This window comes from Salvia hispanica, chromosome 5 (genome assembly GCF_029641045.1).
Source record: "Salvia hispanica isolate PSC_SH4W2 chromosome 5, Shi_PSC_v1, whole genome shotgun sequence".
Taxonomy (NCBI): Eukaryota; Viridiplantae; Streptophyta; class Magnoliopsida; order Lamiales; family Lamiaceae; genus Salvia; species Salvia hispanica.
The window spans coordinates 20,832,859-20,957,884 of NC_142696.1; the positions used below are offsets into that span (position 1 = coordinate 20,832,859).

A 125,026-nucleotide genomic window follows, 5' to 3' on the forward strand; every position below is an offset into this window, starting at 1 on the left:
ATTTGAAATTTGAATAATTATATATCATACATTATTATCATATAGTAATTCATGTTATTCTTGTGAATATTGCATAAATACGTTTTCCAATATTTATTCAGAAATCTCACTATGCATACACTATTATTATTCCATATTTTTAGGCATCCAAGAATTTACCCATTTATGGTAAATTTAAATTGTATGGTTAAAAATGGCACGCATGTTTCACCCAGGAAGTGAATTCATCAACAAATTGCACCGTTTTATTAGAGAGAAAGTTGAATGGAAAAATAAAGCAAAATATCGAGTTTAAAGAAAGGGAAAGGAAAAAAACGAAAAATACCATAAGATGTCGATAAATACGTACGTCGGTAAGGTACTACGCAATAACATAAGAAAACAAAATTTAATTTAAAATGACCCAACTTTAAAATGTCATAACTTATTCGCTTTAGAGTTATTTTTAACAAATTACTATATATAAAATCAAGATGTTGAATGGTATATACTAGTAGTAGTGTCCTCATTCCTAAACGGACGCGTAATTACCATAATGCATTTATGTTATTTTCATAACTACATTTCTGGTTTTGACTAATTATATGTTCTAATGTTATTTTAAATATAAATAAACCATACTATGAAATTAAAATTAAAATTAATATTCTTATCCGATCCAACATTCAATTCAAGTACATTCCGATTATTTTACTTATTAAAAATTTAATTGTTACATTTTTCTACGACGAGAGTAAATACAAAATATAGAAACAAAACACCATAAACCTATTACCTATATACATGAAACAATAAAACTATTAATGGCAAAAGTCCATATACTGATTGATATGCATATGCATGACTCGGTCATCAATCTGTTCTTATTAATAGATCATCCAAAAGCTTACCGCTGGCAAACTTTGAATATTTAGTATAAATTTTCTTTTAAATAGAGAAACATAACTAATCTAGAAATGAAAATTAAAGAATTTTAAAATTAATTTGTCTAATATTAATTGGAATGGAGAAAGAAAATTAAAACTTTTCTTTTTACTGTAATGTAGTATAAAATATTAAAAAGAAAAAAAAATCGACAATTACATTCTAATTTCTAAATACTCCTATGAAGTACTGTGTCAAATTGGTAGAGTAAGAAATCATAATAAATATTTGTCACAGATATAGATTAGAATAGATTTATTTTTTAAAAATAAAGTAAGAGTCAAATCTTTTTGTAATCCTAATAAATAAGAATGGAGGGTAAATATCTGTAAACATAAATTCAATTAATAAGATAAATATTAGATTAAGGTTGAGAATCATTCCAATCTGTAGTAATACGCGGCACAATCTCTCCCTGACTATTTCTCTATAAATTCCATCGTAACCAACTTTCCTACCCCCACTCTCACTCATCGCCTTCTACACATTTCTGCTATTCTCTTTCTTCTCCCATCACTACATTTACACATATTTTTGTTGGTTTTAAAAAATGGGAACAGCTACTTTCATCGATATTATCGTAGCCATTCTTCTTCCCCCACTCGGTGTCTTCCTCAAGTTTGGCTGTGGGGTATTTATATCTGATTTATTACTACTATTTTCTTTAGAAAAATAAAATTAATTTTGGGTTTATGAATGTGATTTCTCGTACTATTGGATACAGGTTGAGTTCTGGATTTGCTTGTTGTTGACGTTGTTTGGTTACATTCCTGGAATCATTTATGCTGTATATGTTCTCACCAAGTAGAAATTTGGATTCCCCTCCATCTCCATCACTATGGTATGTATATATCAATCTTTTCCCCTTCTTATTTATGTGTGGTTAAAATTGGACACTAGCTATAATTTAAAGCTTGCAATCTTTTGAAATTGTGGTTGAAAATATATCAATGAATCACCATCTCTAAAGGTGTATCACATTATTACGTTTTTAATTGGGATATTGCATTTAATCTTATTATACCCCACGCTACCACATAAATCTTGCCATATAAAAAATATTTTTTTTTATGAAAAATGAATGATCATGATGGCACCAAGGAATTCATTATTTTCAGTGTAGTAGTCTATTTATATTAATATTATTTTACATCAATATATTCGCATCGAACTGCTGAGTTTTTGCTCAATCAGTGTACAAGATTTTCTGAATATTACTACAGTTGGTTCTGATATTTGCTTTTTTTCTTGAATGCAGGTGTAGGATCGTGTTTAAGTTAGTGCTGATGCTTCAAATCATGTTTAAATCACTGTTTCCTTTATTGGCTGTCCCAATTTGTCATGTTATATTGATGTCTAAATCAGTATCATCACATTTTTTATTTTTGTAATTTCATGTGCGATTTATCATTCTCGCGACTTCTCTTATCATCTAAGTTATGAAGTTATACATTCATATTTAAATTGTGTATATTTATTTTTATTTTATTAAAATTAATGACTCATGCCCCAGCTTTAATTTCCAACATGCCTTAAATATCAACGCGTTACACCTTCACAAATTTGATTACTTGCATCTCCAACTTTGACTTTTTAAAATTAACCTAAGAAAATACTAAAAATAAAACTCTCTTGGTTGAAGGACATACAAAAATTAACCTAAGAAAATAAATATACAGTCTCATTCTACAAAATCATTGTAAGAATATGTAGTAAACTCCAAAATCAAACAAAAAAAATATAAATACATGGATGGAGCTTAGAATGCCTTCCAAACTTAGCAACAGTAGTATGTCAATTCCATTTTGGTTAAACGAAATTGCAAAGAACCAATAAACACCTTCACAAATACTTCTAAAATACAAATATTATCACGCTTATCATCAAATTTGAACTATTTATTTTTACATGAAAATTTAATCTCGAGAACTTTAAAAAGTTTCCCTGCATTCCATTACAAACATAAATCCAAATTCCAATTAAACTCGTTTCATAGTTCACAGTCCTCATAAGTCATCCATAAACTGCTAAACCTAACAAAACAGGATAAACAGCTGGTAGCAAAATGAAGAGTGCATTTTCATCATACATATAGTCTCTTGAAAAAACCACATGTAAAGCAATGAAGAAACCAAGTACTTGCGGAAACATATTACTGCAAGCAAAATATCAAGTACAATACAGATCCAGAAATTGATGCAGTTGCCTGTCTGGCTTATTTTAGTTACTTCGTTTGCAAGAGCCAGTTACATTGTTTGATCAACATTTAGGTCCTCAAACGATGTAAGGGACTAAAAGCAAAGACGAGGACATGTAAGAGCACCAACCAACCTAGGGTTCTCCACCGAGCTCCACTCGTAAGTTGTCGTAGGGGTACACCTTGGGTGTCTGTAAAGAACCCAGAGAAAACATTAGGAAGAACATAAAACTTTCAACTTGTGGAGTAATGCATCTGTACGAGGGACCAAATCAAGTGCCCTCTAAATTAACTCTAAATTGGTTTGAACGTTTTTTCATCATCATAGCACTATTAACATGGTGGTGTTTTAACTCCTGCATAACAGACATTACAGATTGTACTTTGGTCTTAATTGTGTAATTGTTAATATTATAAGTAGTGGAAAAGAAAATAAAAGGAACCAAGTCCTCTAACATGTCAAGACTAGTAATGTTGAGATGCTAATCCAGTACTATTACTGAAGAAATATTTGGTCCTGAAACAAACGAAAACATTAACAGCTCTTGATCAGAGAACAATGATAAGTATAAGCAAGAGGTGAAACCATGACTAATATAATAATCTATTTATTCCATTGTCTAAAAAATCTTTGTGAGGCAAAGCTTGGGGCAAGGCGCCCGGAAATAGCATTTGACAGCCTCACCTGGTACAAACAGGGAGGGCAACTCGAACTTATGCTTTAGTTTATTTAATTTTCCTATTTTTTCAGACTTTGAAGGGCGAAAGGATTTTTTATCCGTTTGCCTCAGTTTTTTTAAATTGGACTGCTATAAGGCAGACCCAGTAGCATAGCGGATCCAGGATTTCTCATTTGGGGTACGATAAATTATTATAGCTCTTTGAAGCTTCAAAATCTAACCAATTATTTTTATTTTCTTTAATTTGTTTCTCAATCAAAATTTATGATTTTATTTTTGTTATTAAAACAATGTGTAGAAAAGAATTGGAAAGATATGTATTATGACCAAAGGATATATATGGAATTAAAATACATTAGAATATTTTAATAAACCTAAAATGATGAATATATGAAAAAAAAATCTTTTAATGATTTGAAAAACTGAAAGAATAAATATATGTGCTAATTGTGTAGGTTTCAAATGTATTAAAATATTTTTGAAAAACCTAAAATGATGCAGTTATAAAAAAATGCTTTAAAAGATTTGTAAAAAACAGTAAAAATAAATATATATGTGAATTGTGTAGGTTTCAACTTTCAAATGCATTAAAATATTAAAAAAACAAAAGAAATGCATAAGATTTAATAAAACAGAAAAATAAAGATATCTGCCTAAGATGGGTTTCTATTTTGGAATCCATATTAAAGATGATAGTAGTATTTGAATAAACAAAAGAAAAAGAGCAAATGGCGAGCGGTATGAAGGGAATTGAACTCAGCAAACGTAATAAACAAAGAAAGAAACGAAATGGCAAGCGGCGATGAAGGGATTCGAACTCAGTCCCTTGCTGTGTGTTAGAAGAGGACAATACCGCTGGACCAAGTGATCGAGTTATTGCTACCTATATCTAATTACATTATGATGACATGTTTTTGGGGATACCACTGTACCCCTTGTTCCCAAGTGGCTCCGCCACTGGGCAGACCTACTTAACAAATTAAAGTGAAAAAAAGAAGTTCATGAACCTAGTTATGAAAGAAATCTCGACTTTCTTTTGCGCCCTATGCCTCTATCTCACTTCTTTCTTGAAATAGTCATTTCTGAATTACGGTTAGGCATTTTTGAGATCATTACTAAATTGGCCACCTTTACAATGGCAGGAATTTCCATCAGGCTTCTTCGAGGTAGTTTTTCTATTAGTAATTCAGTATTTTGTTAGTTTTCTACCTTAGCTCTGTCACATTTTCCCAGAGTTGACAGATTGTACATATTCCTATAAAAACTCACCAGTGAAAACTCATCAATTCCCTCAAGACTCAAAGAAGAAGAAGATGCTTATCAGAGTTCATTATAGGAGTAGGACAACAAATTCAGAGATTCCATCCAAACAACAGCCAAAAACAAGACTACACAAGGTTAAAAGATCCTAATACTCCAATGTCATTCCATGATTTGCATTCTTTGACAAAATTAGTAATGTTAACTGAGCATCAAAACACCAAGTTCTGGGTCATTTTCTAACACACTTCTCAAAGTAGTTTTGAGTTGTAGATAATCAATGTTATCAATCTAAAGATTAAGTAATCAGCTCCTACTTAGAAGTTTGATGCTTGTTGGCTGTTCAATTAGCAAAAAATCATCATACAATGTACACAATCTCCTACAAGCCCTGTACTGTGGATTTGAAAGAGAGTTAAAAACAAAATAGTATCAGATTTAAACCATTTTGTCTTCAAATTATTTTTGGCAAAGGAAATATTTGTTGCATCTATTGTTGCTAGAAATCCACAAGTCAATTATGATGCCCAGCCAAACATTTGCAATCTATACATACATGTGTCTTTTCTAATGCCAAATAACCACAAATTTTTACTTCACCAAGAAAACAATGAATGCCTCCCGAATTTTCTTCCCTCTTCTAGACAAGTAAACTAGCAACCCCAATGTTATATAAGCTCAATGTCAATGGTAACTGGTAACCAACTCGGAAATAGTAGGCTTCAGTAGTTATAAAAAAAAAATACTGTATATGGATGAAAAGACCGTTAAATTGCTCTTTTACCACCGAGAATCTTAAAGCATAGTGAACAAAGACAATTATAGAACTGTGCCAAAGTACACCAGACGCTCACCAAAAATGTGATAGATTAGAATTAAACTACTAATAACTAATCAGCTAGTTAAATGTAATAGAGCATCAACACCATAGTTGAAAATTGAGAGGCACAGACAAGTGGTATTGCAGAATACATTACCTAAAAAGGAAAATATAGGTCACATTTGTCAAGCACAAGAAGATTTTTGTAGAACTTTCCATAAAACACTATATCCATACTTCTTGGGAGAAGAAAACCCAAGCCCAGATCCAAGGATGCTTAAAATAACAAGCTAATTCAACATTATTTAAAGCATCATATAAAAAGTACAAATAGAACAAAGGAAAGCTCAAGCATAATGTAAAACCAACCATAAGACTCAATAATACATCGATCACACGCAGGAAAAAAAGATTAACCACTACTAAAAGATGAAAAAACAAACACATAATCAATAAATTTGACTTACAAATGGTATTGTAGAAGCTTTGTCATTCCACACAACTATTAGCCCAAGAGAAGCAAAAAATCCCAATCCACCGCACAACCAAGCCAATGCTTCGTACTACAACAGAGATTAATAATAACAATCATCACAAAACCCCCAATTACAAACAGAAATTAGAAATCATAAACAATCGTAAAAAGGAAAAGAAATTGGGTGTTCGTTCGTGCGTGTAATGCGCAATCAATTCAAACTGTGAAAATGTCTGACCTTCCCAACTGTATCAGCAATCCGATCGATACAAGGTTCTGGAAACGGAGTCCCGTTATCCCACACAAGTTCGTCATTTACTGGAAGCTGCATTTCCAGCGAATTTCTAGGGCTTCAATATATGTTGAGTATAAATTGAATAAAATGAAAAGAGATTAGCAGATTTACCGGTTTATTGGGAACGATGTGCTTTCCGACGGGGAGGCCCATACCAGAGCGCTGGCGGAGAGAGGATGCCGTGGAACGCGAAACGACGCCGTTGCCGCCCATGATCCGTGATGCTACGTGGCTCAACCTTGCTGCCATCTTCGATTTCTTCCCGTTTATCTTAGGGTATCAAATTTTGAAGGAATTGCGACTTGCTAAGGAAGGACACAACACTCACCCTTCGGTACATAAAACGCAGCACTTCGTCCATCAAACGCATCATCCAAACATCACTTAATCTATTTTCCCTTTAAATATTTTTATTCTTTTTATGATCATCTTTTCTTTTTTTCAAATAATAAAAAGCACTATATATTTAATTATTGAAATGACTTAAAACTATTATGTCTTTCAAAATAAAATGAAGTATAATGAATTATTAATGACCCTCAATTATGAAAAAAATCCATTCATTAAAAATGACACAAAGGTGAACTACATAAAAAAAATCTCTACTTTCACATTGGCAGTGACCGGAAAAATATTAGTATCATGGAAAATCTCTAGATTTTGACATAAACATATGAAGTGTTTTTTCTTTCACATTTTCAAACTTTTTATAGTTAACTGTCATTACAAGCTTATCTAATCTTTTTTTAACCTTGATTTGGGCAGAAACAATAGCAATAAATAATATCCTCCCCAGCCCCCAAGAGTGCGCACTTTTAGATGAACACAAGTTTTAACGTATAATTGATAAAATAAGATAAATATATAGAAAGAAACAGTAATTAAAGAATTATTACTGAAGAATGTATCACACCTCTTTAGAAAAAAATAGTTTAGAAAATTTAAAAGAACATGCTACTATAGGACGGACTAAAAAAAATTAATGTGTAGTCATATATGATTATCTACTTCTTCTTTGCTCTCTCTATTGATAAATGAATACTCCCTCCGTTTTTTAAAAATAGCAACTCTTTCCATTTTAGTCCGTTCTTTAAAAATAACAATTTTCAAACTTCCTATTTTAGGAAATCTTTACACCCCATATGCATCAATTTATTTATCACTTATACCACTATAAGTAACAACTTAAATGGACCTCATGATCCACTAATATTAATTCCATTACTTCTTTCTCTTCCTCCCTCTTACTTTACCAATTTTTCTCGTCATTTCTCTTGCTTTACCAATTTTTCTTCCTCTCTCTCTTACTTTACCAAATTGTGTATTAAAACTCGTATTGTTTCAAACCTCTCTATTTTTAAAAAACGGAGGGAGTAGAAAATTAAAAGTTGCGTGGATTCAAATTTGAAATTTTTGGGCATCACCACTCTACCACTAGACAAACTTGCACTTTCTTATTTCTAGTGTAGTGTGAACAATTGACACTTTTCACATTTATGGATAGATAAATCATAGTAGTACACACAATTCTGAATAAAGTATACTTTTCCAAGCACAAAAGGACACATGATATTATCCTGTCAGTATAAAAATCACAGCCTGCTTTACAAGATATGTCAACCTATTCATATTCTGTAAATAAATACAAATACAATGGAAAGAGTACTCAAAAAGCATAATGAAATTCCTCTTCATTCTTATGGAAGGGTACAAGTATTCAGAATACAATGATAATCATAGATGGCAATTGAGGTATTATTGCCTTGGAAGTTACAGTAACAACAGCATCAATGGGAGCTCAAACAATAATCATACTTATATAACAAATGATTAAGTTTTAGCTTTAAAAATAGAGGCAGAATAACTATCCTGGTCTATTTGAATACCAGATTGTGACAGGTTCTATCACATGGGTATGCACAGTCGACAGCCTTGACAGTAGCTCGATCGAAGTACCAATCTCCAACAGCAAGCGCAACGGGCTGCATAATGTTTAGCCAAATTTTATGGTCAATAGTATATTAGCATGCAGCATCCATGAAGAATAAAATTTTTGAATCAACGGCGTACCTTGTTGTTAATTATGGGAGAATCATCGGCAAACCAAGTATCCTGCCTTTCCGACTGGCAGTGAGCGAAACAAGAATTTAAAAATAATCCATTCTGTTTCGAGCCTGAAAAGCCTCGAACTGCACTCACCATATGATTCCTGAAATCTGTTTCATATACGATTTGATTGATGAGCACAAGAGTCACCTCAAAGGGCATGAAACAAGCTCAGTACATATCATTAAGCTGAAGCATGTTTTACCCTGTAGAAATTGGATCTGCGATGCTGAGCATCGTTCGTTATTCAATTTACAATCATGCCAGTTGCCTTGAGGATCAGCCGTTGCAGGAGCCAAGCTTTCTTGGACCTGAATATAATGGAAAGCAGAAATGAATATGCTTCTCTCTTTCTCTAACTTATTTATGTAACCATAAGCAAAATGTGGGTACATTTCTACGTTTACCTGCCATGAATCATAGGCAGCATTGAGAATAAACAAGGGGGTTTTGATGCTGGAAATCAGATTCTGAGGGAAGAAACACTGCAATAAAGAATAAATAGAACACAAGAACAAAGGTAAGCAAAAGAAAATGATAATAAGGGCATAAGTAGCCCATGGTAAGTCTCACAAGCCAGACAAATCGAGCAGAAGACTAACTGAAGTTGGATCCAAGTGGTCGATGCAAGTGCTTGGCAGGTTTTCTTTAACACCCTGTCATAATAGGCCAGAATCTTTAAGAATTAAGAACTATAAATAGCATGCAACAATATGACATCTCTACTATTTATGGCATCACGAAAAGAAGCAGGTACGAATGCTAAAGCAATGCTAAGTGAAAGTTGAAACAAAGAACAAGTCATCATAAGTTCTCAAGAATCCACATATTCCCTCCTTTTCACAATTTTACTGACAAAAGAATGCGACACAAACACGGAACCCTGACGCTAACATTCATTTGTTTGAATAGCACCTGCAAGCTAACAACGCCAGCAAAGAAACTTCTCATTGTCCGTCCACCAGATACATCAGCACTGCACCAAATGAATTAAATAAGACACGAAATTTGAGATTTTGACAGCTTGTAGAGCTTTACAAGTGTATAAGGAAAACCGGGGATGACTAAGGAGTTGATGGAAATTACACGTCCATGAATAATCCGGCATCACTCAAGCACTTCACTTTGGTACTTCCAGGAAATAAACCTCGAAATTCATCACAATGCAATATAGAGGCCAAACCACCAGCGGAGCAACCCGAGAGAAGAGCCTGTAGAAAAATGTCACTCATAAATAAGTAAATATTATTATGTTTGATAAAATATAGAGAAACGAATAAAGTAACACAATACTTGATTCGCATTGTGCATGCCCTTTGACATCAGGTCTTCAACTGCAGCCCTCCATATCCGTTGCCCTCTAAACTGCAAACCTGCAGCCTAAACAACAAACTCTGGGTTTTGAACAACCATTATCATAAAAAGTAATTTAAATCATGCAGGGAGAATGCTTCAAACCTTATTTTCACTGTCCCCGGCAAAGGAAGCACCGTCACAATAGCGAACCTTTACTCTATTCCAATTAAAAAAGTCTGCACATGAAAAAAGTAAAATAAGGGCTATGATAAACCAAATATAATTTTGATATGATAAGACTACTCTATTTATGTAGTACCTGGATTTTCTTCAGCCTTGTTGCTAAGTAACCCTGTGAATGGAATTTGCTTCTCAAATAATGTAGATGACCCACGATGTGTCTTCTTACGGTAAATACATGATCGTAAATTGTTGCACCAGCCTCCACCCTGCCAAATGTAACTAGATAACATTAAAAAATTAAGACACCAACAAGCATAAGGCTATTTGTTGCCTTAAATGTAACTCTTTTACGAAAAACAACTTCACTTCAACTGGTCGTATAAGTTCCTTCTTGGATTAAAAGACTACTACCACAGTTGGTATAACTTTAATCAGCAATGGTCCACCATCAAACAGACGTGCACATACCTCTAGCTGGATGAGCCAACTATTTGCTCCAGTCCCAAACCCACGATGCAAGTGATAGCCCGGTAGCGTTCCGTCCAAACAAACTACAAAAGTGATACAAAGAGAAATTCATCTGACTTAGATCAGAGAGATAATTTTGAAAGTAGTATACTTATTAACCAGCATTTATGTAATTTTCTGGAATCAAGACTTAAACTGCTTATACAAGAAATGACACAAATCATTTATTATAGGTGTTCTCGTTAAACTTCTTACAACTAAAATATTCAAGTTGGGGGTGGAATTTAATACCAAAGCTTCACAAATTTATTCATCACACATGTGAAATAACATCAACGGCGTGCAACTAAAGCATCCCAATTGAATGTAAGTGGTGCATTAAAAACTGGCTAAATTGACAGCTTAAAGTAACTCAAATCATTATTCTCACACTCAACTAATCCTAACACCAACTTTAACCAACTAATAATTAGTAAGATTACGACACAAGCAAGAGATAAAAACATAGATTATCTTGGAATGATTCAGCATAGATCGCACAAATCAACAAATTAAAACTGAAATAATCGATAATTATTATTTTTAAGAAAAAAACCATATCTTCAATTTTGCAATAAATCCAGAAACATGCAACTCAAACATAAATCCCAAAGCTAGAAGAATCTAGAGGATTACCAGCCCCTTTGGCAGCAGCTCCCTGAACAAGAGTGAGAGCCACCATGAGAGCATCGGGAGGAACAGCAGCAGCAGCAACTCCATAAACAGACTCCAAATGCGACATGGACTCCAAGAATGACACATCTGAGCTGCTATTCCTATTGAAAAATGCATCAAGTTCGGAACTTTCAGCGACCCATCTACTCAAAACAAACAAAACACAAAACACAACTCCAATCTCCACCAGCTTCCCCATCACTTTCAAGCCTACACCAGATCTCAGCAAAAATGTAAAAGAATAATAGAGAAGGCTGAACTTTATTGTAGTCCTAGATGTGTTCTCATTGATTTGGATAAAAATTGGTAAGTGTAGATGTGTTCAACTCAGGAGTACAAATGCAATGTGTCTAATCTAAGAAACAAATCTATGTGGATTTATTTCTTGGGGTGAGAGGAAGGAATGGAAATGGAGGTGGGGCTGATATATTCTTGTTCTCTCTTTTAAGTGGGAGGAGAAAGTGAGGAGATCCAATATTATTACTCCATCCAAGTAGAGTAATTTAATGCATTAAAGATTGAAGCGGTGATAAATGTTTTTGCCGGATCTGTCTGAAATTAAAATAATAATATATGTTCAGCTCCGAATATATGTACGTAGACGTATGTCTAATATTTATAAAAAAGGTTATTTTAGAATCTTGTGAAAATGTTGAGTCAAAAAGCTATAGCGCTACAAATTGACTTCACTGTTTTGCTACGGAAGTTTAAAGTTAAACAGGCAAAAGATGACGATTTACATTGGCGGGTGGTAATTTTGTACTCCCTCCATCTGCCACGAATCTGATTAATGGGCGGCACTTATTTTATAAAATGTTAAAAAAAGTGAGTCGAAAAAAATTCGTAGAATAAGAGTGTTAATTATATATATTAGTTTTAAATGAAATATAAGTGAAAAGTGAGACTTATTATCATTTAATTATGTATGATAGAATTTTTATTTGCGAACGGACTAAAATGAAAAAAATTACCCGTATTCGCTGACAGAGGAGTACGATGCATGTGTAGAGAGTTGAATTTAATTCACAGTTAATAACGCTTGTGATGTTGAAGTACTTGTGATGATTATTGAATGGAGTACATTTTATCACTGTGTACTCGTGTATTGTTAACCGGTACTCTCTCGATCCTTTATAATTTATCGTCATTTAACCTGATTATAAGAAAAGTGGATTGAGAATATAAGTACTATGTCAATCCTACTTTTATATAAATTTTATATTAATAAAATATGAATATAAATTAATTAGTGAAATATAGGGTCTATTACCAAAAATAGTAAAAATGAAATATGACAAATTTTTAGGGAAAGACAAAAATGAAAAAAAGTGATAAATTTTCAGGAACGAAGAGAATATAATAAATATAACAGCCACTTCGCTAAGCAAATTACACTTTAGTCACATATGCAGAGTGTTTTTAATTTATTCGCGAAAAGAGGATTCTCTCGCCTTACAACTGGGGTATTTCTTTTTTACTTCTAGAGTAAAACTTAGGTTCCATATTTATACTGCATTTTTTTTAAAATCCGACTTTGGGAGAGACGCATTAAGGTCATGCGTCTCCTTTTAATGAAACGCACGAGCGTCATGTGTTTTAGGGTAAGACGCATAGAGATCATGCGTCTTTGAATTTTTTTGAATTTTTTTTTATTAGAAGACGCATAAGAGTCATGCGTCTTAGGGTAAGACGCATAAGCGTCATGCGTCTCTTCGTCGAATTAAAACAGACGCGAGCAAAGGCAGAAGCTTCATTCTGCGCAAGAGAGAAAGGGGCAGGCGATTTGTTGGTCGATTTCCGGGGATTCTTGCCAATTTTTGGCCATTTCCTCTTATCTTTCGGTAAGTTTTGTTCAATCTTTCAACATTTCTCACTTATTCGTTGTTTATTGCATAACATTAGGGCTTCTAATGCCAAACTTGTCAAATTTACTAAATTAGGGTTTATAGAAAAAAATTGTCTCTAATTGTTATTATGTTGTATATTTTTTTATGCAGAAATGATGCCAGTATTTGTGAGTTTGTATTGGGGTGGTAGAATAGTTCAACTTCCTCAAGTGGGTATTGGTTATGATCCACCTCGTGCGAGAGGCTCTATCGTATTGAATTCATGTGTCTCATTCTTTGAAGTAGTTGCAATGATATGTGCTAGGATAAGAATAGATATGAATCAACATTCCATTGAAATATCATGGAGGCATTGTCTCTATGGTACCGGTATGAGTTACATATGTACTGGGGTTGACAGTGATGACAGTGTGATGTTTATGTTCAATGAGGCTCAAAATTCTACTCGTCATATTGAATTATTTCTTGAGTATTCGCCTTTAAGAAATGTAGAAATCCCACCAGTTGTTGATTACGGTGTTGGATCATCTACGAGGGTTGAATATATGAGCTTTGATTGTGGTATGAATGAGCAAGCAGATGTTGCTGATGCTACTGATGTTGGAATGAATAATCAAGTGAATGTTCAGGATAATGTTGATGTTGATGTTGTACGAAGAGACCGTGATCCACCATTGTCGTCGTCATCATCTGACACTATTTTAAGTGATGATTCTCAAGCTGATATTTCCAGTGATGAGGAGGTAATATATAAACCTGTCGTGCAAGGTGAGCAACCACTTCCAGAATACGTTCACAGTGGGTTGAAATATTTTCGCAAATTACCGAGTGGTCCTTTTGGAGTACCCGATGTTGGTAATGAACACAACACTATGTACTCGGATGAGGAACATCCGTATCGGATTAATGCTGGAACAAAATTTGATAGCAAGTTGCATGTGAAGACTGCTATCACTATGTGGAGTTTGAGGAAACATCGACAATTTAGGGTGGTGGAGAGCAAATTAAGAAGGTGGCATGCTAAATGCAAATATCCAGCGGGGAGGACTGAAGATGGGGTAGCTATTATCAGCGAGGCCGACGCTGAAAAGGCGAATGAATGTTCTTGGGAAGTTTCTGTGACACAACGGGCCCATGATGATATGTGGGAAATTAGGAAGTGGGTGGAACGCCATAGTTGTGAAGGTCATCGTAATGATAGAGGACATGCTAACTTTTCATCATCAATGATTGCTTTGTGTATTCGGCATCAATTGCTAAAAAATACCGAGTACAAAGCCGCAGCCGTAAGAAATTTTGTTCGTGACAAATTTCATTTGGTAATCAGTTATAAGAAGGCATGGTATGCGCGGAGAAGGCTATAGAGATTGTATTTGGTGGGTGGGAGGAGTCATTTAGACAGTTGCCAAGCTACATGCTTGAACTGCAGTCAAGGAATCCAGGCACAATTGTTGAGTGGAAGCACAATGAGTTGTTGAGCCAAGGACGTAATAAAGTCTTCTATTATGTTTTATGGGCTCTTGGGCCTGCTATACATGCTTTCCAAGAGTGTCAGCCAGTTTTAACAATAGACGGGACTCACCTTCGAGAAAGATTTAAAGGTAAGTTGCTTGTTGCTTGTGGTGTTGATGCTAACAAGAAGACTCTGCCGATTGCATATGCTGTTGTTGATGAAGAAACTGGCGATAGTTGGCAGTGGTTTTTGGATCATGTAAGAATTCATGTGGTGAAATACCAAAGGGAGGTGTGCATCATATCGGATAGGCATAAAGGAATCATTAAGTCTATGCGTTCTGATGAATGGAAAAAGCCGCCGATATGTCACCACAAATGGTGTTTGGTTCATTTGAGGAAAAATATCATGGCCGAATGTAAGGGCATTAATGTGAAAGGCAAGATATGGGGATTGGGTATCACAACTCAAGTACGTAAATACATCCGAAGGCGACGTGCACTACGGGAGGAAAGTATTGTTGCGATACAAGAGCTCAATAAGCCATAAGAGAAAATTGGTCTCTTTGTTACGATGATGAACTGAGATGGGGGGTGACCTCAACAAACATGTCAGAGAGCTACAACAGAGTGTTGAAAGGTGTTAGAGAGTTGCCGATTAGAGCTTTAGTTGATCTGACATTTCGGAGAACAGTGCAATGGTGGGCAGATAGAAAAACAGAAATACAACACACCGAAGGTCGGTTAACCCCGTGGGCGAGGGATAAACTTGCTGCGAATGATGCGAGGGAGCAAAAACATTATTGTTCTGTACTTGACCGAGAACTAGGCCATTACCAAATTCTAAGTCGTCCACGAATGGAAGATGGACAGGCAAAGGGAAACAACGAACAAGAGGTCAAGTTTTTCGCTTCAAATTGCACTTGTGGGAAGTGGCAGATGTGGAGAGTTCCTTGTTCACATGCTTGCACTGTGGCTAGAGATAGAGGTAATGCTATGTTTGAACTCATTGATAAACACAACCACAAAGCCACATGGGAAGCACAGTACTCTGGTGGCCCATTTGGAGCACCAAGACACGGAGACTATTGGGCTAAATCCAGATGGAAATTGTGTATCACCCCTGAGCAGTTGCTTCCTCGAAAGCGCGGACCAGGCAGAAGAAAGAGGATTCCTAATCAAATGGATGTCCGCGAGGAAGATGAACCGAGACGCATGACCTTAATGCGTCTCTCCCAAAGTCGGATTTTAGTAAAAGTTCAGTACAAATATGAAACTTAAGTTTTCCTCTAGAATCAAAAAAGAAATATCCCCCTCACAACTAGTTTTGTGGAGTAGTATATTTTGTTATAGCTTATGTCTCATTTGTTTATAAATATTAAACTATTGGTTGTACATGGTGTCGTTTCTATCTATTGGTTGTACATGGTATCGTTTTTCTCCTTAGTACTCCCTCTGTAATAAAAATATAAAAATATTTGAAATAGCACGGGTTTTAATGCACAATTGGTAAAGTAAGTGAGAAGACTTGGTAAAGTAAGAGAAAAAGGGAAAAAAATACATAAAGTAAGAGAGAAGAAGATAAAAAGTAGTAAAAGTAAAGTTACTGGATTGTGGGCTTCATGTCCTAAAATAAAAAGATTCTAAAGTTTCTATTTTTGAGGACAGACCCAAAATGGTAATAGTTGCTATTTTTTAAAAACTGAGAGGATATTTTTAATAATTCCAAGATAAATTTAACTTCTCTTCTAAAGCGTGACTATGTTAACCGGAGATGGATGAAACACGGACATTGGTGCTAGAATGAAGCAAACGTGTTGATAAAGATCACGGGTTTAGTTGCATTAAGATATCATGCCAACAATCTGAATGAATAGTTTGTTAATAGAATGTAACATGTCACTTGTGTTTCAAAGTAGTAAAATTGAGCGCAAGAATACAAAACAAAAGCTAAGAATATACGTGGTTAGATCTTTAACTTCAACTCCATTAGTCCCTTTTGGTATATAACCGACTAACCGAGCAACTATAATAATTGAGTTTCGATTTAAATTTAAATATTTATGAAATAATTATATTTATACAATATTCTATTTTAAAATATATTGAAAAAATAGAATTAGAGTACAGTGTTAAAATCAAGAGTGAACAACAAAAATGGTTCCTGGACTATGGGTTTATCTCGCCCATAGTTTCTGTACTTTAAAAATATCGTCAGTAGTCCCTGAACTAAGGGTTTATCTCGAAATTGGTCTCTTTGGCTTTTTTTGGTACGAAAATGCCCTTTTGGGGGGTTTGGAGGGTTTTGGGCAATTTGGTCTTTTTACACTTTTAACATTTTAAATCTGATATTATTTCAGTTATGTACTAAATTTGATATTATTTCAAAATTATCATTCTTCTTCCATTTTGTCATCCTTCACTTTGTTTTTTTTTATTTCAATATTATATTTAATTTTATAAAATTAAATTTTAAATTTTAATTTTTAAATATCAATAAATTTTTTAATTAAACTATTAATTCATGGACACTATAAATATTGATTGAAACTATTAATTTTTATTATTGAATATAATATTCAGCTGAATTGAAGTACACACAAATAACATTAATCATGATGGAAAAATAAGAGCTATTCTATTTAGCCTTCGTTCAGTTGTTATAATTGCTTGTGGTTGAATATTATGAAGTTGACTAAAAATTTTTATATAGGAGTATTTTTGTTGAAAATTACTAGTAAATTTTGATTGTTTTCAAATTAATAAACATAAATTATATTAGTCTTACATTAGATGCATATTTATTTCAGAATAAATCGTGTTATATGATATATTTATGATTAAAGCTATTAAATATTGATTAAAACTAAGTCGTTGTCATATTGATTAAATATTATACACTTTCAAATATTGATTATGACTATTAATTTTTTTTATTTAATAATTTTTGAAATTAAAAAAATTATTGATATTTAAAAATTAAAATTTAAAATTTTGTAAAATTAAATTTAATATTGAAATAAAGAAACAAAGTGAAGGATGACAAAAGGGAAGAAGAATGATAATTTTGAAATAATATCAAATTTAGTACATAACTGAAATAATATCATATTTAAAATGTTAAAAGCATAAAAAGATCAAATTGCCCAAACCCCCCAAAACCCCTCAAAATGGCATTTTCGTACCAAAAAAAGCCAAAAGGACCAATTTCGAGATAAACCCTTAGTCCAGGGACTACTGGCGATATTTTTAAAGTCCAGGGACTATGGGCGAGATAAACCCATAGTCCAGAGACCATTTTTGTAGTTCACTCTAAAATCAATTAACTAAAAAAATGGAATTTGAGTATAGTGTTAGTACAGCCGATAGATTTAAGAGTGAACTTCAAAAATGGTCCCTAGACTATGAGTTTATCTTGAAAATGGTCTCTGGACTTTAAAAATATCACCAGTAGTCCCTGAACTAAGGGTTAATATAAAAAACGATCCTTTTGCATTGTTTCGAGACGAAAATGCCCTTTTAAGGGGTTTTGGACAATTTGATCTTTTCACTTTTAACATTTTAAATCTGATATTATTTCAGTTATGTACTAAATCTGATATTATTTCAAAATTATCATTCTTCTTCCCTTTTGTCATCCTTCACTTTGTTTCTTTATTTCAATATTAGATTTAATTTTACAAAATTAAATTTTAAATTTTAATTTTTAAATATCAATAAAAATTTTTAATTATAAAAATTATTAAATAATAAAAATTAATAGTCATAATCAATATTTGATAGTGTCAAATATTTAATCAATAAGATATGACAACGCCTTAGTTTTAATCAATATTTAATAGCTTGAATCATAAATAGATCATATAACACGATTTATTTTGAAACAAATATGCATCTAATGTAAGACTAATATAATTTTCGTTTATTAATTTGAAAACAATCAAAATGACTAGAAAATTTCAATAAAAATACTCTTATATAAAATTTTCAGTCAACTTCATAATATTCAATCACAAGCAATTATAATAACCGAACGAAGGCTAAATAGAATAGCTCTTATTTTTCCATCATGATTAATTATTTTTTTGTACTTCTTCAATTCTGCTGAATATTATATTAAAAACAAAAATTAATAGTTTTAATCAATATTTATAGTATCCATGAATTAATAATTTTAATTAAAGAAATTTATTGATATTTAAAAATTAAAATTTTAAATTTAATTTTATAAATTAAATCTAATATTGAAATAAAGAAACAAAGTGAAGGATGACAAAAGGAAGGAAGAATGATAATTTTGAAATAATATCAGATTTAGTACATAATTGAAATAATATCAGATTTAAAATGTTAAAAGTGTAAAAAGATCAAATTGCTCAAACTCCTCAAAACCCCTTAAAAGGGCATTTTCATCTCAAAACAGTGCAAAAAGACCGTTTATGATATTAACCCTTAGTCCAAGAACTATTAGTGATATTTTTAAAATCACAGGGACCATTTATGAGATAACCCCATAATCCATGGAGCATTTTTGTAGTTCACTCTTTAAATAATGGGTACAATTACTCACCCTATTGAATTATTTGAGTAAACTCCATTATTTTTTATTTTTAAAATTACGCACCCTACTGAATTTGGTCAAAGCAAAAATCACGAAACCTATAAAACTTTGCCAAATATTTAATGATTTATTCGAAAATAAAAAATTAGGTACTATACAAAGACCAAAGTCACAAAAATACACTAGCTTTCCATTTTGCAAAACAGTAGTGCGAATTGACGATTAATGAGTTGGCGTGAGTGGAGTGGGTAATAGTGACAATCATGCAATAGAATTATAGAATAGACAGACAAGAGGCGGTGTCACGTGACATTGAGCACGCCGAGACACGTGACTTTCCCGGGCCCCTCAATGGTTGCGTGCACGCTGCTACCGACCTTAACATTTGGCGCCATTTAATTTCAGCCACAACTCTTATTTTCATCAAACCAACTACTCTTTCTGCCCTTCAATTTTTCGCCGCCTATCACTCTACTATTATTGTTCATCTAATTAGCATTCATATTTTGGTGAAATTGATTAAGAAGAGTTGCATTGTTTACCTAGTAATTTATGTTTATTTTATCATTTTCATATTAATTATAAATTGAGCAAAACTATTTTTTCTCTTTTAATTTTTGCACTAGAGGCTGATTTCTCAAAAAAACTAGTATGCAGGCACCGTGAGATCAAATCAATTTGAAAGATGACAGGCGTGAATATGGTCAGAAAATTCCAATGTAGCAGCCACGTCGAACCAAAAAAAAATATTTATTCACATATGTTAGAGTTAGACAGGGAGATCGATATCTAGATAGTACAAATCAACTCTATAATTTATTTACTTATAACTGCATAGTACTCCTATATTATAATCTAATCCTGTAATAGATGTTTAGACAGTGAGATCGATATCATATCTCACTTCATATATTATAATCTAATCAGTAAATTATAGCTAGATGTTAAATTGACATCCAATGGACTATGCTTAGGAAATCTTCTCATAATTAGCCTCATTTCAGCAATAACTTTATTTTTCAACCCTCATTTTTATTTTTATCACAACAACTCTATTGCAACCAACTCAATTTACCCTCTTTTTCGGTCACAACTAATAATATAAAATAAACAATTAAAACTAATTAAATTTATATTTGAAAAACTATCTCAATTGTAATCAAAACTCCTAAAATAAAACCTCTTGAGTGTTAGTGTCTAAATTACTTGGATAGATTGTTATTGGAGTTCGCCATGTCTCCGGCCTTGTGGATGAAAGCTTATCATGACATTTTTGGAAAAGAGAGAAGACTTGTCGCGCTATTTATGAATTGGGTTCAACATCTTTTTCTCTTCAAGTAGTTATCTTATAGTAATTCATTATCAATTATCATACTATGTACTGTAGTATTACCAATGTCTGCATTACATCGACGATGTATGATTGGTACCACTCTCGTATCCGCAACATGGAGGTACTCAACAAATTGGTTTGGAAACCCTTTCTACGTCTGTTGCCTAATGCAACAGTGCACTTCGACATTGTCGAGAGCCCATTGTGCCAGGTGTGGGAACAAAAATAATTCGCAACGAGCCTTTCATAGGCAATAATATGCTCTCGAAACACAGCCTCCCGTGGATGGATAGGCCTAGGCACCGCAGCAGCGCAGCTTCAACAATTATTTTATGTTTCCTTTCCTTGTTCTCACAAAAATATTTGATTACATATGTAGCCAGTGGCAGACGCAGGATTTTAACAATGGGGGGTCCAAAAATAATTTATACTAATAAAATTAAAAATTATTTATAATAATATTAAAAATATATAAAAATAAAAAAATATTTTTAAATATAAAGTCAAATACAATCATATCATAACATTTTGCTTCTATTCTTCATCTTCTGGAATCGCTGCCTAATAGTTTCATTAGTGACATTAACAAAGACATCCTTATCAATGTAAGGAATTAAGTAATCTATAATAGTTAGTCTCTCAAACTATTACGTAGAGAACTCTTGATGAACTTCATTTCTGAAAATGTTCTTTCCACTAAGGCACTAGCAAGATCAATGACAACTTGACTAACAATAAATTAATGGGAAATTTTCATGCTTTCTTGTTGAAACCAAACCATCTTCTGTGAAAGATCACCGATCCCTGATACTTATGAAAAATTTTCTTCTATTCGGACATAAAAAATAAAGCTTTTAGGTTGATTTTCAAGCTCATTCAAAGCAACGCCTGAAAATTTTGATGGATAATAATTAGCAAGGCGAAACAGTTCTCCTAATTAAATTTTGTATCGGAAAATTGGAGAAAGATGGAGAATGAGCAGCGGCAGATTTGAGTTTTGGTAGAGAAGTTCAGAGTTCAAATACTCCTAATTATCCATGTTTAACTTTAATTAAATATTATTTAATATTTAATGTAATTTTAATGTGAAATTACTAAAATACCCCTACAATTTATTTATTTTTAATATTGAGGGTTCCATGGGGCCCATGGCTCTTCTTATGTCCGCCCCTATATGTAGATATGGTTTCATTTCGCATTGGATGAAGAAGAATAGGAAGACTTGTAGTTGAAATCCATAAAAGGAGATGAAAAAAATGAAAAAGATGGATAGAAATGAAAGGATATTAATTAGTTAAATTATAATATTAAAATAATTAATAAATATACACCGTATAATTTTCGTTGCCGCAACAACGCTCAGACCACTAGACTTTGCGCCCGAAGCAGCCGTTTGGGACCGCTGCATTTTGTGAACGGCCCTTAAAGCTTAATGATAAATTCTTAATTATGACTTATGACTATGAGTACCTTTCACAAATTTAATTGATTTTTTAATACAAAAATTGTACTTCATATACTAGAAAACTCAAGGCCTTACATGGTTGTAAAGAAGACACTCGATTTTACCAATCATATCATGCAATTATCTGTACTCCATTTATTTCCTTGGAAAATGATGTAACATGGTCAAGACTCGACAAGTTGACAAGCTTATAAATACTCCATATAATACCAACCTTCTAAAATATTATACTTCCTTCGTCCTAGATAATTCGGGTCACTTTGACTAGACATGGGTTTTAAGAATTATAATGAAAAGTGGGTTGAAAAAATTAGTGGAATGTGGGTCCTACTTTTATGTATTAGTTTTATAATAAAATGTGAGTAAGAATGAGTTAGTAGAATATGAGGTCCACTACCAAAAATGGTAAAAGTGAAGTGAGACAAATTATGTGGGACGGACCGAAATGGAAAACTGGGACGAATTATCCGGGACGGAGGAAGTATATGCATAAATCCAAATAGTTATTTATTTTGTTATTCTCAGTCTTGGATTTTTCTATTATTTAGACCATTGCCTTTCATATTTCTTACTACAATATTTTATTATATTGTGTACATAGAATTCGATCTTAGATGAATATCTCATACTTCCTCCGTTACATAGTATTGAAATCATTTTACATCATTTTACTATTTTGATACATTCCATAGTAGTACCTTACTTTATTATCTCTTTATTTCTCTTATTTTTTAATTTTCTACTTTATTCTTACTTTATTTAACTCACTTAGTACAATATTTCTTTGCATGCCGGAAAAAAACATCCACTACCACGGATGAAAGGAGTATAAAAACTATTCCAAGATTTAACGTGGTATATTAAATTAAATTATAGATAGTGTAAATCTAGTTTATTTGAGTTCATAACATATACAAGAATATATATGACCTAATATGAGCAAATATACCATTGTATATACAATTTGAAACTGCATAACATTTTTTTGGCATTATAGACATTGCACTTGGGTCAATAACATACTGTAATGAACTTTATTACACTATAACATCATTTTCATCGTTGCAAATTCAAAAAGCAAAGTTAAATATTATATTTTCTCGTCATTAGATATATTGAGTTTAGGTCACTATGTACATTGACCTAAACATCATACCCATGCAATAAAAACAATATAAACACGATTATATATGACAGGGGTGTGATCCGTTGCTAACTTTCCTTAAGTTGCTAACTTGTCAACTCATCAATACAATATATTATAAATGTCAATATAAACTTAAGTTGATATTGGAATACATTATGTTGATATTGATATTGATATTTAAATGTCAGCACAGTTTATTAAAATGTCAACACGAATATGTATTGACATTTTAATGTGATCGTGTTGACATTTTTAATATACTACATGGATGAGTTAGCAAGTTAGCATTTTAATGCACCCCATATGTGACATCAGTATAATCTAATATTAGCGGTTCAATTTTTGTTCCATTAAATCATATTTGGGCTACATGGTATAGTATTATTTAAGCGAAGTCTAGTATAATTTGTCATGCTTGACCTATTAAAACATCAAGGGCCCATACTTATTTTTGGGGGTGCTAGAGTAAACTTTAGGTTGAGGAAGAATACATTGCGATCGATGAAATGGGTCCAATGTAGAGTTTGCATGTGTTTAGGTCGACTGCACCAAAGTTCTTAATTTCGTGTTAAAACCAGTTAAATGCTGTGACATCAACTTAATATCTTAACAAAAAATGAACAAAATTATATCTTAAAAAAAAAAAATTACTCCCTCCGTTCCACAAAAATATGGGCAATAGGGATAACATGAGAATTAAGATAAAATTGGTAAAGTAAGAGAGAGGATGAGAATGATACAGTAAAGTGAGAGAGGAGGAAAATTGTAGTTAAAGTAGTGTTAGTGTATAGTGAGACCTATACTATTAAATTGATAAAACTTTCCAAAAATGAAATGCACATATTTTTGTGTGGGACGGACGAAAATAGAATGTGCACATATTTTTATGGGACGGAGGGAGTAGTATTCGCTCACTTGTTTTGGGATTTCTTAGCATGTAAGAGTTGCCCATTAATCACTTATATCCCTTTGAAAATCATACTAATATGTAGCTTATACGCATAACTAATGTTCTCTTAGCATTTCGTTAAATATTCCATATGATATTATCATACTGAGAGATTTGTCATTAAATGTGTCATTTTATTTATTATTATTGGTAAATAAATTTAGTATTGCATAAATACAACTCACATTTTATTAAATACATATAAAATTGTTATTTATCTGTAATTTAGTACCGCCTGTTTCTGAAAGATGCATGATAAAACATCATTTAATTAGTTTACAGATGCAACTCAACTTGTACATAAACTACAAATTCAAAACACAATCAATATAATTTCATTTACATTAATCGTGAAATATCTTCGTTCATCCCCTTGCAAGGCTTTCTACAGTATATTTATCTTGGGCAAATCTATGCTTGAAACCCAACAATATATACTCGAGAATCATCACCAAAAAACCACACACAATAAAGCCGACTGCAAAAATAAAAAAAATACAACATACCACTATAAATAATAAATACACATATCATATATTTAAATCTTCAAACCATGCTGCAGCTAAATTCCATATCACCATTTCCCATTAGGCTCCTCCAGCGCCTTAGACGCCTGCTCATCCGCCTTGAGAAACGGCACGCCCCCGCCGTCGTGCTGCTCCGTGTTCTCATCGTCCGTCTTGTACGTGTACCGCACCGCCCAAAACAGATAGTTGAAGAAGTTGAGAGCGCTCAAAATAGCCAGAAACCAATAGAAGAGTTGCAAATTGTTCCTATCCAAATCCTGCCCTTGCAGCCACCCCTGCCGGCTCGGCGCCACCCGCCTCGTCACCGAGTTGATGGTGTCCACGAACACGCTACTTAAAAAATAGCCAAACGACTGCGATATCCACGTGAAGGAAGTGGAGAGCGACCTCATCCCGGCGGGCGCCTCCTTGTAGAAGAACTCGAGCGAGCCAGCGAGCGTGAACATGTCGGCGATGCCAAATATCCCGTACTGGAAGCCCAGCCAGAAGAGGCTGATCGGCTGCATCGGGTTTTTTAACGACTGATTCTTCCTCTTGACTTCGACTATCGCGGCGATGGCCATGGACACGGCGGAGAGGACGAGGCCGACGCCTACGCGCTGGAGCTGGGTGATGCCGGAGGGGTGGTTGGTGAGGGTGCGGGCAAAGGGGACGAAGAGGCGGTCGTAGATGGGGATGAGGATGATCAGGAAGAGGAGGGGGATGACGGGGATGGACGCCGCGGGGACTTGGAAGGAGCCGAGATGGGCGTCCATGCGGTAGCCTTGCTGCACCGAGAAGGTCTGCAGCTGAGCCATGCATGTGTTCAGGATTATGGTGCTTCCTATTATCGGCAACATTCTTGCTATGATCTTCACTTCTTCCACCTGCGTCACCGTGCACACTTTCCACGCTGATGGCTCTGTGTTTGCAGGCGGGATCGCTGCTTTGTCTAACCACCTGCTATCAATGCGTGTGTCAGCCTAGTGGTTAATGACTGCGGCCAAAGGTCACACTTACCTGAATTCATTGGTATGTGCTATTTTCGGTGCTGTTGTTTCTGAATCCTTTTCGTTGATCTCGTACAACTCATTTGGACTGTCTGGAAGAGATAATCGCCCATTTTTTACTGCCACAACTATAACCTGATAGAAAGAGTGAAATGACTTCGTTATAAAGGGACTGCCCAGAAAAGAACACGGAAAATGAAGAAAGTAGAAATGAAGTGATAAATACCTGTGTGAGTCTCATGAGAGGGCTATCTTTGGGGACATGAAGGCGGTAAAACGGTTTTCCGATGAGGAGGAAGACGTAGCCGAGGAATGCAGCGACGGCGGTGATGAGAAAGCCCTTCCACCAGTTCTGATTATTCTTATTGGTGGAGACGTAGACGACGAAAGTAACGCCGATGGAGGAGCCCGCAACGGAGCTGAGCAAGAGCCAGTTGAAGTAGCTGGCCAGCGACTTGGCTTCTTTCGGATTTTTGGAGTCAAACTGGTCGGCGCCGAGGGCCGGGAGGGCGCCCTTGACGCCGCCGACGCCGAGGGCGAGGAGGCAGAGCGTGGCGTAGAAGTAGACGGCGGCGCCACCTTGGACGCAACTGGACTTGGCGCAAGGCTTGGGCAGCAAACTGTCACTGTGGGCTTGAATTGTCATCATCGATAGAGCCTAAACATAAAAACAATAATTGCATCACTCCTTTAATTATCAAACCCAAACCCATGTAGTGGTTGTCGCGTCATGTCAAAGGAAAAAAACATTCCACGACTCGATTTATTATTAGGTGATGGATGGATCACATAATTATGTCTATTTTCAAATATCTCACTTCATGCTGGATTCATTTCAATCAATAACAATCTTTCATTTATATAGTACTACTACTCTCTATTATCCAGCAAATAATTTATAAAAAAATACTAGTACTTGTTCTTTCCCTCTTATTAGAGGCACTAAAGCTATGCAACCAAATTTTGTACAACCAAAAATTGGTTTATTTGAAAAAAAATGTAATTTATTTATGCATTTAATTAAAAAGTTAGATATATTTATATTATAGAGAACATGCATAATTAGAGGAGTATGATTTTAATAAGTACTATAAAACATGGAACAAGCCCATCTTACTAGATGGGGTAAAATAACTTATATATTTCACAAGTATTTACAAATTATGTTAGATTACCAAATTTGTACTTGATCACTTCAATCCCATCATAAATTCCACAAATTTAGTTACTCCCTATATATATATTCATAATTAACAGTCTTTTTCATATCTGGTAGGTTTCCTTTGTGAGGGTCATATTATAATGATTTGTGTAATTTAGTGTTTTGCGTACGGAAGCGTTGATGTTCATAGAAGAGAGCATTGGGAAAAGGGAATGCAATAATGTTCCTTTTTTCCCTCTGCTTTTTTCACCCACATGCACATGCTACCCACTAGACTAGAAAAAAGGAGGAGGCCACACGAAATCCTGAATTATAGTTTTAATTGAATCACCGCCAGCACACATGTTCAAAAGTTTGTGAATATGAAACCAGACATGATTATTTAATAATAAAAATATATCCCCTGCCCAAGGCGCCAGATAAAATGTTATTAAATGCAAAATTTATAAATATGTATCCCCTTAGTCTCCTCTCCTCTAATTGGGTAACATGTATAGTTTCTTAAAACAAATAGTGTTGTCCTACCATCATCTTAACTCTTGCTTCACTCCCCCCTCCCACCACCTAGTTATACACTGCTACTACTACTCCAAAATTAACACTTTTTTTTTTAGAAAAAGAAAAAGAATAATACCAGGACTTCAAGCGTGCCGAAAATGACGCAAGTGAGGAAGCGGTTGAGATAGGTGTCGGAGATGAAGCCGCCGACGATGGAGAGCAGGTAAGTCGATCCCATTAGATTAGTGAGGGTGTTTGCTGACGTGGCCAGATCGAAATGCATCTTGTATGAAAAGTAGAGCACCAAGCTCACCATGTTCGCCACCACTCCCATATTCTCCAATGCCGCCAATGCTGCCAATCAAACATCATTAATCATAGAGGAAATTGAGATTGAGATTGAGACTGAGATTGAGATTGAGAGAATTTGAGGTACGCACCATAGATGAATGAGGTGGCTTTGAATCCGCCTTTGCCCTGGCTTCGATTGCTCCGCCCGGCCTCCGCGTCGTCCCCCTAATTCGATCAACAAACAAACAAATTGAATTAGCGATGGATGTGTGGAGAAGCTAAATGCAGAGATGGACTCACCATGGATGGGAGGAGAAATCAATAAATTGGGGAAGTTGGGGAAAGAAAGAGACAGATCAATTTTAGGATGGGGAGGGGATGGAAATGGATTGAGATTGTACAAGTTGCTGAGAGTGAGTGGGAAAGGAGAGACTTGGTTAAACTAGAGATATACGGCAATAAGGAGGAAGTTGTATATAAACATGGAGTGACATCTGATTGATCATTTCTATTTCTCTCTCAAGAAAATCATGATTAGGACACATTGGGATGGCAGCTAAGTTTCTTCTCTTGCTTCACTTTCACAAAGGAATTAGTGGAAAGTGGGGTAGGGGGAAAGGAGGGGTATGGGCACAGTTCACAAAGCAAAGAAGAGAGACACCTAAATTATTAACAAGATGATGCCTTTGGATCCTAGATTTGAAATTTGTGAGTCTGGTCAGTAATCAACATACAAATCCATTCACATAGTAACATGGCAAAATATTGGATAGAAAGATGTGTTTTACCAACTCTAAATCATCTATCTCCTTAGCCGCATACGTGCATACTATAACATCAAATCACATCACACAGTATAAAGGTGAAAGTTGGTAATTATTTCTGCATTTCCACCCTTTTTCTGACCAATACATATTGTAGAAGTAAAAGGTAAGTGCAAATTTGTACTCTACTTCTTTACTGCGATTTTACCTATAACAACCAACACTTTATTTTTTTTACCGACTGCTATATGATATTTTAATTAATTTCTGGGAGAAATGATTTTGGATGATCCGTCTGGTCCTGGACACGAAATTTAAATTAGAATTTATGAAAATAAAATTAGAATTCTATGAAATTGTATATAAAAGAATTTATAACGTGTGTGGGCAGTGTATATATGTGTGTTTGTGCACATTGTATGTGGGAATTGTGTGTAGGTGTGTGCACTGCAATGTGTGTGGGTAGTATGTGTTTGATATGTGTATTTTGGAAGTGTATATGTGCAAGTGTACTGTTTTTATGTGGTGTGTGAATTTGGGCAATTTTAATTATTTGCTTTGGATATAAAATTCAAATTGTGGAATTTGGATGAATTAGAATCGTAATTCAATTCAAATTCTAAATCTAAATACCAAACACTGAATATAGAATTAAAGGCTTCAATTCCAAAATATGAAACCAAGCCTTAAATCTGGAAATTGTGGACAATATAAGATTAATTTTGCAAAATACTACACCAATACAATATTAGTACGTAGTATGAGTTTTAAGTATTATGCAATACAATATTACTAATTTGGTAGGAAAAATATGGGCATTTGATATGATACGAGAATTAAGACAAAATTAGTAAAGTAAAAGAAAATTAAGGAGTAGAAGGGTAGTTAAATAGTTTTAGTGCATAGTGTGACCCTATTATTATTAGTGTTTTAGCGGTGGTATAAGTTGTAAATAACTTGATGCATAAGCCTAATAAATTATGATAACTTTCTATAAATGGAAATGTTTATATTTTTATGGGGCAGGCGGAAATAGAAAGTGCACATATTTTTACGAAACCAACGGGAGTATGAGTTATCTATCTTACCAATTTTGTCAAACCAGTCATAGTTGGACTAATATACTGTACTGTATTACTATCCCATACAGACTTCTTATGCGCCTTGCCGAATTTAATACTCCGTATTTAAATTTATACGGAGTACATTGTTTAACAGGACTCTTGAATCATAGAATGGTTATGTTCCTCCACAAAATTATTAGTAACATAATCACCACCTGCAAAGTATGCAATCGATGGAGTGCCAATTGCATTACTTTGGAACGATCTAGTTTGCTCATAATAACCCATCTTCAAGACATTGAAAAATGATTTTCTATATCAATTATTTCATGGAGAATTGGCATGGACAATCTATATTAGCAACATCTCCTTTAGGAAGCTAGAAATTACCGCATTTTGTGCTACATAGTCGTTTGTGGACACTGCATTTTACTGTCAAAGGATTAGTTTTTGACGACAAACTCAAGCACATGTGGAAAATGATTGTTGATGCTTATTCTCAACCTTTGTTTCACCCTACTCATCATGATCTTTTAGATGTTGTCAAAGATATTTGTGTTTGAGCTTCACAAAAAAAAATAAAATAAAAAAATAATAATTGAAATTTAGCAAAAGTGCAGCCTAATATTCAAATTAATTGCATTTGGCTGGAAACTGGGATCCATACCCTACCACAGACATCTTTTTGAAATTACGCCATCACATAATTAAAAGGTAATTGGTGGTATGTGGAACAACTTTCTTTTCACTTCATATATTAAATCTCTAAGGTCCCCATTAAATTATATCCTAAGCAAATGGACAATTTCAATTATTCTCAACATTCATTTCCATATGTAAACTATATTTAAAAAACATGGAATATATATGCATTGCCTCCTCGTGAGCACTTACTTACATGGCTAATTGAGTCATCATTATTGCTTAATTGATCCTTCATTGCTATTTAATTAGTGAGTAATTATTTGATGTACGTTAAAAGAATAGTGTGTAGGAACTAGTTAGACGATCGCGATCTTTGTATGATTTACATTTTTATAAAAATATTATTAAAAGTGTTGTGGATTTTAAAAAGTACGTTTTTGTAATATACTACACCGAGAATGATTTTTATCATATCTAATCTCAAATGTAAGGGTATATATGTTGGGATGATGAACTTGTTTATGTGGTACAAATAAAAAAATCACTTCTATCATGAAACTATATAGATGTTTCTTGGCTTCATTGTCAAGATACATTCTTTAGACGGTTTAGTGAAAAAGGATGTCGGGTAAACGAACGAAATAATAATGATAAAACTTTAACAACACATTCCGTCCACAAATTCTAGAAGAGGGTCGTGTTTGTGGTTGTCGTTGAGAAGAAGAGATTACTAATGGATAGAGTCATCGGTGGCTTCAGATGACGATATTACATCAATAAAAAGTTTTCCTAGAAAGTCCTAAGACGAAGGTAGTTGTCCGTGTAATGAACAGACTGACCGTTGTTCCATGAACTAACCTAAGTTGTTTTAGTATGATTTGTTCTCATTCACACGTTCCCTGCAAAACATCCAAGACGGCCATGCATCTTAGAATTGTCCATGTTAAGCACGTTTAACCTTGGAGTTTTTATGTGATAGAAGCTAGAAAAGAATATGCATTTTGTTAGTGCTATCAAATGTGTTAAGTACGCTCGAATATCCAGTCTCATATCTGCATATATACTTTTGGCGTTCCACTCTTTCTTGTGTGCTTCAATTAATTCATATTCCCCTCTACTCTAGAAGTAGAAATATATCGCTATTTGTGCCTATGCATTAGCGATCACTTCCTATTTTTGAGATTTTCAGGATTTATCGACTGTTATTCATAGATCAAGCCCACAATATTTTGGATATGGAAAACTTTTTTTGTAGTATTAACAGAACATAATCTTCCAATGTGAGTATTATTATATTGATACTTTGATAGTGCTTGTGAACTTTAGGATGACTGATGATTGATAGTTATGATATTTTTAGCAATTATTGAAAAATTAGTGCAAAGACAATCGATAGTTGACATTTTATTTAGACAGGAAAAAGTTGCAGGCAAAAAAAATATTGGTGGTTATAGTTGATGATATCTGGTTTAGGTATATATAAAAACTTTATATTATCCATCACTAATTTCCAGCGATATCAAATTTTCAGTCGTTTATGATAAAAATAAAATGCTTAGCTGCCACAGATAACACAATAACTTAATTCGTACAAGTCATACAGTTTTAGAATGTCATTATCAATATCACATCACATGCATTCTCGACTTCTAGTTCATTGTCTCGATATTAAAACGACTACATTTTAAAATTTATGATATGCATAATTGCCTAAGGTTGTTACGTTGAAAATTGTCAATTAAAGTGAACCAAGTTGTATGTCTGAAAATATTGGTCGGAAACTAGTCATTCTGATGGGCTATAATTAGCTATATAGTACGTATTTGTACATCATTTATTGTTAATTTCAATAATCTTTTTTAAAGTATTTGTCGGTAAATAGATAAATTTTATGTGTTTTCTATTTTTTCCCCAATTTTTTAAATACAAATTAAAAAACTTAGTCCTCTTTTGATTTTTCCTAAAATCGCAATTTCATTCACATTCGATCCAAACACAAGAGAGTACTTATTATTTTTTTTTTAATCTATATACATAATACTTATTGTTATACACTCAATGTAGGGTTTTCAAACTCTTAAAACAAAAGGAGTAGTTGGTAATAAGTCATATGCTATGCAAGTCAAATTAATACTCCATTAATTTGATTGGAATTAATGAAAAAACTTGGACAAGTAAAGTTTCTCCTAATTAACGTCTATAAATCGGTTGATCATGTGAATTGTAAATAAGAATCGTCATAGTTTTGTAACTATATATATAAAAGTGGGGATGTAAAAAACTCTAAATATTGTACAAACTTCAAATTATAATCTGGAACGTTAGAAAATGTCAACAGATGACAAAATAGTAGCAATATAAAATGTTAACACAGTGTCAACGATTGATGTTGTGTTGACATTTTTTGTTGCTACTATTTTGTCATCTGTTGATATTTTTTAACGGTCCAGATCATAGTTTTGAGTTTGTACAATATATGAGTTTGCATTTTATCACTGCCCAATATTGCATGTTCAAAATCGACCAATATTCATGATTTAATTTTGATGAGGTGAATAAAGAGAGTAAGATGGCATTTTTTTTATAGTCCTACTATAAAAGAGAATAATTGGTGGGCTTATCCAGAAATTAGGAGGAAGTGGTTCTTGAGGGGTCAAACTTTAGAGAGGAAATAACATAATTTGAATATAGAGGGCACCCTACCTACATGGGATGTCGATTTTGGTATACACAAATTAGAGTGTAAAGTGATTAAAGCGTCCAATTTAGCTACAAAGCTACACGACACAATTTCGTGGTCAAGCTCGTGTGCGTGTCTTATCTTTATCACCACATCTCATTGTCAAAATACATTCAATTATTTCATTCACACATCCATATCATTACGAGACTATATTTTACCCAACTATAACTAAACCCAAAACATCTTAATTCTATATCAAGATTCACATATTTGTGTTTAAGAACTTGTGATATTAGCGCGTAATTTAAAGGATTTGTCTAAATTTTTTAGGTAGTAATACTACTATTTTTTATTTTACGCAATCACCCTTCGCATAATTAAGGGAAACGAATTTTTTTTATATATAAGTAATATGTGTGGCCTCAATTCGTTGAAAGGAAAAATATAATGTTCATAAATAAAAGTAAATTTAATCATGAGAATATATAGTGGCCAACCAAATAGCCAAAGCAAATAAAAATATAAAAGTAAATTTAATCATGAGAATAGTGGCCAACCAAATAGCCAAAGCAAATACAAATAATTTTATTAATGAATCCATGGTAGTAATTTCTTTTATGCTTATTAAGTACGAATGTTATGGGAAACTTACATCATGTATCATATTAGTGGCAATTTGTATGCAACCATGTTCATAAATAAATTATATTTTCAATAATTCATACATTTAATTGAAAAAAATCAACACATCTTTTTCAAACATATGCATATTTGCAAATATAGTAGTGTGGAGCAATTTAATAAATAAATATACTGCTATAATTAATAATTAAAATTGTTTTGTTAATTTCAACTCTGTTCAAAGTTTAGAAATCTTGTAGTGTGTATATAAGTGAATTTATATTCATTCACAACATAAATCAGAATTCTATTTTTGAATAATGATATTCAATATGTATTCGCAATCAATATAGTAGTAGTCTTAAATTTGTGATGCATTATTTTCAATTTGGTCAAAAGTTTGCATTTTCCTTCTATAAGACAAGACAGTAAAATTGAAAACCCAGCAGATTTTATTTCCACTCTTCAGAAAAAACAAAAAATCTGTCATGATTCAATCTATAATAAAAATGATTTATATCATATTCCCAAGGTAAACTTATTATACTTATGTCAAAGAAGCATATACATTGCAAAACTTTCATATTAATTTCATGTAAAAACGGATCCTTATACTATTCGACAAGAAAGTGGAGGGGTATAGAATTGCAACTAGAAGCATTTAGGTAGTCAATCTACTCACAAGACATCTCTATTATAAATATCCTAACATATCAATTATTAATGCAATAAGTTGTATAGACCACAATTCAAGTGGTTAGAACACGAATCTAGCCATCTAGGTGTTTTTATGGAAATGAACCACAAGAATCTAGGTATCTTATGAAATTGAACAATTAATGTTTTGAAAAATGAGGAATCACAAAAAACATTACATTTTCAATCCAATCCAAGAGTGTATAGGAGATTTTTTCACTATACTTAATACACTTCATGTCTTATGTTGCTCGCATTTTTCTATTTCGGCCGGTCTGAAACTACTTCCACCATTTATATTTTAAGTTAGAATAATAGTATTTAATTATTATATTAGAGTTTATTAAGTGCTCCTTTATTAAGTGATTTCTTATTACACTTAAAATACTAATTTAATTATTAAAAAAATAATCAATTCTAAATTTACATTTTAAAATGAAAAATGCAATAAAATCATATAAATGAAGTAGTTTATAATGAAATTGTGTTGTTCGGAATATGAGAGAAGTTAAAAAATGAGACGGTAATCTACAAAATCATAAATATCACCAATTAAATTTGATAGCACGTCAAAGTTTAATACACCTGTCATCAAAATTCAAAGATATGTGGCCAAATTTACATTCAAAGGTTCAATTATAAGAGCATCCGCGACGGTCTCTTGTCCGTCCGTGCCAGCGGCACGGTGCTGCTCTTAAATAAGAGCACGTCCGTGCCGCTGAGCTGCCTTACGTGGCATCTCTCGATTGGCCAACGGCTATGCCGTTGGTAAATTTTTATTTTTTTTTAAATTCGAAATAAATTAAAAAGAAAACATTTTTAAATAAAAAAATATTTTTCCACTTCCCAATAAATTATACCCCCTCCGTCTCACATAATTTTACACACTTTGACCCGGCACGGGTTTTAAGAAATGTAATGGAAAGTGAGTTGAAATAGTTGGTGGGATGTGAGTCCTACTTTTAAAGTATTAGTTTTATAATAAAATGTGAGTAGGAATGAGTTGGTGGAATATGTGGTCCACTATAAAAAATGGTAAAAGTGAAATGGGTAAAATTATGTGGGACGACCCAAAATGGAATATTGGGTAAAATTATGTGGGACGGCCCAAAATGCAATACTGGGTAAAATTATGTGGGACGGATGGAGTATCCGTTAAAAGAACATTGGGGATAGAAGACTAGTCTTCCACGGGGGTATTTTTTAGATTTTAATTATGTATTTTTTTATTTTCTAGGATTTTAATTATATATTTTTATTTCTAAGATTTTAATTATGTATTTTTATTTTTTAGGATTTTAATTATGTAATTTTTATTTTTTAGGATTTAATTATGCAGTTTTTATAATTTAATGTATTTTTATATTATAGAAATGTTTTTAATAATTAAAATATTTAAATTTAATAGCATGTCAAAGTTTAATACACGTGTCATCAAAATTCAAAGATATGTGGCTAAATTTACATTCAAAGGTTCAATTATAAGACCTCTAAACACATATTATTATCATTTCTGAAATGTTCAATCCAAGAGTCAAGACACTTGCCTGCTTGAGTCTATACAGAAAACTAATGAGTCAAGACATTGTATATGACGTTTGATATGTCAATTTTCAATTTATTAAAATTTTATTGAAATTACCAAACTGAAATTCTTCAAAAGTTACGCTAACATTCATGTTAGAATTTCTTTTCCCAATATACAATAAAACATCTGCAATGTGATACGACAACTTATCACCATTTCACAAATCAAGTCAAGGTAGGCAATTACGCCATCCATGTCAGCTTTTATTATGGAGGAACTTTACCGCGTTATAAAGTTAAAATTTCATATATTAGAGCAATGCTTAGGCAAGCAATAGGCCAGCCATTTTCTCCCCTACCACGTCAGCAACACTAAAAAATCCACTTGCCACATCAGTCATAGGCCAGCCGCAGTAAAAATAATTCAAAATATACTACATTTACGGAATTAAAATTACGATTAAAATACGGAATTAAATCACATATACGGGAAAATTAATCTATTCCATTAAAAAAAAGTACAAAGATTTTTAAAAAAAAAGTACATGATTTTTTTTTTAAAAAAAAGGGCTTCAACACACGAGCCCCGCCACTCTCTACTCCTTATCGCCGTCGTCCTCGCCGTCGCCGTCGCCGCCGCCGCTGCCCGTGGTATCTGAGCCCACGTCGGAACTCGCTAGCCGTGCCCTCGCGATTTCCAAATCAACCCGCATGCTCTCGAGCATCTCGTGAAGAAACATCTTCTCCATGGGGTCAGTGGCGGTCTTCCACTCTTGGAAGACCTTGTACATCTGATCCCGCGTATGGTTACGCAAATGGAGAGTGTACTCGAGTGGGGCGGGTGGGAGGGCGGAGGACTGGACCTCGCGGGGCGATAGGGGGGATCCGCCCCTCGCAGCCCGCTGCGCCCGCTTCTGTCCAATCGGGCGGGGGCGACCAGTAAATGAAGGAGGGGATGGAAACTCCTCAGCATCCGGGAGGTCGTGGGATCCGCCGCTGCTGCCGATGTAGTCGCCGCTATAGTTCAGTCGCTGCTTCTTCGGCCACCTAGCGTCGCACCCCGCCCGGAACTTCTCGGAGTCCTTCAGCAACAAGAAGCACTCCCAGTAGGTGAACTCCTTATACTTCCCCGCCAAGGGGAACTGACTCGCAGCGATCCTCCGGGCGTCTTCCTCATTCTGCCCACTCCTGAGCTGACGGAGGGCGTTGGCGTACAAATTCGAAAAACGGCCCACCGCGGCCCTGGTGCGCTCCCACCCCTTCCGGACCTCCTCCGGGCTGAAGTCCTTCCCGTGCGGGCAGTGCCTCCTATAGGCAGCTCTGATCTTCGCCCACATGTTGACGATCCGCTGGTTGTTCGCAACCAGCGGATCGTCACACACCTCCAACCACCCCCTGGCCACCCCGGCGTAATCATCCTCCGCCCACTTCCTCCGGCCAGAGGTGTCGTCAACAGCGGGCTGCGATGACTCGCCGACCGCCTTGGCCTTCCCCTTCTCCCTCGTCTTCTTCTTCGCCGCGGCCCGCCTCGCTGGAACGGGAGTATCATCTTCCCCGAGATCGATCCCCATATCATGCAATGACAGAAGGTCATCGCTAGTGAACTGCGTCTCCACTGGGGTCGACGTGTGAGACGAAGCCGTCAAAAAATCAAGCGAGGGCCGATATACCGTGTCCCCTCCCGGTGACCCCTGCACCCCCCCTGCATCCCGGGATGCATACCGTGCTGCATCCCCCCTTGCATCCCGCCCTGCCACATCATCCCCATCATCTGCTGCTGCATCTGGGGCATACCCCCACACCCGGGCGCTGACTGCCCGCCGTCCGGCATCCCCCACGGCATACCCCCCTGGTTCCCCCCCGGCGCACCGGCCATCATCCCCATCATCTGATTCCAAGGGATGTTAAACCCCGGGCCCATCTGCCCCCATCCAGATCCCACAGGTACCGTGGGAGTCTGAGATCCACTCGTCGCTGGACTGGACTCGTTGTTGTGATCCATCGCTCGATGATGCTCTTGTACAGAAAGTTAGAGAGAGAGAAAACTCGTTAAAACAAGTGGTGCAAATGAAAATGAAACGAAAATCGCGTTTATATAGGTTTTTTTTTTAAAAAAAAAAAAACAAAAACAAAAATCGGCGCTGGCCGATCGCTGGCCGATCCGGCCGCCACAATGGCGGCTAGCCGATCGGCCAGCGCTTCGGCCAACGCCGAGCGATCGGCCAGCCCACGCAGAAGCGCTCGCCGATTTCGCTCTCGCCGACTGCAATGGTTCGGCTAGCCGATCGGCCAGCGCGACGAATCGGATAGCCGGTCGCTAGCCGACCATTGCGGATGCTCTTATCATGCGGTCATATCCAATTTTAATGCAATTTCGAAAATAAGTTATGTATTTGTACCAACATTACTTCCAAATAAATCTAATGAGTAATATTCAAAATTAATACTCTATCCATCCATAATTAATACTCATATATTTTTGAGTTATCTACAAAAATTAACAACCTTCTATCTATGATGGTGTTAGATTTATTCCCAATTAATAATATTCTAATTACATTTTTTATCGCTTTATTACTTTACTAATTTTGCATTGACACGTGTCATTCACAACCATGGGAATGTGATCAAATGAAAACTCTAAATATTATACAAACTCAAAACTATAATTTGGACCACTGAAAAATGTCAACAGATCACAAAAAGCATCAACATGAAAATGTCAACAGAATTTCAACGGTAGTCAATGATTGATGCTGTGTTGATATTGTGTTGATACTATGTTGACATTAAAATCTTGAAATTTTACACTATGTTGATATTGTATTGAAACAGTGTTGAAGTTGTGTTGAGGAGTTTTGAGTTTGTACAATATATAAGTTTGCATTTTATCACTACCCCACGACCATAATTATTGGTAATGGACAAAGGGCCTATGATCAATTCTTGATTTTGGCTTTTCATACATCCAAGTATATTTTCAGTTTTAAAATTTATTTTACGGGTTAATCAACTTTTAGAGAATGAGAATCTATACGATGAAAATGAGGGACTTTTAGCAAAAAATGTTGCACCACCTTGAGCACAACTTCAAGCGTACTTTGTCTCCTGAAAAACTAAGCACCAAATTCATCATTGGCATCGTTGAATAAACCTTTTTCACTTTTTGCTAAATAAACATTTTATTTTCTTTTTCACTCCTTCATCCCATATTCTTGTGGTGTCTAGTGGTTCCAAAAGGCCCATGGGCTCTATAATGAGTTCAATTTTAACATTTAGTGTTAAATTTAAAATTTACAATTTAAATCAGTTAATTAATTTAATTGAATAACTGCTCTGCTATTTATCTAACCAATTTCTTACGAGTTGGTTCCGATTTATGTTGTATTTTAGTTGGTAACAAAAGTTTAGGTTCGAACACAACCAAATCGACCGATTAACCAACCTCTAATAATATCACACATTTAATTATAAATCAACCAACCTCTAATAAGTTTATCGCTGTTTGAAAATGTGAAATAGTCATTGTTAATTTTTTTAGTGGACTTGAGTTGGGTTGTAGTCAGAAAACTACTTCTGGTAGTGGTATTTTGTTTTGCTCAGAAGAAAAACGAAAATTTGTTTAGGGCAGTGATTATAAGATGTTATGGGCTGAGAATTATTTTATATAATGCTTCCCAAGGGGTTGGGCTTTTAGCTGAATGAAAAAGCTGTGAGCCTGTCTTATTACTGGCATAAATCGTAATTAAGGAACATAAGTCGAGCCCAAGTCTTATTAATTTATAAATCCTTTTTCTTATTTTAAATAATGATTATTTTACTTGATCCAAGATATTATTTTTGATAATTTCGGATCCTAAATTACTAGTTTATTTTATGTTCTAAAAAAGTCGGTGACATTGAAGTGATTTTATGAATAAATATGATCATAAACAAATGAATATAATATGATTTTAGTTCAAAAATATGGAGTATCGTTTAATCTTCAAAATCTCTGAAATCAAATGGGGTGGTCATGAAATTGGACATTGACGGCTAATTTTGAAGGATAAATTAATAATAATAATAATAATAATAATAATAATAATAATAATAATAATAAAATGTTGAGGGATTTCAAAGTACTTCCGTTACCCAACGGCAAGAAGAGTATACAACTCCACATCACTGTTTTTCGGTTTTGCGCAATTCAAATGGGGATAAAGGTATCTATATCGCTTGTTTTCAAGTTTCCTTCGATTGAGCAAACTCTAAACTTACTTCTTTACGGATATCGCAGGGGTTGACGAAGCTGTTGGCGGATAATGCGCCCAACGCCATGAAAGAGCAGAATTTCGAAACCTACTTTGGCCGGGAAATTGCAATTGATGCTAGCATGAGCATATACCAATTCCTTGTAAGCATGGAGTATATCATATCCTGTTTAAAGGATAAATTTCGTATCACTTGCTCACAAATTGCTCTATAGTTTTTGGTATTTTGGTGTATACTGTATGTTTGTAGAACAATTTAAATTACTAATTAGACGCTTAAAACAAGTAAGAAATGCTGAGCGCGCAGTTATAATAAGTTGCAGAGAGAATCTGGGCAATAAGAATTGTATTCGATGGATTTGGTGATTTGTATTTGCAGATTGCTGTTGGAAGACGCGGTACTCAAACACTTACTAATGAAGCTGGCGAAGTCACAAGGTATTCCGACTCTCTAGTCTAGAGAAAAGCAAGTTTTAATCGTCTAAATCCTTATGTATTTCAAATACACAATACAAACGGAAAATGAAATTATTGAATTGGATAGCAGTTGTGCTGGTTTATGTAAAACTGCCCCTTCATGATTCTGAATTTTGAATGCTCGAGGAGGCTGGCTAAATGTTTACTTCTACGTCATTTTTTCTCTTAAATTACATTTTACTCTGAATATCACAATTATTCCAAGTGAATATAGACACTGGTACTGCTGGTAAATCAGTAATTGATATTTCCTTAGTCATTTACAAGGGATGTTGACAAGGACAATCCGACTTTTGGAAGCTGGAATCAAGCCTGTGTATGTTTTCTCACTTTGGTCATGTCACGTTGCAAAGTTTTTTGAGTTTCTTCATAAAATATTGATCTTCATGATGGTAGCTATGTTTTTGATGGTACACCTCCTGATTTGAAGAAAGAAGAGCTTGCAAAGAGGTTTTTTGTACCATTCCCTGTTTCACAGTTTGAACTTCCATTAATTGTTAGATTAATGCATATTAAGATGTTAATATTCCAAATACAGAGTATTAAAAAGGGCTGATGCTACCAATGACCTAAATGATGCACTGAAGGTAGTCTTGATACCTAAAACTTCCTCTTATTCCCCCACTTTATCACTCGTGTCACTTTTGACAATCCCTATCACAGTGTCACCTTTTGCATTTCATAGTTTATAACTGCAGAATACTTTGTGTCATTGCAGGAAGGCAACAAGGAGGATGTCGAAAAATATAGCAAAAGAACAGTAAAAGTGAGTTTATGACAGTAGCATCTTCTTTTGCATAAATGTTCTCTAATAATACCTGCTCTGCCATAAGAAATATGACACCCCATTATATCCCATTTGAATAGGTAGTTTAGAAGTAGAAAAATGTTAAGGAACGAGTTGCTAATCCGTCCTTCCCCTAAAGCTTTGTTAATAAAACTCAACCAAACCATATGCCCTTGACTTAAAGAAGTATTCCAGAGGTTTGCACTTTAATGATAGTAAAAATTCAACCAGACCCTTGATGCAACTGAGATATATTCCCTTGATTGAAGAAAGTATTTCCAGAAGGTTGCACTAGTGTAATAACAAAAAAGTTTAAATTAGTTTTATGGAAGCCAGGCATCACAGTAAACTACATTCTGGTCCCATGAAGTGCAAAGGGACATATACCGCTATATTCCTTTAGAGGCATCATCTATAAGAGTTGCTGTGTTTCTCAGATTAAGAGAAATCATTCAGAAGTATCCAATTTTCCACAAGATGTCACAAGGCTCCAAAGTATGAAAGTCCCACTTAATCATTAGCTGAGTAGCTAGATAGCTTAGTGGCTAATGATAAGTGGATCTAGTTAGTCAGCAAGTGGCTACTCCATTCTCAATGCTGTTTGATGAGATTTCAAATATTTTAATTCTGTCCGTTATAGTTCCTTTGCCTTTCATGTTATTTAATTATCCAAAGTTATGAAGTATTTGAGCTGATTTAGATATTCCATTTTTGGTCAATACAGGCCACTAATCAGCATTATGAGGACTGCAAAAAACTTCTTAGGCTTATGGGTGTGCCTGTGGTTGAGGTGATCCTAAGAATGATTTCATAACTCTTTAGTTTCATAGAGGTCGTAGCTCTACATGAAATATGCTTCATATTTCATGTAGAGGACTGCAAAAAGCTTCTTAGGCTTATGGTGTGTCTGTGGTTGAGCTGATCCTAAGCATGATTTTGTAACTCTACATGAAATATGCTTCTTGAGTAATCTTTTCTTCTAGAAGAGAAATTTTCACTTCCATGATAACAGTTTCTTTGATCACTCAGGCTCCTTGCGAAGCAGAAGCACAGTGTGCTGCACTTTGCAAAGAAGGCAAAGTATGTATATTGTTTTTCATGATTGTATGTATATCGTCAACTTATAATTCTTAACTCTTTTTGCACATAAGGTGTATGCTGTTGCCTCTGAGGATATGGATTCCCTGGCTTTTGGGGCTCCCCGATTTCTCCGTCATTTGATGTGTCCTACCTCCAAAAGGATCCCTGTGGTAGAATTTAAAGTGTCAAAGGTATTAATGCTGTCCTGGTTGTGCCAAATTTTTGATGTGATTATTCTTTTCCTATCTCTTTGTTTCCATTTCTTTTCCTTTCTCCTTCCAGTTTTTTTTCAATTGACAGGTTTTGGAAGAATTGAACCTTACTATGGATCAGTTTATTGATCTTTGCATACTCTCTGGTTGTGATTATTGTGAGAGTATTAAAGGTAATGTTGCTTTCTCAGCTGTTTTCGTTGTCGAGGGAGCTGTATATAAAGCAAAAAATTGTAGAGAAGGGTTAGCAGTTTCCTTTTTGAGCAATTGATATTTTTTCTAGGTATTTCCAATAAGCTCAGTTATGCTAATATTGAGGATGGAAATCTAGCTCATGTAATAGAAATTAATAGTGGTTGGGTATCATACAACAATTGCTTAATAAACTGTCGTAGGCATGAAGAACAATTCTCTCTCAGGCATAGTTCCACAGCCTGACCGGAGTGATCTCCTGCTTTTTCTTGCTTTTTTTTCAGTACTTTGTCAAATAAAACAACACTTCATTTTATATGTATTGTTACTCATCACTTTATCAAAATCTCTGTAAATTGTGGAGAATCTTTCTTGTTCGTTTGACAAAAGGTTGTCCCTAGAGTTTGTAGAGTTGTATATTTTTGGCCTAGTGGGTAGATTTGGATAGAATATTCACACACATCCTATAATTATGTACTAAAAGTTAGGTTCGCTCATTCATTGTAAAGGGTGTGTAATGGGGGCTTATTTGTGCTTCCGATGAATTTACAGCTACATGTAGTTCTCTGTATGTGTACTCTACTGTGATGTTTATACTTCCACTCACATCAGTGCCTAAGCTTCTTTTTCTTCAGGGATTGGAGGGCTAACTGCTTTGAAATTAATCCGCCAGTATGGCTCACTAGAGCACATTCTTGAGAACATAAATAAAGAAAGGTGCTTGTTTTGTCCGTATATGTATCATGGTTTCTTAGTTCCATGAATTTAAGTGAAAAAAATCATTATTGCTGCTTCTCACCAATCCCACATCTCACTTCTATATGGGAGTTAAGTTTGAGATAACCTGTTCTTCCAAGGATGTAGGAACTATTAACATTTTGTGTCGAAGAGATGTATCCTGAGCACATTGTCAAGTTTATTGTGATTGTGACTCAATAAGAGCCATATAACTATCTTAGGTTCAGAAGATAAATTGATGGCAAGATATAAAGATTTTATAGCTATAATTGTCATTTATCTGGTCACAGCACTTCAATTTTCCCCATCTATCCTGTATAGATGTGGATACAATGAATTCTTACAGCAATCCATCATATCCATTTTTTTTTGTTTTTCATATAATTCTTACAAGTATAGTATCATAAATTTTCTCTTACATTAATTTTCTCTTACAAGTATTAGTTGATCCTAAGATTGCAAATATGCTAATGATCTATATTATGACATCAAATTCGGTTTACTAATCAATGGAGGTTACTTTTAGTTTTTTCTCTGTTCTTGTCACATATTCATGGATGCAATTTCTTGAAATTATCAAATACCATTTGCCTATGCTTTATGGAAGGAGTTTTTCGACGTTTGATAATTGTATGTTTATTCTTTTTATTAATAAAGGTAGGTAAATTGGTGCACTCAATATTATCCAAGAGAAATTATGTGTCATTTTAAAATTGCTGACTATAGAGTATTATTCTAAAGCTATTGAAGTGCATAAACTGCAGGGAAATTTTTGGTTTTTTTCTTGTTGTGATTATAGCTTTTTTTTTTTTTATTATACTGCTGAAATATTTGGAATATGTTGTACAGATACCAAATACCATTTGATTGGCCATATCAGGATATGCGAAAGCTCTTTAGGGAACCATCAGTTTTGACTGACTATGATAAACTTGAGCTAAAGTGGACAGATCCAGATGAAGAAGTAATTAATTTTGTGAAATTTTTAGTTTGTCTGGTTGTTTTCCTGTATGGAAATTTGATGGTGAATTGTTTGTATTGTCGTCTAGGGTCTGGTCAGATTTTTGGTAAATGAGAATACTTTCAACATAGACAGAATAAGTAAGGTATGTGTTCTTGTATCATAGCTCTTTTTCCATTTCAATTCTCTACCATCAGCACATATGAACTTTTTAAGTAAATCCATTTTTTATGTTTAGGCAATTAAAAAGACCAGAACTGCCATGCACAAGTTGCCCCAGAACTGGTATTAGTCCCTAGAATAAGAGAACGATGTTAATTAGCACATTCAATATATTACCACTTCTGGACTAAATTTCTGTAACAGGTCAGAATCACATTCCAAACCAGTTGGTATCTCTCTACCTGCTAAAGTGGAGGTACAACCTTTTTTCTGTTGCATTGTCAAGATCTTGCTTGCAGGCCAGAATTAAGATGACTACTAGTATAGGTTGGACTTGCTATTGTTTGCTGGCCTGAACTAATTTGGTTTATCACATAGAGATTGTCTTGTAGCTAGCTCTTGTGATTTTGGTCCTTTGCTGGAAGTTCCAAATATATACTCATATTTCCATTCCACTTTACATTAGTTCACTAAAGACATTATTTCCCTATAGACAGTATCATATAGACACTCATGTATATCAGAATGACAGCGGTAAAAGCGCATATCAAGTCTATATGGTCGTACATGATCTTAAGTAGACATCATTTAGTCAGTATGCGCTTTTGACAGTAAGCACATATTTTAAGATGCTTTAGGATGAGATTGGAAATCATATAGACAGTGACTGCAAGTTGGACGGTGTTTATCATTTTGGAGACTTATTACAGACAGTGATTTTCAACCTTAGCATCTTAAAATATGTGCTTAATCATTTTATCGTATGCGCTTTTATGGTCAAGTTTAATACATGAATCTAGACAGTTAAAAATGATTTTTGGTACTTGTGGACAGGTTGCTAGATGCATTCTTGCAGTTCCACGGCGAGCAATGAAGCCGGTGATGCTCCCGCTTGGAGCATCCCGCTTGGAGCATCCCAGGCCTAAGGGTGTTGTCTGCATGAGCCCCCCACCTGTGGGATATGCACACAAAGCACTCCATGCACAAAATTTAAAAGTTTAGCAGTGCAAACTTCACGATTAACCTTATGTGCTATAACATCACTTTGCTGTGATTGAATTTAAGTTAATAGCAGTAGTATGTCTAGAACTTTTTACAGGCAAAAGTTGATCCGGTCCTAACATGGATGACCCTAGTTTAAATCTTCTGCGTTAATTTTCGACTTTTACCAATTTATTACGTACTCAATTAAAAACATTGATTTATATCTTCCGATCATAGTTAATGGAATAAATCTTCACCAAATATTTATTGGAACTTATTTATATGCAAATTGCTAAAACGTCGCTTGGAGTTAGTTAATACTAGTATACTAATAAAGCAAGCGGAGTTGATGAGTACAGCCAGACAAACTTTTACCAAATATGTTGAAAATTATCATTAAACAATACGTTTATGTTTGGCTTATCTTTAGAGAATAGAACAAAATGCACTATCGTATTCGTAGGTAGTATCGTAAGTCACTGCGACAAGCTGGCATTGGGCACGAGACACGTCCGGCACTGGCGTTGGCTGCAGCGGCTTCTTCGGATCATCAACAGGTTTGGGATCGGGTTTCTTAGGTGGTCCAACGCTTGTAATATCGGCCGAATAACCAGCTTTTCTGATCGCCGTCGCTACGGCGACGGGATCCACGTTCCCCACAACAGTTAGCTGTCCTTTCTCAGCATCAACTTTGAGCACATCCACACCTGCGCAATTTCCTTTGTCATTAATCATACTAATGTGGAGTTCGGTTGTGCAACTACCTGTAAGCTTCGCAACTGCTTTAAGAATTCTAATTCGGCATTTCTGGTTGCTAATGCTCACACTCAGCTCAATTTCCTGAAATAGTATACGTAAATATATATATAAACAAATTAACTTCTTTTCCATCTATAAATTAAATGAGTTGCGTCACATACCTTGGCGCTCATGATCCAAATTTCTGTATATACATATATATTGTTGGAGTTGGAGATGACTTCAAAATCTAGGCTTTTGGTTCTCTTAATAACTGACAAGTGATGAGGATTGAATACATTAAAATTTGTGTCCGGTCGCGTGTGAATTGTGAGAGATTTAAAATATTACACTTAATCTAGTTAATTGCTTTTTAGTACGGTTTAAACTTTATAAATAATAATATTTCTGACCGGTGCCACCAAATATTCCCGAAAATGTCAAGTGAAATCCTTCATAGTAGTTTTTTAAAGCTAGTGCGAAGAATCTTTGTTAGGAAGCCAATAAAGGAAAATAATTTAAATAATTCTTTTAGAGTTCTAGTACTCCATAAAATAAAGGGGTAACTGTTTTTAAAGTCGTCAACTTTTCATGAATTCCAATTTTTTCCACAAACTTTAAAAAGTTCGTGTAATGTCATGAACTTTATTGTTGATTGTCATTTTCCCATATCAGGTTTTCCAGTCTGATTCAAACTGTTAGTTTCCTATTAAAACAATGTCCAAATTCTTTTTTCTTACTATCGTTATCTTCGTCTTTGAAATAGCTTCGCGTGGGTACCTTGTACGCCCCAATCGGAACTCGGATGAAGAAGTTATGGCCATTTGATGAAGGCTGCGACCTTTGTGCGACCTTGTACCATCATAATAGTCATAACTTCTTCATCCGAGTTCCGATTGAGGCGTACAAGGTACCCACAAGAAGCTATTTCAAAGACGAAGATAATGATAGTAAGATAAAAGAATTTGGACATTGTCTTAATAGGAAACAAACAATTTGAATCAGACCGAAAAACTTGACATGAGAAAATGACAACCGACAATAAAGTTTGTGACATTACACGAACTTTTTAAAGTTCGTGAGAAAAACCGGAATTCGTAGAAAGTTGGTGACTTTAAAAGCAATTACCCCTAAAATAAAATATGACTCCATGGACTCCAATAACTCAATTGCACTATATTAAATAGCTAGAAAATTAGATATAACGGAATTTTATTACTTAATTTTTTATCACATTAATAAAGTCAATGTTACCTACACATTATTTATCACTACTAATCAATAATTATACGCAAAAACACAAACACAAGTACTCCATAATTAATAAGTTTATCAACTCTTTGGTGCAAACTTGGACTTAATCTTGTCAACCTCCTTAGTGCCAACCTGAAACGCCTTGGTGAGCACATTATCCGGTAGCGGCGGTGTGGCAGCGAACAATGTCGCAGCGATGGACTGCGTCCCGGGAGCTGGCTATTGAAGGCGGCGGGGGAGTCGCCGTTGTTCTTCTGGAAGTGCACTAGGCCTTTAGGGAAAACGAAAATCTCTCCTTCCTTGATGGATTTGGAGATGAGGACGTTGGCGGTGGTGATGAAGCCGACGTCGAGTTCTCCTTTGAGGACGAACACGACCTCGGTGGCGCGTGGGCCAGGGAGACGCCGAGTGGGTTGAGGCCCGGGATTTTCTGGACGTTGGCGCCGCTGACGGCTGACCCGCTGGAGGTGTTGGTGGCGCCGGGTTTGGCTAAGCCACCGGAGAAGAAGTCCTCCGCTGTCACGTTTGACTTGCACGAATATCCGTTTAGCTTCAACTCTGTTTACAAGAACATAACAAATTTTCATTTCATTGTAGACTATATTTATTTATCCATAAATTGTAGATCAATTACAAATGAACGTACAGTCTAAGGCAAGAGAATTTGAATATTAAGAGCATGATGGAAATTGAACTCATTTCTGTTTAAATTATTTAAATTCATTGGTGATATACATATATATATATATATATATAGGGGTGCGTTAAAATAACAACACTCTTAAGACACTGTGACACCATGCTAGACTGCAATATTATATATGCTAGACTGCAATAGTATAAACGCTAGTAGATTGCAGTCTCGCGTATTGGATATTGCAGTCCGTGAAAATTTACCCTTGAGCAATTTTTATGATTGTCACGTGGCAGCTTATTATTCGTCCACATGTACAAATAATTGGCTAGGAATGGTGGTATGGTGTTACTTTAAGAGGTGTTGTCATTTTAACACAATCCTCTATATATATATATATATATATATATATATATATATATATATATTTTTACTTATGGCATAAATTTCTTATCAGAAAAGTACTTCAAATTTCAAAATAAAGAGTTTTATGGATATTTTTTTAGTAATTAATGAAAATATTTAGTGAGGAAATAAGTTGAAGGGTCTTTAGATATGATCAATAGAGTAATAATTTGAGTTGTTATTGAGTCGAGTTGATATTGATTCAATTCACCCATTCAGATAACACAATAATGACACAATGACAATACAAATCATCAAGTGTGTCACAAATCATTGAACGGAGGCAGCATGAAAAAAAATGAAGAAATGATTTGAACACTAATAAAATAATACATCCGTTCCATATAATTTATCACCATTTGATCCGTCACGGATTTTAAAAAATGTAATAGAACGTGAGTTGAAAAAGTTAGTGGCATGTGAGTCTTATTTTTATATACTATTAAATAAAATGTGAGGGAAAATAAGTTAGTGGAATTTAGAGTCCACTACCAAAAATAGTAAAATTGAAGGTGACAAATTTTTAAAAACGAATGAAAATGTAAATAAGTGATAAATTTTCAGGAACGGATGAGTAATTAAAAGGAAATGTGACATCTTGATCGTAATCTGACTCGAACGGATTAGTGGCATGTGAGTCTTAACGAATGATCGTAATCTGACTCGAACCTAAGCTGAAATTATATGACACAAACCCAATGATTCCGTGCGTTTTTAATTGCAGCATTGACGTAGATAAATGTTACTCCCTCCGTCCCATAGTAGATGTAATTGACACGAGATTTTAGGAGGTGTTGTTTTGTGCGTTAAGTGGAAAGAGAAAATAATATATTTATATTAATGTGAGAGATAACATTTTCCAAAAAAGGAAATGTGACATCTTTTGTATGACATCTACTAGGGGACGGAGGGAGTACTATTAGACTGGAGATTAAATAAGAAATTATTGAGAATTTAATTATAATCATAAAATAGATTAAAATGGATAAGTACCAGAAGTGAGATCAGCAACACAAATATCTTGAAGCAAGTCTGGATCGGCAAATACTCTGCTGCAAAGCATCACAACAGCCACAGCTGCCATCATTCTATACATAACCGCAGCAGCCATGCTTGCAAACTAAAAAGAAAAAGATAACTCTGTGTGTGTTTTTGAGAGAGCGAATGAAAAACTATTGAAGAAAAAGAAACAAAACACGCATTCGTATTGCAAAAGTAAGGCACTCGAATGTTTAAATTTCATTTTCACATCTTTGAATATATATTGAAATGTCATAATATGAAGTTCAATTAAAACCTAAATGTTAGGAGTTGGTATATATATCTAAATTCTAATCACAAATGCTTTCTTTGAAAAGATTAAAGAATGCTAACTAATGGAGTAAAATTCAAGGTTACGTATTTACGAAATTAAAGTTCGGTGTATTTAAATGGCAAATATTGCATTTGATTCTACCACGAAAGTGACACATAAGAACGATCAAAGACTTGATTTTAAAGCAAAATAAATTGTGAAAAGAAAATGACATGGTATCTTTGCAAGCACACATATAGTATGTAATATTAGATAAATACCTTATTTCTAAATATTATTTGATGATTAGGTAAAGCAAAAAGTTGGTGAATTTTCTAATCTTTGTCGTTTTGCTTAATCGTTACACCCACAACATTTATTAGTTTAACTCTAAAGTCTACACTGATTATGATCAATTGTGAAGGAAGTATGCGGTGTGCATCCTCACGATCATTCATCAAATATGGCACGACTTATATGGAGTGTTATATTATGGTCATTATATGGGTGATATCATTATCCTAGCTAAAATATAACATTGAATCATAAAGACAGACATGTACGTAGGAGCATTAGCATCCGAAATTGAATTTTATTAATTAGAACTAATCATTTTTTTCTCTCTTATATAAAAATATCTCAAAACCTTGAATTCATATAATATTTTTATTCAAATTATTTTTTTATAAAACATATTGTACTATATATTGAACTAAAAGGTAAAGTAATTTTTATAAAAATTCTAATACTGATAGAAATTTAACTAGTAATAGTAATTTTTATTTGAATTTTCATATATTTCGAAAAACAGCAAACATGCCCTAATCCATCCAAGTTAACCATTTTCAAGATAAGACAAAAGCTAATAAGTCAAAATGAAAAAAAAAAAAAGCAATCATAATAAAGTTCACACAGAACCAGAAACAGTTGTTAGATTTGGCAACGAAACTTAAGCTTATATAAAGGTTTTCCAAGAGGGCATAAAAACAGAAGCTTGAAATGCAACACTTGATAGGAAAACATCATGCTATAGCTTATGAGTTGTTAGAAATGGCAAGCTCGAGGGATATTATGAAGGTGGATCTTCCAGCTTCCCTCAGATACTGAACGTCGCCATTCATTAGCTTCACTAGTTTTCTGCTGATAAAGAGGCTGATGCCCTCATCAGATGCATCCACGTCGTCCCCAAACATCTGGTTCAGCACTTGTTGGGGCACTCCTCCGCCGCTCTGTGTTATCCTGCCATGCCAACAACCATATTACCAAGAATTCATTTCAAGACATTTAATCAATTCAAAATGTATCAAAACTCAAATGGAATGGTCCTAGTAACACAGCTCTATTCATGGAAGCAGAATCGACACGTTTAAATTGTACCTGAACTCCAAATGGCCAAGCTGAATGGTTTTTCCTATGGAGTCTTTAGTCAAGGAGGCAGCAATGCCTAGTTGACCTCCGTTTGGTGTGTAAGTAACTGAAATAAGAAGAAAAGCAGCTAGGATCTGCTGAAGTCTCAAACTGTCGCCATATAGCGTTTCTGTAGAGAGGTTAGGAGCCAAGTCATCAACTATAGTAATACCCTTCCCATTGCTCTTAATCATCACTTGACTAATGGCAGCGATCAAGACCTCGTGCAGCTTAAACTCCACCATTTCCAGATCTAAGTACCTGAAAAGGTATCAATGACACATTTCAAAATATATCAACAAGCAAATCCAATTGATGAAACACTAATGGTTATGTATTAGCTAACATACCCCTCAATTATATGGTCAAGATCTGTATCGTCCAGAACTTTGTTCATCTGGCGCTGGCAGTGAAGACTAGTACGCAGAAGGTTTTTCTGCTCATCATCCAGATTAGTTCCTTCCATCATCTTCCTCGAAAATATAATCCCAGAAAGAGGATTCCTGATCTCCTTTCTGATGTAAGACAGAACTTTTAATCTTTTCAATGCAGTTTGTTCTGATAGGCGTTGAACATGGAGCGCTTGCTGTAGCTCTTGACTAGCCAGCTGTAAGAAACAGAACACTCCAGTTACTGCACCCTCTGCATCGAGCTTCTTGCTAACACACAGTAGGCATTCTACATACTTTCCACTCCTTGAAAAAAACCCAAATGGTATTTTTTCATTATCTTGGCCAGTCACCGCGTTGTTCAGCACAATCCCAAGGTTCACATAAGCCTCTTGATTCTTGAGACGGCAGCAAGCTGTGTTCGTCCCAAATACCTCACCCATGAGCATTTTATTAATCACGTCGTCCCTAGTCCACCCAGATACTTTAGTCATAGCAGCATTCCACTCGGAACACCAGCCAAACTCATCTGTCCCAAATATAGGTGGGATCAATGGGTTAGGATTTTGAACGATAGCTTTGTACTCTCCTTCGATTCTTGTGAACTTGTCCATCATACTCTTCTGGGCTGTTATGTCCTGAGCAATAAAACACACTCCCACTACGTTCTCCTTCACATCCCTGCTAGCACAAGCATTTACAACTAAGCTGACTGGACCAGACTCACTTCTTTCCCCGTGCGTTTTGATCTCGAAATGCACGTTTCGCTCTTCTTCACCTGAACAAAATGAAAAATGGTTCATAATTCTGTTACTATGGTAAAAGTGTGTATTCTTACAATTTTGATATACCCATATTATACAGAGTATGTAGGTTTTACTCATTTTTTATTTAAGATGAGAATTCTTTGGCATCTACACTTACTAAAGTAGTGATAATACTATAATTTAACATATAATTGTGCCACATCGTACCATTTAGCTAGCATAAAAATTGTAAAAACTATATCTTGTAACAGACCTTATGCAAATGCAACACATACTATCTTCAATAACATAGTTATGACATACCTTTAAGCGCCAGTTCCAACATGGAACTCACTCTATCAGCTGAAGAATCTTCCAGGAGAGAAAGAAAATGCTGGCCAATTGCTTTTTCAACGGGAAGACCAGTTAAATCTGCGATCTTGGTATTCCAGCCATTCACCATACCATCTACATCAACAGCCAATATAGGCACTGAGGCAGTTTCAATCAGTCGAACCATCTCAGAGGTCACAGCTTCAAGCTCCTGTATCCCATCGATTTGAAGGTCATTAAGCTGTGTATGGATAGCCTTGGTGTATGAACTCGTATTCTCCGCATCCTTGAAAGAGTTTCTTAGGATAAGCTGCAAAGAGTGGATTGCATCCATCTCATAATCCTTCCATGGTAGACTCCTTGTCTTGACAACTTCAAGGAATGCCTTGAACGACGATCTTGGATGCATCTTCCTACCATCATCCTTGTCATCTGGTTCGTGCTTTGCGCCTCCCCAACGAATCTCAGCTGCAGTGTGTGATCTAAACCAGAAAAGCCAGTCCTTGTCGGTTATCTTAACAGCTGCCATTCCACAAATTGCATCACCTAGGGCCAGAGCACCTGGAAAAGCAGCATCATACAAGCTGTCCGTACTCAAGCCTGTCGAGTCCCTGTGGTACTCATCAAGCCACGAAACTATATCCCGAATCTGAAAGTCGCTTGGCGTCAGCCCCAGCCTATATTTCTTGTTCTTGTACATCAGGGCAGCACCATCACATTTGACAAGATCCATTACGTTGGGGCTCTGGGATACAATGCCCAACGGTGCATCACGCAACAACATATCACACAAGAGCGTCTGAGTTCTTAGAATGTTCTTCTCCAGCATCTGACTTTCAAGCTCCAACTCCTTGTTAACATGAATTGCAAAAACTTGAGTAAGAAACTCACAAGCATATCGGAGAGGGAAGGGGACGAATCTGGGGCTTGTGTGATGGCAAACCACCAGTCCCCAAAGCCTTTTCCTCTTCTCCGGATGTGTAGAATCAGAGCCCTCTTCATCACCCTCGTTGACTACAATCGACATTACCAAAGATGCTATTGAATTCATGTTCTCCATGTATTGCAAATGGCAACTGTGAGGGGCTCTGAGCGTCGAGCCACACAATGTCAGCTCAAGGGGGAGGTTCGCATCCTGAACCACTGTCACATGATTAGCTCGACAATCACATATCATCCGGACCTTGTTCTTCATAAACAGAAACCGAGCAGCTTGAGGTATATCCGTAGCAGGATAATGTAAGCCCACATAAGGTTCGAGGCCAGGCTTCCTGATCTCCGTAAACACCTCACCATGATCATCTTCATGAAACTTATAGATCATCACCCTGTCATAACCAGTGAGTTCAAAGACTTCCTGTGCCATGGTATCACAGAGTCGTTCTATGCTCCCACTAGGCAAAGATTGCAAACGCGTAATAGCTTTGGCTGCCAGCTTATACGACTGCAGTGCCCCCGCAGCAGTCATAGGGACCTCATGAGGCTTCACAGGCTCAAAATCAATAATTAAGCTACCTGTGACTCTATGGATTATGGCATAAAACGGTTTCCCGGAAGTCTTGCAGTGAACCAAAATAGGGTTTAGAAGCGAAACCTCACCAAAACCTAAAGCCTTCTGCAATGCTGCAGCACTCGGAGCAGTAAAAACACTCCTGATATCAGATCCAATGCCAAGAACTGGGTGGTCGCCTACACTTGGAACAGCGTGACTCACCATTGTGAGCATTTCAGGAGCATTTTCACTATAGGCAATCACTCGGAATGTTTTCTCATCAAGGGCCAACAGACACCCAAATGGCTGTATCTGCTTCCCCTTCTGTATCTGATGAAGGTAAGCCGTGGTAACCTTATCAGACCTGGGCCTCTCCTGCACGTTTGTAACACGCACAGAGGTCGAATAATCAAACGAACTGCCTGATTCTTCAAAGTCCGCATGGAGCTTCGCATCCACGGACGTCTGTGCAATTACCCGAGCACTATGCCTCGACCGGGCAGAGTTTGTCGAAGACTGGCCACGCTGTGCAGACATATTTATCTGATAGCAAAAGGAAACAATAAATTGTAAAAACAACAAGACACAGCCATTTAGGAGTATTTGTTACTACTATGTTATTTCCAGCAAACCCTCACTTTAGACTCAATCTTCAACAGTGCATACAACCTACTACTACAGATACAGTGTCTATTCATGACCTAGAGCCATTAAAATTAATATACCAAACTCAACGAGATCAACTTCCGCAATACAGTCTAAGGAAATTGAACAAGAATTTATACTAAATGACTATACTATGCAGAGTAAAACATCACAAAATCATTCTAGTTTAGAACGAATAACAATTGATTCTCTAGGAAATAAGCATATCAACTCATCTAATTTCAAGTCTCAGTATATATCTATCTATCTCAAGTTGGTAATGATCGAAAGAAAAATTGCAACACAAACGATTTCAATATCACACAGTCACAATCAATCAACCTGCATGCTGAGCTCAAAAACAAACTAACCGTCTAATTCAGAAAGCAAACAACAAGTTGAAATTCCAAAACCCTTCTCAACTCGAGCAGGAATTAGTCTCAATTTATTTCTACCCAACCAAGAGAGAAAGTAGAAACACTGACCTTTTCGATGAGAAGTCGAGAATCAAGATGAAATTATAAATCAATTACTCGAACACCTCAAAAAGAAAATCGAATTCCCCTATGGGCTATGGTTTCAGTTTCAGCCCAATGAAATCAAAGTTCCAGCATGAGCTCCAATATCTAGCTCTTCCCGCTCTCCTCCCAAAGTATTGATCAGTTCACCGCCATTCTGTGCTGCCAAAAATAGGGGCCACCAGCACCCCCCTCAATTCATGCCCCCTAGCGCAGAATCAGAGAGCCCACCATTTGCAATAAACAAATACTATATATTTGCGTATATTATATTTCATGGTGCGGGAATTGCATTTACCAAAGTCGAAGCAGTAGCAAAAGACCAACTCCTCCCACTCCATACCACGTGAATTTGTATGCCTCTTTCTATATATATACAATTTTATATTACCTGTGTTCCTCGATGGGAGAGATAAAGACAGTTATATTTCCAGAAATAACCATTGACAGTTGGGCCGCACTCCTTATTTAATTAATCCATTCTGCTAATTATTTCATTACTATTCCACTACTATACTCTATTACTTTATGTATTTTCATGATTAAAAAAAACAAATATAGGTGATGAAATTAATGAGATACGGATTGCACATGATTTCGGTTAAATATGATGACAACCCACCAAAAAAGGAAATTGTAGACATTCGGCTTCCTCGTGCAAATATTTCTCAGCATTTATCTTTATAAAATTTAATTTAATTTGCTAGATGTAGTAGCATTAGTTTTCATTTACAAAATTTTAATTACATTTGTGAATATATACTCATAAATTTCAATTTTTAAATTTAGTTAGGTTTATCAAAAATGACTTCAATTAATTGAGTAAGTAAATAACTAGGAGATGGGGTATTTGTCTGCTGCGAGCGACTCCAATATATTAGTAAATTAATAAAAAAAATTGAGAAGATTGTTTGGTAGGACCTCTGATCTGCAGTGGATAAGTATAAAATAAGGATTCGTTTTATATGAGTAATAATTTGATTAAATGCTTCGAACTAATTAAATGAAATCTTAAACTGATAAGGTCAAATTAAATCTAACAAGCACCGTATTCTAACTTTAAAACTTAACTTTGAAAGTTCAAAGTCTGAATTGATTGGTAACAATATAATCGATGTGTAAATAAAATTTCTGAAATGAAGTCTAGAGTTTAGGTAGATTTCTTTTGAAAATAATATACTACACCCAATTAAGCCGGATATTTGACTAAGGTTAGAAGGCAATTATTAATGAGTCAATGTAGGAATTAATTATTTATCAGCTTGTGACATGTATTTTACTTTCTATATAGAAATGTGGTGTGGTGAATTAATGGCATTAAATATTTAGAAGGGATAAGAGAGTGAAAAAGGTTAGATGTGTCCATGCCTCAACTAAGTCCAAAATGTTATGGACGTCACATGGAAGCCGCGTGGTTGTCACACCTATACATGTATTTTTATTGAGTACTTATATAATTTTGATCATAAAATTGTATGTATATTAATATAAATCCAAAATATTTTACTACGGATTGAATCGGGCCCACAATTAATCTTTGCCCATAACATTTTTGTTTTGACTCAATTATAACTTCAAACTTTGGATCCCATTCCATTCCTCATCATCTTTTTTCCTATTTTGTTGCAAGGTAAATAATGACATCCAACGTGGCTTCCAAGTCAATATTAACGTACTTGCTTATTTCAGAATTGCGGTCAAATTTTTACTATTTTGGTTATGGACAGTGATAAATTAACAAAAATTATATATACAAAATTGGACATTTTAGGCATTTTACATCTATAATTATATTGATAATGATTAATTAGTTTATATATCACATATTTACCCTTTCATAACTATTTTGTGAAAAATTAAGTTTGTTAATTAAATAACTACAGATTTAGGAAAGTATAAGTAGTTCTATCTTAAAGCTACATAATTATAGATAGATCAAAACTAAAAAGATGTCATCACATTTTTCATCATACATTTTAACAAAATCTGGGGTAAGTATTTAAACACTCAACACTTAAATGCTACACTATAATACAATAAAATTTAATTGAATAAATTGACATATTAAATTTTAGTCACTAAAAGAACGTCAAATAATGTATTTAAATATTTAGAATTATCATCCAACTAAATTATAATTTATTATTTCAATTTTTAGTATTCCAACTAATTAAAGATTATTATTTAATTTATTTGTAATAAAAATAAATAATTATAGTTATTCAAAACTAACTATTTCATTGTTCAATGGAATAGTAATGAATATTGTCATCCAACTAATTAAATATCATCACGTCGATTTCCTTGATTAGTACTATATATTTTGACTCGAAAATTATGAAATGAATATAACAATAAAAAATAAATTAAAACAATAATAATCATTTAGTCAATTTACTTGTCTACTCTACATCTTGACTACAAAATTATGAAATAAAATTTATATAGTAATAAAAATTATATTAAAATAATAATAGTCACTCACATTCAACAATTATATTATTATTCGCATCGAACTATTTTAGATTGGATTACTCTAAAAATTATAAATGCAACTGCATGTTTTACCTGTATATACTTAATATCTAGTATAAACACCCTTCATGTTAATTAAGAAATAAATAATGATTAATATTTTATCAATATAAAAAACCTTATCGCTAAAGGTAATTAAAATAAAAAAATGTATATATATGCTTTTGGATATTTAATAAAAAAAGGAACAAGCTTAGGAAAATATTAAAGAAAAATAACACAAAAATAAAAAGAAAGCGCAAGAAATATTAAATCATTATTTATGACTATAAGTATTTTCTCATGTAGTTGACATTTCAGTTATAAAATTGTTTTATTATTTTAATTTATTTATTTTCATAAAATATTGAATTATTTCATTGTAACTATATTGATGATTTATATTGCATTACAATTTGGAATGAAATATTAACAAAAAAACCTAAACAAGTTATGAAAAAATAATAGTATGAATGGCAAAAGAAAAACTAGATACTAAACTATAAAATGATCAAATATAAATTTCTTTTAAAAAATAAATAGTACAGTACGTTATTAAATTATATAGTAGTATTTATTTTATAATTAAATATAGTAATTTAATTATGTAGTGTGTTAATCAATATTACCCTAAATAGTTTAAAACCTAAATCAATGATATTTTCCTAAACTAGTACAGTTAGAAATATCCAATATTAATTACTTAAGGGTAAATTAGTCATAAAATTATATCCCCAAAATAGAATTAAATTAGAGGGTATTTTGTATATACAATTGTTGTTAATTTATCTTTTCTCTTTGGTTATAACTGGCAAGATTATGTTTATAAGCATTACTACAATTAATGCTAAACTAGAGAAAGACAGCCTATAAAATTGAATTAATTGTTGTTTTCATAGTTATGTATGTTTAGGTGACATAAATATTTAGGGCATCTACAATGGGACGGAGGATGTGATGCCCTAAGTCCCGCCCTATGCGCTGCCACATCAACATTTTATTATCCGTCCCTTCCACCTGCAATGGGGCAGACTATATAGGTCGCCCTAAGCCCCGCCCTAAGTATTTTATTTATTATTTGAATATTTAAACACTACAATATTATTTATGTTTGCAAACATATCAATTAGCAAGAATAAATATAAAAACACTATAAATTAAAGGCAAATCCTATTGTCAATATTTATTTTTTATTTTTTATTTTTTGTGCTTGCAAAAATAAAAAATTGTCGGAATTCATTATTGAATTTAGAGAGAAATTGAGATGAGGAAGAGAGTGGAGTGAAAGGTGTGAAATGAAGTAAAAATATTGGTGATATATATAGAAGAAAATACAAAAAAAATTAAAAATAAAAATAAAAATAAAAATGTGTGCATCCTCCGCCCTATAGTCCGCACCCCCTGCAATGGCGGACTAAGGGGCGGAGGATAGGCCGGAGGATGCATCCTTCGTGTCATAGTCCGCGGACGATGCATAGGGCGCGGAGGATAAAATGTGCATAGTCTGTGCTGCAATGGTGGACTAAGGGGCGAAGGATGCATCGTCCCATTGTGGATGCTCTTAGCTGATTAAACGTGAAGTCGAGTGGGTCATAGTCATAGACCATGTTCCTGGTTTTAGGTTCCAAAACTCAATTTCTTGCCTTTTGAAAAAACATGTGATTGAGTTGGGTAAGTTGTGTTCTTGGTTTGTTGTTGTAGAGCTCTTTTGGCTGTCATTTTGTCTTTGACCTTTTTGTGTTTTCGCTAGCAATAATACAGCCATTGATGGCAATAGCTCAAGCAAAAAACTCGTTGTGCTAGTAAGAAGACAAAGTTGATTAGTACTGTTTCATTAGATGAAGAGGGAATATTGCATAGGTCCCTACACTTTGCTAAATATGAATCTGCCACATTGATATCAAAAAATTATCCTAAACCTATGGACTTGGTCATAAAATTCTTCTTTTACGTATCAGTTTTGACTTTTGAGATTTGCTTTTAGAATATTAAACTGTTTATTTGTTACGATTTTGCAATCAATCAAGATTTCGATACCGACTTACTTGTGTAGTATTGTCGGACGTCGATCACAATGACATCACATTGTAGAAAGCAAAACGACGATGTATTGTACTGTATTAAATCATTTCATTTGTTACACCCCTTCCATCTTGCTTCTCAATTTTTCTCCTTTTAAACTTTAATTCAACAAAATAATTATTTAACATAGTAGTATACTACGGCAACGAAACATTTCGTTGTTTGCGATGTCATTTTTATTAACATTCGATAGTGCCACGTAAGTGAATCATCAAACTATGTCACTATGTCAGTGCCAAATAGCCCAAAAATATAGAGTACTACTATATAAAATCAGAATTTAACAAAAAATTAAGAAATTCACCGACAAATCACCAAAAATATAAATGCATCATGTTCTCGCGTAAAACCATAATAGCCCAAGTAAACAAACCCACGAGCCACGACTATCTTTGGCATTGGATGCGACTATATTTTCTCTCTAAATTGGAAAATGGGATTGACCCATTACTACTATTATAATCATTATGATTACAATTAGAGTCATCTTCGTCCATTTTAAACAAAAAAATTCTTAAAATTCTAAAAAAAATTTGTGATAAAACTAGTGGGCGTGTATATCTTTTAGGATTATTAAATAATTTTTTGATAAATTTATGTAGATGAAAAATGTGAAAATTGATGCAGTCATTTCTCTCTCTCTCACTCCTCCACTGAACATAATTGTAGGTGCTTCAGCCACAGCCGAGGTTGCTCATTCTATGTTGGCTACAATAATCATCAATATCATGTGTTAAATGGTAAACCATAGAAGGTTGAAGTAAGATAAGAAATTGTAGAAATGAAAAATCTGCAGTCATAGAAAACTAAATTTCACCTTTCGGTATCTTAAAATCTTTACAGTAACCTAAGTTTGCCATCAAATAGAAGGCAATTCAAATAAAATGTGATCATCACCACACACAGAAATGATCAAACACGATGATTAGCGTCCAACATCACTAAATCTTGGCACAACGCCTTCGTACCTGACATACTACTATGGAACTTCAGGTTCATAACAAACCTGATAGTAATGACAAATAAAATATGGCTTGGAGGAGACACTGCAGAGAGACATGAAAGTGCAAGGGAAATGTGAAAGTAAAACAAAATTTGCATTTTAAAATAATCTAGTACTGCTTCTGTTACATTTCAAAGTAAAACAAATAGTAGTACTAGAAAAAAAAAGTGAAAGTTCATGTAGTTCTCACTGAAGCTCCCAAAAAAACCTTAAAGCCTGTATCATTAAAAGGAAAAAGGTGCCTATATGACTATTGTCAACTGAACTAAAGAAAGCACTATGAACCAATACCAACACTTTATTAAATTAACCCCATAGGCATAATCTGTCAGAAAACTGCCTCTGATAAATAGTTGTGGTAGAGAATAATTTGGCGGCTATAACAAAAATTCATGAGTTTTTCCCTTCTTTTTCATTCCCCCTCAAAGTGTAAGATACACAGCATTTACAAAAATGCACAATTACAAAAGTACAAGTTATCCCTGGATATAAAAGCCAATCCTAGCAATAGATACAGGCACAATATCCAAACCAGAAAATAAAATTTTCTTATGACTACATAACTAGTATGTAATCCTTGGGCATTTTTTATCATTCCTATTGTACTATCTTCTAAGGCCTGGTTTATTTTGGTGGATAAATGTGAATTAGTACTAAAAACTAACCAACTTTGTCCAATGCTTACTTTTATCAATTCAAATGGGTGGAAAACCCCTTGATTCCTTTGGATTTGAGTAATTTAAAGCAACATATGTATGGGATATGGTTTATTCATATCATCCAAATTTGTGTACAGTATTTATCAATTTTATCATGCCCTACCTTCCATCCAATATATCACCAATCCACCATATTAAAAGATCTTAATGTAAACAAGGCTTAAGATTGTTTCTTTTTGCATATTCTAAAGCAACAAAAAACAGGGATAATACTATCCTTATCAAAGTTACAATAGAAATCCACATTTTCAGAACCTATTTCCCTTGGCAGTCACAGCAGCAGATTTATAATTTTATCACATCAGATGCAGAGTATTCTTTCACCTATAATTCTATATAAGCAAACCAAGCATTCCACCCAAGAGGCAAAAGTTCAAAGCAGCTGGCTAAACAAGATGGCAAAAGGAGATAACCATAGTAAACCACATTAGTCTAAGAAATATAGCTAAAAGATAAAAACAAAAAATTTGTTACTAATTATTCTTCTTGTTACAGCCCCACTTCACCTTCTTAACTATATGACATACACCGGTTGCACTCATCTGATAGTTTCAACAGAATCACTGTTTATCAATTATTACAATTACATCAAGTACTGCAAACATGTAGATGTAGAAGAAAATTGGCAGGGAATCAAGACCAAGTTTGAGTCTCATTTTGAAGCTACCTATCCACCACCATGCCATTGAAAATTTATAAATCACTATTCACTACAACATAAAAGGAAAACTAAGCTGATATACCAAAAAGTTCCAAACCTGGTTATAGTCTTCTATCACGTCTGAATCGTGTGCACCTGACTTACAAATGAGAATCAAAACCTTTGGAAGCAGTCTTCCATTAGCTTGCTATGATCATATGGAATAGGAAAATGTACATACTCCACATGATTTATGAGCATCAAAAAATAAGCCATACCATTCTTTAGTTTTAGTAGGGATTCCCAAGGCCAGACAGAGGCAATGAAAAACTCATAAAAGACAAAAGATTGCACACTTCTTATGCACTATACATAATGTATAAATGGTCCATTTGCTTTACATAATTGATAAGATACTTAATCCAGTACTTCAACTTGAATGGTAGAAATTATCAAAGGCCTTGACATAACGCAAAGTTCCAACCCACCTTAGTAAACAATTGATTAGCCTATACCAGTTTTATCTATCTAAATTAACACTAATACTACTCAAGATTAAAGACCACAATGCGTTTAAACATGCATAATTCAATCATAGAATAAGGATAGAATCAATCAATCCCTTCACAATTTGATTAAAGAACTCAACAGCATCACTCCAGGTGTCTTTTGCTTCTTTCTACTCAATGTAACTGAACACGAGCAACTCATAACAAAGACACCAGACACATCATATAAAAACAGTCGAATTAATCCAAAGACATCACACCAACAATGTACACGATCGATCAGGAATCGAATCATATTGAGTGAAGAAATAATCGATAACAAAAACAGGGAGGCAATATCACACACAGCTAAGCTAAAACAAGGAATTTGGACAATTGGGGGTTTCCAATATGATCAGGCATCGAAATGCGGATTGCAGTCTTTGGAATAAAAATCATTTTTCTCAATAAGAGCTCTCAACTCATCAAAACAAAACTCGGAACTATTAGGATCACTGGACGGCGACTCACCGGAAGAATCGAGAGTCTTGGGCTGCCGCAGGCACAAGCAACACCACCCACCGCTTCTGCCCCAACTCCGTGAATTCACATAAACGCCACTCTGCTTCTGCTTCCGCTTCTGCTGAAGCAGTTTCTTGCTCTTCCTCAACCGAAAGAAGGCCGGCCTTTTCCCCTTACTCCCACACCTCTTGCACCTCCACTCTCTACCCTCTTCATCGCCGCCGTTGATTCCTCCGCCCTCATCAGCCTCCGCCCGATCTCTATCAGACATCAAAATCGCTTCGCTGATCAAGAGAATCACGAAAACGACGTCGCGGCAACATGTGGCGGCAGCATATGATTCTGTGCGAGTCAAGGAATTCAATTCTTCCGATACGTACCAAAATTGACAATGGCGTGTATTAATCAAGGAATTTTCAGTTGAATTGTGATCATAAACAAAAACAAGTGAGGGAAGAAGGAGGGTAGAGAGAGAGAAAACGAGTCGTCGTGTTCCACAAAGGAATTGTATGGCGTCGAATTGCCGAATTGGATTTTACAGATACTGCTTCCATACAAGTAGGTTTTCTTCCAAAGAGAGTTCGTATCATTTGCACATCATATTCTGCCACGTGTCATCATAAAAATTGGTACCAAAATTCATAAAAAATAAAATAAAAATAAAATAAAAATAAAGTTTTGATCTTTGCAATTATGAGCATTCAAATTCATAGCTAGGTTGTGTTTGCGCTTTCTCATGATTTTACTTTTGTTCTTGATTTTTTTAGAATGTGGATCATAATTATTTGGGAGATATTGCTCTTTCCTTTTCAAGCATTGCAACGAATAAGTTAGCATGCCCAACGCTAACCGCCATCTTTATCAATTAATTATCTTAATTATTGATTATTGTTAATATCAATGTATAATAATTAGTAGTATTATCGTAAATTGACTAATGACTCCGGTCTCCAAATGTAACTACGAGCTTTCCTCAATAATATAATATTGGCAGAGGTCCACATTTTCATCCACTGTATTTCTTTATTAGTTGAATGCAACCAATTTTTTTTTTCTCTCCGTCCATTTCTTGTTCACTTATTATAGGTCTATTTTGATTTTACGAGTATGTGTTTGTTACTTAATATTCTTTTTTCACAAAAATAAATCTAATTTTCATGTATATAGACATATAAGATATAAAAAATAATCTTACCTATTGAATTAAGATATGAACGGAATAGATTGCATTTTATAGTAGGAGTAATTGATCTGCATTGTAGGGGCATTATTGTCAAACATAAATATGAGATTAATTAAATTTGGTGGAGCGAGATTTTAATCAAATGTTTGTTTAATCATAATATTGTCCAATAAATGTACCTAAACTATCTTTAACTGGATGATAAAAACATGTTCGTTCATAATAGAAGTTTTATTACATTATATTCTGGCATGAAATAACATATCTCAACATAATTAGAAGAAGGAATTTTCCTTATATATTGTAAAATATTACTTAAATTGCAATGGATATTAATCATATTATGATGTACTGTACTACAATATTGCAATGCATAATTAATTATTATACTCCATTTGTACAATACATATGCCAGTCAGGCTTAGCGAATAGCCCAACTATTAGCCTAGGCCCACTCTGAGCCCAAACACCCAAGCCCATTTAGCAAGAGTGTGCTGAGTCTTATGATTTTTTTATTCTTATTCGGAAGAAATTGCATGCAGCTCTCCCAACCGTGCGCAATTATACAAAAATATCAAATAGGAGTATTAATTGATTCCAATTAATGTTAATTAAATAATTTAACTAGGGTTGATTATTTTTAAACATAAATTATAGTTTATCAATCTTAATTAAGATAACTATAATTACAATTTAATCTGGATGGATGCATCACGTATCCGAATATTTGTTAGTTGAGAGTTTATTTTCATCATTAATTAACAGAAATAAAATAAAGCTAGTTTAGAAGGAATCATAAAAGTTGCAGCAAGCCAAATGGTTAAAGCAAATTTGTATCTAATCCAACATCATGATGTCAGTTGTATTATTTAGTTGATTTGTTGTTGGATGACAAACCTTTGAATTATTAAACAAGAGAAAGAGTTTGCAATGATCAAGTCAAGTTGTAAAGAGCAAAAAATAATAAAGTTAGAATTAGTCTATTGCCTTATCACACACTTTGAGCTACCTTTTCCAACTAATGCACATAAGCATAAGGAGTAGACCAACTATATATAAGCCCCATCTACAAAGCATACCTCAACAATTTTACAAATTATAATAAATCGAATTAACGAGCTTTTTTCGAGCCGAGCTAGCCAGCATGCGGTGGCCGATGCCTTGCCGATCAAGGAAGAATTTAATGAGGACGGAGTCGAGGATGGACATCGAGGAGATAGTGAAGATGAAGCTGGAGAGAATCGAGGAGGAAGAGGAGACGAGCCGAGAGGGGAATGGCACGATGATTAAGCTTCGAACGGAGTCGAGCAAGGTGAGAAAGAGTGATTCGGTTGTCAAGATTGGGAAGGCTTTTGGTTCAAAACGGAGGTTTAAGGATTCATATGTTATATTCATGAATGGATTTGCTTCAAAGGGCGGTCTTGGTGGAATCCCTAGATATTAATTTCATCACTATGCTTTTATTTAATTTGTATATAATTTTTTTCGATTTAGTAACTTTAAATTTGTTACTACTGTTGTTGATCTGTATGGTATTTCTTGATCTAAACTTGGTTGAGTAGTATTCACGAGATATCATTTTCAGTTGGTGGATCAATGGCTTTGTTTCTAGTCACGAGGCGTTTACTTTTGAAAATTAATGGCCTCTTATGATATTGACATTAATAGATTTGATCCTTTTTCAGTTTTTCTTCTTGGTGCACATGCAAACAAGACTTTGTAATTAACCTTGGATAAGGATAAATTGTCAAATAAATCAAGAAAGATGTCGAATTTTAGCTCATCATATATTTTTCACAAGATGAAAATTTTGCAATTATTCAGCTTGTTTATTTTACAGCAAAATAAGAAGATCTTGAATATGTGTATCACATGATTGCGCAGTAAATCAAATATTGTCGTTTTGTTGACTGTTGTTTTGTCCATGTATTCAAGATCGATCACCACATCATCTCTTATTTTGCCGGAAAATAGACCGATGGAATAATTGCAAACTTTATCTTTTGTCATTTAATTTTCAGATTTTGAAAAAGTGTATAACGGACCAAAATTTGATCATCTTTTATGCTTTATTTCCAATTTGCCCATATAGCATAACCTGGAAGCACACACAAAGATAGATTAAAACTTGGTAAATTTCTGAAAACCACACAAAGATAAATTAAAACTTTGCAATTCTTATTCCTACCTCATTTTGAGTGTTGGTGAGATTTAACTTTGGACCTTTTACCACAGTAATAACCACGCAACTACTAAACTATATCATCCCCAGAAAGCTATTTATCTATAATAAATTTAATAAAAATAAATCACATCATCAACTTGCAAAGACATGGTATCACTATAAGCTGGGCCCAAAGTAGAAACTTAAAAGAATCAAAGAAGTATTAAGATCACCCAATTATGTTTAGTTTGTCACGTTTATTTCAAAATACAGAATATGGCAGAAGTTTTTCACCGAAAAGAGCGTGAGATAAAGAGTCTGATGAAGAAGTTTGCAATACTCTAAAAAGAGACAAAATCGAATACTTATCCAAAAATATAAGCAGATTAGATGTGTGATCACTGCTCAATCGTTTTAGAAAGTAAAGGGTAGTAAGAATATTCATCAAACAAAAGCAAGAAATATTAGTTCCGAAACAATCAAGAAGACAGTCAACCAACAATGTAACCTCCTCCTATACGAAATGTCAAAACATGTCTCTACAACAATTATATGTACATATCATAATGCCAGCAGATTCTAGGAACATACACGGCATTCAGATGCTCTACAGATCGCAGCCGTCACCTTGTCTCGGATTCATTAGCTGCTGGAACCTCTGCTGAGTAACTAGACATGTCTATGTCAACAAGTGAAAGATCATACGGCACAGAGTCAGCATTCGATGTATCCATGAGCAATGAAGAGTCTAAAGCCTCCAATTTTAGAGTATCTGGTGCAGCATCTGAAGTTTCAGGAGTTCTACTCCCCGACGATGATACACTGGATAATTGCACATCTTCCAGCTTGTTCCCATACATGTTTTTGTTTCTTCTAACTGTATCCATTTCAAGACCAGTTGGGACAAACGTCCGTGCCCTGTACTTTCTTGCTCCATCTTCACTCTCACTAGGATTGTACAGCACATAATCATGATAGGTAGGTGCAAACTGTGCAAAAATTCCAGATGCAGAGTGTGAGAATACATTTAGTACGAAGCATGAATTCCATTTGGATGAAGCCATCAACCTTGATCTTACCTGGTGTACAGTATCATGGTAAAAGTCATTCAATTTCAAAGCATGGGCAAGGCTTGCAGTAAAGCCGAAGTTTGTGCCGATATTTGCACCAGAATACTCTTGGTAAGGGAAGGCATATAGATGCCCAATGGCTGCAATAAGCATCTCCACACAGATTATAAAATTTTGAAATTCTGCAGCTTCTGTAGTATCCTTAATTAGTTCAAACTTGGCAGCAAGAAAAACCAGAACACCCTGTAAGAGAAAATTCATCATGATGAAGCACACAAGATAGGTTATCAAGCACATAGCAACACCAGTTCCAAAATAACAGCAACCGAGAAGAAAATACAAGCAACTTTGAAATCTAAGGCACCCCATTGCAATCCAGAAAAGGTCAAAGCAAATGTGAAACAATAGGCAAGCCACAGAAAGTGACTAGAAACACGACAAAAAAAAATGCTCTAGTTACGATAGTAAACATTAAACACAAGCCCCCAATCCCAGCATCTACCACAGCACTATGAGATGGATATGATATAATTCTTTTGAACCTGATGACAAGACTCATGGTTTACTCTATACTCCAAATATAATTCTACAGATGAGGAGATAGCATGGAAGTGATGGTGGCCACATAGAGATAGGCTAAATGTGATTATCATTAATCAGAAAAGATATGAGAAAATACATAGGATAGCAAGAATGATACTGCATCTGAAGTAGAAGCATGTGTAAGTACAACACAACGTTATCTACCATGAATCCATAATTCAGTTAGACACCTCTTTTCATCATCAGGAGTCTTAGATTTTGAACATATATACTGTGATTATATTTATAGCTAGCTCACTGGGTTTTGTACTTCTGTTGATGGCTCAGAGTAACAGAGACACACATCTTGACTTGTGAGTCTATTTGATGAGTATGCAAGAGTAATAATAGGAAACCAGAGAACAGTTGAAAGACTAGTCACGTATTCATTGAGTCACAATTGAAACAAGAGATCAATGCATAATAAAGAAAACATATTACAAACAAGACAGTTTCCTAGAAGTTTCTTCCTTCCAAGCAATTTTCTGCCAAGTCTGTAGATGTTTCATCCTAAGTAACAACTTCATCATTTTTATACTAACTGATCCTATGGTCCTAGAGACAGTTTAATAAAAGACTGGTCTAAGAGAACCCCTAAATAAACAAAACAACTTAATCGAATAAGATATAGCAACTTATACACTACTAATACAATTAACTTAATATCTGATAATAAACATAAGAATACCTAAACTGAAAGATGTCAAAAGGAGAAGGATATAGTTTTCTCATTAGCTTCTTTCAGCCTAGCGAAATAACCCCAACTCTTATGGAGAAGTTTTAACATATTTAAACGTCAACTATTTGTACTGGCCTAAGGGCAACCTAATGCAACACTCTGAAGTATGAAGTTATGAACCCTTAAATAAATAAAACAGCTTAAGATTCCAATAGAAACTAATAATATAGTTATTCTGCCAATCCAATCAGTAACAGCAGATTGATTCCTAACAACATGAGACAGAAAAAATATTCAGTCATGTCCCATACCATCAGACAAATGAACAATTAAAAGACATCATTTACAAGTAAATAAAAAACTATAAAAGGGATGTGGACATTCCATTGGCAGACAACATCAAATGCAAGTTCAAAACAGATATATGTTGGGGACACCCAAGTAAAAGATAAGGACATCTGCAGGTGAAAAGTAAAGTAACAAGGAATGTTTCAACATAGCATTAGAAGCAATGTTCTGATCTTACCTGCCAGTATGTAAGAAATACTACAGATTTGATTATAATGAACTTGGGAACAGGATTGAATGGCTGAAGTAACTCTCTGCAAGCTACATAAAACAAGGCCAACGCATAAAGTGCCATCGAGTATGAGATGGTATAGATAATGGTGAGGTAGAGATATGATTGTAGTGGATTGAAGTTTCCATCTTCATATTTCCCTTTCGCGTAAAGCATTAAGGTAACAATGACTAAAATGGGCTTCAAGATCACAAACTGCAGACATCCTTGTTTGCACCTACGTATAAAACGCCTGTACAGCATAGCAGCCATAGGTTAACTAAGAACATAAGGAAGCTCAACATTCTCATGTGCAGCATGTATAGGGCAATATCCGTTCCATTGAAAATTTCAGAGGTTCCAAATAATACAGCATAAACAAAATTTGAAGGAGAATTCATTAAGGATGACTGAGCAACTGGACAAAATTAATAATTTTTCATAATGATGAAAAGCAACAGTATGTAAAACAAATTACAAAAACAGCTACACAACTTACTGACCAGTGGCAAGTAAATTAGGCAATCCAACAATGATCAAGTTGAAAAACTAGCTATTAAACTATTCTTGAAAAATTGAAGATAAATAAGCCAATATTTCTTAGAAATTAAATAATTAGTATCTGCTGCATCAACAAATTAACCAATGAAATACCTTCTAATGTTGTAGTCTTAGAATATACAATTTGACGGAACAAAAAAGAATTCAATGATCAAGTATATAACCGAGTAGATAAACTTACTCTCAACCTCCCTCCCCCCCCCCCCCCCCCAATCAGCATAAAATACTAATACACACTAAAATTGAAAGAAAATAAACAGATGGTATAATGGATGATCTTGATGCCTACACTAAATACTTGTCCCCACTCAAACAATTTATATTTCCATGGATTACTAGCAGTGACTTACCCATCCAAAGGAATTGGAGGAAAGCAACACGTCATTAGGCACCAATTTGGCTGCAGAACTTTGCCAGACAGACTTACGACAACAGCTCCTGGACCACCAACCCATGCTAGGCACAGTGACAAAAAATTATAGATGACCCATGCTTCGTACCTTCAAAAGACAAGCACATTAAGAACAATCATATTCATCCCATTAAAAAAGAATAGTCATATTTTATGGATCAAAAAATCTAAAAACAGCAAGCAGATTGGACCAATTACGTAATTTGAAGAATGAGGTTTGAGAAATACCTAGCAAGGCAAAAAATAGTACTCCCACTGTTCCATGGTAATAGAGTCGTTTTTTTTCATTTTGGGACGTTCCACCATAATAGAATCATTTCTGTTTTTTGGCAAAAATTAACACATTTTCTCTTTCCTACTATATTCACTTATCACTTTATTCTCTATCCTAGTTTTTATCTATCCTCTTAACACACTAAACATCTATTTCTTAATGCTTAATCTCTGTGGCAAAAAGAAACACCTCTGTTAAGAACTGGGGGCTAATGGAAAAGAGGACCATATAACAATAAATACAAAAGTTCATCAAGGCAAGGAATACTTGATGGGTATGCAATTAAGGAATTTTATAGGAAGACTAAAGAAAAATAATATAGGAATGACTTTTATGCATAACTAATGTTCTCTCAGTAGGAATTCTAAAAACATTAGTAATGTTCTCTCAGTATGACTTTTATGCATAACTAATGTTTCAAAAAATAATATAGAAAAATAATATAGGAATTCTAATAAAATAATGTATGAGGAATTTTATAGGAAGACTAAAGAAAAAGAATGACAGAAGAGTCAAACAAATACAAAAATGACTTTTATCCCCAAAAAAGGGAATGAAGGTCAAAGGACATAGGGCAATAATGTTATGCTGCTTATGCAATCACCACTCTTAGGTACTTACTAACAACCATTTGTTTTTTAAGAAGCGATCATAATATGAATCTCATACATATTACCCATATTGTGTAAATATAAAGAGAGATTCAAAAAAACAAATAAAGAAATGTCCTCAACCATACTTACATTTCTCTTATAGAATTGAAGTAAATTGTGCTTTTGTTTAGGACCAGAGATAAGAAAGACATCAATGCATAAACCTGTTAGATAACCGATATCAAGATGGTCAGGACACTCAACCAACATGATAAAGGGAATTTGAAATATGTCCAGTTCAACCTCCAATCAAATAAATCAACTACTTTTTTCTATTTTGCTTCAGGCATGAGCACAAGAATGAAATATAGAAATATCAGATATAATGGCATTAGCATAACAAGTACAGAAATATTTGGAAACTAGAAGGCCATAAGAATGTGGAAACTAGAAGGCCATAAGTTTGTCTTTAATTATTAGAAGTCTTATCCTTATATAGTACTAGAAGTCAAGATTCCTTAGTATTTTGAGAGTCCTATAAATAAGTTCACATAGATTTTAGAGGAATGGCAAATCTTGAATTTAGTAAAAGGGTGGTATTACACTGTAGGGCCTCGTGAGAGGATTAGCCTCACAAGAGGATTTTTTTTTGTTTCGTTTAAATTAATATCTCAATATATTTTCTGTTCGTCCTTTTCGTTCCAACTTTTCTCGCCTCTTTTCTCTAACACAGGCATGACATCAAGAACAAGGTTCACGATTCAGTCAGTTAAAGTTTCATCTTGATATCGGGTGTCTACAATAATATGTATATTTATAAGTTTACATGTGCTGTTGGAAGGATCTTTCTCTAGTTTAGGAGTTTTTTTAAGGAATTTCAGTTAAGACTTGCCATCAATCATTTAGACAGTGATCCCCGATTCGAGTTCCTTAATATTAAGGTTATAAAGATCAACGCACCTTATGTATCACAGTTACCGAAATATTCTAAAATACTGGTCACTCAAAAACAGGAGCCTTATCCTTTATCCTATATCAGATCTGTTATAGACATTCCTAATACTGCTACTTAAGTTTTTTCTTACTGATTGATTAAGTTACTTAGGTTAGAAGAATAAAAGGATGGAACAGCCTTCTGTTTTCGGGGCCCTAGTTTCCTTTGGTTATTAAATAATAGAGTTAAGTCAGTTAGAGGTTCCTGAAAAGTTACCCTACTTGAGTCAACTGATATCTGCTTTGAGCAGCCGGATCCGTTCTTGTCGCTCGTGACAGGTTCCACAAGCTCTTATTTTTCTTTTCTTTTTATATTTTTCCTTTTAATATAAAGTTTCATTTGAAAGTCCTTTTCATCTTTAAATACCCTTCACATTATCAATTTGCCCGAAATTCAGATGCAAAAAAAGATGAAGAAGATGATAGTGAAGGGTGTTGACTGGACAATTGATTGCATTTTCATCAGTAAATAGAATCGAGAAGGTGCTGCTGCAATATTTCTTTTTCTAGGATTGCTGCCTCTGAAAGACGTCAGCACAGTGGTAGTTCCTTCCATTTATCATTGCATAGAAGCAACTGGAGAACTCCTGCAAGCCATGTCAGTCGCGCCAAAACAACTGTGAGAACTCCTGCAAGGCACTTATTCCTCTCCGTGATAGGCACTTGTCTCTCTCCCTGAGACAGCAGCGCCAAATCTCTCCTCTTCTTGAGACAGTGCTTGCACAGCTACCTGTGTGTCAATACTATCAAGGGCCCGATGCTTGTCCAACTCATGTAGCAATTAAAAAGAAGCTTATAGATCCTCCATAGCCAAAAGTTGTAGACAATGCACTTGACTTATATGTGAATTGGAGACATCATCTTTAAATGGACACTTCATTGCCAATTTCTCTCTTTCTTTTGAGAGGTGTGTGCCATAGTTCTATGATTTTTTTATCAGAGATGTGAGTAAAACTCAAATTGAAAGACGAATACGGCCCCAAAGTTCACCGTGTGTCACATAATGGAGAAAAAGAAAATTGGGGGGTCGTAGTTCGTAACCAGGAGCTCAAATCCTCTGAGCAACATTCCCCCTAAACCAAAGGTTTAAAAGTGCTCTGTCCTATCCATCAGACAATGTGATTCCGAAGGAAACGGTCTCCATTTCTATTGCTTGGTATTTTTAATAAAACGGATCTATTAAGTGAAGGTGCGGAAAGAGAGGGATTCGAACCCTCGGTAAACAAAAGCCTACGAACTTTCATGTGTATTGCAATTTAAACATGGGTGAAAATGGAATTGGGGGGAACGTCTTTGTACTGGATCCCTTTTTCATGCCTCATTTCAAAGGAACCTCAAAGTTGCTTATTTCATTATATTCCATCAGATTCGGAATTGTCTTTCAGTCGAAGGCAGGATTAAGTGTTCATGCAGTCAAGCATTGGGCCGCCTTTTTAAACTTTTACCTACACAGTAAGTTTCTTATTATAATATTATTACAAGAACCAGTTTGTCCAAGAACCTATGTTTAAATTGATAACAAGAATCATTTTGTTTTTAAGGCTTTTCCAACGACATGACATATTAATTAAACTTAGTTCTAACAGTTAATTAATTGTTGAACTGTATGAATTATACCTTGATATTGTTTATGATGAGAATTGTAAGAGTCGTGTTATGTTAACCCACAAATCCAGTTAAACAACCAAAGTTTCATGCTCAATAGATGCCTAGCATCCGAGAATTTACAAACCTTGGTAGCTGAAATAAAACCCTGTATGACAACACAACACACTCTCCCAAAGTCTTCCAAATAAAGTAATTTAGAAACACTATATAAAAGAAAGTAGCCAAATAACAATTGTGAACTATTAGCAGCAGCAAGAACAGCAAAGCCAAGCAGTAAGTGCAACATAGAGCAGTAAGATACTTACAGGAACCATGAAGATGATTCGGACAATGTATCTCTGATATGTGGGCTCAGTATAATTCAAAAGATGCTTGTAAATGTGGAGAACTGCCAATGCCATTGCGCCAATTGTACAAGGCAATGCTATCAGTATGTAGTATATTGGCCCCATCCTCTATGCAGACACTAAACGTCAGTCACTCAAATGACGCTCTTCTCCAAGAGAAATCCTAATCGATTAACAAACAGCAATCGTTTATGTGATGGTACAAAATTAATAGAGAAAGGGTAGTTCAAAATCTAAGAAGCGGATAACATATTATCACATAAGTACTACCTTAATGCTTGAATTCAGTACTTCCCCAATCCGGCTGCTGATTTGGAAAACCTTTTATTGCAATACACCAATCCAACTATTTTCTCCGAATCCCTTTTAAAAATGTAAGAACCCTAATCCCTAACAGAAGTGGGTATAGGTTCCCACAGCAGAAACTGGCATTGCACACAGTGATCAGAGGCTGGTTCATAAAATTACTATAAAAGCATCCAATTCAGTCGAGACTGCGGGAAATTATGGAAAATCTTAAATGGGTTCCGGAAAGGGCAACATAAAGAGAAATACTGTCGCCACAAGTATAAAATGAACAACGCTGCCAATCTTGCAGATCAAATTGAACATAAAACGAAAAAAAAATCGTGAACTCACATAATCGATGTAATCGACGAGGAGAACCGGTAATTGTTCGCAAAATTGGTAATGAGATGTCGAGCGAACAAACAGTGAAATGATCGGAATTGAATAGAATGAACTGGGATTGGATTAATCAATCAAGGGAAAGAACAAATTCTTGCGCTGTAAATGAATGCTAGCGGGAGAAGACACCTCGTGACAGACTGGCACTAATGGCGGCTTCAGATTACGTAGATTTTTCTGCTGTGCTTAACAAAATGGATTCTTTATTGTTCGAGTAGTGATATCGAAAAATAAGAGAAAAAACTAGTAAGATAGAAAAAAATGAGATTTATTTTTCAATAGGAAATAGGTAACAAAATGATAATTATTAGAAAAGTTAATAGAATTTAGTTCCTTTTCTTTAATGAAGAATTGGTGGCATTTCACTACAGTTTAACTAATAATAAATTAATAAGGAGTAATATTCAATGGCATTTGCTGCTCTATGAAAAAAGTGACACTTTATAGTCCATAATCATAATAATTCACGTTTCATAACTTTTCATAAAATAACTTAGAGTAAAAGCTAAAATTGGTCCTGAACATATGGCTATTTTACGTTTTTGGTCCTAAACATTATCTTTTGGATTTTGTGGTCCTGAATATATGGAAATTTGATCATTTTGGTCCTCCTGTCAACATTTCCGCTAAAAACTAACGGTCAACGTGTTTAATCCCGATTTTGACCAAATTAAACTTTTAATTCTGATTTTTTATTCCCTAATTAATTCCCTAATTATTTTTACACTTCAATTTCATCTTCTTCCTTCATCTTCCTCTCAAACCCTAGCATAATAGAAACTTGACAAAACTAGGAAATCCTAATGTGATAACAAGATAACAATAGTTATCTTAAAAATTACTACATCTGAACTATTGTATGACCATCGAATTCTATGATTTGCAGGACCGATTAGGCTAGATCAGCCGAGCAAGGCGGTGGAGTGGCTGCTCGCGGCTGCGGCCACCTCGATTACAGAGCTGCCGCCGATCAATTCTCCCTTTGAGCTCTCGGATTCCGCGATGGCGGCAACGGGAAAATCCTCTATCGGTGGTAGCAGCAGCTCTGAGACCAGCAAGGGCTCGATTGCCAGATCTGAGAAGGAGAAAGAGAAATCTTCATATGTTGCTTCCTTCACCGAGCTGTTGAGCGGAGGCAAGGATGCATCCGATGAGAATTCCGACTTCTTTCCGATGGATTACTTCACCAGCGGTTTCTCAGCGGCGGCGGAGCTACAACCACATTTCTCATTCCCCTCCGATCAATCGAGTATTAGGGGGACCCTTCAGTCTAATTCTTCACAATTTCCTGCGAAATTGTACGGCCAGCGCCATTTTTATCCCGGATTGGAGTCGCGATTGCAGCTCTACTACGGCGATGGGAATCAGGGAATCGATGGCAGAAATGGTGGGGAGAAAAGCAAAGACAAACCCTGATTGTTATCTTGTTATGACATTAGAATTACCTAGTTTTGTCAAGTTTCTATTAATGCTAGGGTTTGAGAGGAAGAGGAAGAAGAAGGAAGAAGATGAAGGAAGAAAATGAAATTGAAGTGTAAAAATAATTAGGGAGTAAAAAATCAAAATTAAACGTTTAATTTGGTCAAAATCGGGATTAAAACTGTTGACCGTTAGTTTTAACGGAAATGTTGACGGGAGGACCAAAATGATCAAATTTTCATATGTTCAGGACCACAAAATCCAAAAGATAATGTTTAGGACCAAAAACGTAAAATGACCATATGTTCAGGACCAATTTTGGCCATTACTCAATAACTTAATATCTCCGTCATACAAACAAATCATTAATGATAATTAATAATAGCACTTTAATTGCTAATCCAACCTGAGACACCAATATAGACATTAAATTATTCACTGGCCTAAGAGGGTGATTCACTGGCCCAAGTCCTTTAGAGCACCCACGGCACATAGAGTGGGTATCTCCATCTCGTCTCGGAGCAGCGAGACAACGATGCAAGCTCCGTCTCGTCGCCGTCTCGTCTTCGTCGCGTCCCGCATCTCCTTCCGAAGAGGCGGCTGGGGAGACAGCTCGCCACGCGCCTTGGCGACGTAGCGAGCTGTGGTTCGTGCGTGACGCTCACTCGCCGGCCTGCCAGTGGGCGTCGTTTATATCCGTTAAAATTGATTTTTTTTTATTTTTTAAAAAAAATTCATAAGATATTAAAAAATTAAAAAATATATATATAATTTTTTTTAAAATTATACTAGCCGTTTTTTTCAAAATTGTAATTTTTTATCAATTTTTTTACAGCCACCAATCACTTCTATAAATACCAAATCATTCCCACAAATTATCCACTATAAAAAAACAAATGAGACTTTTAATGGTGTGTTGTTTTGTTTTTTTATGATTTTAATTATGTGTTTTTATTATTTTAGAATTTTAATTATGTATTTTTTATATTTTTAGGATTTTAAATTGTAATTTTATTTTATTTAATGAAGTGTGTTTTTTATTAATTGGATTTGTTGAAAATAAAAATAAAAAATGAAATTGAATGAATAGTTAAGAGATGAGATGGTTAAAAGATGGAGGGATGTAGATGCTATCTCTTAGTTAAGAGATGAAGTGAAAAGTACAGTGAGGCCCATGAATAGTAAAGATATGAGGGGGTTAAGAGATGGATAAGAGATAGCGTTGTGGATGGCCTTACATTCTGGTCCGATAGTATTGTAAGGGGTGTTCAGTCAGGATACGCAGTGGTTCGCTAGGGAAGAGGGTCGTAACCCAATGTCCTGTCAGAAGTCCACGTCCGAAGGTCTCACACTTGTGCCCGAGAGATGTTGCAACTACACGACAGTAGTGAGAATCGATCATTGACTATTCTTGCAATTTTGCCCCTCCGAAACCAACTGCGCAGCCCTTACGGGCAATGACGGATGGAGGTGGGGTAGGTCGACCCCACCGTGGGTCTATGAATACCGGAATTTTTTAATTGTATTCAGGCGTTCGATCAACCGTCGACCCCATCGTACGACCCTCTGCCCCAAAAACGACAATCTTTCTCTTTGAAATATTTCATACAAATTGTACATTTGGTTGTCGTTTTGTGATTTTTGTAAATGAGAGTGGTATGAATTTATTCACATGTCCCTCAAGAAATCATATATGGTGTTTGTGTTGGTTATTCGGGACTAGGTCTGTATGTTATAGTGTGGGAGAGATTGAGAGAGTATTGGTGGCTTTATCTCCTTTCTTCTCCGTATCCATCAAATGCTTATGTATTTGATTTGTATTTCTTTTTAATGTTACTATGTGAATCATTGAATGGCTAGCAACAATATAGCATTATATGTTTTGTTTTTAAATAATTTTATTGTGAATTATATTTTCAAGGAACATTATGTCACACCCCAACACTATTTGACGTATATATTGATAATAAACAAATACTCCCTTTAATTCTCCATTACACAAATATGAAACATATTTTTTTAACCAAAACATATAATCAGAAATAATATCATAACAATTTCATATCTTATATGCATATGCCTCTCTGTTCAGTTTATTATTCTGTGACAGATCAAGCTTGGTATCTGCTCGGGATTCCTCTATAATCCGAAGGTCCCTCTGTAATTGGACTCATAGGTCCCTCTGTAATATTAAACACATAGGTCCCTCTGTATTTGACCCGAAGGTCCCTCTGTAATTGGTCTCATAGGCCCCTCTAAAATTTCAGATCCAGTGCAAGGCTGTCACAGATCCTCTTTAATCACATGATTCATGTACTTTTAATATCATGTATATGTTGGGGTTTGTATACTAAAAGATGCTTCGAGCGTACATGCCTTTGTACAGTCAGCTTGTGCATGTATACGAGAAACGCCACGTCCACTTGTTTACCTATTTATGAGAATAAATAATATAATATAATGGTTTATTATTGAAATATAATAAACAAGTCTAAGGCTTTTTACTAAGAAGGTCAAGTAGGGAAATTCGATGAATCTCCTCATGAGTTTCCCAGTAGGGGACTTGGCCAGATCTAGTAAGAAGAAAAACGTATTCACAACCTAGATAGGCTTTGGCTACCTATTGGTACGGTTGCGGTGTTTGTGATAATTCTCTGTTACCTAAGATGAGATTAGTAACACCGGTGTGGTAAAGCACTGAAAGGATCTAATCCGAAATTATTCTTTATTGCTATCTACTGAAAGAATATATTTCAGAAAGTTTAGTATTTTCTAGTCTATGATATTAATATCAATATTGTTTATTCAATCAAACGCCACTTTGACTTATCAATGTGAGAGTTTGTACGTAACTCAAGTTCATGATATCTTGGGTGGTAGTAATTGAATAACATGAAGGTATTGGAATGATTAAATCCCTAAGGGGTGATCCCCAAGAGGTGTTTGAAAAATGAATTTATTATTCAGAAAACTATGCAGTTGGAATTTATTCCACGAATAATAAATAAAGTTTCAAACTAGAAAGACTCTTTGGAGAATTAATTTAATTCTAGTCACATAGCAGACAAAAGAATTAAATTGACGGAGCAAGATAATCTTAAACGCGGGAAATATTATAAAATAAAATGGACCCAAGTTATTTGTAATTTGGTGATTTAAGTGGGAGTGCAATATTATTCTTTAGTGGAACAAAATAATATTCCATTGATAATATATTAAATCATGGGTCATTTGATTTAATTAGTAATTTATCTAATGGGTGAGCCCAACACTTAAGTCATTCCATGGATCCCCATCCTAGCCCAACAAGTCCATTATAAATAGTGATGAGATGTGGAAACCCTAGCACACCATTCCTCACAACACTCCTCCCCTAAACCCTAGTAGCCGTTGCCGGCTCTCTCTCTCTCTCCTTGCCTCGATTTTCGTGCCTTGGCACGTGGGAGAATTAGGGTTTTGTTTTTATTCTTGTTCTATCCTAATTCATAGGATTAGATCAAGACAATATCGAGTTTGTGATTGAGTTTCCCTAGATCTCTTCAAGACTATTATTGATTATTCAAGATCCACCCACACGGATGGATGATCAAGGACAAGGGAATAGGTTGGAAGATTCATGGTCGATAAACCAAGGATCTCCGGGTGGTGCAGCTAGCAACTTCGATCCTATGATGGATCAAGAAGAGGTAACAATCGAATCTACATCGAATATGCATGATTATGTGTTTATTTGATGTTATATCTATAGATTTATGTTTATTGTATTAAATTGGAGTCGAATGCATAATCACCTAAATAGATCCGTCAAAGACCTGTTTGTTTTCTGTGTCTTCCGCTGCGGTAGTCCCAACAGTATGAACATATCAATTCTATCAAATGCATATCGATATAAAATTCTATCAAATAATTTCAATACGATATATAAACATATCCCTTACACAAATTATATATTCATGTCATATTCCACCACCATATAAACCAAATATTCAATGAAATTTATCACATTAAAAATCAACCACGCAACACTTGTAAAATTAAAAGTGTGATTTATATTCACCAAATTACGATTGATAATCTAGTTGGATTCATGATTATGTCTCATGTTCTATAGCTCTCAGTCTAAAAGGTAAAAAATATGGATGAAAATTCTCTCCTAAATCTCAACCTTCTCGTATTTATCTCTAAAAGTTCATCTTGGCTTTAACCACCTAACTATCCCTCTAGTAATGTACAGCTCTTATTCCTAATCTAATCTCTTTCCTCTTTTCTCTTTTTTTTTCTTTTATTTTGCTGCTCTCCCTTTTTTTTCTTCTTTACAATATTTGCCAATTTATAGGCTAAGACCCTATTTTAGCCGACTTAGAAAAATAATATAAAATAAGATCACCGTTGTTGAAGACGTGGGAGTACAATAATTGTCCACCAAATACATTTGCAAACATTTTCTAATCAATATGAATTTATATTTTTCTTACTGATAACCACAATGCAATATTCATTTATAGGGTCCTCTTCTAATGCTTTCAGTATAATAATCCAAAAATGAGACTGAATCTAAACCCTTAGATCTTGAGATGAAAGGCTGAGATTCAATAAAAAAAATTATCAACAAATAGAAACAAAGATTTCAACAAAAGGGTACAATGGTCAATTCAGGTTAAACTGAGCGTGGGATTTAATATTGGTTCTCACCGTATGTTACACTTCTTCACCCACCACAGCAAATTATCTCTTGCCAATGAAAACAAACAATTCATTTCTCTCCATCTTCTACTTCGAAAAGGCTGCAAATCTCTCATCTTCTCCAACAAAAAAACTCCAAATCACTCCATCTTCTCCGATGAAAAGTTCGACGTACGGCAAATTTAGAGATTTGAAAAAATCGACGGTATTGCCTGTATGTTTTAAATTAAATCTTCAAAATTTGTTTTGAACTTGATAAAATCTCAACAAAAACAAACGTAATACATTAATTATGTAGCAAACGGCTTCAATTTGAGTTCAAGGAGTTCAATCGGAAGTGATTCTCCAAAAGATGCATAGAAAGGTATTTTTCAGTTTTAGTTTATGATTTCTAATCTCAACAAAGAATTAGGGTTTAGTTTTTGATAATATATGTTTAAAAGGTTTCAATACTTGTTTTGTAGTTAAGTTTGTTAAACTCTGGAAATGGATTTTATAAGGAAGATGAATCTTAAATTTCTATGTTGACTTTTGTTGGATTGATTTCAACTATCATGAGGATGATAGAATCTTCAATTTCTGAAAGCTTGAACTTCTATTGATATTAGTTTGTCAAATCATAAGTTGATAACTCATCACACACTGCACCTTTATCATAATAAGTTTGCTAAGTCCAGACAAAATGTTGTGTTAGCCATATATTGATAATGTCTTACATATATATTGATAACTAATTACACACTGCAGTTTTTGTTTGCTACACTTTATCATATCTAGAACAAATGTTGATATTATGTTGCATAAATGTTGATAATGTGTTAGCTATAGGTTGATATTTGTGAATTCAAACAGTTGGTTAGAACCATTGTGGTACTTGACACAAGTTTCTTGAGAAACTAATTATCATGGTTTACGTTTACCAAACTTAGTTACCAATTACACGCGCCGCAACTTTTTGTGTCCTATATATAATACAAATATTGTTATTGAGTTAGCTAAATGTTGATAATGAGTTAACTATATGTTTATATCGAGTTAGCTATGTGTTAAAAATGTGTTAGTTATATGTTGATGATGTCTTAGATATATGTTGATATTTGTGAATTCAAGAGCCTGATAGAATGATTGTATACATAAGTTTGTTTCTAAATTAATTATCACGGTTTATGTTTACCAAAAATACAGCTACAAGAAAAAGATCTAGACCACGGGAAGATGAAGATAACTTTACAGCAGTGAGAACTTAAAGTCTTCTGCTGAAAAAATTAAAAAGGCAAAAGCCGCAAAATAGAAACATGAAGATAAAAAGAAGGAAAAGGCAACTGAAGGAGATTCTTCGGTAACGAGAACATAAACAGAAAATGAAGAAACACAAAAGGAAAAGGGAGTTGCTGACGATTCTTCACAACAAACCGAAAAGGCAGAAGGCGGAAGGAAGGAAAACAGAGGAGAATGCAGGAAAACAAAAGTTGAAGAAAGAAAAGCCGGAGAAGGATAAAGACGACGAGGAGACAAAAACATTGAACATAAAGAGGGCAACTAAATACTTTGTCGATGTTGGAACATTTAATTGAAAAGCAAAAGGCTGCTGCAAAATTGATGTGAAAGTTGTTACCGCAACTTGGGAAAAACGGTAGGAGATTTGTAGGATTATATGTTAGCTAAACTTCTTTTGTGACTATGACGCCATTGAATATTTTGTAAGTAGAAATACTAAAGACATTACCTATATCATTTTGGACATGTTACGTGTGTGTACCTTTTGTCAGTATTGAGAAGTATCGGAACTCATCTATAAAATATTAAGAAGTACATGATTTGGTATTGTTTCAATGTTGTGTTGATATTATTTTGTTATTCACAACTATATTGAGAATGTGTATAAGCCAATTATTGAGAAATTATACGTGATTATTGAGAATTCCAAATAGTTATGTTGAGAATTTATGCAGGATTTATTGAGAATGTCAAATAGTCATGTTGAGAATTTATACACGATTTATTGAGAATTCCAAATAGTTATGTTGAGAAATTATACACGATTTATTGAGAATTCCAAATAGTTATGTTGAGAATTTATACACGATTTATTGAGAATTCCAAATAGTTATGTTGAGAAATTATATATGATTTATTGAGAATTCCAAATAGGTATGTTGAGAATTTATACACCATTTATTGAGAATTCCAAATAGCTATGTTGAGAATTTGTATGCCATTTATTGAGAATTCCAGATAGTTCTGTTGAGAATTTATAAAGTTGTATTGATGTTCATTTGTTTACAGATAATTGAAAATGTAAGCAACACGAAATATTTTGAACAAACTTAATAGTTAATAGTATATGGAAAATAAAATGAGATAACATTTAGAACATAACTTTGAGATTATTATTCTTCCATACCAACATGGAACCAAGAATGCTAAGGAATATCCAAACAAGGAATTATGTATGCAGATAAATAGTGATAGGAACAATTGATTTATTTATGTTTTCTGTCTTCTCTTTGCTGCAATTCCTTGAATCATGATACCATTTTATAGCATTTTCCACATCGTCTAGGAGGTTTAGTTGCCGCCTTCTTCGCCGCCTCCATCTTAGAAGGCAGCATGGATCCAGATCCCTTACATTTCACCATATTTGGTGGATGAGCATGTCATCAGGCCTCACAACACCATACAATTCCTCAAACCTCTTCTTTTTCTCAAACATCATGTATAACATCAAGCCTCACATCACAGAAGAACCATCACCAAAAAGCTGATTTCCAACATCCTCAACGTCGTCCTCGGCTCTTTGTACTAATTTGTATATTGTGTGCAGTTTGTTGATGGCATTACGATCGTCATCGAAAAAGAAATCTATAGATAATAAACAAAATAATATCAACTCAATAAGCAAAAACTTATAAATTATAATAAATCAATGTATAATACTTGTCTGACCCTGAAAAGTTGAGCTCGAAGAACCAACTAAATCGGGTCACAAAAATCAGGTTACAAAAATCAATAAAAAAAACACTTCTGTCATGCAATCAGATTCAACTAAAAAACATTCCTATCATACGATCAGGTTATAACTTCAACCAAACACGTTACAAAATTAATAAACAACACTCTAGTCTAATCAGATTCTGCTAAAATGTTGAATTGTATTCAAACATAATAAAAACATAATATCAATAAATTACATTGCAATTTTCAATGCAGAGCATATACCTGAAGACATACAGGTTAAAATAGAGAAAAACAAAATTGACCGAATGTATAAAACAAATTATGCTAAAACACATTAACCTAACATTAATCAATGAAAAAAATGCTGAAAACATAAACATACATCAGAAACATGAACATTACAATCAATTGATCATGAGAAAATTAAAAAATTTACTGACAAATATACAAAACATCGAATGAATCAGAAACTTGAAGTACAAAAATTGAGAAGAGGCATATCGATCGATTAAAAATTAAAACATAAACAACACAATTATTGATACATACCTGCCATTATTGAATAAAGACAACAATAAAATAGCTCGGAGAAGATAAAAAACGCGATAAGCTGATGAGATCGGCGAAAATCGAACAGCGTGAATCAATTCCTCAATATTAATGCTGCGTGATTCGGAGAATATGACTTTGGAAACAAAATATTCATGATTTAAAGAGTAAATTTTGAAGATACGATTGAATCTGACATAGAGAATATAGGAGAAGGGAGATTTTAGGAAAGAAAATATAAGTGGGATTGGGAGCATAGTCATATACGGTAACTTTGATAGACTAAAATACCCTTTTTAGATTAATTTAACTAATTAAAGGAGAAAAAAAGATAAAATCTAAGCTAATCTTGCCCTTAGATTAGAAGGATGGAGGGATATGATTAAGTCTTATTTTGAGATTAGTAATTAGTTAGCATTTGATCATGACCCTTCATTTATATACATATATTTATTTGATTAATACGTATAACTCTCCAAATACATGCATATATCATATACCCCTATTTACAAAAGTAATAAGTGTTAGGTTTGGTATACTGAAAAGCATGTTTCGAGCAAGTTTCGCGCGAATAGAATCTTGTTTGTATACGTAAAACTCTACAATCCACTTTTAACCCGATTCAGTATTATTCGAGCAGTCTCGCACGAATAGAATCACTATTATTATTACATTGTGTTTGCTTGTGCATTTATAATATGTTTTACAAACATTTAAATGCATAAGAAGTAAACAAAGTCTAAGTCTTTTGCTTAGTAGACCGGTTGTGGGCGTCGTCCACTTTAAGGTAACACGGTCAGATCTATGCAATGCTTTGCAAAAGAAAAATAAGAATTTCACAACCTAGATAGGCTTTGGCTACCTATCGTGAAAGGTTGCAATGTCAGTCCGCATATTTCTAAGCCTTACTGAAATAAGATGACATTGGTGTGGTATAGCACTGAACGGATCTAACAGCAAGACGTGTCTTTATGGTATCTACTGAAAGACTAGGTCTTGATAAAATACTATTAAAATACTATTTCTTAATCTACATATGTTAGCATTGAGCATACGGTATTGATTATGCACTACTTTGACTTATCAAATGATGCGGGTTTTTCGCAACCCAATAATCCTGATATATTGGGTAGTGGTGATTAATATCTAGCGGTGCTAGGATTGCTATTATGTTGAAACGTGCGCGAGGTGAGTCTCGTTTGATAATGTCCTCAAGAGGAGCTCGAACGAGGTTTTATTATTCGAAAAACTGGACAGTTGGAGTTTTATCGCTCTATGAATAATAAATGAATGTTTCTTGCTAAGTCCACTCTTGGAATTAATAAGATATTAATTAATTAAGTCCATAGCAGACATTAATTAATTAATGGACATTTATATCTTAAACGCGGGAAATAAATAATAAACAAAGTAGAAACCCGGATTACTTCTAATTTCGGATTTGGATGTGGAGAGTTCAATATTACTTCTGTAGTGGCTGCTCGTAATATTCCAATATAAGCTTGTATTAAATTGTGGGTTCAATTTAATTAGTAAAAAGCTAATTGGGTGAGCCCATATCCAAAACCTTCCATAAATCCCTGTCTGGGCCCAAAAGGAACTTAATATAAATAGGAGAATAAAGGAGACAGAAATCATTCATTTATTATTACTCATAATTTCCGTCCCCCTCTACCTAGAGGAGTTCGAATTTCTCTCCTAATTGGAGAAGGATTTCTTCTGTCTTCTTTATCCGAGTCCTAGTATTTTGATAAGATCAGCCCACCCTGATATCGAGATACAGTTCGGGAACCAGAGAGAAGATCCGTGGTCTAGTATTGAAGATCATCGTGGAGAAGGTGCGAGCAATCGACGATTCTTTGGAGAATCAAATCGGTAACTCTAAACCGTAGAAATCATGTTTAGGATTTATATCTTTCTATGAGCATGAATTATTTGCGTTCTAGCATGCAATTATCTGTTTAACATGTGAATTGATTAATCGCATAATCGGTTAGATAGATCCTACGTTTGATTTATTTGTTTTATACAAGTCTTCCGCTGTGCAAGGGGCTCCAAAACCCCAGCAATTGGTATAAGAGCCAATTTTTGGCTCTGATTATGTGGATTAATTTCATGTTATGTGAATTGCTTGAATGCTTGATTTTCTTTGTTGCGTGGTTGTTATTTTTCGTATATTTTAACATGACCATGCACGAAGAACATGTGGGTTGCGCTATTTTGACTTCTGTCTAAATTATTGGTCGGACACTAATTCCCGATACATGTAGATAATGATTGATTTACTTGATATAAGTAAATATTTTAATAATTGCATGTTGAATCAATTTTAGTTCGTGTTCTATTTGGTCATGCGTATTCGTATTTGGACGATGCATGTTTTCTTTGTTTGGACACACATGATTACATATTTAAATTGATTCGGTGGGATATCCTCTCGGCTTCGTGAGGAGTTCCGAGCAGCCGCAGAAACGTCCACGCGCAGCAGTGCAGCGCCGGCGGCTGGGCAACCTGTGCGATCAGCGCGGCTTGGGCATTCTGCCAGACAGGCCAAGCTGTGACGTTGGGCAGTCCGAGCGTCGGAGAAGAAGCAGCAACGCAGCAGTGCCGTTAGCTCGAGTGGGAGCCCGTCGGCAGATTCCCGGACTCGTGAGGCGACGGCAGCGCTGCAGCGGAGCAGTCGGAGTCCGACGAAGAGCTAGATTAGGGGTTTTCCTATGCCTCATTCCATGACCCCACTTTCCAAATTTTGATTAGGATTTCCAAATCTTGGATTCAATTTTGGAAATAATTCAAGATTATTAGAATTAAGATTTGAATATATATCTAGTGGATTTTATATATTATATAAAATTTGATTTTGTATTAAATCATGGATTATTTATAGATTTTATCCTTATTTTATGGATTTGTAGGGATTTAATTCCTAGACGAAAATCCTAGTTAAATTAGGATAATGACAATCTAATATTTATCTATATCCTATGGATTAATGTGGATTTATCCCTAGACAAATCCTAGTTGGATTTAGATAATGATTATATTATTTTATTCCTATCTTATGAGTTTATATGAACTTATTCATAGATAAATTCTAGATGGATTTGGATAGTGATAATATAATATTTTATTCTTATCTTGTAGATTTATATGGATTTGTTCCTAGATAAATTTTGGATAGATTTGAATAATTATAATATAATATTATCTTATTCTATGGATTTATATGGATTTATTCCAAGATAAATCCTAGATGAATTAGGATAAATATTTACATTAATTTATTTTATCCCAGGGATTTGAATAGATTTAATTCTATTAAGACAAATCTTAGATGGATTAAAATAAGTATTAATCCAAGTTATCCTTATCTTTTGGATTTATATCCTAGATAGATTAGGATAAAGATGATATATAAGAAATCCTTAATTAATTAGATTTAAATCTAAGAAATCCTAAGTAATGTTTGATATATTCTAGATGTCTATTCTAAATAGAATTAAGATTTGTACAAATCTTTATTGATTGGATTTTATTTTTACCTTATGGATTATGATGGAAGTGTTTCTATCTAGTAATATCCTAGTACGATTTAAATAATGATAATCCTAGATCAACGTTATCTTGAATTGTAGGATTTGATTTTATGGAAATAAAATCTAGAATAATCCTAAGTGGATTTAGATAGTTGACTCTATCTTGATAAATCCTAAATGAATTTGGATAAAGATTATCCAAGATAAAATTGAATTATTTAATTGATTCTCCCATGACTAGATTAAATAATTTTCGATAATTATCCTATGTGTTTAAATGCCATAGATTAAATGGATTTATCTATTTATTTGGTGTTTATCTATTTTAAGTGGATTATCTACTTTATCTGCTTATGTGATAATTATGCAAACACCATACAAAATATCTAAGTGATGATTACAACAAGTGCGTTGTATACGGTCTCCATCGGTTGGACTGCCAAATTTTGTGAAGTTGATTTTCTAATATTATCGCCACCTACAGAGTAGGGACAATAATCCTACGAAAAACAACAAGTTCATAAGGGCGGACTTCTCACATAATAAATAGAATGAACTAGAAAGTGGTTCCCAATATTATTGCCACCTGCAGAGTGGGGACAATAATCCTAAGGAACTGCGAGTTTCAGGGTTCAATCAGAATTTATGAGATAGCTTGGTTTTGTTGTCAGCACATGAACATTGATATGAGAGTGTGTTGTAAAAATAAAATTCTGTAATGCAAAATCTGATGGTCGTGCTTAGGCAACATTAGGTGTATTAACCTCCAGAGCAGGATGCAATTGATGTGTCGGTGTTGTGACCAGTAAAATGCTGAAAACATAAACATACATCAGAAACATGAACATTACAATCAATTGATCATGAGAAAATTAAAAAATTTACTGACAAATATACAAAACATCGAACGAATTAGAAACTTGAAGTACAAAAATTGAGAAGAGGCATATCGATCGATTAAAAATTAAAACATAAACAACACAATTATTGATACATACCTGCCATTATTGAATAAAGACAACAATAAAATAGCTCGGAGAAGATAAAAAACGCTATAAGCTGATGAGATCGGCGAAAATCGAACAGCGTGAATCAATTCCTCAATATTAATGCTGCGTGATTCGGAGAATATGACTTTGGAAACAAAATATTCATGATTTAAAGAGTAAATTTTGAAGATACGATTGAATTTGGCATAGAGAATATAGGAGAAGAGAGATTTTAGGAAAGAAAATATGAGTGGGATTGGGAGCATAGTCATATACGGTAACTTTGATAGACTAAAATACCCTTTTTAGATTAATTTAACTAATTAAAGGAGAAAAAAAAGATAAAATCTAAGCTAATCTAGCCGTTAGATTAGAAGGATGGAGGGATATGATTAAGTATTATTTTGGGATTAGTAATTAGTTAGCATTTGATCATGACCATTCATTTATATACATATATTTATTTGATAAATGCGTATAACTCTCCAAATACATGCATATATCATATACCCCTATTTACAAAAGTAATAAGTACATACATAAATATTAATTTTATGTGCACATGCACACGTAAATACATATTCACACACCTTTATATTAACCATTTAATATTTAATAATAATTTTTATTATGCATAATATAATTTTTAAAACTCTTTACAAATAACAATACCATCAATATCATTATAGTACAAATGACAATATGATATTTATGATCAAGATATCGTATTCCGAGTTAAGGATGTTACACATTACCTAATGAAGTATATACTATTTTTATGAGTGGAGACGATATAATTTCAAAATTATATTGGTCAAACTATACATTCACCAATTTTACAAAAAGTTATCACAAATTATCTAATTTATGCACTAAAGAACTTAAAGTATTTATTCTTGTATGAAAAATTATTAAAATAATCTTGTTTCTTTGACGATTTTACATCGACAACGTCAAGTAGGGAAGAAAGTTGATCTTACGTGCCAATTGGAAGGGTCGTCGCTCAACACAATTTTTTATTTTTTTTAGGGTTTATTGCTCATTTGTCCGACCCCATACTAAATATTTTCTAGATCCGTCATTGCTTACGGGCAGTTGAGAGGGTGATTCTTGGCTATATATCTACTGTAATATGTTCGAATAGGTGTATTGAATGAGATAGGGATGTGATATATAGATGCTGCAATAAAGCCCATGTTGTATATCACTCTCGTATGTTGATGACATCACTATTTTATGAGGGCGCGTCGATATTCATTTGAGAGATTGATGCAATATTCAAAGCACTATTTAGCAGCTTTGGGTAAGATTGTTAAAAATGAAAAGAACCAATTTTATTTTGGCAACTGAGTATATGGACTAAGCAGGTATGGTGGAAGAGGTTGGAGGCTTTCATAGGGATACGATTCCTTCACATATCTGGGAGTGCCTATATATCCCATGGGTGCATGCATGATCACATGCTCTCATTCCGACAGAGATAATTGACAAGATAATACTTGTGTCGTATGTGGAGCCATATGCGTGATTTTATTCATTGGTCTCTTAGTGAGGAAAATATTAATTCTTGGAATGACGTCTAGTTTGGGGCTCGCCCCATTTGCGACTTGTGTCATCCAAGAAGTGATATTCCACCAAAAAAATGTGTTTTCTTTTTAGCACGAGCATGTTTGGATGAAGATATGTTGTATACAATAAATTTTAGGTTTGGTGTCTCAACCGATTTTCTTGATGATATTAGAGCTACACCCATTGAAGTGTGCGCTGAGGATGTGATGAGGTGAGTCTGACATGCCATAGCGATTTCTCAATGACCTCAACTTGGGGATGATTTTAAATGGTGGAGTGACCTTATATATGTGTTTAGTGTTCTTATGGAGGTTGTTATTCAATAGACGGACCGTAAGCTTCAATCTTGTAGTATTTTTCTCGCTTCCAAGTGTCTTTGTTGTGAGTCATCCCCGATTTTCTGATTTGCACCTTATTCAGACGAGCACTGATTTTGCACTTAGATTAGGTCACTAGTGGAATTCATCCACAAGGGCTTGCGCCTCATATATAAGTTTCTTGATGCCTTGTTTGATTGTTTGGTTCATATGGGCAGATACGAATAGTAGCAAGCATCCCGACCTTCCTCTCCAATATTATTACATTATTTGGCATGCAACTTCGTATTTATTGGTGGTCGAGAAGCTTGTACCCCTTCATTGGAGAGGTTGCTCCCCATCCGATGATTCATTGCTTCTTGCACTTTCCAAACAATATGTTATGCGTTCCTTAATGGTTCTCTAGAATCTTTTGGATGCTTTGTGGATGAAGTTAAATACTAACATCTTTTTTCTATTTCAACTCTAGAGGCTGGAGGTGGAGGCATTATTCATGGTTCTGATAGTGGCCTTCTCAGGGGCTTTTGTATTCTCTTTACGCCAACATATAGTTTTAAAACGAAGCTTTTTGCTCTTTTTCAAGGATTCTCATTTGCTATGGAGTTCTCTCTACACATTTGGATTTAGCTGAATGTGATAATCTTGGTTACTACTTTATCTTATGGACATTTTGGAGCTTCAAATGTAAGACACTTCATGGTCCGCATTCGCAACATGCTCTCATAGCTGTAGAAATCTTACTGTATTTGTCTATAGTGACATGTTTTTTTTACGTATTGGGAATTCAATCACAACTTACTGCACCTAGTACACTCCAACACAACAGTGCAGATGAGAGAAGAAATCAAATACTTTTGTGGCCATGTGCTTGAAATAACGGTCTATACCTTGTATGACTTACCCTTAAAGTTTATACCAAAGACACCATTTGAGTCGTGAATTGGTCGCAAAATTAGTCTACGACATCTCAAGGTATAAGGTTATCCAACTCATGTACTGGAGAGGGATTCAAATAAATTGGAACCTATGACTGATGTATGTCTATTTGTAGGGTATCCCAATAAAACAAAAGGTCGTGCGTTCTATAACATTCACGTTGAGAAAGTATTTGTTTTAACAAATACTAAGTTCGTGGAGAAAGACTGTAAAAAACCATGTACCCACGCGTGTGAAAGCTCACAAATAACTTAGAGTGTCACATTGACAACAATCCAAGAACGAAAAAAAAAATAAAAATCTAAGAACATACCACCAGGTAATCTTGAACCATCAACTGTTTTGCCACAAAGCGGAATCACGTCATTAGTGGGAGACTTGTAAGAAACCTTGATAGCTTCATTGGCTTAGGACAATCTTCATTGTTTCTGGCCTAGATGAATTAGATTCATAAAATTACAGTGAGGAAATGCATAACAAAGATTATTTCTCCTAAGAAGAAGTTAGTAACCTTATAGTCCGAATGAAGGTACGAAGTTATTAGGACAAATAGGTATTTCTAGTCTAACTTAAACATTAAAAACAATATATCATAGTATATTACGAAAAATATCAAGCAAACAAAGTATTATATTTATGGAAAATTGTTCTGCTGCACAACTTGTGTGAGCGTTTGTTAGCGGCTCAGATCCACATAGGACAAGGTCTGAACTTTTAGTATCTGTTTTGGATTATAATCTCAAGCCTACGCATTATATATCTTAATTTATTCATTTTTTTAGGCTTAGCTTTATTTTCAGATTTTATTTCTCATTCTACCTTGTACAAATCTATTCAACCTATTTTATTAAAAAATATATATTCTGCAGCCCTTTACATATTTTCTCCATAAAAAACTTTGAAGTATCATCTCTTTCTGGATTTTCTCTTTGTATTACTTGTGCAAAAAAAAATCCAAATCAATTATTCAAAAGTTCAAATAAAACAGCAGTATCTCAATATTCAAGAGTCATAAATAATTTGACCAGTGCATATGTTCTTCAACATATTTTAGATGATATTTTGTTGTCTAAGTTAATCAGAAGAGAAATTATTTATGATTCTCTACATCTCTCTTAAGTTTCATCTTCCAAGATTATATTCTTGAAAAATTACACAAACATAAAATCCACCGCACTGCACACCCCTCCTTCATTTTCATTAAATTGAGGAATTCGACCGATGGTGAAAAAGCATTCACCAAAAAACCCAGTGCTGCCACCACCAGATCCCTCACTGGATCTCCCATGGGATTATAGCCCACTGTACTATTTGTGCTGCCGTTGAACTCCACCACCGCAAAGAAAAAAGTTTATGTCTCGGGGGTCGCCCAAGTCTGCAGATCCGCAAAGGTCGCCAACCCCTGGGCACGTCCGACCACAACCGAACTGATGTCCGGTCCAGCCGTGACCAGGTTCTACGGCGAATTTCCGACATACTCACAAATAGCGATGCAGAAAATGTCCAAAGAGGAAGAGAGATATTCAAAATTTTGAAATTAAAAGGAGAGAGATAAAAGATTCGAATAAAAAAAGCAATAAAAATAAGAACGTGTCTCACTCTCTGTCCTACGTGGATCAGAATCGCTCACAGACGCTCACACAAGACGTGCAACTGAACAGTTCTCTATATTTATGACAAATACAACAATAGTTATTTAAAGTTCATTATTTTCTTTCCTATATTTTAAAACCAATAAAAAATAAATTCAAATTACAAACCAATAATAAATAAATTCAAATTATTGAAATGGTCATTTATAACAACATTCAGTAAAAAGACAAACATACCCATATGGCCATATGAGTATGAAAATTAAGGAAATTATTAGTATTTTATTTCAGCAATGGGATTAAAAGATGGTGTGGTGTAGATTATGCTTTGGTTATGGAATAAAATGTAGTTATATTTTATCAAAAGCTTATTTATAGGAGAAAGTAAATGTTAAAAAAAAGAAAAAAAATATCTTGCACCGTCTCACCTCAAAAGAAAATGAAAATAATGGGAAAATGAAAATCCACTCTCCCTCTCTCACCTCCAAAGAGTACTATAAATAGACACTCCTCCATTGGTTAAACCCTCTCATCGAGGTGGAAGTCGGGACTACCATACGTTGTAAACCCCTCCACCCTTATCCTCTCCCTCCCTTATCTCCTTTCTCGCCATGGCTTCCTCTTCCCTTCGCCTCTCCTCCATCTCCAGAACCAACCCCTCGGTTGAGAATTGCGGGAAACCCACTCCATCTCCGCCGGTATCCCTTCACTTCTCCGCCGCCCACAACCCATTCAGGCTCTTTTCCTCCCGCCCTAACTCCATCGTCCGCCCTTCACTCTCGTTCGTCCCTTCGGCCGTCGCAACATCCAATTCCTCTCTCTTGAGCGAGGAGGCGTTCGGCCTCGGAGGGTTCGGGAAGGGCTCCCTCGACGTTAGCGACACCGAGTACGAGTATTCGGAGGGCGAAGCTGAGGGAATTGAAGCTGTCGATGAGAATGAACTCGACATTTCCAAATTGGGATTGCCACAGCGTTTCGTCGACACTCTATTGAAGCGTGGGATTGCTAACCTTTTCCCCATTCAGGTATATGTCTGCTTGCTCAATTTTGGTGTTTTTTAGTTCGTATTTTCATTTGTTTCTGTAATTTTGTGCTAAATATGAACTTATTAGTAAGAAATGTAGACGAAGAAGAATTTTAGGAACTAGATAAGGATAAGATAAGGTGAGGGAAATCATAATATTAATTTTTTGGAGTCAAAAGATGTATCCTTTGTACTTGACCTAAACTGAATTCATCTTTTAAAGAGCCAGACTTTATCTTGAGATTTTGTAACGAATTTGTACTCTTCTTTGTTGGCTTATTCTGCAGAGAGCTGTTTTAACGCCAGCATTTGAAGGCCGGGATATAATTGCTCGTGCAAAGACCGGTACAGGAAAGACATTGGCGTTTGGTATTCCAATAATTAAAGGTTTGGATGACTTGCAACAAGGAAAAGACATAAGGTATATTTGTTTGCTAAGGTGTCACATTGGCTTCTGTCCTATTGGTTAACTAATGTTTCTCTATATCTTTGTAGGCGGGGGCGGCTTCCAAAGGTCTTGGTCCTTGCACCTACAAGGGAATTGGCTAAACAAGTGGAAAAGGAGTTCAAGGAGTCTGCTCCATATTTGAATACAGTTTGCATCTATGGAGGGGTATCATATAATGCACAAGAGTCTGCCCTTTCCCGTGGAATTGATGTTGTAGTTGGAACCCCTGGTAGAATCATCGACCTTATAAAAAATAACAGCCTGAAGCTGGGAGAAGTTGAGTACTTGGTCCTTGATGAGGCAGATCAAATGCTTGCTGTGGGATTTGAAGAAGATGTCGAGACCATTATGGAGAAACTACCAGCAAAGAGGCAGAGCATGCTTTTTTCAGCCACCATGCCAAGCTGGGTTAAGAAATTGGCTCGAAGGTTTATGGACAACCCACTGACCATAGATCTGGTAAAGTTCCATCATTCATCATATCAGATTTTATGCCTTCTGTTCTAAATTAAATGGTGGAGTGATACTTTCATTGTGTCTACAAAGTAGATATTTGTGATAATGTGAGTCTAATTTGTTGCTTGTAATCTCATATGGTCTTAATTATTTTCTTTTCAGAATACTTACCTAGTAATGTTAATTGCAAATAATGTTTCTAAGTGCATAACAGATACTTCATTTTGTCATCTGACTCCATGTCACTTGGTTTTGTGTGACAGGTTGGTGATCAAGAGGAGAAGTTAGCTAGTGGGATTAAGTTATATGCCATATCAACTACCGCGACATCTAAGCGGACAATTCTGAGCGATCTTGTGACAGTATGAATTACATCATTGTTTCTAAATCTGTTGCTTCTCACCTTGTGTTCTTCAATTTCCAGATTTTGAATTCTGTTAGTGGATACTTGCATAGGGATATTGTGTGGGTTGATCTTTAAATCGTGTTTTGTTTTCAGGTTTATGCTAGGGGTGGAAAAACAATTGTTTTTACACAAACAAAACGAGATGCAGATGAAGTCTCTTTGGCTTTAACAAATAGTATTCCTTCGGAAGCACTACACGGGGACATTTCTCAGCACCAGAGAGAAAGAACCCTAAATGGTTTCAGACAAGGAAAGTTCACAGTGCTTGTTGCGACTGATGTTGCTGCTAGAGGGCTTGATATTCCTAATGTTGACCTTGTGAGTTTGTTGGATATTGTTGATTTACTTGTATATCTGCTTTTCCATTAGGGTGTCATGAATCATTCAATCATGCTAGAAAAGGAACAATCTCAGACAGTGAGAATCAGTATTGGTTTTAGATGCTCTGCAATGTTATGTTTGCATTTAATGGTTCTTAGTTTTGGAAACTCATCAATAGTTGCATCAGTTGAGAGTGAAATTTTGGTTACATTATGATTGGTATTCGTGTGTAATTTCATTAATTGCTTTGTTCTCTTTTTCTCTCTCCTTTTCCAGATTATCCACTATGAGCTTCCCAATGACCCTGAAACATTCGTGCACCGATCTGGACGGACAGGTCGTGCAGGAAAAGAGGGCACTGCCGTTTTGATGTTCACTGGTAGTCAGCGCAGGACAGTCAAATCCCTTGAGAGGGATGTTGGGTGCAGGTTTGAGTTTATCACTCCACCCTCAGTTGAACAGGTCTTGGAAGCATCTGCTGCCCAAGTCGTTTCTACCCTAGGTGGAGTTCATCCTGAATCTATCCAGTACTTCACACCAACTGCCCAAAAGCTGATGGAAGAACAAGGGGTTGAGGCACTTGCTGCTGCTATAGCAACTTTGAGTGGCTTTTCCCAGCCTCCATCATCTCGGTCTCTTATTACACACGAGCAGGTAATGATATAATTGGAAGTTTCCGCAGTTTAAGCGCCTCATCTCCTAAAAAAGTAGCTTGCATGCCCGTCATTTGAATGCAACTTGCTGCTGCATTTCTGCTTCCTCATTTTTAATTTTTTCCTCTACTGGCCATCTCTTCATACTTTTTCTGACAAGATAGCATGCACCAATGACAATGGTTAACAGATTATTTTGAGTTGTTTGCTGCTGGTCATATTCTCTTGTGCTTGCACTAGTATTGTATTTGATCCGTTTATTTGCCTCCAGGGTTTGGTTACATTACAGCTTATCCGTGAAAGCAGTCATTCTCGGGGGTTCCTAAATGCTAGATCTGTTACTGGGTTTCTGTCTGATGTGTATACTGCTGCTGCTGATGAAATTGGAAAAGTTCACCTCATTGCTGATGAAAAGGTGAGTATCCAAGATACTTGTCATAATCATCCTTCTACAATTTTAATGGCGTTTTTATGTGTTAATTAAGCATTCTGATGTCCTATCAGGTTGTGGGAGCAGTTTTTGACCTACCAGAAGAAATCGCAAGAGAGTTATTAACTAGGGAACTACCACCTGGAAACACTATTACCAAAATCTCTAAGGTGTGCTCTTTACTGGGTTTTATTTATTGTGAGAGTTTTAGCTGTCTTAGTCAGATTTATTTGGCAAGTCACGAATGGACATCAAGGCTGTAATATCAGTTACTAATGTCTGCTAACTTTACATTAATATTTCTTGCACTTGCAGCTGCCTTCATTGCAAGACGATGGGCCTCCAAGTGATTTCTACGGGAGGTTTTCAAACAACGAAAGGCGCCCTCAAAGAGGTGGTGGAAGAGGCAGAGGTGGTAGACCTTCTGGGGATTGGTTGAATGGTGATGATGATTTTGAGGATGGATTCAGAAGTGGTGGCCGCGGTGGTAGAAGTCCAAGCAGGTGGTCCAACTCCAAACCCTCAAGAAGTTCTGGTGGCAGTGATTGGCTAATTAGCGAGAGCAGGCGATCAAGCAGCAGACCATCTTTCGGGGGCAGAGATTCCAGCCGATCATCATCTTATGGGGGCAGAGATTCAAGCCGATCACCATCTTTCGGAGGCAGGGACAGGTATGTTATGTATTCCAAATACCTAAGCTGAGAAGGCTGTTTTAGTTTTCGGTTTTTACAGATTGTAATGTGTTTGGCAGAAGCTTCGGGGGTTCGTGCTTCAACTGCGGACAATCTGGTCACAGAGCATCGGATTGCCCTAGCAAGAGAGAATACTAAGAAGTCTGTATCAGTGGAAGAGCTATTTTGAGTGGGAGAGTGGAAAGTGGCTTATGGAGAATTGGGATGGGATACTCGTCTTCCTATTGCAGCAATTTTAGTCACACTTGGAATCATCACATTATCCTATGGAGGTTTAGGTTTTTATAGAAATTTATGTTACGTATCTTCTTGGTAGAAAATGCATATACGGATCTTCTTCAATTAATCATTCTGGGTTTGTATTCAAACGGTTTCTACTATTTTATGAGCTTGGTTTGATTAAAATTGTCATCAATTGATATCATCAAAACATTCACTTTCCATACAAAACATTCATCACCAAACGAGGAACGCTCCCTCTCCTACTCTTAACCGCATCCCTTATCTTCTCCTCTTCCGGTGCCGCACCCTTTGCCTTCAGCATCTCCAGCAACTGCGTCGCCTCATCCTCCAGATCCGCCCTCAGCAGTCCCTCCACAACAGCCACACACGCCCCGGCGCTCGGCCTCATCCCCCGCCTCACCATCTCTTGGACGTACTTGCTGGCCTCGTTGACCGCCCCGGCCTTGGCCAGGCCCCTGATGAGGACCCTATAGGTATAGGCATTAGGCGCCACCCCACTCGCCAGCATCCGCAGATAGACCTTGTGGGCGTCCTTGGCCTGGCCGGCGTCGGCGTAGGCCTCGATGACGGCCGTGTGGGCGATGACGTCGGGCATCTGGCCTCTGTCCTTGATCCGGGAGAAGAGCTCGAGGGCCTCGTGGGTGAGGCCGTCTTGAGACAATCCGTCGAACATCTTGGCTGCGCTGTTCATGAGGCCGTCCTCGCGTATCTTGGCGAACACCTCCTGCAGATTCTTCGGGTCGTCGGGCTCTTTGCTGAACGGGTTGTACGGCGGCGGGATTTTGGATTTGTCGGGGCGTGGCGGTGCGGCGTCGGAGTCTGAGTCGGAATCGGAGGGGGAGAAGTTTGTTAGTTTAGGGTTTTGTTTTTTGGGGTCGGGGGTTTCGGAATGGGTGCAGAATGGAGTTGTTTGGCGGAAGGAGGAGGAGGAGTATTTGGAAGGCGGCGACGGCAACGGCGAGAAGGAGAGGCGGCTGAAGAGAATGGGAAGTTGGGATTTGGATTTGGAGAGGAAGAAGGATCTCAGCGCCATGGAGTTTAGCGGCCGTGCGGTTTCTGGCGCAATGAAACACAAAATTACATGAGAATGGTGCTTCGATTTGTACTCATCACTTTAATAGTTTTATGAACACCATATAATAGTGATGGGATGTCAGTATGACTACAAAATTTGTAACCTAAATTTTAGTTCAATTAAATCACATTTGATTAGTCCTCAACCTAAATAGGAGCATCTTTGATTATGCCATTTTTGAAAAAAAAACATTACATAAAAAAACTGAATATCCAATTCAAACTAAAACAAATTTTAAAAATTAGATCAGATTATAGTTTAGATAAATTTTCATATTAAATTTATTTACAAAGAGAAAAGAGATGTTGGCATCTCTACCTGCCTATATCCTTCCGGGAACAATCACATTTGCAGCCACATTACGAATGTCCTTATTAAATTGTACTCCATTCTCAAATGACTTTGCCGAGAGTTAAAACTGACAGCCAAGGCCATCCTCGATGTAGTCGCCCCTAGCGCGGCTGCATTGCAACACTTCAATTGACACGAGCACTCGATGTTCCTCCCCTACCGGTGCAAAGCCCAGTGTTATGGTCACGCGGCTGCACATGCCATTGCTACAAGCCCGTTTAAAAATAGTTAGTTTTTACTTAACGATAAATAATTTATGTATAAAAACTAATTTATATTTTAAAAATTATTTTAAAGTAATTACTAAGTACTATATATTAAAATGATCCATGCTTAAAACTAGGCCCATTAATAGGGAGTGTTTTTATGACTATTTTTATAGAGTAATTTTACTGTCTCAAATCTATTTTTTTTTGGACAACCTTTTATTTTATAACTACACAATATATGAATTTCGTCATCATATATGTACCTGTTTAATTCAAAACTTATACTCCCTCCGTCCCGCTTTAGCAGTCCATTGACTTTTCTGCCATCTTTTTGTAAAAATGATAAAAAATAGTTAAAGTGGAAGAGACAATAATGTAGGTAAGACTCTTCTCTATATTATTCTCTCTTTTAATTTACCATTTTTCCTCTTTAACTATTTTTTATCATTTTTACAAAAAGAAGGCAGAAAAGTCAATGAGACTGCTAAAGCGGAAGAGAGTACAAAATTATGAAGTTCAATTAAAATGTCAATATATTAGTTTAATCTATGTTGAATTTTTTTTAGTATGAAAAGAAAATATAAATTTAATCATTTTGATATAGTACGTGTTTGTAAAGTAAAAAAAATGACAATAATAGTAATTTATATGTTTGGTTATATTTATTTGAACTTTTGAATATTTTTTAATTTGTGATTGTGAAAGGAATAAGGTTAAATATAAGGATAGCTCAAAGTAAAAGTCGATTAAAGAAAGAAGAAGAATTCTTATGCAATAATCTATAGTCAAACCAAATTCACCTGGAAATGAAGGTTGTACCATTTTTACTTGCACATCCAGAGCAAAATTGAGTCGATCTGAAGCGCATCACTTCTCCTCCGGCGATCAGCAAAGAATCTTCGGAGCTTTCTTTGTTGCGGTTTCAGATCCGTATCTCAGTATAACTGAGAGACCAAATTGAAAGCGATGCTGCGGTTACGGGCATTCCGGCCGACGAATGATAAGATTGTGAAGATTCAATTGCACCCTACGCATCCGTGGCTTGTAACCGCCGATGCGTCAGATCACGTCTCCGTTTGGAATTGGGAGCACCGCCAGGTTAGTCGCTGCGTGTGTGGGTATTTTTTAATCTATCTTGTTTTGAGTTCGAGGTCCGAATTTGTGGTGTTTGATGGTGTTTTTTTCATTTTTTCAGGTTATTTACGAGTTGAAAGCTGGAGGTGTGGATGAGAGGCGTTTGGTTGGTGCTAAATTGGAGAAGCTCGCTGAGGGTGAAACAGGTCCGTTGGCGTGATCTTAGTTTAATTGAGCTTGAGACCTTTAGCAGAACTCTAGAACTCTACAAAGTTCGATAAATATTTGATAATTGTGATTGAGATGGATTTATTTTCTCTCCATTGTTGTTTAGTGCTCATTTTGAATGTTAGTGGTGTTTGATGTCAAATGTGGTTCAATAGGGTGTAAATCGTTTGGACCATGATTGTGATCCCCTCATTTGAAGGACTGCCAACTGTAGTTTGCTACAAAGGTGTACTTTTGCTTTGGACTAGCTGTGGGCAAAAGATTTCACTTTTGTTTTTTTGTGCTAAATGTTTTTTCTTAGGAGCGAACAGTCTGACCTGTGGATTCTGAGTTTCTCAATTTCATATTGCATTTGGCATATAGATCACCTTATACATATTGTCTTTGCATTGGCATCTTTCTGGGACAGACAAAAGTAACTCTAAGTTTGTTGTGTATGAAGTCTTTGTTTATGATGCGTTTTGTAAGATGCAAAGAGTCATAGTATCATGAGTTGTCCTTCATCAGGATTTTTATTAGCTTTCTTCAAGAGAAAATAAGTCATAATCGCATAGAAAACATACGTTAATTAAGTATGAAAAACTCGAGATGCAATGATCTATTCTATCTAGAGTCATTATTCTTCTATATTTTACATAAGTACTCTATTCAGTTTTGCAAAGAATCTCATTGGGCTTTTCTGTTCTGAGATGCGTTTGTTTATTGATACTAACCCAGAATGGCCGTTTTCATTCTTTTGATGCATGTAGAACCTAGAGGAAAACCAACGGAAGCCATACGAGGTGGAAGGTATATTTCCATGACAACACTTCAGTGCCTTTTTTCCATGTTTCCTAGGGCTCATTTGGTATGGGTGGTTTAATGGTTATGTACTTTAATATATCTATGACACCCTAATATCCTATTTGGTACGAAACACACCACCTTCATAAATCAAAGCCTGCACATATTGTAATAGTTTGTAGGATTCTATATACCACCTGTCAGGGTGGTATAATTATTACCAATCCTAATTCCTAATCATTTCAAATATTAGGTATATTTAGTTTTAAATACATCCTACTAAACAATGGGTTACATATTACAGATGTTATAACACATATCAAATACGATATTAATATGTTATATAATAAAAATAATCTCAGTCGAATCTATCACAACCTTATCCCATATTATGTGCCAAACGAGCCCTTAATTTATTTTCAATTAGTGTGTGTTTACCTGAGCCTGACATCATATCATGGGGTTTTAAGTGTTAAACAGGTTAGCTTTTATGATGACGATGTGCGCTATTGGCAACTTTGGCGGAATCGGTCAGCTGCTGCTGAAGCTCCAACGGCTGTAAATAATGTCACCTCAACTTTAAGTAACCTTGCTCCCTCAACAAAAGGACGCCATTTTCTTGTTATATGCTGTGAGAACAAAGCTATTTTTCTTGATTTGGTGACAATGCGTGGCCGTGATGTGCCAAAGCAGGACTTGGATAACAGATCTCTCCTATGGCAAGTTTAAATATACCTACCTTTCTGAGAATTTAATGTTTTTTTAGTATGTTATATTTGAAACTCTATGCTGAGCATACATAAAGTTCACTGTGAGCTTGAGTATACTCAAATATGTTAGGGTAAGATCCCATTAATGTGACATCATTGGTGCTGGAGTGCTTGGACTTAGTTCCTGTAATTTGAGTTTGAGAGTACCTAATTTTAATTAATTTTGGGGAGTTTATTTACAAAGAGAGGTTGAAACATGTTAATGATGATAACGTGTTTATATATAATCTATAAAAAATATGTTTGATGTTTTGTTGGGGAAGCATGAAGGAATGTGTTTGGTTGCCAAGTTCAATGTTGAGTCTAGTCAGTTCTACTTCTTGTAGATGAGGTGTAGACTTTAATGATCCATTTTCTATTTTTCTTAAAAATATTTACTATAATGATCCTTTATTCTTAAAATAGTGATGGGAATGATCTGTTTTCTGTTTTTCTTACTATAATTATCCTTTGTTCTTTAAAATGTACTCCTGCTATCTCTTTTTGACCTGGCCATTTTTGGATGTTGATAGCAATGAGTTTTTCTTTCTAATTATTTTTTTTATTATTCCTTCTATTTATTTCTAGAAGTTATCTGGAAGTTTGTTGCCTGGTAATGAAGGAACAATTGTCTTGACCGTGTATAATTATTTTATGCAGCATGGAGTTCTTGTGTCGATCGACTGCCAGTGATGGGCCCCTTGTTGCGTTTGGTGGATCAGATGGTGTGATTAGAGTTCTTTCTATGCTAACTTGGAAGGTTTCTCTATTTCTTTTTTGGGGTTTTATCTATGATTTGATGTGATGAAGCCACACCTGCAAAGAAGATGATTGAGGACTGACATTGCATGAGATGCTTATTTTTGCTGCAGCTTGCTAGAAGATATACAGGAGGTCATAAAGGATCAATTTCTTGTTTAATGACTTTCATGGCTTCTACTGGCGAGGTAATTCTTAAGTTATAAAGTGGTTTGTTTTTAAGTTGACGTATGGACATGTACTTGGCCTCACATTTTGGTCAGGAAACTCTTGTTTAATCCTTTACCGGTATCACTTGAATATGGTGAAGCTGAATTGCTTTATTTGGTTTTGGGAAACTTTTTTCTGTACCTGGGAGGAACTTGGCCCAGTTGGGTATGTTATGAACAAGAAAGTTCCAATCTCACATTAATGATCGAGCAACCGATCATGACTGGATCTGTCATGTGGAGCTTGGAAATGCTGTTTGAAACCATTTTAGGAAAGAATTCAATGTGCCCCCTTTAGCTGCCTATACCATGTTACGGTTATTAAGACTAAAATTTCATAAAAGTCTTGGCCTTAGTCTACTTTTATGTAAGAGAAGTGAAGAGCTAAGTGACAACTAGTGATTCTTCTTTCTTTTCAAAATCCTTCTTATTTGATTTGCTGCTTGACACTTCATAAATCCATCTTTTTGTGCGAAGACATGTAGAAAAGCAGGGTTTTTTCCTCTTACAGAAGATTACAGAGTCTGGAGTGAGAAAAGTAATTCTAAAGCCACTTATTTTATGTCGAGAAATGTTGGGAAATCAATTTAGAGAGAATATTTATCATCTTTCTTTGGAACTGCTTAATATTTATTACCTCTTTCTTGAGAGCTGAATATGGTGATTTAAAGTACATATATGCTAGTTTCAAAGTAATAAGTAAAATCCATAATGTAGTTCTTGTCTCTAACATAGTTTTGTGTTTGTATGTCATACCTAAGGTTTTTCAGTCTCATCCTACTCAATATTGTGGGTCTGTTGCAGTTGAATATGTGTGCATTCGAGTAGTGATAACCGAACCATTTCCTAGGTCCCGTTAAATAGTATTATTTTCGGCAGCTTATGTAGCATTTTAGTTGTATTTGATATTGGTGTGTATATTATTGTCCTACTGGAAATTGTGGATTTGTTCTATGCAATGCAAGCTCAAAGTATACATTGTTTCTTTAGTTTCTCTATTCAAGTTTTTGAAAGAGATAAATCTGTGTTATATCTCTTAATAAATTTGTGACACTAGTGAATGAGTATTCTTGTACTCCTACTTAACTAGGTGACAGTTGAGGTCATGCAAAAAACTTAGGATTTCCTTCACTATCATTTGTTTGAGATTTTAAATTCATAGTTACTTCATTCATTGGCTATCAGAAGATACATTTGAATGATTTAAAATCTACTGGGTCCCACGATTATGATTATAAGTTGAGTTTGTGGTGCTAATCCAGGCATTGGGAGATGCTATCAAAGTTACCGAACCGCACCATCCTGTAGATTTTGCTCTACATACAACTGACTTAAGACCAAACAGCATGCTCTTTGCACACAAGCTTGTCGAATTCATACGAACTTTGATTATCACTGTTGTCCAGTTTCACGCATAAAACATAAAGAAGGATCTTAGTTATTGTTTTTCCCAGTGGCAATGTTAAAACTAGTTTGCCTCACAAATCACAATTATTTACTGACAAGAAAAGAAATACTAGCGATCCATTCATGAAACCAGATGTCGTTGAATTTATACATTTACACTGCTTCCTTTTTATTATAGAGTTTGGCACGTGAATTTCCTTCATTTATGTTATATATGCGACTTCTTACTTATTCCTCTGTTTGATTTGCATTATCAGGCCCTTTTGGTTTCTGGTGGCAGTGATGGCCTGCTTGTGCTTTGGAATGCGGATTATGGTCAAGATTCACGTGAGCTTGTTCCTAAGTTAAGCTTAAAGGTAATTGCCTTTATCTTTACTCAGTATTTCCTTGTTTTCCTTTATTATATGAGCTCTGTTTTATGACGCTTTAGTAACTTGAGTTAATTAATAATAACCGTATGCCGATCCTGACAATTGCATTAAAAACCCTTTGTTTTTTGGTGTGACATCCTCAGGCACATGATGGTGGGGTTGTTGGAATTGAGCTTTCTCATGTGCTTGGTGCGGCACCCCAACTCATTACTATTGGCGCAGACAAGACTCTAGCTATCTGGGACACTATATCATTTAAGGTTCTCATCGATTTTTTCCTGCATCTTTTAGTAAATAATATATGTCCAAATTTTCTCCCATTTTTTATTCCCCTTGCACTCAAACTAGGAACTGCGTCGAATAAAGCCCGTTTCGAAATTGGCTTGCCATAGCGTGGCATCTTGGTCTCATCCTCGAGCTCCAAATCTTGACATTTTGACATGTGTTAAAGATTCCCATATATGGTATGTTGCAGTACATGTTTCATTTATCTCATGTGATTTATCTTTAAACTAAGTCATGGAATTATTACAAACCGATGACAGTTTTCGATGTTTCATGCTACTTGTTGTTATCTCAAGGGGAACCTGATGATTACCTGTCATATCTTAACAGGGCCATTGAGCATCCCACTTATTCAGCTTTGACAAGGCCACTGTGTGAGTTATCATCGTTAGTTCCACCCCAGCTGCTCGCATCTCACAAGAAACTAAGGGTATAAGTGTGCAACTTTAACAATTTACCATTTAGTTTTTATCATCAGTTAGTTGACAACTAAGACAAGGACTCGTACTGAGCTTACAATGCATATTACTGAAATAGGTTTATTCCATGGTTGCACATCCTTTACAACCCCATCTTGTTGCAACTGGGACAAACATGGGTGTCCTTGTATGTGAATTTGATGCTAAATCACTCCCACCCGTAGCTCCATTGCCAACACCACCAGGAGAGCGAGAACATGCTGCTGTCTATGTAGTTGAACGGGAATTGAAACTGCTACAATTTCAATTGTCAAACACTGCAAATCCAGCTCTGGGAAGCAATGGATCCTTGAATGATGTTGGAAGAATCAGAGGAGACACACCAGAACAGCTCCATGTGAAGCAAGTTAAAAAGCATGTTAGCACTCCTGTTCCACATGATTCATACTCAGTGCTTTCTGTGAGCAGTTCTGGGAAGTAAGTAGTCTCTTCATTTTCATATCTTACTATAGAGTTATTGGAATGAAAGTTTGTTCCATAACTCTTCCAATCAAAACTGTTACACATACTTAATTCTGAATTTATTGACTATATTTATTGCTCTTATTTTTTATGTGCTTACTTGAGTCTTGAGACTATGATGCTGATATGTTTGATTTGCTTTGTTATTTTGCAGGTTTCTTGCCATTGTGTGGCCAGATATACCCTATTTCTCAATTTACAAGATCAGTGACTGGTCCATTGTTGATTCAGGTAGTGCAAGGCTCTTGGCTTGGGATACTTGCAGAGATAGATTTGCCCTGCTGGAGTCTGCTTTACCTCCCAGAATGCCTGTAATCCCTAAAGGCAGCTCATCACGGAAAGCCAAGGAAGCTGCAGCTGCTGCTGCACAAGCTGCTGCAGCTGCTGCTTCTGCAGCTTCATCAGCCAGTGTCCAAGTTCGTATATTGCTTGATGATGGAACATCAAACATTTTGATGAGATCGGTTGGCAATCGGAGTGAACCAGTCACTGGGTTGCATGGGGGAGCACTGCTTGGTGTTGCTTATAGGACATCTCGACGAATAAGCCCGGTTGCTGCCACAGCTATTTCTACTATTCAGTCTATGCCCTTGTCAGGATTTGGATCTAGTTCCACCTCTTCTTTCAGCACCGTGGATGATGGATATTCTTCACAAAAAACTACTGCTGAAGCTGCACCTCCAAATTTTCAACTTTACAGTTGGGAAACCTTTGAACCAGTTGGAGGTCTTCTTCCTCAACCAGAATGGACTGCATGGGACCAAACTGTTGAATATTGTGCTTATGCCTATCAACAATATATTGTCATATCTTCCTTGCGTCCTCAGTTTCGCTACTTAGGAGATGTAGCAATTCCTTATTCTACTGGAGGTGTATGGCACCGAAGGCAACTGTTTGTTGCTACACCAACCACCATTGAGTGTGTTTTTGTGGATGCCGGTATTGCACCTATTGATATAGAAACTAAACGAAAAAAAGAGGAGATACGGCTTAAAGAGCTGCAGTCAAGAGCAGTTTCTGAGCATGGGGAATTGGCATTAATATCAGTTGATAGTCAACAGGCTGCCCCACAGGAAAGGATAGCTTTAAGACCCCCTATGTTACAGGTTGTGCGTCTAGCTTCGTTTCAGCATGCTCCATCAATACCTCCTTTCTTAACATTACCTAAACAATCCAAAGTTGAAGGAATTGATTCCTCAATACCTAAAGAGATGGAAGAAAGGAAAGTTAATGAAATTGCTGTGGGTGGTGGCGGTGTTGCAGTTGCTGGTACTAGATTCCCAGCCGAACAAAAACGGCCAGTTGGACCTCTTCTCGTTGTAGGAGTAAGAGATGGTGTTCTCTGGTTAATTGACAGGTACATGTCTGCTCATGCAATATCACTCAACCATCCTGGTATCCGTTGTAGATGTCTTGCAGCATATGGTGATGCTGTTAGTGCTGTGAAATGGGCGAGTAGGCTTGGTAGAGAAGATCATGACGATTTAGCTCAATTTATGCTTGGAATGGGTTATGCCACTGAAGCACTTCACTTGCCTGGGATATCCAAGAGGCTGGAATTTGATCTAGCAATGCAGAGTAATGATTTGAAGAGAGCCCTACAATGCCTTCTGACAATGAGCAACAGCCGAGATATTGGGCAAGAAGCGTTGGGGTTGAACTTGAATGACATAATAAATATGTCCTCAAAGAAGGAAAATGTTGTTGATGCTGTTCAAGGTGTAGTTAAGTTTGCCAAGGAGTTCCAGGAACTTATTGATGCTGCAGATGCCACTGGACAAGCGGACATAGCTCGTGAAGCTCTTAAGAGATTAGCTGCTGCGGGTTCTGTGAAAGGGGCTTTGCAAGGCCATGAGATAAGAGGGCTCTCACTCCGCCTTGCAAATCATGGAGAGTTGACACGTCTCAGTGTATGTATCTATTTGTCAATAGTTCTTATAAGCTCATCACTCGTCAAGGATAACTATAATTACCCACCCAAACCTTGGAGCTTTTTCCACTTTGACACCTACACTTTTCGTTTATAGCTGTTTACATGCTACTTTGAGATCTATAGCTTTATTAATGGTTCTGAAATAAGCACATTATGTTAACAAAGGAATTTAACTTCTAAGATTATGCAATTGCAGTATGCCTTCAATCCTATTTGTCAAGGATTTTCTAGTTGAGTCTAGTCATAACATGAAGTCAGTGGCTCCCATCTTCTCAAAATGCTAGTTTCTGACCTGAATCTAGAGTTTATGTCCTTGAAATAATTCTAACTCATATGGATATTCTTCAACATATGAATGTTAAAACCAAAATCATTTCAATTTATGTTATAATATCACCTTATATGCTAGAGCCAGATCTGCTTATGATTATCTTTGTAACTTTCTTTTTATGATGATTCTACTTCTTTCATATTGGGAACATAACATGTTCACTTTGATCTCCCCTTGTAATAAATCTCTATGTTTGCTAATTTTGCAGAATTTAGTCAACAATTTGATCTCAGTTGGTTCAGGAAGAGAAGCTGCTTTTTCAGCTGCCCTCTTGGGAGATAATATACTCATGGAGAAGGCCTGGCAGGAGACAGGAATGCTTGCTGAGGCTGTTCTTCATGCTCACGTATGATTTGCGTAGCCTTATAAAAGTTACTGCAAACTAAATCTATAAACCTAACTACAACAAACTGTTTTTTGTAGGCTCATGGTCGTCCGACATTGAGAAGCTTGGTTCAGGCCTGGAATAAAACACTGCAAAAAGAGCTAGAACACGCTCCATCTGCCAAAATGGATGCAGCAGCTGCATTTTTGGCTTCTCTCGAGGAATCAAAGATCACAACCCTGCAGGATGCAGCCAAGAAGCCACCGATTGAAATTCTGCCACCAGGAATGGCAACTTTATATGGTCCTAATCCTGGTCAGTCTGGTCTGAAAAAGCCAAGCCTTGCCCTGCCAAGTTCGCAGCAGCAAACTACCAAACCTTTGCTATTAGAAGCTTCAGCAGCCGCACCCATATCCACTTCTTCAGAGTCCAATGGTCTGCCCTCAGCTGAATCGGGTTCTTCACAGAACTCTGTGGGAGCTCCTGCTGCTCCACCTACATCTGAATCTGCTAGTACGAATTTAGAGACGAACGCTCCACCACAATTGGCACCAGATTCTTCTGCCCCACCAGTCGCTGAATCCAGTGACAATGCCCCTCCATCAGATCATAATAATGTAGAAAACCAGGAGCAGCAAGCATCAGTTCAGAGTGTTACAGAGTCTAATGGTATCGAGGGAAGTGTCCCACCGGCATCTGAAACTACTCCTATTGTCCCAGATGCGGGCCATGAACAAGCAAGTAACCAAGGAACAAGAGTACGCCCCGAACTCTCAATGATTGACTTCAGTTGACAAGCACACTACTCGATATCAGCAGACTATGATCCAGTCCAACTTGAGTATGAGTCAGTGGCATGCCAAACTATCTGGAGCAAGAAGCATTGCAGACGAGTACTTGCGGACCTCGTGCATGAGCTGAATTTTCATATAGATTTCTGGCTGTTGCTTAGCCAGAGAGATGTTTCTTCTCCTCAACTATGTTGATTTATTGTGCAGCTGTGATATAGTTTGTATCATGTTTGGTTATCTTTTCATCCCACTTCGAGGTTTTTTGAATTTGACTGCATTTCTAACATGCTCCCCCATTAATGCTAGTTCTTTTTTCATTTCTATGTCGCATTTGAAATGTTCATTTTTGTTTAGAATTTTTTCATTGAAATTTCTTATTTTCATTTTTAGGATAAACTTTGATGGGACCTTCATATTTAGCCTGCTTTCTTGAACAATCGTGACCAAAAACAGTGTAATACACTTCAAATGGGTTGTGGATGGATGATACATGTTACTTCATTATTTACTAAAATGGATTCAAATTTTGTGTTATCAATGCCTACGCTAATACACATTGAAGTTAAATTTACTTGAGGAATATTACATAATAAAGTATTTAATCGTTAAATATTAAAAAGAAAATGCCTTTTAGTGTTCGTGCCAAAACGTAATCGACTGGCAATCTAGTTTTGTTTAAATTAGTATAATTGAATTGCTATCTTAATTTCAAATTGATGGCCCCGGTATATAATTAAACATCTCATCTAGGGGAGTGTTATATTGCTAACTCAATACTTAATTGCTAACTACAATTCAATGATAGCCATTAGATATTCAAATTAAAGGCCTAGATCATCAACCACGAAATGTCAATACGATCAACAAAAACGTCAATAAGGCTATAGGATTAATTCTAATAAATATCAATAGGGGTATTAATGTCAAGTTAGTTACAACTAACTTTTAAAAGAAATCCCAAAACTTTAAATTCATATAACATATATCAAATTAAAGATAATTTTATAAGGATTCCAACGATATACTACATGCATATGTTCCGACGTCAAAATTTGAAAAAAATTTAATTTTTTTTTTAATTTTCGTATTTTTTACGAACAGATTTATGTCAATACACCTCACATAATATGTCAATATTATGCTTGTAAAATGTCAATATGAAATTGTGTTGACATTATTATGTCTTGGTGTTGATGTATTTCATACACTGTATTGACATTATATTTCTAAACCCTAAATTTGATACTTGCTATTATCTTTTTAATATTAAAAAATAAAAAACGAAATTACACATGGCAAATTGTAGACCACAAGATTTCTAAAATCTTATGGTCTTAAATTAGTTGTAGTTAGCAACTAAGGGATGAGTTAGGGAGTTAATGGATGGTTATTATCGTACTACATCATCAGTCACCACTGCATTAACGTTTACGATAAAAGCTATTGGCAGATGAACTGATTTGAGTTTTCACTCTCTCATGTTAACAGCCTACGAGAAGAGCTGCAACTCTTGGCATCAAATAGATCTGTTACAATTGTTACCGGAGAACGATCGGGTCACAATACTTTCTAAAATGATAGGACATATCATCTCATCAATTTTGGTGTGAAATCTTGGTTGATTTGCGTTATTATGTACTTTTTATATCCTCCCCCTATGGGAGAAAATAGAAATCCTCACATCTTTGTACTTTATTTGTCAACGTGCGCATCCTATGTTTCAATCTCTCCTTCTGCTCTTCCTGCTGACATCTTTTTAGCTTTATGATATCACCTTTTTATATCCACCAATTTTGTTCACATGCAGTAAAATCATATTGGTAAAGAACAATGCATTGTTATGCATAAAAATCATAGATTACGTTATTAGTTTCTATCATATGTGTCAATGCTCTAATTTTACTTTGGGAATAGAGCGACTTTCACTCTGTAGAGGATTACTGTAAAAGGGTCTTACATTGATGTTGGGGCCCAGCCTCACCCAAAAAGACAAGGCCCAAGCGACACGCATGGATCGCCAAGGTCGAACCGTCTAGGGTTGTGGATTCTATAAATACTAGAATCTCATACACATTTACGGATAATAAAGAAGGGGTACATTACACTTGTGGGTATTTCTCGTGTTAAAATAATTCGAGTCAAATAACACAGTATATAATCTAGGATTAAGTTGTGAAATTATTTTAGTTGGAGGGATTTGACTAAAACTAATTATCACATGATTATCTATATTAGTATATACTATTAGTCAAAATATAAAATACTCTTATAATTATGGAACAAAAACATAATGACACAATGAAAGAGATATCTAATAGACATAATTAAACCATGCATATATATTTTAAAATATAAAAAACTTTGAAGACTGATGGTTCATCTTGTATGCATTGCTAGTTGTCACTCTTTGTGTTGAGAGGATTGGTTATATGTGGATGGTTCATATACACCAGACATAAGGATAATATACTTTAGGTATTCAGGAGATAGTTTTGATCAGGAGATAGTTTTGATAAACTGAAGTAAGAAGAAATAGGATAAGGTGATGAGGAAGTGACAGAATTGCATATGAAATCTGTCAAGTGTGCAGGTTGTGCCAGTTCTGGAAATAGGTGGGAGATTGGGCAGATCAGTGTTTGAGCTGGGTGAAGTTTGTGAGGGAATATCACTACTTGGCTGAGTTTGAGTATGAGAAGATATTGAAAATTTTGGTTGTGTTTGAGGCTGTGGAGATATGGGAAAATTTGATGGAGTCGGATGGAAAAAAGGGAAACATCTTCATGAAATACCACATTTTTTGTCATAATTTCTTGCATTGTGTCCAAATCAATGAGTTATACCCTTTATAATATGAGGGATAACCCAAAAAGGCACACTTAGTGGCTCTAGGTGAGAACTTGTCCCTGCCCCTTTGTAAACTAGAAGCATAACATAGGCAACCTATCACTTCCAAGTGAGAGTATGAAGATGGTTTCTGGAAAAGAATCTGGAAAGGAGTGAAGTTATCATTGAGTACGGAGGATGGGGTTCTATTTATCCCCCAAAAATGAATGGGAAGAAAAGACTGAAACAATAAACTCCTAGCAACATTCCTGAGGTGTCGGATGGCTTTGATCTTTTTAGAGAATTGGGTATATACAGTGTTGAAGAACAGGGGAAGAATCATGCTAACATCAGATTTGCTTTTCATTAAAAAAGTCCAGATAATAGAGCAATCATCAAACAATATGAGTAAGTATTTGAATCCTTGATTAGTAGATGGGGTGAAGGGTTCCCAGACATCACAATGTATAAGGTCAAAACACTAAATAGCAACACTATCAGATTTTGAGAAAGCTAAATGCTTCTGTTTAGCTAAAGGGCAAATATCACGGATAAAACATTAGACATGGATCTAAGCTTTCCAAAAGACAAATGTCCTAACCTCTTGTGCCAATCATCAATATTAACAACAAAATTAGCATAAGGAATTATAGAGGAAGCAATAAAAGTTGAAGGAATTACAGAACCTTCAATAGTCTCAGAATCAAAATATCAAGGGTATATAAATTGTCCAATCTGCTACCTCTCCCAATCACAGTTTCTTGCTGGATTTCAATGGAATTATGAGTGAAGATTACATTACAGCATAGGGAAGATGTTAAGAAACTGATAGAAATTATATTGTATGAAAAGTTAGGAACATAGAGAACTAAGTAGAGAGTTATATGAGGAGTTAAGTGTATAGTTCTAGTGTGAGTGATAGGAATAGTGACACCATTAGGGAGATTGACATAATCATTTTGGATGGGAGAAAAGGACTTAAACATAGATAGATCACAACACACATGATGTGTTGCTCCTGTGTCTAAAAGCCAAACAAGACAAGATTTTGAAATAGCACCAATGAAAGGAGTGAATAAAATTGTACCTGTAAAAGGAGTACAGTGTGAGGGTGAAGGAGTAAGGATTGAATTCAAGTAAAATCCCAGTATCACCGCTTTTGTGTGGTCGATCGCCCCTCTTTTATCCTTTTAAACATCCAAAGAATTTTCCTGGCCTTGTGCTTGGTACGGGATATGCCTTCTCGCTTGAGCCTGTTCACCAAGTTCTCCTTTTCTATCATCTCCAAAAATGTGCTTCCATCCTTACTAAGATAGAGTACAGGATGCGTATGCACATATACGTATCGACCGGATTAGGATTCTCCCGCAAGATCTCAAACAAGCACGGGATGACATCCATCTCAACCATCCCTTTGATGGAATTCAAGTTGGTTAAGAGGAGTGCAAGAATCTCAAGAATCTCCTTCTTAAGCACTTGATTCTTCAACTTCATCATGGCCACTTCCACGACACCTTCTCTTATAGCTCTAACCCGGTTCACATGCAGTGTACAAAACATGCGAATAGCATCTGCATCATCTCTCATTCCAAATTCTCCAAATTCATCTCCATTGTTCTCCAACATCCTGATGAGGAGAGTCAAGTTGATGTCTTCATAGAGTTCATGCACCAGGTCTGTCACGACTAAAATGGGATTGTATTTTGGTATCCCATATGGAGCCTTGTGCCACGTCCTTATCATCCCGAGCATAAAGCGGTTTGGTACGAGAACCGTATGTAATAGCAATCCCTTAGTTACTGCGCATGTGTTCCGGCCAAAATTAAGCTAAAGTTATATGCACTGACGATCGCACGTCTGTCCAATTCAAGAAATCTTTAGAAAAAAAATTATGAGAAAGCAGGGGGGGAGGGAAGAACAAACCATTCCAGTCGAAAGAATGACAAGATCATCTTCGCACAGATAGGGCAGAAGAACTGCTTCGGTGTCGCCATATCGTCTGCAATAATCAAATACTCCCTCCGTCCAACAATAGCAGACCCATTTCTAAAGGGCACGGGTTTTAAGAAAGGGTTGAAGTGTGTGATAAATGATGTGTGATAGTGGAATTTGGGGCCCACAAATTTATAATTTAGCTTTTATACATCAATGTTCTGATTTTATTTCTGCTTTTAAATCCAAATTTGTAGAATTAAATGAAACAATTCGCTAAATTTGCTCACATATATGCACAATTAAATGAAACAATTCACTGTAATTGCAAATAGAAAGAGAGTTGAATTGCAAATTGCAAGGGATGAGGGTGAATAATACCACTGAACTACAACAATAAAGTAGCATCTGAGTCTTGCACGTCGTCATCAAACCAGACAACACTAGGACACAAGAAAAATAAAATGCATGAGGCACTATGACTATTTTTTTTCCGGACATCATCCGTTTTGTTACCTTATGTTCCATTCTTCTGCCTCGATCTTTGCAGCAGCAACTGCGGCGTCTCTGGAAGACTTCACAAGCATGTACTCTTTCTGCTCCATAGCAATTCATAAATAGATTGAGAAGAGTTAGATAGCACAGATTTTGACAATAGATTACAACAAAATCTCTGTTCAGTTTGGGCACCTATCTCTCCAAACAAGCAGCATTCGAACATTGAGAGTTTGACTTCATTTCCGTTGTTGGGAAGTAGTCAATGAGGGCATTGTAACCCTAACGAAAAAAAAAATTTACTCCAAAAATCACCAACAAGACCCACTGGATAATAATAAATGACGACATTTATAACTTCAAACGCATACATTACGATACACCAAGCCAGTGTTTTTATCTTTTTATTGATATGTACATGAATTAAATTAATTTAGCATCGCACACAAATTCCCTCCTTTCTATAGGAGTTTATTTGTAATTTCCTACTTCATATAAAAGTTTATTTAAAAATAAATAAATAAAAATAAAAGAAAAGCACAATGCTTGGTGTTTATGGTTGCATCGGTTCGGTTGAGTCTGGCGCTTTCACCGAAAGATCTCCATAATTAGGTATTTACACACAATTCCTTGCCACAAGAAAGAGTTGGAAATACGTACATTCGTATAATTCCTTGCCACAAGAAAGAGTTGGAATCCATGAAATTCACCAGAAGTTTCTTCTCTTCATAACACTCACCGAAAAATTTACCGAATGATCTCCATAACCCCCAGAAGTTTCTCCTCTTCATAACATTCACCAGACAATTCACTGAAAGTTTCTCCTCTTCATAACATTCACCGGACAAAATTCACCAAAAGATCTCCATAACCTCTACATGGTTGTCGATATTGCTACTATTTTTAAAGTCCACATGTAAGTTAAATACAAAACTAACATAAAAATCAAAATATATATTATAATTATCTAGATATGTTTATCTTACATGCTCAATACAATTTCTCCAAAATCAAAGTTTATCCATTGAATATTTCGTAGCCTTTCTGTTGTAAGCCTTTACATCATTTTTGTTGTAATCCTTTCCATCATTGACACTCAAGACACTGTTCAACATTAGAGATACATACAGGTTTATCAACTTGCTTTGTCAATACATTATATAGTAGACAATGTTCAACATTAGAGAGAAAATAAATTTATGCAGCAGTAAGTTATAAGAATATATTTTATTATACTATATTAATAGTACAAAGTTAATTATTCTATTTAGTGCTTAAATGTTTTTTCATTATTGAAAATGTCCTCTTTTAGTTCAGTTATTATTTCCTCTTAAACATTTACTATACATATTTAGTTAGGACATGTCGGCAAACCAATTCCTCATTTTTTATGGGGAGAAAAACAAAAAGATTAAGAAATAATTAAGAAGAAAACAAACAACAATCACTGATAGTACAATAATAAGGAGAACTTCAAATGGCATTACAATACAATAAACCAACTAAGTTTTTTCAACATTAACCTAACCATCACAAACGATGTCGTTCAGCAAACAAGCGAGGTTCGTCACGGACGAACCTCCTTTTGAAATCGCTTGTCGAACCGTGTCCTTAAACTCCCTCGCTCTTTTCGCCATATCTCTCCTCCCGTGGCTATTCGGATCCATGAATTCCTTCACGATCTTGGCAACTTCCCCGCTCATCAATATTTCCCCGAACTTCAATTCATTCTTACCATCCACTCCAATCCTCCAATCCTCGACCACATATTTCTGAATTGTGGTTTGATCCATTAATAAAGGAAAGCAAATCATCGGCACACCACTAAAAATACATTCCATGGTCGAATTCCATCCACAGTGCGTCCAGAATCCCCCTACAGAAGGATGACACAACACCTTAAGCTGCTCACACCAAGGCACGACTCTCTCGGCCTCCCCCACAACGTTCTTGTAGCCTCTTGGCCTCCCCACGAGCCACCCACAAGAACCCCACGCCACTCCTTAATAGTCCATCCACTATCTCGTCCATTTGGGCATGAGAGACCGAGAGGAAACTACCCAACGAGACTTACAAAACCGAGCTCGGTGTTTGGGAGTTGAGCCACTCAAGTAGTGGTGAGGATCACTTTCATTGGTTGAGAAAGTTGTAAGAGTTTTAAGATCGAGGTAAGGTATGGTTGGACCAACATTGTATGTTGGAAATGAGAATTCTTGCTTCTATTGCTTGGGATTCTAGCTCGTGGATTGAAGAAAATAACATGTATTGAGCTTTTGATATGTTGGAGCAATAACGGACCCAGAAAATATAGCTCGTGGGGTCGGACCAAAAATTTAATACTAATATATAATATTTAAATAATAATAATATAACATATATTAAATAATTATTTTTACCATTTTTGTTGTCCTTATTATGTTTTTGTTACAATTGAATACAAAATTTATAAAACTTGAACTAAATCAATTTTTTAAACATATTTATAGGATCTACTAAAGCTAAATTAGTTAAACAAAATAAACAAGCACATAGTATTCAATATATTAATTATTTTACTGCATAAAAGTAAAAAATAATCATAAATAAAAAGATATTCCTAGATTTACTAATTCGCTTCTTCCAAGCAACTAGTTTACAGTTTTTCTTCAAATTCAAAATTCATCAATGGAGCTCCCACCTCACTAAATTTTTGCAGTATATTTTTTTTTAATAACAAGAAGAGGGCGTCGCCCTAAGGTTAAAACACCGCCCCTACATTGGGCACATACGACCGTGGGTAGTCCCCATCCGGTCATTCAGCAACAAATTCATCGTCTCACTCGGTGCCTCGTCAAACACCACTAGCCCAGGCTGCATGTTCACACCCAAATTTGCCATAAAGTCTGCAACTTGATTACTTTCCCTAAACACATGAGCAATCTTCACATTCCACGCTCTTTGCATGATACCTTTTATACTTCTAGCAAGTGATAAAGCACTTAAATCCGATTTCGTGTCATTAAGCACGTGAACAACTGTCATATTGTCACTTTCCACAAGTACATTCTAAGCCCCCTTTGCCACGCCAACTTAAGCCCATCATATATTGCCCACAATTCAGTTTGCACTACTGAGCATCTTCCCAAGTGCCTTGTGTAGCCTAACACCCACTCTCCAGTTGAATCACGCAATACCCCTCCTGACGCTGCACGTTCATAATCGTATTTCACAGCCCCATCACAGTTTAATTTGCACCACCCATCCGGGGGAGCATGCCATTGTACCTGCTTCAACACCTTATTTATCGATTTGGTTAGCTTAAGTTCATTACTATGGACCGATCTCGCCCAAACTCTACATTGTGCCATTGTAGCGTACGATGACACAAGATCTCCTTGGAACACTAATTGATTTCTATTTTTCTATAACCTCCAACAAATCATACCAAAAATAGTGCTCCAGCATATCTTACCATCAATCTCATAACATTTCAAATTATCCATCAACCAATTATCCAAATTCATTGTAAGAAATTGATTTAATTTACCTCGAGGGACAATAGATTCCCACACTTTAATCTCATTTGGACACCCTCTAAGAATGTGATTTAGGTTCTCTTGGGTATCTCCACAAGCGATGCAAGCAGCATCAGTTGCGCAATGTCGTCGACACCTCTCCACATTAGTCATTAGCCGTTTTTGTAAAACCAACCATAAGAAGTGTCTTATGCGTTGCGGCCCTTTATAATTCCACGCCAATGCCCATTTCTTATCCATATTGTCCCAGGAGTGCTTGCATACAGATTCGTATGCACTGGCCACTGATAGCTTGCCATTCTTCTCCCTTCTCCAAATACATAAATCAGCCCCAGCTTCCTCATATGGAGGTCTAATACCAGCAATTACGGCAGCTGCTTCCGACGAGATGAAATGTCTGAACGCGCCCCACTTCCACTCACCATGACCATCCACCATTTCACAGGCTAAGCATTCAAAATCTACTGCCGAGTTGTCAATTTTATGTTGAATAAGCGGTCCTAACTGTGGACACCAAATATCCAGCCAAAACTTTGTTTTCTTGCCGTCCCCTAACGACCAACAAGCACTATCGTATATTTTATCCCATACCTTCATAAGTGACCTCCAAATAAAAGAGCTACCGGACCGCGAGATTGAAGATGGGCAGCCCACTCCTACTTTATACTTTTCGCGCAAGATTCGTACCCAGAACTCATTCTCTTTAGCAACTAGATTAAAACCAAGCTTTATCATGAAGGCTTCATTGTTCCACTTTAATCTTCTCAAGCCAAGCCCCCCCCGATGTGATCGGTTGACACATTGATTTCCATCCCACCAGTGGGGTATTTCTCTGCTCATCTGACCCTCCCCAAATAAATCTTCTCACTAAACGTTCGATCTCCTTGCAAATCGAAACTGGGACCATCACAATTTGCATGAAATAATTTGGTATAGCAACCAAAACAGCTTTTGCAAGTGTGACACGAGCTGCCATAGTCAATAACTTTGCATTCCACCCACTCAATTTTTGTCTCACTTTGTCGATTATAAACTGAAAATCATTTGTTGACACTCGCGGCCGTGAAGCATAGGAAATCCCAAATACTTTCCCAGATTCTCCACCGTGCGAAAGCCAAGTCTCACTCCTATATCGTGTATGATTGGAGATTTAGTGTTTGGAGAGAAGAAAACTTGTGTTTTGCTACCATTTATTCGATGGCCTGAGTACAAGCTATAATCATCCAAGACTGATTTGACTGCCACAGAGCTTTTCACATCCGTCTTACAAAACAACACTAAATCATCTGCGAAAAAAAGATGTGAGATCGGTATACCATTTCTTACTAACCTGATCGGTTCCCATGCCTCCTCATTGACAGCTTTAATAATACTATGCCCAAGTCTTTCCATACATAGCACAAATAGATACGGAGACATCGGATCTCCTTGCCTAATTCCACGGCTCGGTTTGAACTCCTCTGTCGGCTTACCATTCCATAATATCTGCATCGTGGCCGTAGTCACACAGCTCATAATAACTCGTGTTAGCTGACTCGGGACCCCCAAATCATTTAAAGTATCCTCCACAAAATCCCATCTTAGCCTATCATATGCTTTTTCCAAATCCACCTTAATTGCCATCCAACCATCTTTCCTTTTGCAATTCTGCATCGTATGAATACACTCTTGTGCAATAATAATATTATCTGTGATGCACCGCTCATGAACAAAACTGACTTGATTAGGTGCGATGACATACTTGAGCACACACTTCAATCTATTTACCACCACCCGAGTCACCAGCCGATATAAGACAGGGCATAGGCTAATAGGCCGAAACTCTGTTATAAATTCTGGATTTGGAACCTTAGGGATCAAAACAATAGATGTGCGATTCAGCTCTGGTTCAATTGGTGCACCATTGAATATTCTCTGAATCATTGAGCATACAGAATCCCCCACTACCTCCCATTGAGATTAAAAGAAGGCTGCGTGTAGACCATCTACTCCAGGTGCCTTGTTTGGGGCCATTTCAAAAAGTGCAACCTTGATTTCTTCCATTGTCACTTGTGTACCCAATATAACCATATCTTCATTTCTTATTGCTGGAAAACGACCACGAATCCGGAAGGTTCCCCTTAACGAATAGTCAACTGTTTACAGATTTTTATAAAAAGATAAGATTGCTGCTTTTAACACATCACCGTCGAAGCACCATTCATCTCCTTCAAGTTTTAAAGCCTCTATCCGATTCTTCTTTCGTCGCATCATAGTTTTCTTATGAAAATAGCTCGTGTTTCTATCGCCAAGAGCTAACCATTCCGTACGGGACTTTAACTTCCACACCAATTCCTCTTGGTCTAGAATTGCCTCTAATTCTTGTCTGAGCTCACCATCAAGCCTTACCAAGTTCCTGGTAGTATGTGTTTCTAATGCCTTCTGGATTCCATTTAACCGAGCCATTATTTGTTTCTTGCGCCTCCCAATGCTTCCAAAAGTGTTTTGGTTCCAAAGCTTTACTGCCTCTGCTAACCCGGTCATGGTTGCAGCCATCGATCCCTGATCCACCCAATTATCTCTCACCAACTGCCCAAACTCCTCATGCTCTAACCATCCCTGGAAGAAGCGAAAGGGCCTTGCAGTTTGTTGCTCATCCACTCTTCCAATCACCACCAGCAACGGCCTATGATCTGACTTCATTTTTGCCAAGTGAAAAATCGTGGCTTCTGAAATATTGGAGTCAAAATGCATATTACAGAGAAAACCCTTGCAGTATCTTTAAAGTCATTATTCTTCTCTAAATTTCTTTCCTGTTATAATCCACAACAATGATTTCTCAATATTTCTCTACTCTCTTCTCATTTATTCTCTAGTTTTTCGTAGAGGCGGAGTTGTTATACGTGGGGTCGGGAGGCGGAGTTGTCGTGGGTCGGAGGGCGGATTATAGAGCTTCCCAAGCAGTACTCACGGACCAACGGTGGGGTCGGCCGACCCCGCCCGACCCCACCTGGGTTCGTCGTTGTGTTGGAGAATACTCGTAGGGCGAGACCGAGAAGGCGTTGATCTTTCATTGAGACAATCGATGGAAGGTTTGCGAGGCAGATTGAGTCGATCTCCGAGACGTAATCAATCCGTTCGTCCCCTGTTTCTTGTCTCACATCGACAACAATAGTCAGCAATATTAGCAAAATTAAAATACAACGCAAAATATTTTAGAACCATCAATAATTATTATCTCAATTAACATTCAGTATTATACTTATGTTTCTAGCTAGTTGCACATGGATAGACCTGCCCAAGGTTTATCGAACCGGCGGTTAAAACTGAAACCGTAACCGTCGGTTACGGTTTCGAATCGAAATCGTGAGAATTTACCCGAACCGAAACAGTCGATTTTTGAACCGTGGTTCGGTTCAGGTTCAAAAATTTTCGAACCGAAACCGTACTGGAACCGCTGGTTCCGCGCGGTTTCAAACCGGAACCGCGAAAAACAGCCGGAAAACCTTGAAATCAAGCCGGAACCGCAAAAAACTGGCGGTTTGGAACCGTGAAAAACCGCCGAAAAATTGCCGGTTCGAAACCGAAACCGAAACCGTAACCACGAAACCCCTCGCGGTTCGGTTCCGGTTCAACAATTTCCAAAACCTGAACCGACAGTTCCGAACCATAACCGTCGGTTCCAGAACCGTGGGCCCTCTACACATGGACAACAAATAATCAGCAATACTACACGATTTAGATATAAAGCATGTAGAAATCTCATTAATTATACGGAGTACATCATATCAACCTTCATTATTCTACCCATGTTTTTAGTCTCGAATCGACAATAAATAATCAACAATATGCCAACACAATTTGAATATAAACCAAAATTTGATAAAAATCTCATTGATTATAGCATCTTATTAACCTTCAATACTCTTGTTTCTAGTTCGACAACAAATAATCAGCAATATTAGTATAATTAGAATGCCACACACAAATAGAAATCTCCTTAATTACAACCTCCTATTAATAAATAATCAACAATATTAATAAAATTTGAATACAGAGAAAATATGATAGAAATTTATGTTTCTGGTCTCACATCGAAATCAAGTAATTACAATTATTATCACAATTTAACTACAAAGCAAAATTTAATAGAAATGTGTCATTAATTATAACTATAATAACCTTCATTAATTAACTTATTATGTTTGATCAGTCTCATATTTTGATTTGAGAAAAGGATATTAATGATCCATAAATATATATATATACAATATGTAAATTTAAATATCAACACAAAGACATAAGCTTATCAACAGAAGGAGACGGTGATGAGGAGATCGGGGTCGGAGGCTGTGAGGAGCTTGCAGAGATTCATCATTGGGTTTGCCGAAATTTTTTCATTGGTGGGAAATAACAAACTCGAGGTAAAGTTCGTGATATTATTTGTCAATTTCAAAGTTCATGGGGAAAACCCGACTTTATGAAAGTTTCATGATATTAGATGCCAATATCCCTTAAAAAAATTATCTCTTTAGAATTGGATGCTGCTGAGATCACTAAAAGTAGCAGAATGAGTTTTCCAGATCCCACACAACCACCAAATCAGTTCATATCACCGCTGTACTCCGGCGGCGACACCGCCACATACTGGCCGCCATTTTGGGCCGACTCTGACCAACACCAAATGCAGCAACATCCCAACAATGGTGGTTAAAATATTCATTTAGTGTATCACATCTTATGCTTTCATTCGCGGATGATCATTTTAATACATATTGATATTGATTATTGATTTTTTTTCTTATTTTATTGTAGTTTTAGATGAGGCGGAAGACTTTAAAAAAGATGAGTAATTATTCATTATGTTTAATTCTTTATTGTGATAGAATTTTATCTTCCTATTCCATGATTTAATGTTTATACATATATAATGTGATTGGTTTTAAATTTATTATGCTTCAATGTTGATTTTATATAGATTTTTGATTCTTATATAGCTAAAATTATTACTCATATTGTTCATTGTTAATATTGATTCTAATTTTATTTAATTAATTTAAAATTTAAAATTAATATATTAAGAATATATTAATCTGTGGATAAATTAATATCAATATACAATATACAATTAATATCAATATACAATCTAGGATCGAATTATGAGATTATTTTAGTAATAGGGAGTTAGTTATGACTAATTATCCAATGATTATCCATTTATGATTGAATTGTGAGATTTAATCTCATGAACTAAACACACTACAAATTTAATCCTGGATATTCCCTCCGTCCCACAAAGATTGTCCCATTTTTCCATTTTCGTCCGTCCCATAAAGAATGTCTCATTTCACTTTTTACCATTTTTAGTAGTAGACACTATATTCCACTAACTTTTTCAACTCACTTTTCATTACATTTCGTAAAAATTAGGGTTTTGGTAGTAAACCCTAGTTGATATTACACATTAGATTAAGATGATCTATTGTCCTATCCAAGTGTAAGAAATATTTTTGAAATATTTACATATAATTGATATGGGCTGTATCAAATACTACTAGACTAGTAATAACTAGTAATTCTCAAAACGCGTACAGTAGTACTAAGACATAACCTTGTACTGCGTAAATTTGAGTATCAATACAAAAATTAAGTGTATCAATACAAGATAGTTGATAAAGTGAGTATTTTTTATGTTGATAATTTTAATATATAAAAATTATAAAATTATATTAATCTATATTAAAATTAGTTATTATTATAATTTATAACGCGACCCTAACATCTATATATACAACCTAGTTACGTAATCCGTAAGAAATTCAAAACTTAAGATTGTAAACATCACACAAAAAATTGAAGATTTATGAATAAATAATATATTTTCTATTCGAAAATATGGAACCAAATATCACTGAATCCGTAGAAAAACGGATGGCAGATTTTATTATAGTAGTATATATATTTTTTATTATTACATGAATGCAAATATATGTTCTTTTTAATTTTTCACTTCTTGTTTAACTTCATACCATGCTATGTTAAATTAAATACAATACGAAAAAATATTTAAAAACGTAGTAACAATAACAAAAAAAAATGAAAAAGACCAAAATCTGACCTGAACCGAAACCTAATATCTCTAAATACAGATAAACTTATAACTATATGATTTAATTAATATCCAATTACATTCCAAATATCTTCAGTGTCTACTCAAATA

General features: G+C 35.4%; 12 protein-coding genes and 4 pseudogenes across 17 annotated transcripts; 6 read left to right on the forward strand and 10 right to left on the reverse strand.

Annotated features, from left to right (window-relative positions):
• Positions 1–1,325: 1,325 nt before the first annotated feature.
• On the forward strand, positions 1,326–2,388 carry LOC125190100 (hydrophobic protein RCI2A). The gene is made up of 3 exons (XM_048087295.2): positions 1,326–1,555; positions 1,649–1,765; positions 2,183–2,388. Exons 1-2 carry the CDS (start codon positions 1,475–1,477, stop codon positions 1,730–1,732), a joined length of 165 nt encoding a protein of 54 aa, XP_047943252.1. The 5' UTR covers positions 1,326–1,474; the 3' UTR covers positions 1,733–1,765; positions 2,183–2,388.
• A 594-nt stretch (positions 2,389–2,982) lies between these two features.
• LOC125190099 (NADH dehydrogenase [ubiquinone] 1 beta subcomplex subunit 8, mitochondrial-like) lies at positions 2,983–7,010 on the reverse strand. Its single transcript, XM_048087294.2, has 4 exons — positions 6,763–7,010; positions 6,595–6,681; positions 6,349–6,444; positions 2,983–3,312 (listed from the first exon to the last, which is right to left on the reverse strand). Exons 1-4 carry the CDS (start codon positions 6,898–6,900, stop codon positions 3,256–3,258), a joined length of 378 nt encoding a protein of 125 aa, XP_047943251.1. The 5' UTR covers positions 6,901–7,010; the 3' UTR covers positions 2,983–3,255.
• Positions 7,011–8,327: 1,317 nt separating this feature from the next.
• LOC125190227 (Pectinacetylesterase family protein) lies at positions 8,328–11,921 on the reverse strand. The gene is made up of 12 exons (XM_048087470.2): positions 11,380–11,921; positions 10,705–10,787; positions 10,373–10,502; positions 10,216–10,289; positions 10,051–10,137; positions 9,844–9,968; positions 9,673–9,733; positions 9,360–9,413; positions 9,165–9,242; positions 8,963–9,068; positions 8,722–8,867; positions 8,328–8,633 (listed from the first exon to the last, which is right to left on the reverse strand). The coding sequence occupies exons 1-12, from the start codon at positions 11,615–11,617 to the stop codon at positions 8,526–8,528; spliced, it is 1,290 nt and encodes a 429-aa protein (XP_047943427.2). The 5' UTR covers positions 11,618–11,921; the 3' UTR covers positions 8,328–8,525.
• Positions 11,922–13,417: 1,496 nt separating this feature from the next.
• On the forward strand, positions 13,418–15,998 carry LOC148926431 (uncharacterized; annotated as a pseudogene).
• Positions 15,999–24,484: 8,486 nt separating this feature from the next.
• Positions 24,485–28,159, reverse strand: LOC125189176 (protein NRT1/ PTR FAMILY 4.5-like). Of its 2 annotated transcripts, none has more exons than XM_048086431.2 (6): positions 27,940–28,159; positions 27,789–27,864; positions 27,485–27,702; positions 25,915–26,346; positions 25,699–25,823; positions 24,485–25,641 (listed from the first exon to the last, which is right to left on the reverse strand). In XM_048086431.2, the coding sequence occupies exons 1-6, from the start codon at positions 27,940–27,942 to the stop codon at positions 24,747–24,749; spliced, it is 1,749 nt and encodes a 582-aa protein (XP_047942388.1). In that variant the 5' UTR covers positions 27,943–28,159; the 3' UTR covers positions 24,485–24,746. The 2 variants fall into 2 exon arrangements, with proteins under 2 accessions (XP_047942388.1, XP_047942389.1); XM_048086432.2 differs by having other exon boundaries at positions 24,485–25,638; positions 27,940–28,158.
• Positions 28,160–39,757: 11,598 nt separating this feature from the next.
• On the forward strand, positions 39,758–45,643 carry LOC125186475 (5'-3' exonuclease family protein). The gene is given in 18 exon segments (XM_048082846.2): positions 39,758–39,844; positions 39,919–40,035; positions 40,272–40,330; positions 40,626–40,685; positions 40,766–40,819; positions 40,908–40,956; positions 41,088–41,135; positions 41,881–41,946; positions 42,186–42,236; positions 42,308–42,427; positions 42,537–42,621; positions 43,276–43,357; positions 44,228–44,342; positions 44,428–44,484; positions 44,578–44,624; positions 44,706–44,757; positions 45,336–45,461; positions 45,463–45,643. Coding segments are annotated over 18 exon segments (1,233 nt in total). The 5' UTR covers positions 39,758–39,832; the 3' UTR covers positions 45,496–45,643.
• Positions 45,644–45,875: 232 nt separating this feature from the next.
• Positions 45,876–46,828, reverse strand: LOC125186401 (Heavy metal transport/detoxification superfamily protein). Its single transcript, XM_048082760.2, has 3 exons — positions 46,406–46,828; positions 46,250–46,325; positions 45,876–46,192 (listed from the first exon to the last, which is right to left on the reverse strand). Exons 1-3 carry the CDS (start codon positions 46,415–46,417, stop codon positions 45,912–45,914), a joined length of 369 nt encoding a protein of 122 aa, XP_047938717.1. The 5' UTR covers positions 46,418–46,828; the 3' UTR covers positions 45,876–45,911.
• A 590-nt stretch (positions 46,829–47,418) lies between these two features.
• LOC125190738 (germin-like protein 5-1) lies at positions 47,419–49,789 on the reverse strand (annotated as a pseudogene). Its single transcript, XR_016130486.1, has 2 exons — positions 49,510–49,789; positions 47,419–48,035 (listed from the first exon to the last, which is right to left on the reverse strand). The product of XR_016130486.1 is annotated as a germin-like protein 5-1 (transcript).
• Positions 49,790–50,686: 897 nt separating this feature from the next.
• Positions 50,687–55,696, reverse strand: PHYA (phytochrome A). Its single transcript, XM_048084519.2, has 5 exons — positions 55,308–55,696; positions 52,677–54,720; positions 51,568–52,384; positions 51,188–51,478; positions 50,687–51,049 (listed from the first exon to the last, which is right to left on the reverse strand). The coding sequence occupies exons 2-5, from the start codon at positions 54,712–54,714 to the stop codon at positions 50,845–50,847; spliced, it is 3,351 nt and encodes a 1,116-aa protein (XP_047940476.1). The 5' UTR covers positions 54,715–54,720; positions 55,308–55,696; the 3' UTR covers positions 50,687–50,844.
• A 5,036-nt stretch (positions 55,697–60,732) lies between these two features.
• LOC125191194 (uncharacterized) lies at positions 60,733–64,000 on the reverse strand. Of its 2 annotated transcripts, none has more exons than XM_048088693.2 (3): positions 63,318–64,000; positions 62,417–62,454; positions 60,733–60,982 (listed from the first exon to the last, which is right to left on the reverse strand). In XM_048088693.2, the coding sequence occupies exons 1-3, from the start codon at positions 63,577–63,579 to the stop codon at positions 60,932–60,934; spliced, it is 351 nt and encodes a 116-aa protein (XP_047944650.1). In that variant the 5' UTR covers positions 63,580–64,000; the 3' UTR covers positions 60,733–60,931. The 2 variants fall into 2 exon arrangements, with proteins under 2 accessions (XP_047944650.1, XP_047944655.1); XM_048088698.2 differs by having other exon boundaries at positions 60,733–62,325; positions 63,318–63,998.
• A 3,003-nt stretch (positions 64,001–67,003) lies between these two features.
• Positions 67,004–75,235, reverse strand: LOC125188626 (uncharacterized). 3 transcript variants are annotated; one of them, XM_048085588.2, is made up of 8 exons: positions 74,973–75,235; positions 74,604–74,758; positions 74,292–74,496; positions 71,536–71,609; positions 70,457–70,606; positions 69,513–69,798; positions 67,735–67,968; positions 67,004–67,644 (listed from the first exon to the last, which is right to left on the reverse strand). In XM_048085588.2, exons 3-8 carry the CDS (start codon positions 74,436–74,438, stop codon positions 67,279–67,281), a joined length of 1,257 nt encoding a protein of 418 aa, XP_047941545.1. In that variant the 5' UTR covers positions 74,439–74,496; positions 74,604–74,758; positions 74,973–75,235; the 3' UTR covers positions 67,004–67,278. The 3 variants fall into 3 exon arrangements, with proteins under 3 accessions (XP_047941545.1, XP_047941544.1, XP_047941546.1); XM_048085587.2 differs by having other exon boundaries at positions 74,604–74,827; XM_048085589.2 differs by lacking the exon at positions 74,604–74,758.
• A 644-nt stretch (positions 75,236–75,879) lies between these two features.
• On the forward strand, positions 75,880–76,436 carry LOC148926432 (transcription factor TCP24-like; annotated as a pseudogene).
• A 17,650-nt stretch (positions 76,437–94,086) lies between these two features.
• Positions 94,087–98,403, forward strand: EMB1138 (DEAD box RNA helicase (RH3)). Its single transcript, XM_048087428.2, has 10 exons — positions 94,087–94,593; positions 94,880–95,013; positions 95,088–95,499; positions 95,760–95,858; positions 95,996–96,220; positions 96,500–96,877; positions 97,148–97,291; positions 97,381–97,476; positions 97,622–97,977; positions 98,058–98,403. The coding sequence occupies exons 1-10, from the start codon at positions 94,180–94,182 to the stop codon at positions 98,134–98,136; spliced, it is 2,337 nt and encodes a 778-aa protein (XP_047943385.1). The 5' UTR covers positions 94,087–94,179; the 3' UTR covers positions 98,137–98,403.
• On the reverse strand, positions 97,738–99,386 carry LOC125190205 (uncharacterized). Its single transcript, XM_089058354.1, has one exon. The coding sequence runs from the start codon at positions 99,272–99,274 to the stop codon at positions 98,432–98,434; it is 843 nt and encodes a 280-aa protein (XP_088914480.1). The 5' UTR covers positions 99,275–99,386; the 3' UTR covers positions 97,738–98,431.
• Positions 99,387–100,620: 1,234 nt separating this feature from the next.
• LOC125187914 (Transducin/WD40 repeat-like superfamily protein) lies at positions 100,621–110,385 on the forward strand. Its single transcript, XM_048084572.2, has 14 exons — positions 100,621–100,974; positions 101,072–101,156; positions 101,928–101,967; positions 102,432–102,680; positions 103,371–103,470; positions 103,583–103,657; positions 105,343–105,441; positions 105,600–105,716; positions 105,805–105,920; positions 106,072–106,171; positions 106,279–106,637; positions 106,837–108,592; positions 109,155–109,292; positions 109,370–110,385. Exons 1-14 carry the CDS (start codon positions 100,843–100,845, stop codon positions 110,063–110,065), a joined length of 4,062 nt encoding a protein of 1,353 aa, XP_047940529.2. The 5' UTR covers positions 100,621–100,842; the 3' UTR covers positions 110,066–110,385.
• A 6,450-nt stretch (positions 110,386–116,835) lies between these two features.
• LOC125189710 (UDP-glycosyltransferase 87A2-like) lies at positions 116,836–122,617 on the reverse strand (annotated as a pseudogene).
• Positions 122,618–125,026: the final 2,409 nt, after the last annotated feature.

Bases quoted from the DNA above. Each gene is read 5' to 3' on its own strand.
- LOC125186401 (XM_048082760.2), bottom strand. The intron at 46,193-46,249 runs GTAGTTGCACAA...GAAATTGCGCAG, and splicing joins AGCAGTTGCGAAGCTTACAG to GTGTGGATGTGCTCAAAGTT.
- EMB1138 (XM_048087428.2), top strand. From the start codon at position 94,180: ATGGCTTCCTCTTCCCTTCGCCTCTCCTCCATCTCCAGAACCAACCCC. The intron at 95,014-95,087 runs GTATATTTGTTT...ATATCTTTGTAG, and splicing joins CAACAAGGAAAAGACATAAG to GCGGGGGCGGCTTCCAAAGG. The intron at 95,859-95,995 runs GTATGAATTACA...TTTTGTTTTCAG, and splicing joins TTCTGAGCGATCTTGTGACA to GTTTATGCTAGGGGTGGAAA.
- LOC125190100 (XM_048087295.2), top strand. From the start codon at position 1,475: ATGGGAACAGCTACTTTCATCGATATTATCGTAGCCATTCTTCTTCCC. The intron at 1,556-1,648 runs GTATTTATATCT...TATTGGATACAG, and splicing joins TCCTCAAGTTTGGCTGTGGG to GTTGAGTTCTGGATTTGCTT.
- LOC125190205 (XM_089058354.1), bottom strand. From the start codon at position 99,274: ATGGCGCTGAGATCCTTCTTCCTCTCCAAATCCAAATCCCAACTTCCC.
- LOC125188626 (XM_048085589.2), bottom strand. From the start codon at position 74,438: ATGGGGCCAATATACTACATACTGATAGCATTGCCTTGTACAATTGGC. The intron at 71,610-74,291 runs GTAAGTATCTTA...GTTATCTAACAG, and splicing joins GAATCATCTTCATGGTTCCT to GTTTATGCATTGATGTCTTT. The intron at 67,969-69,512 runs GTAAGATCAGAA...TTTCTCTTACAG, and splicing joins TATTTCTTACATACTGGCAG to GGTGTTCTGGTTTTTCTTGC.
- LOC125190099 (XM_048087294.2), bottom strand. From the start codon at position 6,900: ATGGCAGCAAGGTTGAGCCACGTAGCATCACGGATCATGGGCGGCAAC. The intron at 6,682-6,762 runs GTAAATCTGCTA...CTGGAAATGCAG, and splicing joins ACATCGTTCCCAATAAACCG to CTTCCAGTAAATGACGAACT. The intron at 6,445-6,594 runs GTCAGACATTTT...TCTCTGTTGTAG, and splicing joins TTGCTGATACAGTTGGGAAG to TACGAAGCATTGGCTTGGTT.
- LOC125191194 (XM_048088693.2), bottom strand. From the start codon at position 63,579: ATGTCTGATAGAGATCGGGCGGAGGCTGATGAGGGCGGAGGAATCAAC. The intron at 62,455-63,317 runs GTGAGTCGCCGT...TTTGTAAGTCAG, and splicing joins CAAGACTCTCGATTCTTCCG to GTGCACACGATTCAGACGTG. The intron at 60,983-62,416 runs GTTTGGAACTTT...GTCTCTCTGCAG, and splicing joins TGATAGAAGACTATAACCAG to TGTCTCCTCCAAGCCATATT.
- LOC125190227 (XM_048087470.2), bottom strand. From the start codon at position 11,617: ATGGGGAAGCTGGTGGAGATTGGAGTTGTGTTTTGTGTTTTGTTTGTT. The intron at 10,138-10,215 runs GTTTGAAGCATT...TTTGTTGTTTAG, and splicing joins CCGGGGACAGTGAAAATAAG to GCTGCAGGTTTGCAGTTTAG. The intron at 9,414-9,672 runs GTGCTATTCAAA...CTATTATGACAG, and splicing joins CTGGCGTTGTTAGCTTGCAG to GGTGTTAAAGAAAACCTGCC.
- PHYA (XM_048084519.2), bottom strand. From the start codon at position 54,714: ATGTCTGCACAGCGTGGCCAGTCTTCGACAAACTCTGCCCGGTCGAGG. The intron at 51,479-51,567 runs GTATGTTAGCTA...ATACCTTTTCAG, and splicing joins CTTGACCATATAATTGAGGG to GTACTTAGATCTGGAAATGG. The intron at 51,050-51,187 runs GTACAATTTAAA...TTGGCATGGCAG, and splicing joins CTTGGCCATTTGGAGTTCAG to GATAACACAGAGCGGCGGAG.
- LOC125187914 (XM_048084572.2), top strand. From the start codon at position 100,843: ATGCTGCGGTTACGGGCATTCCGGCCGACGAATGATAAGATTGTGAAG. The intron at 101,157-101,927 runs GTCCGTTGGCGT...TGATGCATGTAG, and splicing joins GCTCGCTGAGGGTGAAACAG to AACCTAGAGGAAAACCAACG. The intron at 109,293-109,369 runs GTATGATTTGCG...TGTTTTTTGTAG, and splicing joins AGGCTGTTCTTCATGCTCAC to GCTCATGGTCGTCCGACATT.
- LOC125189176 (XM_048086431.2), bottom strand. The intron at 27,703-27,788 runs GTGCGTACCTCA...TTTGATTGGCAG, and splicing joins AGCCACCTCATTCATCTATG to CATTGGCGGCATTGGAGAAT. The intron at 25,824-25,914 runs GTATTTATCACT...TCTTTCTATCAG, and splicing joins CTCTCATGAGACTCACACAG to GTTATAGTTGTGGCAGTAAA.